The sequence below is a fragment of the Loxodonta africana genome, chromosome X (assembly GCF_030014295.1).
Source record: "Loxodonta africana isolate mLoxAfr1 chromosome X, mLoxAfr1.hap2, whole genome shotgun sequence".
NCBI classification, from domain to species: Eukaryota; Metazoa; Chordata; class Mammalia; order Proboscidea; family Elephantidae; genus Loxodonta; species Loxodonta africana.
The window spans coordinates 81642035-81786213 of record NC_087369.1 but is presented as its reverse complement, the minus strand read 5'-3'; the positions used below and the strand labels follow the sequence as shown (position 1 = coordinate 81786213).

The following is a 144179-nucleotide window of genomic DNA, read 5'->3' as shown; positions in this document are numbered from 1 at the left end:
AGTGGTCGCACTTCCAGCACAGGGGGAGGAAACGGAAAATACAGAGGATCATTGAAGATTTGCTGACAGAAAACTTCCCTACCATCATGAAAGATGAAAAGCTGGCCATCCAAGAAGCTCAACGAACCCTATATAGGGTAGACCCCAAAAGAAAGTCACCAAGACAGACCATATACACTTCTCAAAATCAAAGACAAAGAAAGAATCCCAACAGCAGCTCAAAAAAAAAGAAAAGACACATACAAAGGGGGAAATGTAAGACTAAGCTCTGATTACTCAGCAGAAACCATTCAGGCAAGAAGGCAATGGGATGACATATATAAAAACTTGAGAGAAAAAGAATTGCCAACCAAGAATAATATACCCTGCAAAACTGTCTCAAATATGGTGGCAAAATTAGGACATTTTCAGATAAACAGAAATTAAGAGAATATGTAAAAACCAAACCAAACTTGCAAGAATTATTAAAGGGGGTCCTTTGGTTACAGAACCAACAACATCAGACAACAGCCTGAATCTAAGATGCAAGACCACATCAACCAGGCGCTAATCTAGTAACAAACTCTGAAGGAGAAAACAAAATGAAAAGATTTTCAGCAGGGAACCAGAGACATTGATCTGTAAATAACAATAACGTCAAAACAATAAAAGAGGGAATAAATGGTGTAGGTATAGATCTTTCAAATGGAGAGGAAGTCAAGGTGATATGAAGTAATAAAACACTGGTTTGAACTTAGGAAGACGGGGTAAATTTCAAAGTAATCACAAAGAAAACTGACAAACCTACTGATCAAAATAAAGAAGAAAAACATGAAGTCTCAGTAAATGCAAAATCTACAGAAATGAAAAAAAAAATCCACAAACAAAAGAAATTCAACACAGGGGAATAAGAGGAACAAAGAAAATGTCAACACCATAAAAAAAGCACTACAAAATGACAGCAATAAACTCACACCTGTCAATAATCACAATAAATGTAAATGGCTTAAATGCACCCACAAAGAGTGACAGAATGGATAAAAAATAAAAGGACCCATCTATATGCTGTCTACAAGAGACATGCCTTAGAAACAGACATAAATATATTAAAAATCAAAGGATGGAAAATAATATATCAACCAAACAGCAACAAAAAACAGAAGTGGCAATATTAATCTCAGCTAAAATACTTTAAAACAAAATCCAACATAAAAGACAAGGAAGGACATTATATAACGATTAAAGGGACTGTCTGCTACGAGGCCATAACCATAATAAATATCTGTGCACCCAATGACAGGGCTCCAAAATACATAAACCAAACTCTAACTGCACTGAAAAGAGCATTTGACAGTTCCACAACAATGGTAGGAGACTTCAACACAGCACTCTCAGTGAAGGACAGAACTTCTAGAAAGAAACTCAACAATGATACAGAAGATCTAAAGACCACGGTCAACTAACTTGACCTCATAGACATACACAAAACACTCCACACAACAGCAGCAAAGTATACATTCTTTTCCAACATGCATGGAATGTTCTCCAGAATAGACCACATCCTAGGCCACAAAGTAACCCTCAACAAAATTTAAAACATTGAGATAATACAAAACATCTCCTCTGATCACAACACCATAAAAGTAGAAACTAATAACAGAAAGAGCAAAAAAACAAAAAACAAAAAAACCCAGGAAACTGAATAACACCCTGCTTAAAATAGAAGAAATCAAAGATGGAATAAAAAAATTCTTACAATCAAATAAGAATGAAAACACATCATATGAAAACCTTTGGGACACAGGAAAGGCAGTGCTTAGAGGTCAACTTATAGCAATAGATGCACGCATCAAAAATGAAGAGAGGGACAAAATCAAAACATTAGCTATACAACTCAAACAAATAGAAAAGAAGAGCAAAAGAAGCCCCTAGCCACCAGAAGAAAGGAAATAATAAAGAACAGAGTATAAAAAAATGAAGTAGAGAACAGAAAAACAATAGAAAACATCACAAAACTAAAAGCTGGTTCTTTGAAAGGATCAACAAAATCAACAAACCATTGGCCAAGTTGACAAAAGAAAAGCAGGAGAGGAAGCAAATAATCCAAATAAAAAATGAAATGAGGAACATTACAACAGACCCAACTGAAATAAAAAGAATCATAACAGAGTGGTATGAAAAACTATACTGCAACAAATTTGAAAAGATAGAGGAAATGGACAAATTTCTAGAAACGCATTACCTACCTAAACTAACACAAACTGAGGTTGAAAATCTGAACAGACCTATAACAAGAGAAGAGATTGAAAAGGTAAAAAAGAAAAAAAAAAAAAACCCAAAACAAAACTCCTGGCTCAGTTGGCTTCACTGTAGAATTCTACCAAACATTCAGAAAGAGCTCACACCAGTACTACTCAAGCTATTTCAGAACATAGAAAAGAATGGATACTTCCAAATTCATTCGATGAAGCCAGTACAACCCTGATACCAAAACCAGGCAAAGACACCACGAAAAAGAAAATGACAGGCCAATGTCTCTTATGAAAGTAAATGCAAAAAATCTAAACAAAATTCTAGTCAATGGAATTCAGCATCACATAAAAAAAATGATATGCCACAACCAAGTGGGATTCATACCAGGTATGCAAGGATGGTTCAGCATTAGAAAATCAATCAACGTAATCTACTACGTGAAGAAAACAAAACATAACAAAACAAAAGAATCACATGGTCATCTCAAGTGATGCAGAAAAGGCATTTGATTAAGTCCAACACCCATCCCTGATAAAAACTCTCAATAAAATAGGTATAGAAGGGAAATTCCTCAACATAATACAGGGCAGCTATACAAAACAGCCAACATCATTCTCTGTGGAGAGAGGCTGAGAACATTCCCCCTAAGAACAGGATGTCCTTTATTACCACTCCTATTTAACATTGTGCTGGAAGTCCTAGCAAGAACAATAAAGCAAGGAAAAGAAATAAAGGGCATCCAAATTGGAAAGGAAGAAGTAAAACTTTCCCTATTTGCGGATGATATGATACTATACACAGAGAACTCAAAGGACTCCACAAGAAAATGAAACTAATAGAAAGATTCAACAGACTAGCAGGATACAAGATAAACGTACAAAAATCAGTTGGATTCCTGTACACCAACAAAGAGAACTATGAAAAAGACATCAGAGAAGCAATATCATTTATATGTATCATTAATAAATAAATCTAATCAGGGACATAAAAGACCTATACAAAGAAAACTACAAAACACTACTGCAAGAAATCAAAAGAGACCTACATAAAGGGAAAAACATACACACCATGGTCATGGACAGGTAGATGCAGCATTGTGAAAATGTCAATTCTACCCAAAACAATCTACAAACTCAATGCAATCCCGATCCAAATATCAACAGCATTCTTTAACTAGATGAAAAATCTAATCATTAAGAGGCCTTGGGTAAATAAAGCACTTTTGAAGAACAAGAATACAGTAGGAAGCCTCGAGGTACCTGACCTCAGAACCAGCTGTACAACTAGCCTGGCACTGGTACAATGACAGATACATTGACCAGTGGAACAAAATCAAGAACCAGATGTAAACCCATCCACCTATGGTCACCTGACCCGCTACAAAGGCCCAAAGTCCATTAAATGGGGAAAAGAGTCTTTTTAACAAACGTTGTTAGGTGCTGTCGAGTTGATCCTGGCTCAAAGCGACCCTACGTACAACAGAAAAAAACACTGTGTGGTCCTACACCATCCTCACAATTTTGCTATCTTTGAGCCCACTGTTGAAGCCACTGTGTCAATCCATCTCGTTTAGGGTCTTCCTCTTTTTCGCTGACCCTCTACTTTGCCAAGCATGATGTCCTTCTCCAGGGACTGGTCCCTCCTGATAACATGTCCAAAGTATGTGAGATGAAGTCTCACCATCCGTGCTTCTAATGAGCATTCTGGCTGTACTTCTTCCCAGATAGATTTGTTCATTCTTCTGGCAGTTCATAGTATATTCATTATTCTTTGCCAATATCATAATTCAAAGGCATCCATTCATTCTTCTCAGTCTTCCTTATTCATTGTTCAGCTTTCACATGCGTATGAGGCAATTGCAAACACCATGGTTTGGGTCAGGCGCACCTTAGTTCTCAAAGTGACATCTTTGCTTTTTAACACTTTAAAGAGATCTTTTGCCACAGATTTGTCCATTGCAATTCGTCATTTGATTTCTTGACTGCTGCTTCCGTGGGCGTTGATTGTGGATCCAAGTAAAATGAAATCCTTGACAACTTCAATCTTTTCTCTGTTTATCATGATATTGCTTATTGGTCTAGTTGTGAGGATTTTTGTTTTCTTTATGTTGAGGTGTAATACATACTGAAGGCTGTGGTCTTTGATCTTCATCAATATGTGCTTCAAGTACCCTTCACTTTCTGCAAGCGAGGTTGTGTCATTTGTATATCGCAGGTTGTTAATGAGTCTTCCTCCAATCCTGATGCCCCATTCTTCTTCATATAGTCCAGCTTCTCAGATTATTTGCTCAGCATACATATTGAATAAATATGGTGAAAGGATACAACCCTGATGCACACCTTTCTTGACTTTAAACCTTACAGTACCCCCTTGTTCTGTTTGAATGACTACCTCTTTATCTATGTACAGGTTTCTCATGAGCACAATTAAGTGTTCTGGAATCCCCATTATTTGCAATATTTATCTGCAATTTGTTATGATCCACACTGTCGAATGCCTTTGCATAGTCAATAAAACACGGTTAAACACCTGTCTTAATCATCTAGTGCTGCTATAACAGAATTACCGTGAGTGGATAGCTTTAACAAACAGAAGTTTATTCCCTCAACAGTCTAGTAGGGTAGAAGTCCAAATTCAGGGTGCTGGCTCCAGGGGAAGCCTTTCTCTCTCTGTTGGCTCTGGAGGAAGGTCCAAGTCATCAATCTCCCCCTGGACTAGGAGCTTCTCAGTGTAGGGACCCCAGGTCCAAAGGATGTTCTCCTCTCCTAGCACTGCTTCCTTGGTGGTATGAGGTCCCCTACTTTCTGCTCACTTCCCTTTCCTTTTGTCTCTAGTAAAATAAAAGGTGATGCAGGCCACACCCCAGGGAAATTCCCTTTATACTGGATCAGGGATGTGACCTGAGTAATGGTGTTACATCCCACCCTAATCTTCTTTAACACAATCTAATCTTGCCTCATTAACTGCAGGCAGAGATTAGGATTTACAACACACAGGAAAATTACATCAACCACAAAATGGAGGACAAGCACACAATACTGTGAATCATGGCCTAACCAAGTTGACACATATTTTGGGAGAACACAATTCAATCCATGACAACATCTTTCTGGTAGTCTCTGCTTTCAGCCATGATCCATCTGACATAAGCAATGATATCCCTCGTTCCATCTCCTCTTCTGAATCCAGCTTGAACTTCTGGTAGTTCCCTGTCAATGTACTGCTGCAACCCCTTTTGAATGATGTTCAGCAAAATTTTACCTGTGTGTGATATTAATGATATTGTTAGATAATTTCTGCATCCTGTTGGATCTCCCTTCTTTGGAATGGGCACATATCTGGATATTTTCCAATCAGTTGCCCAGGTAGCTCTCTTCCAAATTTCTTGGCATAGATGAGTGAGCTCTTCCAGCGCTGCATTTATTTGTTGAAACATCTCAATTGGTATTCCGTCAATTCCTGGAGCCTTGTTTTTAGCCAATGACTTCAGTGCAGATTGGACTTCTTCCTTCAGTACCACCTGTTCTTGATCATATGCTACCTACTGAAATGATTGAACATCAACCAGTTCTTTTTGGTACAGTAACTCTCTGTATTTCTTCCATCTTCTTTTTATGCTTCCTGCATCATTTAATATTTTCCCCCATAGAATCCTTCAATATTGCAACTCGAGGCTTGATTTTTTTTCTTCGGTTCTTTCAGCTTGAGAAATGCAGAGTGTCCTTGGAATATACCCGAAAGAAATAAGAACCTCCACACGAACAGATACATTCACACCCATGTTCACTGCAGCACTGTTCACAATAGCAAAAATTTGGAAGCAACCGAGGTGCCCATCAATGGATGAATGGATAAATAAATTATGGTATATTCACACAACAGAATACTACACAACGATTAAGAACATCGATGAATCTGTGGAACATTTCATAACATGGAGGAACCTGGAAGGCATCAGGATGAGTGAAATTAGTCAATTGCAAAAAGACAAATATTGTATGAGACCACTATTATAAGAACTCCAGATAAAGTTTAAACACAGAAGAAAATATTCTTCGATGGTTACGAGGGTGAGAAGGGAGGGAGAGGGATATTCACTAAGTACATAGTAGACAAAATTTTTTTTAGGTGAAGGAAGGGCAACACATACCACAGGGATAGTCAGTACAACTGGACTAAACCAAAAGCAAAGAAATTTCTTCAATAACAACAAAATCTTCGAAGGCCAGAGTAGCAGGGACGGGGATCCAGGGACCGTGGTTTCAGGGGACATCTAGGCCAACTGGCATAACAAAATGTATTAAGAAAACGTATGCATTCCACTTTGATGAGAGGTGTCTGGGGTCTTAAATGCTAGCAAGCAGCCATCTAAGATGCATCAATTGGTCTCAACCCACCTGGAAAAAAGGAGAATGAAGAACACCAAAGATACAAGGTAAATATGAGCCCAAGAGACAGAAAGAGCCACATAAACTAGAGACTCCATCAGCCTGAGACCCAAAGAACTAGATGGTGCCTGGCTACCATCAATCACTGCCCTGACAGGGAACACAGCAGAGAATCCCTGATGGAGCAGGAGAATAGTGGGATGCAGATCTTAAATTCTCATAAAAAGACCAGGCTTAATGGTCTGACTGAGACTGGAGGGACCCTGACGGTTATGGTCCCCGGACCCCTTTGATAGCCCAAGATTGGAACCATTCCTGAAACCAACTCTACAGACAGGGATTGGCCTGGACTATAAGATAGGCAATGATGCTGGTGAGGAGTGAACTTTGTGATTCAAGTAGACACATGAGACTATGCGGGCAACTCCTGTCTGGTGGCAAGATGAGAAGGAAGAGGGGGGCAGGAGCTGGTTGAATGGACATGGGGAATACAGGGTGGAGAGAAGAAGTGTGCTGTCTCGTTAAGGGGAGATCAGCTGGGAATGCACAGCAGGTGTTTATGGCTTTTTGTATGAGAGACTGACTTGATCTGTAAACTTTCACCTAAAGCACAATAAATAAAAAAAAAATAGCTAGAATAAGCAAATGCATAGAGATAGAAAGTAGGTTAAGAGGTTACCAAGAGTTGAAGGAGGGTGTTATGGGGAGTTATTTGCTTAATGGGTACAGAGTTTCTGTTTGTCGTGATGAAAAATTTTGGAAACAAATATTGATCATGGTTGCACAATGTTGTGAAAATGTTTAATACCACTGAATTGAACATGTAAAAATGGGTGAAATGGAAGATGTTTTGCTATATATATTTCACCACAATGAATTTTTTTTAATACTGAAAACAACAACAACAAAGAAGAAACTCGGAGTGTGTTCTTCCCTTTTGATTTTCTATCTCTAGGTCTTTGCACATTTCATTATAATACTTTACTCTGTCTTCTCGACCTGCCCTTTGAAATCTTCTGTTCAGCTCTTTTGCTTCATCATTTCTTCCTTTTGCTTTAGCTTCTCTACATTCAAGGGAAATTTTTTGGAGTCTCTTATGACACCCATTTTGGTCTTTTCTGTCTTTTTCATGACCTTTTGCTTTCTTCATGTATGATGTCCTTGATGTTATTCCACAACTTGTCTGGTTTTCGGTCATTAGTATTTTCAGAGGTACAGCAGAGTGATAACAAGGCCTACTTGTAGCCTTGAAAGCGAGTAACTGGAGAGAAAAAGGAGGTTATCAGAGGTAAGAAGGCCAAAGGAATGAGAAGCCGGGAATTTGGAATGGGTCTTCGACATGAATGCTGAAAGTGACCCTGGATTTTGTTGGGACTAGAGGTAGGAAGAAAGGCTGAATGAAGGGGGATGACTGAGAGTTCTGGAAGATGAAATGAGGAACAAGGAGAAGACCCACTCCAACTCCAGATGCAGAAATATTTGAGGAGGGGAAGAATCTGTGAGGAGAGGCTTACAGGCACAGTAGAGTTTTTAGGGGAGAGCCATATCTCAGTTAAGGAAGGTGCTGTGGGGGGGGTTTCTGTGTCGGTTGTAGAAGTATTTATTAATCCCTGGAATGGGGGCTATAGTGATTAAAGTTGAAATGGTGGGAGAGAGGGGAGGTTAGGTAGCAGAGTGGAATGTTAGAGCAGTATGAGGTTCAGTACTGAGAGAAAAGAGATAACCATAGTAGTTAATATCCAGGGTGGTGACTTCTAAGTAATAGAAACACGATGCTCTTTGATCGTGGTCCCCAGGGCTGCCGAGTGAATTAGTCTCAGCAGTGCTTCCACTGGACCGTAACCTTCATGAGGGGAGGCTGGTGTCTGTGTTGGCCACCACTCTACCAATCTCTGGCGATAGGAGGACAGAGAAAGCTGAAGACTAGGTCCAGGGCTTAACCAACTGTTGGAGTGACTGTGCTCAAAAAAGTTTAAACTCCCGACCAAGGCAGGTGTGCTATGCCAAGCTTTAGGTCCTGGTTGGAAAAAGGCAACCCTGACACATTCAGTGGAGACATCTAGTTTGATACCCCCAAAGTCTTAAATTCCCAAAATTCCCCTGAATTCTCTTAACTTGCACATACTGTCCACCTCTCCCTATTCAAAGGTAGCAATGTCCGTTTTGCTTACAGACAATGCAGAGATCTTTCCTTTTCAAGACAACTTCAGAGTCTTTACCTCTCCTCCTGGGCGCCAGGCCTCCAATTAAGATTAAGTTGCAGCATGGACCAGCAGAGCTGTGTTGGGCCTGATAAAGGGACTATACACCAAAGAAGCTGAAGATCTGCCAGCATACACCAGCAGGAGCCAAGGGAGCACAGGTGGGGCTAGATTCTGAGGATGCTCAATAAAGAGGGCTGAAACAAGATTGAATAGTGGAGTGTGGGGCAGTGAATTGTTTTTATATGGCCCTTCTAGCCATGGTCTTGTAACTCCCATGAAATGATTGGGTGGGACTATGCAAATAAGATGTGTGGAACTCTTGCCAGAATAGGCTGGGATATGCAGATAAGGTGCCTGTGGCCCACCAAGAGAATTGGTCAGTTTTGCCATCCTGCTAGACTTGAAAAGAGCCAATCCCAGAGGTTGAGGGGGGACCTCACCACCATCACAAAGAAAAGCCAGGAACAGAGCACAACCTCTGGACCCAGAGTCCCTGTGCTGAGAACCTCATAGACCCAGGAGACAGAGCTGTAACACTGGAGACAACAGCAGCAGGAGACAGCAGTGGCATGGGACCAGCAGATGGCTGCAGTTGCCTGGCTGACCCACGGAGCAAGAGAGCTGAGTGCCTTTGGGCAGGAGGCTTTCTGGCAGAATGAGGTGCCTCTGGGCACTTATCAGTGGGCATTAAAGAAAGAGCTGTAACACTTGCCTAGCAGGGAAGAGGACAGGCCAAGTAGGGCCCAGTAACAAGGCTCTGAGCAGGACTTGGTGGCAGCAGGGAGTCAAGCAGGGCTGGGTGGCAGAGGCCTGCCTACCCTCATGACCAAGAATAAGCTGTCCTGACTGAAGAACTGTATCCGGAGTTGTTTCTATTACTTCCAAGTTGATTCTGATCCTGAATTGTAACCTGTTACTTCCCTAATAAACCCCATAATTGTGAGTGTGGTCCGTGAGTTCTGTGTGGCCACTGTAATGAATTATTGAACCCAGCAGAGAAGTAGAGTGTTATGGGACTTTCCAGATGGCTGGTGTCGGCATTGGTAAAAAGGTTGGAGGGTGGAGGTATGTGTGACCTCCACCTCACAGAAATCAGCCTTGGGCTGATGCTGATATTGACTCTCCTCTTCTGATGCCACCATTTCACAGGGAGAATTTAATTTGGGAGCACTATCCCCGGATTTGACACCCTGGAAAGAACCCCAGGAGCTGGTGTGTACTCACTGTTAGGATGGCTTCTAGAAGCCTGGAAGTGATGGCCCATGCTAAATGAAGTAGAAATGCCAGAATTTTCATGATGGATGGTGGTGGGAGGTACTAAAAGGCTCAAGGAAGTGGGTATATTGTAATGTATGTAATGTGGAAGGCTGGAAAACCCATCAGATGATTACGTTCCACAGGAAGTCCAGAGGATATGGTATTTATCAAGGTCTTAAGTAATGCACTATTGAGAGGGGGCACTGGCATTACTAAGTTCAGTGGTAGCTCTCCTCTAGGTCAATGGTAGGAGAGGCCATTACAGAACTAGGTTCTGATAGCAGTGGTGATGATAGGACTCCCTCTCCCCTAAAACAATAGAAGACAGATGGTGGTACTTAGCCATCAGGAGCCAGGTGGATGCAATTATTCTAATGATTGTTAAAGCTGGAGTGACAGCCAAGAGGGCCTGACCCATAGAGAGATATAGAGAAAATTAATAGAGCGTGGTGTTCCTAGGGGTAAACCAGATGGGCAGCCAAATCAACTTTACCATCAGATGAAATCAAGGATGGGTGAGCAAGACACTAAGAGCAGATAACCAAAAACCAAACCAAACCCAGTGTCGTCGAGTCAATTCCGACTCATAGTGACCCTATAAGAGCAGACAGTCACAATAAAAAGTCGCATTCTTGTCCAGCTTCCAGATATGAGCTGGTTTTCAGATGCAAAATCTTCTGACTGAAGAAGTATCCAGAAAGAAGGAATCTGCAACACCATGGAAAATACATGTGACAGTGATCCCCCAAGTCCTTCCCCAAAGGGACCTATGGCCATTTACTCAGATAGCTGCACACTGAGGAAAGGAGAATACAAAAATATTTTGAGAACTGTTGGACGCAGGGTCAGAGTTGACATTGTTACCTGGGGACCTGAAGTGTCTAGCAAGGCACATGCACTCCAGAGGATGGGAGATAAATCGTATGAAGATTCAGAGAACTGCTACATCAGAAAAGTTTCTACTGGTCCAGTGATCAGGGGCATGTTTTATCCCATCCGAAGCCAAAGCCAAATTATTGTACCTTATGCCTCTCACCATGAAGAAGAAATTATAACGCCTGGTAGGTAGGCCTCTTTGGGCTCTGGAGGCAGCATATTCCACACCTAGGAACACTGTTCCAGGCCAGGAAAGAACTCTGCAGCAGGTCCAGGCTGCAGTGCAAGCAGCCCTGCCACTTGGGCCATACAATCTGGCAGACACTACTGTGTTAGAGGTATCAGTGGTGGGGAAAGATTTTGTGTGGAGTTTATATCAAGCCCTATTGGGAAAATTATAATGCAGGGCCCTGGAACAAGGTGTAACTCTTTAGCAAAAATTATATGCCTTTTGAAAAAATTCCTGGCACGTTACTGGGCCCTAGTATGGAGAGAGTGCCTGACCATGGGACACCAAGTAACCATGTGTTTGAAACTGCCCACCAAGTCATAAACTGGGTGGGCCCAGCAACAATCTGTTGTAAGATGGAAATAGCACATGTCTTAGGCTGGGTTCTCTAGAGAAGCAAAACCAGTGAAGCATGTATATATATATATATAGAGAGAGAGAGAGAGAGAGAGAGAGAGGTTTATAACAAGGAAATGGCTTTCACGGTTTAAAGGCTGGAAAGTCCCAACTCCTTGGGTCAGGCTGGAGGCTTCTCCTGACTCATGTAGCTACCCACCAAAACCAAACCATACCCACTGCGGGTGTCAAGTCAAGTCGATTCCGACTCATAGCGACCCTATAGGACAGAGTAGAACTGTCCCATAGAGTTTCCAAGGAGTGCCTGGTGGACTTGAACTGCCGACCTTTTGGTTAGCAGCCGTAGCACTTAACCACTATGCCATCAGGGTTTCCCACGTAGCCACAGGGGCTGGCAAACCCAAGATCCACATGTCAGACAGCAGGCCTGTGGCTCACATGCTGTGGAAGCCGACGAATCCCACGATTAGCAGGCAAGATGGCAGGCTGCTGGCTCACCGGCTATGGAGGCTGGCAAATCCCAAGATTGGTAGGTGAGCTGCTAGTTCAAGTCCCAAGAACCGGAGGTCAGATGCAGGATCCAGAGCGAGCAAAAGCTGATGAGCCTTGCCAGAAAGTCCACATATATTGGGTGCAGGCCACACCCCCAAGGAAACTCCCTTTCAACTGATTGGTTGCTCATAGCAGATCTCATCATGGAAGTGATTACATTATACCAGGTCTCATTATGTGGATTTTTGAAAAATTTCTTGTTTTTGTAGATTTTGTATTTATTGAGACTTTACGTTTTTCTTCTTTATTTTGTTGAGTAGGTTTGTTAGCTTTCTTTGCGGTTACCTTGAAATTTACTCTTATCTTCCTAAGTTTGAACCAGTCTTTTACTACTTGGTATCCTCTTGACTTCCTCTCCGTTTGAAAGTTCTATACCTACACCATTTATTCCTTCTTTCATTTTTATGATGTTGTTGTCATTTACAGATTAGCCTCTCTGGTTCCTTGTTGTAAATTTTTTAGTTTTGATTCATTCTTGAGAGTTTATTACCTAAGTTGGTATCTGGCTGATGAGGTCTTGCATCCTGGATTCAGGCTGTTGTCTGATGTTGTTGGTTCTCTAACTGAAGGACTCTAATAATTCTTGTAAGTTCGGTTTGGTTTTTACATATTCCCTTAATTTCTTTTTACCTGGAAATGTCCTAATTTCACCATCATATCTGAGTGAGAGTTTTGCAGGATATATTATTCTTGATTGATAATTTTTTTTCTTTCAAGGTTTTATATATGTCATCCCATTGCCTCCTTGCCTGCATGGTTTCTTCTGAGTAATCAGAGCTTAGTCTTATTATTTCCCTTCTGTATGTGACTTTTCATTTTTCTTGAGCTGGTCTCAGCATTCTTTGTCTTTTGTTTTAGCGAGTGTGATTATGGTATGTCTTGGTGATTTTCTTTTGGGGTCTATCCTATATAGGGTTTGTTGCGCTTCTTGGATGTTAAGCTTTTCATCTTTCATGATATTAGGGAAGTTTTCTGTCTGCAGTTCTTCAATGATGCTGTGTTTTCTCCCCCTGTTCTGGAACTCTGACCACTCACCAATTTTTGCTTTTGCTTTTCCTGGTATCATCATTCCTAGGGTTTCTTCATTTTTCTTCATTCTTTTCTCAGATTTTTCCTCAAACAAAGTGGTATCCAAGGATTTGCTTCAATTTCACTGATTCTGTCTTCCCTTGTTTCAAACCTTCTCCTCAAAACCTTCTATGACACTGTCCATTTCTGAAATCTCATTGTTTATCTTTTGGATTTCTAATTGCTGTTTTTGTATGATTTCTAGTTGTGAATTTATTTTGACATTTTGTTCCTGTATTATTTTCCTGAATTCTTCCGTTGTTTTGTCCGTGTTTTCCATGATTTTGTCCATTTTTTCCTCATTTTTGTCTATTTTTACCTTCAACTCTAGTATAGCCCTGAATATTAGAGATTTGAATTCCATATCAGGTAGTTTCAGTGCCTTTTCTTCTACTGGAAGGTTATCTGGTGTTTTATTTTGGACCCCTACTGGAACTATCCTGTCCTTTTTTTTAAATATGTTTTGATATTGTCTGCTGTCTTTGGGACATTCAGGAATTATTTTCTTCATTTATTGATTGTAGATTTTTTTTAACCTGCCTTTTTGCTTTATTTGGTTATGTTTGAGCAGGCAGGCTGGGTGTTCTTTGTTGTTTGCTCATCTGAGGGCTTGATAGTTCTCACCAACTTATCCAGTGGGCAGGGCCAGTTGCCCAGCTGTGGTGCAGCAGGGCAGGTCCAGTGGAGGGGGAGGGGCCCGACTAGGTTGTTTGTGGCACGTACTGGGGCTGACAGGGTGGGGCCAGGTGGCAGTGCAGGGCAGGTTCCAGTGGACTGTGCCTGTGCTGCTCAGCAGTGTGATGCTCAGTGCATGGTAGAGATAGGCAGGAGGGAGGGAGGAATTTGCGATGTGTGGGGCTGAGTGGGTGTGGGAAAGAAGAGAAAGAGGAAAGAGAAACAGGAGCCAAAAAAAAAAGTGCTGAGGGAGCCTGCCATTGGAGTGGTGCAGACCTGGGAAAGCTGTATGCTGGTGACTTTCTAGTAGGGTGGAGAGGCACAGCCTGTCAAGAAGGGACAAATATGGAGCTAGGTGGGCAGGAGGAAGGAAAAGAACGAAGGGAGAGAGAGATAAGAAACTAGATTAAAAAGAGAGAGAAAGGCACATGGGGCCAGGTGGTTGGGAGAAAGGAATGGAAGGAATGTAGAGAGAGACAAGAAACCGAGAAAAAGAAGAAGAAAATAAGGGTGTCAGGTGGTTGGGAGGAAGAAAAGGAAGGAAGAAAAGGAAGGAAGATAGAGACAAAAAACTGAGAAAAAAAGAAGAGAAAGAAAATGCTTCAAGGGAGCTCACCAGAAACAAGTCCCTAGCTGAGTGGTGCTGCACAACCCATCAAGGAGTGGAGATGTCACACGGTGGCAGGTGTTCAGGAAAATGCCCCAAGGGAGCCCACCAGAAATGGGTCCCCAGCCGAGCCGCACTCCAGAGCCCATCATGAAGGAGCAGAGATGGCACATGGTGCCAGGTGTTCAGGAGAAGGGTAAGGAAGGAAGGTAGAGAGAGAGAAGAAACCGAGAAAAGAATAGAAAAAAATGCCCTGAGGGAGCCCACTGGTGTGGGGGTGCAGGCTGGGGAAGTGTCCTCCCAGATGAATGGCACTGCAGACCACGTCTAGAAGGAGTAGAGATGGCACACGGTGCCAGGTGTTCAGGAGAAAAGAAGGGAAGGATGGTAAAGACAGAAAAGAAACCAAGAAAAGAAAAACAAATCCCCAAGGAAGCCCACTGGCTTGGTGGCACAGAGCAGGGAAGTGGCTCCCAAGCCTAGTGGTGCTGCACAGCCTGTCTAGAAGGAGCAGAGATGGCGCACAGTGCCAGGTATTCAGGAGACAGGGAAAGAAGGAAGGTAGAGAGAGACAAGAAACCAAGAAATGAATAAAAAGAAAAAAATGCCCCCAGGGAGCCCACTGGCATGGCAGTGTGGACTGGGGAAGTGGTTCCCCAGCAGAGCGGTGCTTCCCAGACTGTCAAGAAGGAGCAGAGATGGCACATGGAGCTAGGTGTTCACAAGAAAGGAAAAGAAGGAGGTGAGAGAGAAAGAGAAGAAACCAAAAAGAAGCCAAAAAAAAGCAACAACAGCAACAAAAAAATGGCACTGAAGGAGCCGGCCAGTGTGGGCAGGGGAAATCCAAGTGGTAAGAAGCTGGCGTCTCCCCAGCTGAGTGACCATGGCCTGCAGGACAGCAGTGGAGGCTGAGCAGGGGAAAGAAAGGTTTGAGTGGGAAAGTGTGTATCCTGCTGGGAGCTCCATGAAGCTGCATTCCCATACTCCCTGTCTGCCATTCTCAGTGACTGTGGTGTCCAAGATGGTGAATCTGTGGCTTGTTAGCTGATAGGAGACTTCTACTCCGTATCTCTCCTTGCTCTCTGTTCTTTGTCAGTTTCTTATTCCATTCGGTGCTTGGTTGAGTTCTTTATCCCTTCATTTGATGCTTGGGGTTCCAGGGTTGACATTTGTCTCTGTTTTACTTAGATTTTTGGGTCTTTGCTGTGGAGGGACGGCATGGTGCTTCTGTGTATAGTGCCAGGTTGGCCCCACCCCTCAGATTTCATTATGGAGGTGATTACATCACTACATAGCTGCCAAACTACACCATAACTACCAAACCACTGAGAATCATGGCCAAGCCAAGTCGACACACAACCTTACCATCACATTCCACCCCTTGTTAACTTGACACTCATACAAATCTCCCTAAACCATACACAATCTCTAAATAAAGATAATTATAGAGTTATATCTGTGCCTAACATGGCACAGCTAACACACATACAACCAAAACTCACTAGCCCTGTTTACATCTTATAAGTGAAGAAAACAAAAATATTTGATGCACACATACACGGAAGAAATACTCATAACAATTACAGTCCTCATTTCTCCAACTGGTCATGTGGTTGTAGCTTGTATTTAGAACCACCTTCTTCCACCACCCATTCCATATTCCCTTTACACTCAGCAAGCACCTCAGCTGGTTGTAGTTCTTTGCCTGGTGGGGTGACCCAAACCTTCATTCCTGAAGGATCTGGGCCATTAGTAGTCATGTCAGAATTGGGTTGCTGTAGTTTTCTATTGGCTTTAATCACAGGGCATGGTAGTACTAACAGACATCCTAAGGGATCCCCTGCATTCCAGAATACCCTTCTTTACCTCCATTATGTAATGCCAATCCAATTACCTCTTGGTAATCAGAATCAATCACACCAGCCAATATAGTAACTCCCATCTTTGCCTGTTGATTCAGAGACATGAGGAGCCCAAAGTGGCTGGGTGCAATTCTTAAATTCCAGCTCAATGAAATCAGTGTTGTGTCTTCTGGTGGGAGCATTTTTCCCTTTGGACCTAAGACCTTTAGACCTGCAGAGCATAGGTTTGCAGGCAACAAGAAGCAAAAATTTTGTGAGTGGATAGCTAGGGGTAATAGCGAGTGGTCCCACTCCCATTTCCACCCCTTGATTCCTGGACCCATGAATCCTGGCTATGGGGGAAACAGCACCATATATTTGGATGCTGGTTTAGAGAATATACAGCCTCCTGGAGAACATTGCCCCAACCCCGTAAGGTATTGCCACCTAGCTGACACTGTAATTGTGTCAGCCATTGCATTGTTCTATCAAGCCAGTTGCTTCAGGAAGACAAGGAACATGGTCCAAACCCAAACCAAACCCATTGCCATCGAGTCGATTCCAACTCATAGCAACCCTATAAGGACAGAGTAGAACTGCCCCTTAGATTTTCCAAGGAGCACCTGGTGGATTGGAACTGCCGACCTTTTGGCTAGCAGCCGTAGCACTTAACCACTACACCACCAGGGTTTCCATGGCCAGTGAATTCCATGAGCATGGGCCCATTGCCACACTTCATTTGCTGTGAAGTGAGTCTCTTGATCCAAGGCAATGCTGTGTGGGATACCATGATGGTGGATAAAGCATTCTGTAAGTCTACGGATGGTAGTTTTGGCAGACGCATTGGGGGAAGGGAAGGCAAATCTGTAAGTGTCTATTACAGTAAGGACAAAACGCTGCCCTTTCCGTGATGGAAGGTGTCCAATATAATCAACCTGCCACTAGGCTGCTGGCTGATCACCTTGAGGAATGGCGCCATATTGGGGACTCAGTGTTGGTCACTGCTGCTGGGAGATTTGGCACTCAGCAATGGCTGTAGCCAAGTCAGCATTGGTGAGTAGAAGTCCATGTTTCTGAGTCCATGCATAACCTCTGTCTCTGCCACCATGGTCACTTTGTTCATGAGCCCATTGGGTAATGATGGGAGTGGCTGGGGAAAGAGGGTGACTGGTTTCCACAGAACGTGTCATCCTAGCCACATGATTGTTAAAATCCTCCTCTACCAAGGTCATCCTTTGGTGAGCATTCATATGAGACACAAATATCTTCACTTCTTTGGCCCATTCGGAAACATCTATCCACATACCTCTTTCCCATTCCTCCTTATCACCAATTTTCCAATCATGTTCCTTCCAGGTGCATAACCATCCAGCCAAACCACTGGCCACAGCCCATGAATCAGTATACAGTTGCACATTTGGCCATTTCTCCTTCAAAGCAAAATGAACGACCAGGTGCACTACTTGAAGATCCTCATCTCCCTTCACCATTGTCCTTCAGGGAGGTCCCAGAAAGGGGCTGTAGTGCTGCTGCTGTCCATTTTCAAGTGGCTCCTGCATATCGCGCAGAATTATCAGTAAACCAGGCACAAGTTTTCTCTTCCTTAGTCAACTGATCATAAGGAACTCCCCCTGAAGTCATAGATACAGACTTTGAGAGGGCAGATAACGTTACAGGAGTGGAGACCATGGGCCTTTGGGCCACTTCCTCATGCAACTTGTGCCTTCAGGTCCTGCTCAGGCCTAATCTCGTATATACCACTTCCATTTAATGATGGGGTGCTGGTGTGTACATCTGACTTTATGATTCTGTTGTAGGTCAGACAACACCCAGTTCATGATGAGCAGCTCAGGCCGCATGGTAACTTGGTGTACCGTGGTTAAGCATTCAGTCTCTACTAAGGCACAGTAACAAGCCAAAAGCTGTTTCTCAAAAGGAAGAGTAGTTATCTGCAGAGGATGGCAGGGCTTTACTCCAAAATCCTAAGGGTCTGTGCTGTGATTCACCAGTAGGGGCCTGCCAAAGATTCCAAACAACATCTCTATCTGCCATTGACATGTCAAAACACCGTTGAATCAGCAGGATCCTATGGTCCAAGTGGCAGAGCAGCTTGCACAGCAGCCTGAACCTGTTGCAGAGCCTTGTCTTAGTCTGGGCCCCGCTGAAAACTAGCAGCTTTTCAAGTTACTTGATAACTAGGATGGGGTAGCACACCCAAATGAGGGACATGTTCCCTCCAAAATCCAAAGAGCCCCACCAGGCGTTCACCTCCTCTTTAGCTGTGGGAGGAGCCAGATGAAATAACTTATCCTTCAGTTTAGAAGGAATATCTCAACATGCCCCACACCACTGGACCCCTAGAAATTTCAGTGAAGCGGAAGGCACATGAATTTTTGTTGGATTAATTTCCCACCCTTTAGCACATAAAGGTTTTACCAATAAGTCCAGAGTCATTGACACGTCTTGCATACTACATCCAACCAGCATAATGTCATCAATGTAATGGACCAATGTGACATCTTGCAGAAGGGAAAAACAATCAAGTTCCCTTTGGACTAAATTATGACATAGGGCTGGAGACTTGATATGCCCTGACTTAAGACAGTAAAGGTGTATTGCTGGCCTTGCCAGCTGAAGACAAACTGCTTCTGGTGGTCTTTCGAAACAGGTATGGAGAAAAAGGCATTAGCCAGATCAATAGCTCCATACCGGGTACCAGGAGATGTATTGATTTGCTCCAGCAATGAAACCATATCTAGAATAGCTGCCACAATTGGAGTCATCACCTGGTTAAGTTCTCAGTAATCCACTGTCATTCTCCAAGATCTGTCTGTTTTTTGTACAGGCCAAATAGGTGAGTTGAATTGGGATGTGGTAGGAATCGCCACCCCTGCGTTCTTAAAGTTCTTAATGGTGGCAGTAATCTCTGCAATCCCTCCAGGAATGCAATATTGCTTTTGGTTTACTATTTTCCTAGGTAGGGGCAGTTCTAATGGCTTCCACGTGGCTTTTCCTACCATAATAGTGTTTACTCCGTTTGTCAGGGATCGAATATGGAGGTTATGCCGGTTGCTAAGTATATCTATTCCAATTATGCATTCTAAAACTTAGGAAGTCACTATAGGATGGATTCTGCGATCCACTGGGCCCACTGTGAGCCAAACCTGAGGTAATACTCCGTTAATAACCTGACCTCCGTATGCCCCCGCTCTGACTGGTGGAACATATTGACATTTTGGGTCTCCTGAAATTAGTGTAAGTTCAGAGCCAGTATCCGGTAATCCCTAAAAATTCTGATTATTTCCTTTTCCCCAATGAACAGTCACTCTCATAAAACGTGGTAGATCCCTTTGGGGAAGGCTGGGAGAAAGATTAACAGTATAAATTTTTGGCGGTGTAGTGGGCTTTTTCCTCAGGGGGACCCGGCCTCTCCTTCATTCAAGGGATTGTGGGTCTGTAAACTGGCTCAAGTCTGGGAATTGATTGAGGGGCCATGACTCTCTATCCTGGTGATTCGAGTTAGACTGCTCTTCACTTGACCTAGAATTCTTCTGCTTGTACAGATCAAGTAAATATTTAGTAGATTTCCTATCTATTTTACTCCTAGGGATACCATAACTAAGTAGCCAAGACCATAATTCCATATCAGTCAGACTATTCAGATTACTGCTTTGACTCTGCTGTCCTTTATGGCAACCATGCCCATCTCTGTTGATTGAGTGCCACCTCTTGGCCCCTGTGGCCACCGGCTGCAATCAGGCCCATTGTAGTTAGGTGTCTTAACTCAGGACAGTTCCCATTGTCAAATCTGACTTACATAAAATAGCAATCACAGCAGTCTTCAAGGGTGCTGGGGCTCCCTTCACAAATTTGTTCCTCACCATTGTGGTAAAAGGTGTGCCCTCTGAGCACTCCATATGTGGGTCTATGGTTCTAAACTGATAAGTTCACTCTAACTTGCCAATTTCCCTAAGCCTTTGGATTCCTTCTTCTACAGTATACCAAGGCAGGTCTGGCACTTTAACTTGATTTAGTGTGGGCCACCTTGTAATCTATGCTTCAGTGACCCAACCAAATAAACTATTAGATCCTTTCCTAATTTCTCGAGCTGAAACACTGTGCTTAGTCGGCCCATATCAATAAACTCAGACTGATACAACTTTATGTTCTTTGTACCATTATTCCTCACTCTTAATAGTCATTCCCACACATACTCCCCAGGTTTTTGTACATATTAGGAAACTCAAGCAGTTCCTTTGAAGTGTAGTAGTATACCTCCTTCTGGGTCATGCTTTGTACTTCACCTTTTGTGGCTTGCTGGGATATAAGTTGAGTTATAGGTCTAGAAGCAAAAATGGGTGGTGGGAATTTGTTTGAGAACATTCAGCAACGTCTAGTAAGGCATCTGCCTCAGACGACGCCCCGGTCAATGACTCACATGGATGACTCAGACAAAGGCTTTTCAGGCATGGTTGGGTTAATCTCATCAGCTGGGGGTGGAGGGACTAAAGGTTTTACTGGGGAGTGTGGCTAGCAGACAAGGATGGAGTAATCTCCTCGTATGGGGGTGAGAGGGATGGTTCTGTCGGCAGGAGTGATTCAACGGAATTTAGGGACCCGGTGTCCCCAGCTTCCTGATTATCTGCCCATACATCTCCATACCAAGTCTCAGGGTCCCATTTTTCCCTAACGGTGCCCTCACTTTAACCTCAGACACCACTCAAGCTTGGAAATTCAATTGGCGTTGTAATTCAGTCACTCTTACGAGAAGACTCTGGGTTTGGTTTTCCGCAATATCAACTATTACTATGTGGACTTTATGGCAAGGCTCGTGGGCTTTTGCTGGCTCTGGATCCTGCATCTAACCTCTGGTTCTGGGGACTTGAGCTAGCAGCTTACCTGCAGATCTTGGGATTTGCAAGCCACAGGGTCTTAGCCAGCACCATTTTCTGACCACTTATAGAGTATCCATTCACTGTCATGGGGTCTCGCATAACATTGTGTCGGGCTGAGGGACCTACTTTGCTGCAAAGGAGTTGCAGGAGTGGGCCCATGACCACGGACTCTACTGTTTGCACATTCTCATCACCATAAAAAAGCTGCCAGGCTTCATGTTGTTCTTGTCAGGTGTTGTTGAGTCAGTTCTGACTCATACCGACCCTATGTACCACAGAATGAAACACTGCCCAGTCTGGTGCCACGCTCAAAATCGTTGTTATGCCTGAGCCCATTGTTGCAACCACTGTGTCAATCCGTCTCATTGAGGGTCTTCCTCTTTTCCGCTTGCCCTGTATTTTACCAAGCATGATGTCCTTTTCCAGGGACTGATCCCTCCTGACAACATGTCCAAAGTATGTAAGATGCAGTCTCACCATACTTACTTCTAAGGAGCATTCTGGTTGTACTTCTCCCCAGACAGATTTGTCCGTTCTTTCGGCAGTCCATGGTATATTCAATAATCTTTGCCAACACCACAATTCAAAGGTGTCAATTCTTCTTCAGTCTTCCTTATTCATTGTCCAAATTTCACATGGATATAATGCAATTGAAAACACCTTGGGTTGGGTCAGGCGCACCTTAGCCTTCAAGATGACATCTTTGCTTTGCAACACTTTAAAGAGGTCCTTTGCAGCAGATTTGCCCAATGCAATGCGTCTTTTGATTTCTTGACTGCTGCTTCCATGGGTGTTGATTGTAGATCCAAGTAAAATGAAATCCTTGACAACTTCAATCTTTTCTCCATTTATCATGATGTTGCTTATTGATCCAGTTGTGAGGGTTTTTGTTTTTATGCTGAGGTGTAATCCATACTGAAGACTGTGGTCTTTGATCTTCATCAGTAAGTGCTTCAAGTCCTCTTCACTTTCAGCAAGCAACGTTGTGTCATCTTCATAATGCAGGTTGTTAATGAGTCTTCCTCCAATCCTGATGCCCCATTCTTCTTCATATAGTCCGGCTTCTTGGATTATTTGCTCGGCATACAGATTGAATAAGTATGATGAAAGGATACAACCCTGACATACACCTTTCCTGGCTTTAAACCATTCAGTATCCCCTTGTTCTGTCCGAACAACTGCCTCTTGATCTATGTACAGGCTCCTCATGAGCACAATCAAGTGTTCTGGAATTCCCATTCTTCGCAATGTTATCCATGATTTGTTATGATCTACACAGTCGAATGCCTTTGCACAGTCAATAAAACGCAGGTAAACATCCTTCTGGTATTCTCTGCTTTCAGCCAGGATCGATCTGACATCAGCAATGATATCCCTGGTTCTACGTCCTCTTCTGAATCTGGCCTGAATTTCTGCAATTGCCTGTCAATATACTGCTGCAGCTGCTTTTGAATGATCTTCAGCAAAATTTTGCTTGCGTGTGATATTAATGATATTGTTCGATAATTTCCACATTTGGTTGGATCACTTTTCTTAGGAATAGGCATAAATATGGATCACTTCCAGTCAGTTGGCCAGGAAGCTGTCTTCCATATTTCTTGGCATAGACAAGTGAGCACCTCCAGCGCTGCATCTGTTTGTTGAAACATCTCAATTGATATTCCATCAATTCCTGGACCCTTGTTTTTCGCCAATGCCTTCAGAGCAGCTTGGACTTCTTCCTTCAGTACCACCAGTTCCTGATCATATGCCACCTCTTGAAATGGTTGAATATCGACTAATTCTTTTTGGTATAATGACTGTGTATTCCTTCCATCTTCTTTTGATGCTTCCTGCATCGTTTAATATTTTCCACATAGAATCCTTCACTATTGCAAGTTGAGGCTTGAATTTTTTCTACAGTTCCTGCAGCCTGAGAAATGCTGAGCGCGTCCTTTCCTTTTGGTATTCTGTCTCCAGCTCTTTGCACATGTCATTATAATACTGTACTTTGTCTTCTCAAGCTGCCCTTTGAAATCTTCTGTTCAGTTCTTTTACTTCATCATTTCTTCCTTTTGCTTTAACTGCTCGACAAATTTCAGAGTCTCTTCAGACATACATTTTGGTCTTTTCTGTCTTTTTAGTGCCCTCTTGCTTTCTTCATGTATGATGTCTTTCCACAACTGGTCTGGTCTTTGGTCATTAGTGTTCAACGCATCAAACCTATTCTTGAGATAGTCTCTAAAAATTTGGGTGGGATATACTCAAGGTTGTACTTGGCTCTCATGGACTTGTTCTAATTTTCTTCTGTTTCAGCTTGAACTTGTATATGAGCAATTGATGATCTGTTCCACAGTTGGCCCCTGGCCTTGTTATGACTGATGATATTGAGCTTTTCCATCATCTCTTTCCACAGATGTAGTCAATTTGATTCCTGTGTATTCCATCTTGTGAGGTCCATGTGTATAGTTGCCGTTTACGTCAGTGAAAAAAGGTACTTGCAATGAAGAAGTCGTTGGTCTTGCAAAATTCTATCATGTGATCTCCAGCATTGTTTCTATCGCCAAGGCCATATTTTCCAACTACCGACCCTTCTTCTTTGTTTCCAACTTTCGCATTCCAGTCACCAGTAATTGTCAATGCATCCTGATTGCGTGTTCCATCAATTTTAGACTCCAGAAGCTGGTAAAAATCTTCGGTTTCTTCATCTTTGGCTTTAGTTAGTTGTCAGTGCGTAAATTTGAATAATAGTGGTATTAACTGGTCTTCCTTGTAGGTATATGAATATTATCCTATCACCGACAGTGTTGTGCTTCAGGACAGATCTTGAAATTTTCTTTTTGACAATGTATGCAAGGCCACTCCTCTTCAAGATGTCATTTCCAGCATAGTAGACCATATGATTGTCCGATTCAAAACAGCCAGCACCAGTCCATTTCAGCTTACTAATGCCTAGGATATCAGTGTTTATGCATTCCATTTCATTTTTGATGATTTCCAATTTTCCTAGATTCATACTTCGTACACTCCACGTTCTATTATTAATGGGTGTTTGCAGTTGTTTCTTCTCATTTTGGGGCGTGCCACATCAGCAAATGTAGGTCCTGGAAGCTTGACTCCATCCATGTCATTAAGGTCGACTCTACTTTGAGGAGGCAGCTCTCCCCCAGTTGTCTTTTGAGTGCCTTCCAATATGAGGGGCTCATCTTCCGGCACTATATCAGAGAATGTCCTGCTGCTGTTCATAAGGTTTTAACTGGTAATTCTTTTCAGAAGCAGACTGCCAGGTCCTTCTTTCTAGTCTGCCTTAGTCTGGAAGCTTGGCTGAAACCTATCCGCCATGGGTGACCCTGCTGGCATCTGAACACCGGTGGCATAGCTTCAAGCATCACAGCAATGTGCAAGCCCCCACAGTACGACAAACTGACAGCCACGTGGGGCCAGCCTTCACGGAGTACTGTAATAGCCTGCTGATGGTGCACTTGCAGTGCCAGCTCAGAGGCAGTACTTTACAAGGATGGGGTGCCATCCTCCAGGACACCTTGTATCAGAGATTTATATGGCATTTTGTCCGCAGCAGGAAAAATACATGAGTCTGGGAACTAAAGAGTTGAAGGAATGGACCCATTTACCATCTCGTTAGTGGACTTTGTGCTTTCTGTCCCTGAAAATCTGGGATCTGATCCTGGTCTACAAAGGGGGCACACTTTCACCAGGGGATACAGCTATAGTCCTTTTCAACTGTAAGCTGCCACCAAGGTACTTAAGTTCTTGTGCCCGGAAACCAGCAGGCAAGAAGAAGAGGCTTGATCTTGGCTGGGGTAACTGATCCTCCTCATCAGGAAAAGGTAAGGCTGTTATTACACAATGGTGGCGGAGTGGAATATGTGCGGAACTCAGGTGACGCATTCAAGCACCTCTTGGTACTCCCTTGGCCAATGATGATGGCAAATGGACAACTGCAGCAACCGTGGCCTGTGAAAGGCCTGGTGACCAGGGGCTCAGGCCCTTCTGGGATGAGGGTCTGAGCCATGTCACCACATGAGCCACCTAGACCAGCTGAGGTGCTAGCTCAAGGTGGAAGGAATCATTCTGAAATGAATTGTGGAGGGCCATGATGATGAGTATCATTCGTGTCCCCTAAACCAGCTGCAGTGGTTGGGGCTATAGTCGGTCCCACTAACCCTCTTCTAAATTTCCCATAGGAGAGAGACTCACTGGAATCTTGGAGGAGCTACTCCCCAAATTCATATTTGGAAGTGAATCTGAGCAGCACAAGGGGTGAACTATGAAGAACACTGAGATGCACTATCCAGATCCCCCTTTAAGCAAGGTCTCTTAGTTACTTATGCTGCCGTAACCCAAATATCACAAGTGAGTGGCTTTTTCAAATCAAGGTCTTAGCTGTGTCGATTCTTTCCTTGTTGGTAGCCCCAGGTGTTCCTTAGCCTGTAGATGATCCTCACAGGGCATCTTTCTTCCCCTGTGTGTGTGTCTCTGTGTCTATTCTGGTCTTTTTATAACTCAGAAGTGATTAGGTTTAGGATCCACCCTATGCCGGTACGACCCTATAACAAAAGAAAAACCCTGTTTCTAAACAGGATCACATCCAAAGGCACAAAGGCCAGGAATCCAACACATATTTTTGGGGACACAATTCAATCCATATCAGAAAGACTTGTTGCCCCAGGTTCTGGGAATGCTGCTGATAGACAGCTGTCAGCCCGTTTAGGGACTGCCTCATCTGTAGAGAAACACCTCATTCAAGGTCATGCCCTTCCTGGGGTGGCCCACATCCAATTACTGATTGAAGCAGGGGTATGAAGACCAGTCCTTTGGTCCAACACAGGGCAAACTCAAATGCCTTCAGGAGCCTGGTAGGTAATATAAATGAATGAAGCTGCTTGGGTTTACTACCGTAGGGAGTGGTGGGAAACTAGGTAAATTAGAAAGATTATGCCTCCATCTAAATTAAAAAAAAAATTTAAAGCAACGTTGTGTTCAGGAAAAAAAAAAAAGAACACAGGTTATAAGGGAATGTGAACATACAATGTGGATTTCATGTTAATTTTTGAGCATAGTGATTAGAACAAAGTTCTCATTTAGTATAAGTACAAAATATTGTTATTGTAGATATAATTTATTTCCTTGTTTTGATTGCTTACCACAACCAAGGATATGTTGGAGGGATAATAAAATGGAAAAACGAAAAAACAAAAACAAAACCCAAAACAACACATTGCGTACTCCAGACAATGTGTGTGAGTTAAATTTAGCCTGCTGACCTCCTGTTTATCACCTTTATTTTAAAGGTATAGTCTCTTTTTGGTTAATGAACATACTAGAGCCTGATTTTTACATGTCTTTTAATGGTTTGGTTAGTGTGGGTCAAGCCCTAAGGCTTCATCAACTAATGGTGCAGTGGCACAGGGAGGTGCTGAACCGACCAGCCGCTGAGGGCTGAGAGGACAAAACTGCCACCAAGGCCTAGGAGAGTAGAGCTGCTGCCAAGGGTCCTGAGGCAGGGCCCAACTGGGTCTTCAAGGACCAAGAGGGTGGATTGAGACAGAGAGGACTATTCTCAGGCTTTGACATCTAATGAAATTTGCCCTGCTGGGTCTCAGGCTTGCTTGGGACCCATGACCGCCTTTTCCCCTCCAAGTCTCCCTTTTGGAATGGGAATATTTATCCTATATTTGTCCCACCATTGTAATTTGGAAGCATATAACTTGTTTTTTAGGTTTCACAGATCCACAGATGGAGAGAAATTTTTCCCCAGCATGGACCATACTCAGAGTTTCACCCATACTTGATCTAGAAGATGATATTTGGGACCATTTGAGTTGATTATATTTAGATGAGATTTTGAACTTAGAGTTGATGTTGAAATGGGTTAAAAATCTGGGAATGTTGATAAGTCAAGGACTATATCAGCCTGAGACCGGAAGAACTAGATGGTGCCTGGCTACAACCAATGACTGTCCTGACAAGGAGCACAACAGAGAATCCCTGAAGGAGCAGGAGAGCAGTGGGATGCAGACCCCAAATTCTCATAAAAAGACCAGACTTAATGGTCTGACTGAGACCAGAGGGACCCCGGAGGTCATGGTCCCCAGACCTTCTGTTGGCCCAAGACAGGAACCATTCTTGAAGCCAACTCTTCAGACAGCGATTGGACTGGACTACAAGACAGAAAATGATACTGGTGAGGAGTAGGCTTCTTGGATCAAGTAGACACATGAGACTATCTGGGCAGCTCCTGTCTGCAGGGGAGATGTGAAGGCCAAGGGGGACTGAAGCTGGCTGAATGGACACGGAAACACAGGGTGGAGAGGAGGCGTGTGCTGTCTCATTAGGGGGAGAGGAACTAGGAGTATATAGCAAGGTGTATATAAGGTTTTGTATGAGAAACTGACTTGATTTGTAAACTTTCACTTAAAGCACAATAAAAATTAAAAAAAAATTGGGAATGTTGAGATGGAGTGAATGTATTCTGCACATGGGAGAGACATAAATTTTTGGAAATCAGAGGGTGGGCTATTATGGGTTGGACTGTATCTCCCAAAAAGATATGTTGAAGTCCTAACCTCGGTACCTGTGAGTGTGACCTTATTTGGAAATAGAGGTCTTTGCAGATGTAACCGAGTTAAGATGAGTTCATACTGAATTAGGGTGGGCCCTAATCCAATATAACAGGTGTCCTAAGAAGAGGAAAGGAGACACAGAGACACAGGGAGAATGCCATGTGACAATGGAGGCAGAGATTGGAGTGTTGCATCTACAAGCCAAGGAATATCAAGGACTGCTGGCAACACCAGAAGCTAAGAAAAAGGCATGGAACGGATTCTCCCCTGGAGCCTTCAGAGAGCGTGTGGCCCTGCCAATACCTTGATTTTGATCTTCTAGGCTGCAGAACTGTGAGAGAACACATTTTGTTGCTTTAAGTCACCCAGTTTGTGATATTTTGTTATGGCAGCTCTAGGAAGTTAATAAAGTGGCTTTTTTGAGCCAGAGAACAAAGAGGGAGTATGTGCCCTGAGAAGAGTTACTAAGGCAACCTCCTCCCCTAAGGAACCTGGTTACCACTGCCCATTTCAACAGAGCCTCGCCACATCTGCAGCCCTTTGTGGGCTCCATGGCAGCCGAACTCAAATCCCCGAAATAAAGCCCTTGAATACTAGTTACCTGCTTGTGTGTCTTAGGGCCACAACTTGGCTGGCCAGCTTCTGCAAGACATTGTGTCCCACATGTATGTTTTGGGCTCCTGAGAATCAAATGCAATGTGTGTGGGCCCCACACATGTGTGGTGAATAAAACATGCTCACAAACTGAGCTTAGTGTTTGAATAAAGGCATCGTTACTAAAATGAAAACCAGAGGGTGAAACAGAAAATGATTTTAAAAGAAAAAGTTTATTTTAAGAAGACACAAACAGCTCTAACTATAGAAAGAATACAGTTCAATTGCTGGTAGCAAGCCAGTAAGGAATTTTTTTTTTAAAGAAAGATAAGAAAAACCCTTTGTAATATCACTCCACAGAGGACTCCCTTCCATTTTGTGTTGGAATTCTAAAAAGACTGGGCTCATGATCTCTTAGTTTCTGCTTCTTGAAATTTTTATCCAGGGACACATTCTCATTACTGGGGGAATTGTCTTATCATTGTCTTCCAGTTTATGATATTTGTAAATTCCTGTCTGCCTTATTTTTCTTAAGCACATTGTTGGTACTCAGTAAGCATTAAACTGTAAATGCTAATTTAACAAAAGCCCGTCTCCTGACTATGTATAGTAGGACTAGCCAATCCTCATTCCTCATTTTGCTTCTGGCATGTGTAGTACTTTTGTTGCTTCAAAGTCCAAGGCACAAAAGCCTGGTTTCCCTTCCTAATTATGAAAATTCAAAACAAAAGACTGAAACTGTTTCATGTATGCTTTTTTAATAGGGAAATCCTGAAAGTTACTTGTGTCTCTGACATTTAAAATTTTGGAAAGTGGGTGGATCCCTGGGCTCAAATGACAGAAATCAAGCTAAAGGTCCAAAGAAGCAATTTGTTTAGATAGGAAAAGTCTGAGAGGTATGTCTGAGTGACTGAGGCCATGTCTAATTAAAGCCCCAGCTCTCTGATATTTTGGCTTGTCCAGAGTTGCCACAGAGAGTTTCTTCAAATGGCACCCTGGGAAGAAGCCAGCACAGGATGGTGGAAAGAAAACAGGAGTAACTCACAGGTCTCAAAAGACAAGAAATAGATAATGCCTCAGCAACTCCCACCATCCCCTTCTCCTTGACCAGTCCCATCCGACCTGGACCTGGACCAGGGATCTGACGAGAGCAGTAAAATGGTGTGTATGTGTGTTTAGCTAATTAACGAATGTGGCACTCACAGTCAGGTAGAGAAACTGTACTCACACACAGGCACACACCTTCTCATTCACTCATATTCCCCGGTGTTTATACAGGAGAATGTACAAATGAGAGCCTGAGCTTTACACCTCCAAGTAGCATGAGCAAGGAGAGAAGACGTAGGGAGGATGGAGAGAGATGTGAAGTTTTAGAGGTTCAGAAAACAGGAAGAGACGGTGTGCTAAATGCCTGCTGGTTGTAGCATTGCATGGGGCACCCCAGGGATCCCATTCTCGGGGCTGGGGGCCTGGTGGCTTGGGGAGGGGTTTGGCAGGGAAAATCTGTGGCCACAGAATATCTTCTGTACATTGTTGGTTAGTGCTCTGTCTAGGACTGGCCCAAATCTCATCAGAAAATGGGCACATGGACATTCTGGGTTTTAAAACCAGCCTTTGGAACCAAAAGAGTTGGTGATTTCCCTGGGAGATCATAGGCTAAACTGGGATCTCACAGCCTAGGCCACCAGACTTCCCAGTGACTCAGGTTGTGGGTCCCCAACCACATTTTTGGAGAGTAATGGTGGGAAAAAACAAACAAGAAAACTCAGAAATCCATTCTTCACTACCAGCCTACCCCAAATCGAAGGAAGAGGCATATTAGAAAACTAGGACACCTCCAGAGAAAAGAATGCGGGTTCACACACTGAGGTAGTCCGTAATGACAGAGTGAGGAATCCCTGTTGAAGAGCAATCGTTGGCATGTGCAGTCCCTCTCCATCCACCTCTGTGCAATTAAGACTGGTGCAGGAGATGGGAGGGCAGTGAGCCACATCATCTAGCACACAACATACTTATCACACGGGGCAGGTCACAGAAATGCCTGCCCTGAGATGGTCTGGATCAGGGGTCAGCAAACTATGGCAAGTGGGCCAAATCTGACCTGTGCCTTTGTGCAGCCCACAAGCTAAGAATGTTTTTTACATTTTTAAAGGGTTGTAAAACAAAGAAATGAAAACAAAAAAGAAGACTATGCTACAGAGACCATATGCGGTCCACAATGCCTAAAATAGTTACCATCTGGCCCTTTGCAGAAAAAGTGTATCAACTGCTGGTCTAGATGATGGGGGAAATCCCATCAATCTCTGGTGAGAAGCCTGCTGAGCATTCCTGAAAAGGCAAATCAGAGGAGGTTCAGAAGAAACAAGGGAACAATAGAAATAACTAGAAATACCACTCAGTGTGACTAGCATGCCCTTAAAGGTGAACGGGCCTGCAACTACAAAGAATAGTGAGGTATGCATGAATTATAGAAGGAAGCTCAAGAATAGCTAATGAGAGTCACACTAAGGCAAAGAATGTTCTGGAAAAGACACTGCATGCAGAGCTCTGTACTAATTAGGGAATTACGGTTTGATAAGATGGAGATAGGAGTTTGAGCCCAGGGACTGACAAAATATCACACTAGGTGAAATTTCTAGAGCACAAATGGGTATCACATGAGTATCCAACAGTCGGATGATATCTCATTAAGATTAAGAAGGGAAGGTTAAAGTAGATTCTAGGAAAGCTTATATTGGTTTGCCCTACTTTAAATAAACACCAAATACAAAAGTTCACACTAAAAAAAAAAAATAAAAAGGAAAGACATTAAGGGACACTGCAGAAGACTCCCTTATATAGGAAGCTTCGATATTAAAAAAAAAATGGAATTTGATCTGTAAAAACCAATTTTTTGCATAATGTCTAGGGAAAACATCTATTGTATAAAGTTGGGCACATATGGAATTTTGGGGGAAACAGGGAATGTTTCTAAACTGAAAAGTCAGATTTGTCATTGGATTCAGGAACTAAAGAACTCTTGAGCATTTTTCCTTAAAGCATATATATTAGCTCAATGAAATACCTGGAAAATTTATGTGTCATTAAAGTAGAAGCCAGCTGTGGATCTTCTGTAAATGTAGTGCTTTAAATAAAAGAACAAAACAAAACAGGAGACCTGGGCTGGGCTCTGTCACTGACTCACTGTGTGACCTTATGCAACTTGTTTGTCCTTTTTAGGCCTCAATTTCGTTATCTATAAAATGAGAGGTTGGTCCCTTTCAGCTCTAACATTCCATGACTATAGATAAATACAACAATCTAGAAATAAGAAACATTCCCCAAAGTAAGCTTTGGAGTCAGTAGAAAAAAGTAGCAATGAAATATAAGAAAAAGAATAAAATTTTAACTACTAGTCAGAGTAAATATGTTTCATTTAAAAATTAATGAAAAGATTTGTAATGTACAATTTGATAAAGAGATTTAAGAACATACATATTGATATTTCTACATCATACATTCAGAGGAAGGAAGGAGTTTGAGGTGACTCGTACAGCGAACACAATGTCGTGTTTGCATGCAGAACATTTTATAAAATTAGACATTTATAAAAAGCTCAAGACCACGTAAGGAATAAATTTCTATAAAGCTTGGCATTACAAAGAGACTGAGAGGTGCCAACTGGCTGTTCCAGTTCAGATTTTGTTTTTGGATTGTTGCTGTCGATCAGATGTACTATATTCCCTTTAAAGATATCACTGTCCTTTTGTTACCCCACGTGTTACAGAGTGTGACTGCCCTATAGGGCTTTCTTGGCTGTAATCTTTACGGAACCGGTTTAGCAGCTCTTTCTTCCACAGGGAAACCCTGGTGGCATAGCTGTTAAGCGTTCGGCTGCTAACCAAAAGGTCGGCAGTTTGAATCCACCAGCCGCTCCTTGGAAACCCTGTGGGCAGTTCTACTCTGTCCTATAGGAATCAACTTGACGGCAACGGGTTTGATTTTTTGTTTTTCTCCCGCAGAGCTGTTGGATAGGGATTTGTTGCTATCAAATTCTACTATACAGGCAAAGCTTCAAATCAAATATACTTCTGCCAGTGCCCTCCTAGAGAACAGCCACCGCGGTGAAGACAGGTATTTAAGGGTTGGCAATACCAAATAAATCTAACACCTTTTCCTTTTTTCTATTTGTGACTTTTAAAATTCCAACCAAAAAACAGGCCAGATGTACTAGATATGTCAAATCAAAGGTTTTTCAGCTTGAGCAAGTAGTTGATTTAATCTGATAATTTCTTAACACCAAACATATTTCTGACCAAAGGACAATATACATCACTTGGCCAGAGACCGATCACTATAATGATGGCAGAAACAACAGGTGAAGTTGGAATCAGTTGGAAAGTCATGGCTGTAGTGATTCAGGGGCTTGAAGGAGTTGTAACAGCACTGGTACACCTCCCCCCAATACACACACACACACACACACATATCCCAGGAATGCTGCTGTTGATGGTCCTGGGACAACACTATGAGAAACACTGGCCTAGATTTTGGGCTTTACTGAACAGAAGTATATATCGCTTTCACATAACCCATTACTTATACAAATTTATTTTGCTAAAGTTATCAAAAGTGCCCAAATGCATGTCTATAACCACTTACTACTGTATTCTTCTATAAATATGTTTTGAAGTATTTTAAAACTTTATTTCATCTCTGTTTAAATCATACATTTGCTGCCCTTGGACAAAGGCAACTCTTTGTATCTCTTTCCCACTCTCTTGTCTTTTTAAATCCCCAATATCTTAGTCACTTACATCTGAAATACATGCAAAGGCTTTGGAGGAACTGGTATAGCTCTGGTCTCATTTTCACACCAAGCTGAAGTGGCTGCACGTAACACAGATAGGGTTGGGGGAAGCAGAAGCTTGTGTTTAGTAAAGTTGTGCCTTCAGTAAGCTTAATGATCACCACCAATACTGGACAACTGAATAAGGACATTGATCGGACAGTTTCACCATTCACAAATAGGGTATATCCTCACAAACTCTTTTAAATACTTGTGTTCTTTGACTCAAATGGTAAGTGATACTAATTCCATTGACATAAAAAGGTTAATGTACAATATGAATCATCTAGGGCCTCTCAGTGGTTTTAGTAATTTCTGAGAGTCCCTTGGTAGTAATTATATTGAATAACATTGAATATCAGGACAATTTAATTGACTATCAGCAATTAACCAAAATAATTCCAGGAGATTAAGGTATTTTCCATTTTCTGGAGTGGAGTTAGTCATTCAGGGAATTTGGCCTTTCCATGGCCAAAAATATACTTCTACGACTAGTTGATACCTACAATTCTGTAAGCAGAACTACATTCCTTTGGCTTAAGGCTTTTCCCCTGTTAAAATGCATATGACCCTCAAAAGAAGTAGGATTAAGCCTTGTAATTTCAAGAGAAACGAATTTATCCCTTTCCTGAGAACATGTTTTTCTTAGCGAGGAGGAGAACAAATTAGGAAGCACTAAGAAGAGATGAGATGGTGTTCAGAAGCAAAGTCTGGGGAGAATGGAGCAGAAAGAGGAGACTAAGGATCTCAATAACAGACCTCCAACTCATTCACTATTTTGCTTAAGGGTTACCCCTGTCTGCATCCCTCCTGAAATGAATGCTCACTTGCCACTTGGAGCAGGTTACTTTTGAATAAACTATGTTTTCTGATAACACTGAAGATTCTTTAATGTGTAGGTATACGTAGGTTTATAGCAATGGAAAAATAGATAGCAAAAAAACATCTGGTGCAACAACAGATAATTACCAAAACATCAGAAGAACAATATTTGTTCATAGGAAGAAGATAAATTGATATTATTTTATAGAGTGCAAACTGGGGCCAGGACTCAGGTAAGGCACTTGCACGACCCTGAGAGTGGATGTCTCCTTAAATTTTGTGCCCTAGGAGCCTCGCTCGCCTCACCCTAGTCCTGGCCCTGGAAAATCATATGAAAGTGAAGGCTCACCATTGTGTTACAGACTTGGTCATAATAGAAGGCTAATCCAGTGAGGAACAGATCACTGACCATGAACCTGCCTTTTTCTTGAATAGTTCGTTTATGAGGAAGTCGGCAGGTCTATGGACAGATAACTGAGAATAATAGGTCTATGCTGTCTAGATAGTTAAAGTGGATGTCAGGTGAAATACTTGTTATAAGAGCCTTATAGCATCTCCTTTATCTTTGCACACTTAAGGTAATTTCTCCAGATAAACTGGTCAATTTATGGTCAGTAAGCTAACAGGAACTCTTTTACTGCCTGTTGTCTAGCCTCTTTTATGAATGAGCTGTTCGCTAGGGATGCAGTTCATGGGAGTTGGGGCTGAGGGACAAGTTGGGGCCAGGTGGGAGGCCCAGGCAAGAGGCTGAGGTAAGCAAAGTAGTACAGGCAAAGGAGAGGAGACACCAGCAAAGTTTATTGTTTTCCTGAGAAGACGTTGTCCTCCACCCTCTTCATTTAGACTACAAATACGTAATGAATACCCATCAAGTGCACAGCACTCTTAGTTACTAACTGACCTCTTCTCCTAGGGATGGCTCCTTCTACTCCTGACAGAGCTACCTGTTGCTCCTGGTTGGAATCAGAGGAAAAAAGTTATAGAAACAACTTGAAGTGGAAGTTGACCTCCTAGGGTCAACTTTATTTCACTCAAATATCTTCTATATTCCACTTTAAAAATTATTATTATTAAGTTCTCTGAAAGCCTTCCTGAGAGGGGCTCTCAGCCTCTCTTCTCCAGTCCCAGCAGAGTAGGTTCAGAAGGCAGCAAACATTGTAGTCAATTCTTGGGGTGGGAGAGAAAAAGGGTAGGAGAGAGGCTGAGTGTTAGCAGTAGGAAAGATGTTTGGTGTTATGTTAATCAGTGATTGGCAGAAATTTTACAATTTGGTTGTTTGGGATCAGGTCCATCTGACTCAAAATATGAAAGAAGTATTTCTAGTCCTAAGTGTTATCTGTGACCATAAACCTCTGGGCCAAATTCTCTTGTGCTAACAGGAACACCGCTGGGCTTCTGAGGGCCATACTGATAATATGGAAGATAATCTGAAAGATCCTAGACATACAGAGTATTCTACAGGATAGCAAGGATCAAAATAATTGAAAAGTGTAAAAGCGTCTGCGCATTCAACTGTAAAATCTTTTGGGAAAACCACCAGAGGTAGCAAGGTGAGGGGAGGGGCAAAACCCACTAGATAAGAGCAAACAAGGAGCTTCCAGAAAAATCAGCAGAAGTAACAAGTCCTATGCTATATGAGTCTCACACTTGGCTTTAGAGTTCAATTGTTCATAATTGTTCACAAGGAGGAGGCTCTGGCAGCCTTTCACTTTTCCATACAGAAGGAAATGTTTCAGTCCTTGGGAATTCTGAGTCTGGGGCTAACAAGTGTGACATTCATATATAAATTAAGACCAGGAAGAAATCTATCTCATTTCAGGCACAAAAACCTGAAATCTGGTCAAGATCTTCAATCCAAACAGTTCAAATACTTTCAAAAGCAACTGGGCTTTCCCTAGCTGTTTATTATTTTAAATGGCTTCTTTCTGAAGCAGGGGGAGGTGCTGATTGCAAGGAAGTTGGTGGGCCTGGTCTGTGCAAAGAAGTCTATAATTCAGAACTGTACCAGCTCAGGGCCTAGGCTCTAGGGCTTTTATGTGAGAACCCTAAGTTTTCTCAGAACTGGGTGTGGATTTTCAGCTGCTGTGTCCTGCTGGACTGTGGGGAATTAAGCTAAGAGCCTGCTTCTCACAGGTGAGCAATGTAACCTATCAAAATATAGAGATCTGTTTGTCTCTGGGGCTGTTACTGCATCCTCCAGGAGGTTAACTAATGAATTTTCTGGTGGGGGAGGGTAGAAGAGAAAGGGGTTAGGGAGCCCTCTTTGTGAAGCAGGCTACAATTTCATTTTTCTTTTTCTCTCTTGGGCAGAGTAGACAATTACCACTTCACTGTCAGACAGCAGGCTCTGTTTGTTCAGTGCGTTGTCTGTTTTTTTCCCCCCAACCTCCCAGAAATCAGGCATATGAAAATCCAATGAGTCACTGCTCTTTCTCAGCTTAGAAAACTGAACTGACAAGGACAGTTAGGGCCTATAAACTGCGGGGAGGGGAGAGGCGGAGCTGATTGTTCTGGCACTCTGTCACATCCCATTGATCCCAGCTCCTGCACCCTCCCCCAGAGTGGTTAATTGAAAGTTGGTCAAGCAGCAGAACCTAAATGGCAAAAAAGTAGCCCTTTTTGGTGTGTTACGGGTCCTAGCAACTTGTGAGGCTGCCTTTTACGTTTTGGATCGGTCCTTTTAGTCTATACGTTTCTGGTTTTCTGAACAGAGTAAGAGTTCCTTTAAACAAATACAAAAGCGACCACAATTTGAACTGAGCGGTGGTGGGCAAGTTCCACTTACTTTCTATCCTCCTTGAGCCTTTGACGATGCTGTTCCTTCAACTAATTCCTCTCTGTAATGAATGCTATATGCAAATGAAACAATAAGCGTTCTTAGAATGCAGCATGAGCTAGGCACAGATCCAGCTATCGTTGTTGAGAGACGTTTGAAGGTTCTCAAGGCACACGTACGAGTTACCTTGGATAGATCTGAGTGAACAAATGGCTGCCCTGTTTGTCGGCTGAGCTTGGTTCATCCAAACAATCCAGTCCTGACCTCTCCTAGCTAATGGGGGCGAGGGGGTCTATATGTTTATTGAAACTCATCACCCTGACTTCCGTGTAGACAGTCAAACTGAAAAAGGCATGAAGTTTCAGGACCGAGTCACATTAAATCAACCTCAGGCTAAAATAAGTACACACCTGCAAACCTCTCACGGGGGAGAGTTAAACTGTGGTTGAAGAGGCATCAGAATCTTTTTGTAGCTCCAAATAGGGCCATCGAGGCCTGATAAGGAAAGTGAATAATCAACAGTGGTACCCTAGGCCCCTCAGGTTTCGCAGTCCTCCGTCTGCTCTCTATTCCCCTCCGTGACAGGAGCCAGACATAGAGCAGCCCGGCCTTCGATTTAAAAGGTGGCATGTACGCCCTTGAGTCTGAAAATTTCTTCTCAGTGTACATCATTACGGGCAAATAAGAATATTGGTAGTCAGTAATGTCAAACTTGTAAGAACGAGAACGTAAAATATTTGAAGATGATTACAGTGCCTGATGATTTTAGCTGTGGATGAAGTGGTCTCTCTCCCGCTGTCCAGACTGTTCATGTAAAAGAAAACGTAGGAGCTCTTATTATTCCTGTGGTTACTTTTTAAAACCCTTCCTCTCCCCCCTTCTCTACTCAAGTTTAATAATTAAACCATGCTTGCTGAACTCAGGATTTAGGTACTGGGATTATCAGGGGTTTCATAGTCTTTTGAAAATTGCGCAATAATTCTCCGAGCCAGTGGGTTGGTGGTCTTTAGCAGTTCGGCTGCTGAGGGGCGGGATCTTGGAGTTACCTTACTTCCTTTCTTCTGTAGCAGGGCCTTGAAATCATCGTTTCTGTCAGCATCTAGGTTGGCATTGCTGCCTGACCCTGCAGAGGCAGCAGACTCACTGACTGGAGAATCAGCTGTGTTCTTTATTGGCAAATGGGAGCTCGGTCTGCTGCCAGCAAAGGCCTCACCAGGCTCCTTCCAGCCAAGCAGCTTTCTTTTGGACCTAAATAAAAGAAAGTCTGGTTTAAGTGAATTCATGCAGCAGACATTTACTAGTGCTTCATATAACTTCATGAATGCCAGTGACATACCTGAGAACTTCTATGCAGCAACCTTGCAAGCAGTAGGATTTACCAGCTTGCTCCCCTCTAAGTCTTCAGAGTCCCTTGTTGGCCTGCCTCCACCCCCAAACTCCTTTCAGTGCTCACAGCTGGCGTCACTTGGCCTGTGCCTGCAGGCTCAGTCCTGCCTGGGTTCTGGGGCTAAGGAAAGATCTAAGGAGTCAAGGCTAGTAGTTCATAGACCCTGAATCAATACAGCCTGGGGCTGACCCTGTTCTGAACTGGTGCCCTAGTTCCCATAACTGGACTCTTTCCAGTTTTCCTCTTCCTAAGCCAATAACTGGTCCTCATCTGGTCCCCGTTTGCCTGAGTTCCTGCTTTGATACTTCTCCTGAGATATTCTGGTATAAGGAATTCTGTGAAGGGTTAAACGTCTCTGGCTGTAGACAGAGCTATGGGGTAGCAGATAGAACTACAGGAAGCCAAGCAGTTGCTAGGAGACAAGGGCCTCCACTTGACTCAAAGATGTCAGTGAACTTGAGATGTGAGGCCCTGGACTGTGCTCACATACGTAGGTATCTCAATTAGCCTCTAACTTCAATTCTAAAGGCTGCTTGGAGGTAGCAGTTTTTCTTCCAGTATAAAATGTGAAGGCAATTGCAATTAGAATAAAGGAAATGGGTCCAGACCTGTGTATCACAGTAAATAAGTCTTCAGTTGTGCGTGAAGCCACAAACACGTCATCGTCATCTTCCACAATCGACTCGGCTGTCTTATCACTGATTAAACTTTTTTCTTCAGTGCTCGGTTCCACAGAACTCCCTAAGCATAAGGACAAGAAGGAACGACTTTGACAACAATAGTCAGGACAATGCACACTCATATGTTATTTCATGTTCTGAGAAACTCTGGGAGGGCATTTTAATGTTTCCATTATGCAACAGAGGAACGTGAGGTTCAGAAGTTTAGTGATTTGCCCAAAGTGGAGTGAGTGGTGAAGACAGGCCTGGGTACCTGGTCTCTCATGCTTTTTCCATTACAACAGATTCCCCAAGCAGTCTCTTGTTTGAAACACATCATTAAAAAAAAAAAAGAATCAAGGAGCTGAGAACAATTTAAAGCAATGACTCTCAACTAGTGGGTGAGAATGGGGGCATATCTGAATCTCAGAGGGGGCATGAATACCTTGAGAAACCATATTTGAAAATTATCTGTGGATTTGATTTGTTTTAGTCGTGATGATTATTTTGAAAGTTCAAATCATCTTAAAGACGGCCATGAAATTTTGATGTTTGGTGGTAAGGGTTCAAAAACGGATGAGAAACATTATACAGCCTACTTTTAGGGTCTCAGGAAGAGCTAGCCTCAAACCATCCAAGAAATTGAGCTCCCTTTCCTCCAAAAAGCACTGAGAAAGGTTCTGCTGGTAATATGTCCCATTGCTTCAGAAGCCTACAAGCCCTGTCCTGGCACTTGAACTCCGTAATGGAGGGTATTGAGTCCCTTGCAGGAAATGAAATGCAGTGTGGCTAATGAGAAGTTCTGTACAGTGAAGTGGAAAAATAGGTCCTAGGGCAAGGGATGTATGCCTGACTAGGTAGATGGGATCCTAAAGCCCTAGGGTCCTAGGACCTAGTTTGATTTCATTATTTCACCACTAGGGCTTAAAGGGTAGACTGGCTCAAATTGGACCTTGGCGATCTATCACTGGGTCAGTCCTGATCCCAAGGGCAGTAAGGCATTTAGAGTAACCCCAGCTCTCAAGAGAAGCCCCTACTGACTTGGTCATCCTGGGATCAGGATTAATCATTTTAGAGTATTTGATTCTGTATTTGGCACTCCATTCTCACCCCTATATCTCCTGTGATTCACAGAAAAAGATGGAAGACAGTTTACTAACCCAGAAGGCTTGCCTCCTTTTCATTGTCAGCCTGAGGAGTTGAAGTCATCTTTCTACCAGGTGATTGCAGGTCATCGCCGGTGGGGGGACACTTGGCATCTTCCTCCAGGGTGATGATGGGGCTGAGAGGCAGCCTTGGTTCTGCCACACAGACCTCCATTTGAGCTGTGGGTGAAGTGAGAGGCAGATGCAGCACGCTGGGCTTTTTTGGTACAGGAGGCGGAATCTTGCCTTTCTTTTTCTCAGCTTCTTCCTGGCTCTGGAGGGTAACTCTTTCAGGCAGGGCTCTTACCTTGGAGCTCTCATCCCCCATACCTCCCTGGGGAGGCAGCTGTGTTCCTGAGAAGAAATCACTAGAAGAACTGGCAAAAGGTGTGAAAACAAGCGGTAAGGGTGCTGCTGACTCCCCTGGGCTCCTACTATCAGAGAAGCTGGAGGACTTTGGTTTCCGCACCACCGTATAGATGTCTGGAGGAAGTGGCCTCATATGTTGACTTGAGCTCTTGGTGGTCATAGCCGACATAGGTGAAGTTAGTGGGTACCCCTTGGGGACCGATGGTGACCTGTGGACCAAGTCTGGAGGCCTTCGGGCCAGCGATGGCTTCTCAGCTACAGGAGGTTTCATCTTTCTTTCTGGCAAGATGAAGACTTCTGTTCCAGGTTCCTCAGCATAATCAGGGCTCTCAGTGTCATCTTCTGGCTCAGACTTGCTGACTGACCTCAGGCGAACAGAACGTAAGTCAGATTGAGTAACCATGGGCATGACAGGCTGGTTGGGACTAGTTTTCTGGGCCAGCTTGGCCCCAAAATTTGTATCTGAGTGATGCCGGCTCACCTTGGTTTTGCTTTGGCTGGAGATACTCATCCCAGACAGATCCAGTTTGGGGGAAGAGGTCAATGGTAGGTCAAATGATAGCCGTGACTTGGAACTTTTCTCCACTGGTGATGTCGGGGGAAGTGATGACTTCCTCTCAGGTACCGCTGGACGTACCCGGACACTGCTGCTTGAAGGGGGAAAGTGGCCCAGGGTCAAGGACATAGAGACAGTGGGTGTTGGTGTCTCTGACTGACTGGAGTATCCGCTGGAGGGTGACATTAGTCCAGTGGGCCTTGCTGGGGAGGATATCTCCCTGGCCTCCGCCTCAATGGAGAGTTGGGAAGGCGTAGTGGCTCTGGAGGTGGAAGGGGAGGCAAGAGACTCTGAGCTGCCCTGAACTTGGGTGCACTCAATGACTGTGGTGCCAGTGGCAGTGCTGGAGCTGGACAAGGATTGGTAGGTGTCTCCATACTTCCAGTCAGTAAGATACCAGTGGTGGGATAATTGTGTACCTTCTGAATCATCGAGGGGTGGCACAGCTGGGTGACCCTGAGCATCTGGGTGGGACAAGTGATGTCCTTGGTGTTCCAAGGAGAGGGAAAGGCTCTTTGGCCTCTGGTCCTTAGTTAATACTGGTCCGCCTTCTGGCAGGAGGACTGGCTCATCTTTGACCAGTGAGACACTACGCATTGGTGGAGAAGGTTTCTTTTTGGCCTTCTTGAGGGAAATACTCTTGGACCTCTGCCGTCTGCGCTGGGCCTCCTGTTCAGCACTAAGGGAAGCAACGTTGTCAGCACTGTTGCTTCCCTCAGAACTTGTACTGGCATAAGGGAGGGCACAGGCTTCACTGGCCTTTTGCCCCTCGTCATAGTCCACATCTGTGATGCCTGAGTCTGTAGGCACAGACAGTGACCGCTCCCGGAATTTGCTGGCCCCACCTGGGCCTGTCTCCAGTCTTGAGGTACCACTGGTCAGAAGGCCAATCTTGGTGGCTCTTTCTGGTACTTGCCTTCGTTGAGTAGAGTACTCAGAGTAACCAGCTAACCCACTGCATCTTCCTGGGTTATCATGAGTGACAAAGTGGGTAGCAGCCTCCTTAGGAACCAGAGGTGGAAGTGTGTTCAGAGGGACCCAAGAATTCGCAGAGGAAGGATTCTTTCCATTTCCATTGACTTGATTGTTCTGGCTGGTGGCACTTGGAATCATGTAAGTGAAAGCATTTCCCTTCCAGGAAGTGGAGAATGTAGATTCTGTTGTTCCATTGCAAGAACTGGAGACACTGTACATCATTCCCATGCTTTCCATGCCAGGAGGGTTTGCACCACTACGTTCCTGGTGAGTTTCTCCCAGATTGCAAGGATTTCTTAGTACCGGCAAGGTGAGATTTGGGAACCGAGCTTCCTGACCAACTGCAGCTCTTCCGTGAGCACCTTCTGTAACTGAATGACTGGGCCTGATGTCCGAGGTGGTAGGGCGCGCCACACTGCCTGCTGGGCTGTTGCTGTGACCTGGAGGAGACAAACACAGAATGTTAGTGGTGCAATAGGGGATTCCCTGTCAGCTGTCTAGAGACAGGAACACCAAGTGTTTGCCAAGAAGCATTTGCCAACAGCTTGGTCAGAATTCCTTGGTTCTTCCTTTCCATAGCTGAGGATGCTGGGGAAGTTGGGGCCTTGCTCATTGCCACAGAGCGAGACAGCGACAGGGTGCCCTTAAATTGTCCAGATGGTTGTCAAAGACTTTTCAGCTTTGATGATTCCTTTTAGAGCTGAAGTGTCACATGGGTTTTTGTTTTTTTCCCCATGCTTTCACCCCAGCTCATGAAATCATCATAGACCTCAGCTTTCACTTCTGAGACGAGAGCAGAGGTTTTCCTTTTTTCAAATTTTTATTGTGCTTTAAGTGAAAGTTTACAAATCAAGTCAGTCTCTCATACAAAAACTTATATATACCTTGCTTTTATATACTTCTAATTGCTCTCCCCCTAATGAAACAGCACACTCTTTCCCCCCACTCTTTATTTTCATGTCCATTCGGACAGCGTCTGACCCCCTCTGCCCTCTCCTCTCCCCTCCAGACAGGAGCTGCCCACATAGCCTCATGTGTCCACTTGATCCAACAAGCTCACTCCTCACCAGTATCATTTTCTATCCCACAGTCCAGTCCAGTCCCTGTCTGAAGAGTTGGCTTTCGGCATGGTTCCTGTCTTGGGCTAAAAGAAGGTCTGGGGACCATGACCTCTGGGGTCCTTCTAGTCTCAGTCGGACCATTAAGTCTGGTCTTTTTAGAAGAATTTGGGGTCTGCATCCCACGAGAGCAGAGGTTTTCAAACTGATTAAGGACAGCACTGTCTGACTTTCAGCTCCAACAATGAAACCAGAGTATGCCCGAGCTGGAAAGCTGAGTCTGGTTGCATTTTTGGCACATGTCACTTTTTAGCTGTGTAACAGTAAGAGACAGAATAACCTAGAGAAGTGAGTAAACAGTTCAGATGTTCAAAATTCCCAAAGGTTTTCTCATATACACAATTATTACTGTTATATCATTATTGCTACTACTATGATAATTTATGACAAGAGCCACCATTTGTTGAACACCTACTATGTATAAGGTACATGGTAGGCAAAGTACACAAAAGAACTCCAATGCTCACAACAACTCTATCGTGTCAGTATTATTATTCCAAGTTAACAGATGAAGACATTGAGGGTCAGAAAGGTTATGTAACTTGACCAAGGTCTCCCAGTTAGTAAGTGGAGGGGCCAGGATTCACATCTCCAGTCTGTGTTCTTTGGATGGCACTTATTTAATTGTAGTAATGCTTCTGTTAAGATGGTGGTTTTAGAGATGATTTCTAGCCCTTTAACTCTTTGCCTAATTTTGGCATATATAACTGGAAACAATAATATAATGAATTCATTAGCCTGGGAGGCCTGCTACCCATACTCAGTTGAAACACTTGACAAAAGGTCCTTTGGTATCCTTAATTACCATGCTGGTGTTTTTAGGACATCTTTTTAAAGCCTATTTTCTCCTAACTATCCCTATTCCCCATCACCACAATAATACCTGGGGCCAGAATTGGTGGGAGTGAGCAAGGGGCTGGGTCTGTGAGATCAGCTGTGGTGGGGTCACCTTGGTCTCGCTGGGAAAAGTTAGAGAATCCAATAATGGTTCGCTTCCGCCTCAGGGTGGACTTGGGATTCACGGCTGTCTCTGTGTTAAACAACGAGTGTCGCAAAGTTGCATGTTTATCAAACTGCTGTCCTGTAGCCAAAATAAAGACACTTGGGTGCATCCTGGTTTCTGTTTAAAGTACAGTAGAAATTGGCCTGAGGTGAAGAGAATGGATGATGGCAGTAGCGATGAGCATGAATAGCTTTTAGGCAGGTGGTACTTCTTCTTCCTCATCCCTCCCAATTCAGCCCTGGACAGCCACAGCACCGAGGCACACATGCTGTTTTCACAGGCCATTCTCAGGTTTACCTGCGTGTCTCAGGTGGACCAGAGCTGTGGTTTTCAATCCTGGCTGCATACTGAAATTAACTGCAGCATCTGAAACTCCGATTACCTGGACCCCACCTCATAACATTTAAATCTCTGGGAGTAGGTCCAGGTATAAGCATTATCTAGAAGCTTCTTGGGTGATTCAGTTGTACATCCAGGGATGAGAACCAATGGTGTAGAGTGACAGGTTGAGACTAGATGTTGCTTGACTGGAATCCTGTCTCAGAGAAAGCCTTTTATACGGGCCGGGCCAGGTTAGGGCAGTGTCTCCCAAGAAGTTACCCCACTGCCTTCCACCACCCAAGAAGCCACCTGATAACCTGTCCTACCATCATCTGATGACATGTTATCAAAGTTCCCCACTGTGTGGTAACTGAGGTCCATGTCTCTTAAGGTATTGGGTCAGTCTTTGGCTCCTGTGAAATTGCTGGGGCTGAGTCAGGGCAGTGGGGGGAGGTATGCGGTTCCTCTCATTCTCTCTCATTCAGCAGCTAGCTAACCACAGCCTCTCCTCTCAGCCACATGGCTGCATTACATACACCCATACCCCTGCAAGTGGCTCAGTCGGGAAAACACAGGGACAACCTTATCCAGCATAAGATAGACATTTAGAAACAAAGCACCAAGCATCACTGTGTGAGTCTCTCTTCATCGCCAGTCTCTCCTGTCGGTAAATTTTCCTATGCTGTGGGCTCTATTTCCTGCCTCTGATTTCCTGAGATGATGCCACATATCCAAGGAGTATCACCACATGTGGCCATACCTGTCCTCATTGTCTTCATCAACTTTACCCAGCATACCATGGGCTGGTGCTGACTCACCAGGTCCCTCTGGTCCCTTTGGGTTACTGAGGTCTTGATTTCATCAGGTAACTGGCCCTATCACCCTCTGAAATGACAGACCCTCCTCCTTTTGTTCCACTTACAGCCGATGGAATGTGGGACACAAACTAATAATGGTATGTGTGCCACGTGTCCTCAACCAGCTAGGCTACATGCATCACTCTCTCCACTCTTTTGGGCAGGTAGTACTGGATCTCCTTTTGGTCTTTTTCATCTTAGACCCTTTCTGTTACTTCCCTTCTTGAAAAACTTGCCAGGCAAGTTGAAAAACCCACCTCACTAGAAGACCTAGTGTCTACTTAAAGTGCCACAAGGTTTTTGGTCTGTGCTCTTCCTTCCCCTTTTCCTACCAGCACGATGAATCCCCCACTTCTCCTCCTACTGGCTTTTGGCACAAGATGTTTCCTTTCCCCAAATCGGAAATAATTCACAAACTTCCCAAAAGTTCCCATACATGCTTGAGAGAGCACACAAGTTCATAAAGTTTTAGTTTTCTGTTAAAATTTTTTTGTTTACTATCAGATGGTATCAGTTAGTGAGGCAGTGAAAGTAGGGAGTGAAGAAACAGCAGCCAGAGCACCCTCTTTTGCATGCCTCTGTTCCCTGGCCACAGCCATGATGATGACAGTGCAGGGTGAGCCAGTAGCAGAGAAAGTCTTGCTCCCTCCCCTAGCACCCGGTGCATTTGGAGAGGATGGTCTGTAGTAGGCATAGAGACAAGTAAACAGAGATAGTGCTAAGCAACTCTACCAGAGATGTTGATGGGCACAATGTCAGATTGCGTGGAGCAAGGCTGAGGCCATGGCTTCTTCTCTAGGACGGGTAGAGGGAAGGGGCTATTCCAGGCAGTTTGCTTGTCGGCTGTGGTAGACAGGCTCAGTGCGGGCTTGGGGGCCCTCACACCCTGGGTGGTGGTCTCATCCTCGCTCAGCTGCCGTTTTGTAGGCTGTTGGGAAAGAAGGTGATGGAAAGAGTGTGCTCCTGACTGGAGATGAGCCAGTGCCCACAGGCTAGCTGTTTAGGCGGGGTGGTTGGAGGCATCATTTGGGAGTCAGGAAAATATGGACAGGCTGCCAGGCCAGGTACCTGCCTGTGCAGGGACCATCCTGGTGGGGCCTCAGAGCAGCTCTGCTGGTGAGTGAAGGTTAGCAGCAGCTTCCAGTGGGCTACGTGAGCAGCTTGTGGTCCCCCATCAGTGGGTGCAGGGTGAACTCTGCACGCTGGTCTCCCAGGTTGGGAAGGAGGCAACTCACCATCAATACTAACTCCAGATGCCTGGCAGAATGGGGCCTTGGACTGGGGGTGGCCTCAAGGAGCTCATCAGAAGAGCGGAAGGTCTGCCCCAGGAGTCTGGCCTCCGAGTCCTGTTCCTCATATTCTTCTGAAAAATAGCACAGTGGATACACACTCTAGGGGCCCACGGCCAAGCACTGGGCTGGGGAAGGACCATGCATCAGGACTCCTGCTCTAGCTGCCCGGCCTGATGTGCATTGTTTGTTTAGGATATTTCCTGGTGTCTGAGCCTCTAGATTCTGAAATGGAAAAAGCCCTTCTACCCGGGGCTCAGAGAGCTGAGGAGAAAAGGAAGCCAGTAAATTCAACCTGTGCTGGTTCAGGGACCAAACCCTTGTCTCACGGTCCCCGCCTTAAGTGCACAATTTGGAGAGGGGGCTCAGAGTGCAAAGGCATTTTGCTACTTTTTACTGCAAGGACCACTCTTTGAAGGCCTTCTTCAAAGCTCTTCTGCAACCCTACCAGAGAAGTGACCTGTGTGAATCCAGAAGAAATTTGCATTTGGAAGTCCAACCTGGAGTTCTCTCTTAGATATCAAGAGCTCTTACTTGAGCTCCCTCCCCCTTCTTTTTCTTTTTGGCCTAGTTTCCTCTACCTTAGTCCCACTTTGGGTGGTGTGAGGTATAGGAGAGCTATGGTGAAGGAAAAGGAAGAAGGTAGTGTCATAGAAGGAAGGAGAAGTTTGGGAGCATCATCAGGGAATAAGAAGGATGCAATAATAGTTGAATGGGTTTGATTTCTGTGATGAATGAGATTGAGTAAATGAAGACAGCCAGAGTAGCATGAAGAGCAAACAGGTGTGGCTGTATTTACATTTGAACAGACCCTTAAGAGCCATAGAAACTGGAGGTTCAGGGAAACCTCAAAGGTTCTCTGGTCCAACACCCCATTCTGTGCTTGATCTCCCTCCTCAGCAGCCCTTCCAGGTGCTTATTCAGCCTCTGCACACACCTACAGGAATGGGGAGCTCCCTCCCTCCTAGGCAGCTTATTCCATCTATGGACTGTTGAGGCTGTCAGGTGTGTCACAAAGTTCTTTATCTTCAGGTGAAATCTATCTAGATTTCCACCCACTGGTCCTAATTCTGCCCTTGATGGCTACACAGAACACACTGACTTTTTTTTTTTTCCTGCATGGTAGCTGCTCTGTTATGGGAACACAAGGCTCATAGTGTCCCTTGGAATTTTGCTTTTCTAAGGTCACTGCTGCCCTGGCAGGGAGATGAAAGTTATGGCTATAGTCCAGTTGGATAGCCCTTCTGCAGTTTTCTATTCTCCATATGAGTTAACCTTTGCTGGTATGGATAAATGAGAGCTGACATGACCTCTTTTCATATTTAGCATTCACTTGACAAATGTTTCCTGAGCACCTCTTGGGGATCCAGCTCTGTGCTAGGTGCTTCTGGGAATCCAAGGGTACTAAGAGCTGTGATTCCTTCCACTGAGAAACTCACATGGTTAGGTGCACAAAATATATATCCAGGAGGAGATGAATGAATAATTGAATGAATAAATGCAAGAAAAAGCAGTGCAGAACTAGACAAGTCTTCTCAAACTGGATGGTACAAAGTGCCATGTTATGTTATGGAGGGAATGCAAAGTACAGAATTAGTGTCAGAGATTTTTTTTGGATGAGGCAAGGATACAACTTTGAAGAAAGTGTAAGGACTGGAGTGAAGAGGAGGGAGGAAAGGCTTCTAGGCTTGGAAAAGTGGCCTGGATTGGACAGTGAGTGCCTAGATGGCATCTCCAGCTTATGACTATCCCTGAGGTTTTATTTTTACCTTTTATATTGAGATATAAGTTATAAACAGTAAACCACACAAATCTTAAGTGTGCAGTTCAGTGAATCTTTACATACGCATACCCCCTCATAATCTTCATCCAGATATTTGCAGCAACCCAGTAATTCCCCTCGTAGCACTTCTGCCACCTATACTGAATAAATCCCTTTTCATCAATGTGTATGCCTTCCATAATGTAAGGGCCTAGCAAGAATCACATTGTATTTTCTGGTATATTAACTTTAATATTGTACCTATCTCAGCCCCATGTTCCAAAGGATATTACATCCTATTGGGGTCTCTCCAGCTGCAAGATTATCTTGCTAAGTGGTTTACATACTGTCTATTATTAATCCTCACAAAACTGTGTCATATGGGGAATTAGAATCTCCATTTTAAGGATAACTGATTAATCTGAAGTTCAGGGAGTCTGGGCAATATACATAGTGTCACACAACTGGTTAGGCGTGGGAATTGAATTAGATTCTAGTTGTGCCTGATTCCAAAGCCTGGGTCTTCTCCACTCTGCCTGCTGCACGTGGTCTGACTGGTCAAGCAAAATGGCTGGGCCTGCTTCTCCAGGTAGTGTGGGGCAGCTTTGCATAGAACAAGCTTATCAGTATACTCCAAAGACAGTGGTCTTGAGAACTGAGAATGAGGTGAAAACTGGGTGCAGTGTATTGGGGTTACTTTAGCGAGGCAGTGGCTACCCAGGAAACATGGGGAAAAGGTTTCTGCGAGAGCAGAGTGAGTGAAGCCCAGAATGGCTCCTTTGTCTTCCAGTGACAGGATTCCAAAGGCACGGGCCACGGGAAAAGAGAAGGGCTGGGGTGTGTGTGGGCGCACATTTGGGGGGCATCTCCTTTCCAGCTTTCTTTGTGAATAGCCTGAGCCATTGACCTGCTTCAGCTTCTGTCCTTTTATCCGTTGGGCAACTTAACTGACCCACTGCCCTCCCGTGGAATAGAACTGCCCCAGAGGGTTTCCAAGGCTGTCATCCTTATGGAAGCAGACTGCCACATCTTTCTCCCACGGAGTGGCTGGTGGGTTTGAACCACCGACCTTTTCGTTAGCAGCCGAGCGCTTAACCATTACGCCACCAGGGCTCCTAACTTAACTGAAAAAGGGGGGGCAGGGAAACACCGGTGGAAACGGGCTTTTAGAATCATTAGCCTAGCAGGTGCAAGGCGGAAAATGTGTGCTTTGTTTTTCACTATGTTTGTAATTGCTCTCTCTTTTGCTCTTGCAGTCCCTGTCCTCTTTCTTCGCTGCCTCCCTCCAGCCGCTGCTGCGAAGGACGCTTCTCACCGCCGCCGCCGGCTCAGCCGCAGCCCCCCTCCCTCTCAGTACCTTGCAACAGGCTCTGGAGATTGAGCTGCGCCTCGTGAAGCAGCTCCTCTACACTCGGGGGCCTGCCTGAAGAGAGGAACACATTCGCTGGCTGCCGCCATGACGACCTCGAGTGGGCAGTCGCTGTCGCATTTTCCTGACCCGAGTTAGCTGCAGCTAAGAAGGAGAGAGTCAGTGAGAGGCGCTGCCGACGGAGGCGGGGCGGCGCCGGGCCAGTGGGCGCGCGCGCCGCAAGGTGAGGCCCGCCCTGCGCGGCGCGGGCCGGGGGCGAGGGGGCCTTTAAAAGGCGGAGGCTCGGCGGCTCCAGGGGAGTTCCTCGACAGATCTTGCCGCGGTTGTTCCCTGCCGCTTCACCCGCCGCCGCCCCGCCGCTCCTCGCCGGCCGCCGCCGAGCCCGCGGGCTCCTCCGCCTCGGCCCTACCCGGCTTCGCGCCGCCGCCCGCCCCGCTCCGGCTTCGGCGACGAGGTAACGCGCCCCGGGTCGCGCCGCGGGGCCCTCGGCACACTCCGCGCCGCAGTGGCCGCCTGGTGGGTGTGGCCCGGCCCGGGTCTCTCCTGCGCCCCGACGCCGCCGCCGCCGCCCGTGCGGCCCCTCGCTCCCCGCCCCGCGCAGTCCCAGGGCGAGGAGCCAGTGAAGATGTCCGAGGCGGCCGGAAATCTCAATAGCCTCCGCATGGCAAATGTAGCCCTGCGAGAAGAATTAAATGCCCTTCGCGGGGAGAATGCCAATTTGGGCCTTCAGCTTGGAAAAGCCCTGGCAGAGGTTAACTCCTTGCGGGGCAATGTCTCGAGCTACATGAGCTGGCCCGTGCCCATAGTGCCCGTCCTGGCTGAGGAGAATTTTGAGTTCCCGCTCAATGAGATCGATGCCATTCCCGAGAGAGAATTGCCCTTCTTATGCTGGTCTCCCCCACGTGCGGAGCCCGAGCATATCCCAGATGAACTGCTGGTTAATGTGATCCAGGATTGCGGCACCCCTGACGGCCCCAGCGACCCCCCTCTGCTGCCCAGCCTGCCACCTCCGGCGCTGCCTGCGCCAGAGCCAAAGGAGACGCCCCCGCAGCCCCCTCTGCAGCCCCCTCTGCCACCGCTGGAGCGGCCTGAGATGGAGTCCTTTTCAGGCGACCCAGTCTACCTTCCTGAATTCCTGATGCAACTAGAGACCTTCATAGTTAACCATGAGGATCGTTTCCCGGGGGGCGCCGAGCAGGTGGCCTTTCTGATCTCCTTTTTCACAGGTGCAGCCAAGGATTGGGCCATCTCAGTTACCCAGGAAGGAAGCCCCCTCCATGCCAACTTCCCGCGCTTCCTGGATGAAATCCGTAAGGAATTCTGTGGCCCAATCCCCCCACGTGTGGCTAAAAAGGCCATCCAAAAGCTCAAGCAGGGAGACTGTACTATCGGCAGCTATGCAGATGCTTTTCAGTTCCTGGCCCAGTTCTTGTCTTGGGATGACTGCCGTCTCCAACGCCAGTTTATCAAAGGGCTGTCAGATTTTTTCTGCAAGGAGCTCTTATGGTCACCCGAAATGGTGGACCTGGATGAGCTGATTCTCGAATGTATGGAGATAGAAAGAAGAGTGCGTGGCCCCAAGCCAGTCCTGCTCCCTGGGGTTCGAAATATCTTCCTCCCTTTTGCTGCTAACCCTAATGATGATGAAAGTGAAGATGAGGAGTTCTACAGTGAGGATGAAGATGGAGAGGCATGCAAAAGCAGGCATTACCTGAAGGACCAGTGCAGGTGCATGAGGGCTTTTCCGCAAGAGATGAAGGAGGAAGAGGAGATGAGAAAGAAAAGTGAGGATGAAGATGAGAGTAAGGATGAGAAAAAAGATGAGGATGGGGGCCAGGAGACAGAACAGGAGCAAGAGACAGAGGAGGTCTGTGGTGAGGTCCAGGATGATGACTTAGATGAGCTAATGGAGATGGAAGAGCCCATTGCCCATACTTCATCCCAGGCTTCTGGCTCCACAAGTGGTAACCACGCTGAAAATTTCCTAAATGCCTCACTGCCCATAATACAGCCTGGTAGACGGAGGAACCAGAATCGAGTCCCACTTCTGGAGGGCCTCCCCGGTACCAATTCACCGTACTACAGTTCTCCACCAGTGACTCACCGTGCAGGTCGCTTGGGGCAACGCCAAATTAGAAGACGCCCCCCAGTGCTATTCCGTCTCACCCCAAGACAGGGGGGCCACCGAGCTGCTCGTGGCCGCATTCGTGTGTGAGTACTGAAGCAAGATGGCCACTCAGAACACACCCTCCTGGATTCCCTGCCCCTGCTATTGCCGCAACACCTTCCCTATCTGTTGACCAGTACTTAAGGGAGTTCCAGACCTGCAGAACCTGGAGAAGACACACAGAACTGAAAACTTGCAGAACTCCAGACCATCTTGCAAGCATGACTGAGGAGTGACATGGGCCCAACCAAGGCCATCTGGGAAAGGAGAGATCAGCAATCGCTGTCCCCTTGGAATGTACTCTTTCCTGGGCCTACTCCCATAAGTGAACTGGTCACTCTCTTGTATTTCACCTCTGGTCGTTCCTAACCCTCACTTCTCCTGCATTTATTCACCCTGTGTTCTCTGGTTTTATTCTCTGACTGGCTCACGGGGACTTCACCCACTGCCTCACTCATCTGCCCCAGTGATCTAAAGGACAGGCTACACTGAGACCGGTTACTAGATACGGTTAACTGAGAACAGGATATTATCAAGACATATACCTGGAAGCTTACACTTGTCTCAAGCCACGCCTCCAGCAGAAGGGTCAAAAGGACAATGTAGTTGAGATTTGCCCTTAACTGATCGTGCAAGCTGGTCTCTTTCCAGCACTTGACTTTATCTTCCTACAGACTCCTGTATCAGTGCCCTTGGACCAGCTTGCCAAACCTGGGGCCCTCTCCTCTCACCACCTTGCCCTCATGGGCATCCCTGGTGGGCATAGCTCAATGTTGCAGGCGCTACTTTTCTTGATATTGCCTGAAGCGTAGGTGGCTGGGTGGAAGGTGGGAGGAAGAGGGGAAAGAAGCAACTATTCAATTTTACATTGTAAGGAGTGACTCCTTCCTTAGGGACTGTAGTCTCCTCCCTGGGTCAGGCCTTGGACTGCAGCCCCCAGCCAAAGGTCTTTGCAGGAGACTTTTCATCGTTGGGCTTCCAAAGGAGGCCTAACTGGCCTTTCCTTCCCAGATAGCCAAAGAGAGAGAGGCCCCGAGACCTGCTCTTTAACTCATCCTTCAACTTAAAGGATTTCTTAGTTGGAAAAGGAGAGAGGGAGTTTCATTCCACAGACTGTATCTACTGCAGCCTCGCAGCTGGGGCATTTTCATGCCTTTCACACGGAATCAACCCGTGACCTTTTGCTGTGCTTCAATTAAACAAGTTTAAGAGGGTGACTGCCCACTATTAACTCTTGGGACTTCTAGGTAGAAACATAGGGGCTTATAAAGAGACACACTGCTTGCCTTGAGTCCAGAAAACACCATTTCTGCAGTGAGAAAACACACATTTACTGTGTCAGCTATAACCACAAAATGCCAGCCAAATCCACTGCTGGCCTGAACTGCCCTTTGACACTGACCTTGCAGTACAATGCCTGGCAGCGGAGCAAGTGCAGCCAAAGTGTTTGTGACCAGACGGAAGAAAACAGTAAATTAAGCCTCCGTTCCTCACTGGAGTCTGACAGATAACCTCAGCCCAGCCTTAGGATTTTGAACCTGGAGGCAAGAGGAAGGAGCTGGAGGAAGAGGAGTCACAGGGAAACCCAGTCCTCTGGCTGGTTTCTGGTAAGGTCTCTATTCACCCCTGGGAGGTAAGAAGCCCTTTGTTTCTCACACATTTCTCAGCCTGGGGGTCGGTGAAGCTGGGTTCCTAGAGCCTATTGCTACCTTTTAGAAATCATCTTCCCTTCAAAGGTACAAATAATACATAATCATTGTTGAAAATTTGGAAAATAGAGAAAATGATGAGGACGAAACAAAATCCTCAAAACATTCAGAATCCCACTGTACAGATGCGAGCAATATTAACACTTTGCTGCCTTTCTTTACAGTGTATCCTTCCTGTATCTTTTCAGAGCTGAGATCATTCTGCAAACTCTTGATCCACAGGATTTAAAATGGCTGCCACCTATGCAGGAGTCCCTGGGTGTCGCAAATGGTTAAACGCTCAACTACTAGCCAAAAGGTTGGCAGTTCAAACCCACCCAGAGGTGGCTCGGAAGACAGGCCTGGCAATTGGCTTTTGAAAACCTGTGCAGTAGTTCTACTCTGCACATAGAGTCAGCATCGACTCGATGGCAACTAACAACACAAGCCACTCTGCAGTTATGCATGCAGGATAATTTAAGCGTTCTCCTGATTTGTCAGACATTGCAGTTGTGTCTGGTTTCCCCCACCCCGAACAGTGCAGGAGTAAACAACCTTGTAAAGAAAATTTTGTCTGTTTTTCAGCTTATTTCCTCAGGAGAGAGTTCCGGAAGGCGAACTGCTATTCCTCAAGGCTGTGGACCTTGTTTGCTGATGGTCTACCCACTGGCCCTGCCGCCTGTGTCCTGGCTGGAGAAGTGCAAAGAACAGGTGCCTTGCACCCCCACTTCCCCTGCTTCCAGGGACCCCTCAGCACAGGCTCTGCCTGTTGCCGTAGTGCTTCTCACCATGAACTCTTCTCACCATGAACTCTCGTAGCCTCAGCCAGGAGAGGCACGTATGAGTACTGAGCTGATTTCTGGCCCTTTGGGGGCAGATGGGCTTGGACTTTGCTTGACCCCTCTTCGCCCTTTCCCAGATATTCAATATTTGTTGTGACGTAACAGCCACAGGAGCTGTAAGAGGAACTATGGGCTTTGGGAGCTTTCTTGGGTTGAAAGAAGTAGGTGGGTTGGAGGGGGTCGGATGTATGCAGGGGTAGGAAGGCAGCCCAAGGGTTCTCAGAGGCTTGGGAGGAAACCAGTTTGAAATAAACGTGTTAACTGTTATTGTTGTATTACTGTGTTGTGAGGGTAAGAAATTGTGTATGCTAAAGCTTTCTCTCAATAAAAATATAAAGGGTGTGTAAAGACTGTGTCTTTCTGAGTTATTGAGCAAGCATAAAGGGGCACCCAGTAGGCATCAGGCACTTCCTAGGCTCCCTGCCTGAATCAACTGTAGCCTGAATCCTTGCAATCCTTAGATGAGGAAACTCAGGCCATTGAGGCTCAAGGGACCTGCCTACAGTCCTTGCACATTTTGTGGACAGCAGAAGTTGTTGAGAGGGACTGGGCATCTTGAAAAATAGCATTAATTCTCCATTTATTGAAATATGAAGGTATGGGTGGCCCAGCCCTACCATCCTACGAGAGTCCCCCCACCCCCGCAACGCACACACACAGACACATGCGCGCGCACACAAGGACTTTGAGTAAAGGGAGGGAGGTCAGGCAGGGCCCTTCCACTTTTTGGCACCAGGTGGTGCTGTGGGCCACCAGAGAGCGAGCTGGTGAAGATTTTTAAACTCCGGACCCCAGAGTAGCCCCCTTAGAGCCCTGCCACCCGCCCTAGCTAGACTTCACTGCTGTGGAGTCAGAAGAAACTGAATCCCGTTATGGATTTGATCAAGTTTCCCCAACAATAATTTGTAAAGTTTTTTTTCCCCCTTGGGAAAATGGGTGAGAATGCTTATTGAGCCCCTACTTAAGGTTCCAGGTGCCTTGCCAAGCACTTCACATACGTTATTTCATTTCACCCTGACAACATCCAAATAACAATTCTCAACAATCCTTAATCGTCATCTTGCAGATAAGGAAACCGAGGCTTAGAGGGAAGTCACTGGCCAAAGGGTTTTACAGCTTTTAAGTGGCTCATTCACAGCCCTGCAGCTGCCCATTAATCAGCTTCAGGGACACTTAGCCACTGTGTCCAAGTGTCTGCCTCCACTCTGCTGGCCCTACTGCCTTTCAGGCCAGGCCGGCCTCCTGGTTCTGCTCTGTCCTGTCCACCCTCCCCCAGCCTCCAAGATTCTAGCAGAGGAACAAACTCCTATTTCGGAGGCACATGAGCTTTGCCCCTTTGAAGGAAGGGAAAGAAAGGGGAGGAGAGGGGAAGGAAGGAAATCAGCGTGTTTCTGTGTGCCTGGCACTTTCACCGACATCATCTAATTTCATTGCCACAACAATTCAGTGAGGCAGGTAATGGTGTCTGAGTTGAGAGACCCGAATCTCAGAGATACTAGATTCCACGGGGGACTCCAGGTCTTTGTGACTCCCAAGCCCACACTCTCTCAGCTCTAATCTACCATGCTGCCTCCTAGGAAAGCTCCCTAAGGAGCTCAAGCCTCAACCTGACTGGTTTCTGGGTCTTTGCCAAAGCGATCAGATATGCATAAGATGCACTCTCTCTCGAGCTTTTGGGAGAACCAGCCAGGTGACAGTTCTGTCCTGTAGAGAAGGGCCTGCAGAGTAAGGCAAGCCAGTGGCAGTGCTGAGTATGTGCCATGAGGTGGGACTGACTGCCCCTAAGGGACAAGGCTATGGGGCCATGAGCTGCATCAGTGAGTACTGGGGCTTCCAATCATGCTTCGGGGTTCAGATAAGGTCTCCAGCACTCCTGGGATTTCTCATGACATCACAGGTAGGGATAGGTGAGCCCAGGTTGTGCAATGGCCAATCAGAGCAGGTAGTGGAAAGTAGGAGCTACATAGGGTCAGCCCTGCCCCAGCCCTGCACCTGGAAGCCCTGTAGGCAAAAGAGCCTGGATTCCAGTGCAGCCCTGTCACTGACTCGACCTGGAACCTTGAGTGAGTCCCATCCCCACTTGGGCCACAGCTTCCTCATCTGTCTCGTCATTGTTGCATCCCCGGGGTCCAGCACACTGCTTGGTACATAGTAGGCTCTCAACCCTTGTTTGGTACACAAATGAGGAAATAAGTGAGTAAATGGGCCACGGTGGACGGAGACCTAGAGGCAGCCCGCTAAGGGTATGTGCAGATGGCCTGAAGCTCGGAGGACTAGAGGATCTCTTCCAAAACAGAATCAGGACCCAAAAAAATCTCTCCAACTTGGAAGGGTGTGTTGAAATGACCTTTACCAGGGGAACACGTGAGATCTTCCAGTCAGGTTCAGACAAACCAACGGCGGAAGCCTAAGTGGGGGAGACGTAGCTCAGAAGAAGCTTTTGAAAAAATAAAATTCAGAGAATTTGAGTTGATGCAGGCTTGGTCTGAATCAGTAGGCTGGCATGGCTGCCAGAAAGGCTAATGCCTTCCTGGGATGCTGCAATAGCAATGTGGGATTCAGGAGGTGGGAAGGCCTCACCTGGGGTCCTGGCTTCTGTCCGCCTAGTGGAAGGGGACCAGATTGCACCTCACACAAGGCCTTTGGCATGCCACGAGTAAGGAAATATCAGAATAAAAGAAAGGAAAAAGGAGAGAGAGAAAGGGAACCATACATGGGTGACGAGGATGGTGGGGGACATTAAAACCCTGTCCCCAAGGGATGGAGGAAGGCAGAGAAAATCTCTTTAACTGTGAAGTTGGCCCCACTGTTCTCCTCATCCATGCTCTAAGTGAGGAAACTGGCGTCTGCGGGGTCGAGCAACTGGCTCAAGGTCACTTGCCCCATTTGCCAAGTTCAACTGAAGTCCACCAGTTTGACACCCAGAACTCTTGTTTTTAACTTCTACCCCCAACCCACAGCCACAGAATCTCCAGAAATTTCTATTTCTAAAAAGCTCCATAGGCAATTCTAACACCTAGCCCAAACCAGCCCAGTGCAGAAAAGAGCCTTGGAGCTTAACAAGCCCAGAAGGACCTGTTTGGCACTAAGCCTTCCCATGGAGCTCCCTAGTAAAAACAAAAATAAAACAAAAAAGACCAAACCAGTGTCAAGTTGATTTCAGCTCATGGCGACCCCATGTGTTTCAGAATAGAACTGCGCTCTGTAGGGTTTTCAAGGCTGTGACGTTTCTGAAGCAGATTGCCAGGCCTTTCTTCCCAGGTGCCTCTGGTGAACTTGAACCACCAACTTTTCAGTTTGTTGCCCAGTGTTACCTGTTTGTGCCACCCACGGACTTCCTTGGCCCTAGGCCTAGCAGTGTCCTTCTCGAAGACGGGAGGAGGTTGGTCTATGTGGTGTTTAAGGTCCAGTACTGGCACATAGTAAGTGATCAAGAAATATATGTACCATGATCCCTCAGCATGCACCATGGTCTGGTGTGAACTCGCCCCTCATGGACACCTGCTCAGCTAGGCACTTACACCCTCCTGAGAGGGATATGTTATGGGGTGGGTGCAGAAGTTCTGGCCCTGAGGAATCAGGCCCACCTTGGAGCCTAAGCCTGTACCCTCATCTGCCAGAACTGGCTCACTCAGGGCCTCAGCTCCTCCCCAGTGGATAAGGACAGGCATTAACAAGGTGAGAGGGTACCCCAAATGGGGTGGGGTCGGGGGGAGGACTCCACCTCTGGCTAGCCCTTCATGTATCCTGCCCAAACAGGGAAAGCTCAGCAGGCCCCTTCTCCCCAGGGACTCCACAGACAAGAAATGCAAAGCCCAGAGTTCTCAGTTGCCCTGGTAACAGTGGGGCCTACTTGGAAGAAAACAGTCTCTTAAAGGCTTACTAAAAAAAACTAAAAGCTTAGGAGGGTGGATATTTCCTTTGACAGAGAGCAGGCTCTGACCTGCTCCCTGAGCCCCCTTTCCCTTTCCTGCCTGCCACACATTGGGGTAGAGCTGGGCCCCCTCACTTCCGCCAACTTTCCTGCTCCTGCATAGGAAGGGGGGATGCCAGAAAGTGGGGCCCTGGCTTTTTCTCCCCTGCTCTTGCTGCGGTTGTTAATATGAAAATGGATGGCGTCAGCCTGTGAATTCGTGGCAATGATGGCCCTCTGGCCTGAGCAAGCCTTGCCTCATAGGGCCAATACAGAATCAAACTTGAGAAGGGCAAGTGCTCCCAGCTCCTCACCCTTACCATGTAGAGATTAGGCCTATTGCGCGATTGGGCAAGCCAGAGAGGGTGTTCACAAGTTCCAGACTTCTTCACTAGTTCAGCCCCTCTTCCTCTGGCACCTGGACTTACTGCAGCAGCCTTCTTGCTGGTCTAACCAGTCTCTAGTTTCTTCCCCTTCTAATCAACCCACCTGTTGCATGGCTGTTGGGGAGGGAGGAGGGAGGCTGTCCTTTAAGCACAGAGATGCGGTTATATTGTTTCTATAAAAAAAAAAAAAACTCTTCAACGGCTCTCCTATCTCTATAGGAAGACTCGTAGACCTTATTCTGTATTTTTCACTCTCTGGTCATAAAGTACCTATGCTGTCTCATCTGCCCATGCCACCCTTCTTCCCTCTTCCATTCAGTCCAAACTCCAGACATATCTAATTTCTTCTTTCTTTTCATTACATACCAGGCCCTTTCAAGCCTCTGAACCTTTGTAGATCCCATACCCTCTGGGCCTTAAAAATTTCCAAACACTCCCAACCCCACTCCAACTGGCAATCTTCTCAGCTCAAAGGCCACTTCTTCTACTGGCTTCACTTCTCAGATAAGCCCCATCACTCCTGACTCCACTGGTTTGTGAAGCTCAAGCTCCACCTGGGAGCAGATACTAGTCCATGGCTCCAAAATGAGTTAATTGCTGCAAGACTGCTGTTTGGTTTGAGAACATGGACGTGTCCCTTTGGCAGGTGGGGGCTGCATTGGCAGTGGCCTTTGTAAGGAGGGTGACCTCATAAGATTTTGACTGAGGGCTAGTTGGTATGCAAGTAGAGCTGGGAGCCTCCTAAATGAAGTTGGAGGTGTGGACAGTAGGACCAAGTAGGAGAGAGAAAGTAGGAGCTTGTGGGGCTGATTGTTTATTCCCAGCTGAGAACCATGTCAGCGGCCCCCATCTCTTTGGAAAATATCAACTCCTCTCAGTGGCGTGGTGGAGAGTGGCCTTCATTAGGCTTATTAGTCTCACAGAGCTGGCTTTGAACCCTGGCTCTGCCACTTCCTTGCTGTGTGCCCTTGGGTTGGTCACTTTATCTCTTTGAGCCCCAGTTTCCTTTTTCCAAAAATGTAGGTAATAGTATTTACTAAATGAGGTAATTGATATGAACCAACAACAACAATAAAAATAACTAATACACTAAGCCGTTTACATTTATCAACTCAGTGAATCATCACAACTACCCTATAAAGTAGGTAGTGTGATTACTCCCCATTTTGCAGATGAGAAAATTGGGCACAGAAAGTTCACCATGCCCAATGTTATAGCGCTAGCTCGAAAGTGCTTTTAAACCCTCCAGTAAGATAGGCAAAGTTCCGTGGATCAGAAATGAGGCCAGTGGAGTATGAATGCTCCAAGTAGGAGTCTTAACCTTTTTTAGGCAGTCTGACAAAACCACTGGACCCCTTCTCAGAATAATGTTTTCAGATAAATAAAATAGATAACATTGCAAAGAAAATCAATCATATTGCAACAGTTATCAAAATATTTTTTTTTAATTTGTGACCTAGCTATATTAATAATTTATTAATACATTAAATCACAAGATTTAGTGGCAGGTATATAGTTTAGAAGTTTCCAAGTGGCGTTGAGCATAAATGATATTTTGGGATACTTGCAACAACTCTAATATGATATGAAAATATTTGTGAGTTCTATTTGGAAACCATGGTGGTGTAGTGGTTAAGTGCTACGGCTGCTAACCAAAGGGTTGGCAGTTCAAATCCACCAGGTGCTCCTTGGAAACTCTATGGGGCAGTTCTACTCTGTCCTATAGGGTTGCTATGAGTCGGAATCGACTTGACGGCACTGGATTTTGGTTTTTTGGTGATAAAATCACAGATACTGTTAATATTATTATGGTTTGTTGCCTACATCCCTAATTTGAGAAAATGCTAAATTTGTTAGAATTTAATGAAAAAAAAAAGATCAAATAATTTTCCCACCCAGGTTCATAGACCCGCCCCCCCCCCCCCCCACGAATGCTATCCACACACCCCTTGGAGGTCCATGGAGCTCAAGTTAAGAAGCCCTGTCCTAGAGGGTCAGAGAAAAGACAGTGGCTACACTGTCAGCTGCAGGGAGAAGCTGGGGGCTGGCAGAAAGACAAGTGTGTGGTTTCTCTTTCAAAAACTGTTTATAGAAATCATAAATTCTGGCAGCTCTCTCTTCCTCTTGGTCCTGAATCAGCAGCCCAGGGTGGGGCTGAGGCTGTCACATATGGTTTGAGTTTCAAGCTCACCACACACCCAGCCCTAAGAGTTGATTTGTTGCCACGCCCGTACTAGTGAAATCTTGGTGGGTTTTGCTCCATTTTAAAATTTGGACCTGCTTGCACACAGAGTTTTCCCATTAGTTTGTAAATAATCTGTGAGTGGACATTTTACTGGCTTTAAGATATTTTCTGAACTAATGAATACTTCCACCCTAGCACTCCAGCTAGGTGCAGGGCTTGCAGAAAGAAAGAGAAAGATCACAAACTGCCAGGCACCCCAGAATACCAGTCAGAATTGGTACTTTCCCAAAATACCAAATGATTTTCCTGACTTCCTGACTGTAACACCTGTCAGCTGAGTCCCTGGCAACCAGGGCAGCATGGTCCTGGGCGCTGTGACCAAGGAGACATACGGTGGAACAGCAGGAGGCATCTGCTTTTCTAACTTGCCTCCATTCCCATTCAATACTCAAAGTGAGCACTGCTCGTAAAGCTTAGGCCTCAGGCCTGCCCACAACGCTTTGCTTGGGGGTCCCTGTTGGCCAGGGTCCATTGCCTTCTGCTCTTCCCTAGACCCTCATATTTACCCAGAAACGAGCAACACCTGACTGATGGTCATGTGCTAAAAAGGCTGCAGCTTCATTTCCAAAATGAGAAAATTGCAAAGCATCATGGGAAGAAAATTAAAGAAGACCTGAATAAATGGAAAGACATTGTGTGTTCATGGATTAGAAGATTTAATATTGTTAAGATGTCGATACTATCCAAAGTGACCTATAGATTCAATGTAATCCCAATAAAAATTCCAACAGCCTTCTTTACGGAATTGGAAAAACCAATCCTCAAATTTATATGGAATGGCAAGAGGCCCCCCAAATAGCTAAAGCAATTTTGAAGAAGAAAAAAGTAGGACTCATACTTCCTGATTTTAAAACATATGTATCTACCATAATCACAACAGCCTGGTACTGGTATAATAATAATAGACACATAGACTGGTGGATTAGAATAGAGAATCCAGAAATAAACCCACACATTTACGGACAACTGATTTTTGACAAGGGTGCTAAATCCATTCAATGGGGAGAAAAGAGTCTCTTCAATAAATGGTGTTGGGAAAATTATATTTCCAAATGCGGAAAAAGGAAACAGGATCCATGCCTCACACCATACACAAAAAAGTGTTCAAAATGGATTAAGGATCTAAACATACAAACTAAAACTATAAAATTCTTAGAAGAAAACAGAGGGGCAAGGCTGTTGGGCCTAGTTTTTTTTTTTTTTTAAATAATATTCCATTGAGTTTTTAGTGAAAGCTTACACAGTAAATTAGGTAATTAGGTTTCCATTTGTCAATTTCTATACAAATCGTTTAGTGACATTAGTTACATTTTTCACAATGCATCAACATTCTCTTTAATTGAATTCTGGTGGTTTTGTTTCCAGTACTCTGGTTTCCCTGCCCCCTTATTTTCTTATCTTTGCTTTAGAGTAATTGTTGACCTTTCAGTTTCATATAGATGGTTTTCTAGTACAGCACCATATACTTAGGGGTAATATCTTTCATTTTGTGTGCCACTACATTATTTTGCTAAAAGGTCATCTCCGGGTTCAAGGTTCGGTTCAAAATTTTAAACAATATTTCGGGGAGTCCTCTGGTCTCAACTGGTCCAGTAAGTTTGGACTTCTAATAATTTGAGTTCTGTTTCATGTTTGTCTCCAATTCTATCAGGATCCGTCTATTGAAGCCCTGATCAGAAAGGTTAGCAGTGCTAGGTGGACACCATCTAGCTCTTCTGGTCTCAGGGTCAGTAAGTCCGTGGCTCATGTAGGTGGTTAACCCTGTAGACTAGTTTCTTCTCTGAGACTCTGGTTTCCTTCATACTATTTCACTCCTGATGAGTAGAGACCAACAGTTGTATCTTAGATGGCCGCTTGCAAGCTTTTAACACCCCAGATGCTACTCACTTCACTAGGATGCAGAACATGAACTTTGCGATCTATATTATGCTATTTGACTAAGTTGCCCCATGAGACTAAGGTCCTAAGCCTTCAGACCTAGGAAACCAGTCTTGCAAGGTGTTTGGTTATGTCTGAGAAGTATCTGTAATTGTGTCTTCTATGAATATATGTGCCTGCACACACTTACATGTACATATAGATACTTCTATCTGTGTACACATATGTATATACCTGTACCTACTCATCTACATCTATACACATACATATGTGATCATACAGTCTTTTTTTGGTCATCGTTGGTGTTGTTCCCAAATTATATATGTCAAATTCTTCAGTACAAACATCCTTTTCTCTTGAGTGCTTTTTAGTGACTTCATTTACTTTGGTCAAGTGGTGCTCACTATACCCACATTTGGTGCTACTTTTCCCATAACCAAAAATAACAAGGATCTATGATCTTTTTTTTTTTTTTATGATCTAGAGCATAATTCTCCCACCCCCCACCTCCCTGGTAACCAACGATGAACACTCGTCTCTCTCTATGAATCTATCCTTGCCTTCTTATAAAAAGAGGGGTCATACAATATTTGTCCTTATACGATTGACTTATTTCATTTAGCATATGTCCTCAAGGTCCATCAATGTTATGTTTCATGGACTCATCCTTATTCTTTATGGTTGCATAATATTCCATTGTATGTATGCACCACATTTCGTTTATCAATCCGTCTGTTGATGGGCACTCAGGTTGTTTCCTTTTTTTTTTTTTTTGCTATTATGAATATTTGAAATCAAACGACACATTGCCTTAGGCAAATGTGCTGCAAAAGATCTCTTTAAAGTGTTAAAAAGCAAAGATGTCACCTTGAAGACTAAGATATACCTGATCCAAGACATAGTTTTTTCAATCACCTCATATGCATGCAAAGCTGGACAATGAAGAAGGAAGACCAAAGAAGAATTGACACTTTTGAATTATGGTGTTCGCGAATGATATCGAATATACCGTGGACTGCCAAAACAACGGACAAATTTGTCTCGGAAGAAGTACAGCCAGAATGCTCCTTAGAAGCAAGGATGGTGAGACTTTGTCTCACATAACTTGGACATGTTATCAGGAGGGATCAGTTTCTGGAGAAGGACATCATGCCTGGTAAAGTAGAGGGTCAGTGAAAAAGAGGAAAGCCCTCAACAAGATGGATTGACACAGTGGCTACAACAATGGGCTCAAGCATAACAATGATTGTGAGGATGGCACAGGACTGGGCAGTGTTTTGTCCTGTTCTATGTAGGGTCTCTATGAGTGGGAACCAAATCGATGGCACCTAACAACAACAATATTGCGAATAATGCTGCAATGAACACAGATGTGCATATGTCTGTCAGTGTCTCTTTTATTAAATCTCTAGGGAATATACATAGGAGTAGGATTCCTGGATCATAAACTATTTGTATTTGTAATTTTTTGAGGACACACCACACCATTTTCCATAGTAGTCAGGCCTAGTTTTAACAATGTGTTTTTATATAGTAACAAAAGTATGAAAAGCAAAAGACAAAATAAATAAATGGGACTTCATAAAAATTAAAACTTTTGTTCATCAAGACTTTACCAAACCAATCTACAAATACAATGCAACCCTGATCCAAATACCAACAGCATTCTTTAACAAGATGGAAAAACTAATCACTAACTTCATATGGAAAGGAAAGAGGCCCTGTAAGTAAAGTATTACCGAAGAAGAAGAACAAATTAAGAGGCCTTGCACTACCCTACCTCAGGACCTATTATACAGCTGTGGTAGTCAAAACAGCCTGGTACTGGTTCAATGACAGACACATTGATCAATGGAACAGAGTCGAGAATCCAGATGTAAATCCATCACCTGTGGTCACCTGGTCTTTGACAAAGTCCCAGAGTCTATTAAATGGGGGAAAAGACAGTCTTTTTAGCAAATGGTGCTGGCAAAATGGGATGTCCATCTGTGAAAAAATGAAACAGGACCCATACCTCACACCATACACAAAAACTAATTCAAAATGGATCAAAGGCCTAATATAAAACCAAAAACTATAAAGATCGTAGAAGAAAAAATACAGTCAATGCTAGGGGCCCTAATTTACGGCATAAGTAGGATAAAAACCATAACTAACAATACACAAATACCAGAAGATAAGCTAGGTAACTGGGATGTTCTAAAGTCAAAAACTCATGCTCATCAAAAGACTTCACCAAAAGAGCAAAAAGAGAACCTATAGGCTGGGAAAACCTTTTGGCTATGACATAGCCAACAAAGTTCTAATCTCTAAAACCTATTGGAAAATCCAACACCTCTGCAGCAAAAAGATGACTAATCCAATTAAAAAATGGGCAAAAGACATCAACAGACATGTCACCAAAGAAGACATTCAGGCAGCTAACAAACACATGAGGAAATGCTCGCCATCACTAGCCATTAGAGAAATACAAATCAAAACTGCAATGAGATATTATCTCACCCTGACATTACCAACACAAATGAAAAAATAAATAAATAACAAAGGTTGGAGAGGCTGCAGGGAGATTGGAACTCGTATGCACTGCTGGTGGAAATGCAAAAAGGTACGACCATTTTGGAAAACAATATGGTGCTTCCTTAAAAAGCTAGAAATAGAAATACAATATGATCCAGCTATCCCACTCCTAGGAATATATCCTGGAGAAATAAGAACCGTCACATGAATAGACACATGTACGCCCATGTTCATTGAAGCACTAAGCAACAAGATGAAAACAACCTAAGTGCTCGTTAACAGATGAATGGATAAACAAACTATGGTACATACACACAATGGAATACTATGCAACAGTAAAGAACAATTATGAATCTGTGAAACATCTCACAACATGGATGAATCTGGAGGGCAATATGCCGAGTGAAATAAGTCAATCACAAAAGGATAAATACTCTATGAGACCACTGTTATAAAGACTCATGAAAAGGTTTATACACAGAAAGAAACAATCTTTGATGGTTACGAGGGAGGGGAGGGGTGGAGAGGGAGAAACACTAAATAGACATAGATAAGTGGCAACTTTGGTGAAGGGTAAGACAGTACAAAATACTGGGAAAGTCAGCACAACTTGATCAAGGCAAAGTCGTACAAGCTTCATAGACACATCCAAACTACCTGAGGAACCCAATTACTGGGCTGAGGGCTGGGGACCATGGTCTTAGGGGACATCTAGCTCAATTGGCATAACATAGTTCATAAAGAAAATGTTCTACATCCTACTTTGGTGAGTATCGTCTGGAGTCTTAAAAGCTTGTGAACGGCCATCTAAGATACTCTACTGGTCCCACCCCATCTGGAGCAACAGAGAATGAAGAAAACCAAAGACAGAAAGGGAAAATTAGTCCAGTACAAGTAGATGGTACCCAGCTACCACCACCAACTGCTCTCACAGAGATCACAGTAGAGGGTCCTGGACAGAGCTGGAAAAAAAATGTAGAACAAAAGTCTAACTCACAAAAAAAAAAGGCCAGACTTACTGGTTTGACAGATGGGTGAAACTCTGAGAGTATGGCCCCTAGACACCCTTTTAACTCAGTATTGAATTTACTCCTGAGGTTCACCCTTCAGCCAAAGATTAGACAGGCCTATAGAACAAATGGAGCTCTGGTGGTACAGCGGTTAAGAGCTCAGCTGCTAACCAACAGATGGGCAGTTCAAATCCACCAGCCACTCCTTGGAAACCCTATGAAGCACTTCTACTCTGACCTATAGGGTCGCTATGAGTTGGAATTGACTAAAGGGTAACAGGTTTTTTTTGTTTGTTTGTTTCATAAAAGAAACAATAATACACATAGTTCAACCATGTGTATGAGACTAAATGGGTACACCAGCCCAGTGGCAAGGACAAGAAGGCAGGAGGGCATAGGAAAGCTGGGCGAATGGAAACGAGGAATCCAAGGTTGAGAAGGGGAGAATGTTGACATGTTGTGGGGTTGGCAACCAATGTCACAGAACAATATGTGCATTAATTGTTTAATGAGAAACTAACTTGCTCTGTAAACCTTCGCCTAAAGCACTGTAAAAAAGGAAAGTCCTCAAATCAATAGCCTAACTGTGCAAGTTGAGGAACTAGAAGAAAATAGACAATTAAGCCTAAAGCTACACAAGGAAAAAAAAAAAACAAAAAACACCAAATATCAGAGCAGAAATAAATAGGGAATAGAAAAATAGAGAGAATCAACAAATCATAAATTGGATCTTTGAAGAGATGGACAAAATAGGCAAATCCTTATCTAGACTGACAAAGGAAAAAAAAAGAATGATGCAAAAAATTAAAATAAGAAATGAAAGTGGAAGCATTGTAACCAAGCTGATAGAAATGAAAAGGATTATACTAGAATACTATAAACAATTTTATACCAACAAACTACATAACTTAGATGAAATGGACAAATTCTTAGAAACACATCATCTCAACAGACCTACGACAAGTGAAGAGATTGAAAGGGTAATTAAAAACCTCCCAACAACAACAACAACAAAGTCCCAGACCAGGGAGCTTCACTGGGGAATTACACCAAACACTTTAAGAATTGACATGAATCCTGTTCAAACTCTTCCAAAATGTAAAAAAGGAAGGAATAATCCCTAACTCATTCCATGAAGCCAGCATTACCCCGATACCAAAGCCAGACAATGATACCAGAAGGAAAGACAACTACAGGCCAATATCCCTTATTAATACAGATGTAAAAATTCTCAGCAAAATACTAGCAAACAGAATTATACACCACTACCAAGTGGAATTTATTCTAGGAATACAAGGATGGTTCAACATTAGAAAAATCAATCAATGTAATACATCACATTAATAGAACAAAGGAAAAGAACCACCTGATTATCTCAACTGATGCAGAAAAAGCATTTGATAAAATTCAACACCTTTTTGTGATAAAAACACTTAACAAGATAATACATAAAAGAGAAGCTCCTCAGTATGATTAAGGGCATTTATAAAAAACCAATAGCCAACATTATACTAAATGGAGAAGCTTTGAGAGCTTTCCCCTAAAGGTGGGGAATAAGGCAAGGATGCCTGTTTTCAGCATTCTTATTCAATATTGTATTGAAAGTCCTAGCCAGATGAATCGAGAAGAAAAAGAAAAAAAAATCTTATCCAAATTGGAAAGGAAGAAGTAAAATTATCTCTATTTGCAGATGACATGATCTTATGTATAGAAAATCTCAAAGAATCTACAAGAAAGCTTCTAGAGCTAAGAAAGGAACTTAGCAAAGTTGCAGTGTACAAGGTCAATCCACAAAAATCATTTACTTTCTATACATCAACAGTGAGAAATCTGAAAAGGAAATTAAGAAAACAATTCCATTTACAATAGCATCCAAAATAATAAAATGCCTAGGAAAAAATTTAACCAGGAATGTACAATACTTATCCAATGAAAATTATAAAACACTGCAGAAGGAGATTAAAGAAGACCTAAATAAATGGAAAGACACTCCATGTTCATGAATTGGAAGACTTAATATTGCGAGGATGTAAATACTACCCAAAGCAATCTATAGATTCAACGTAACCCCAAAGGATATTCCAACAGCCTTCTTTACAAAAATGGAAAAACCAATCCTCAATTTTTTTTTTTTAACTCTAAGGTACATCTCTTGTAGACAGCCTATAGACAGATCATTTTCTTTTATCCATTCTGCCACTCTCTGTCTGTTTATTGGTGCATTTAGTCCATTTACATTCAGCTTAATTATGGGTAGGTATGAGTTTAGTGCTGTAATTTTGATGCCTTTTTTTGTGTGTTGTCGACAGTTTCTTTTTCCCACTTAATTTTTTGCACTGAGTAGTTTTTCTTTGTAAATTGTGTGTCCTCTTTTTCATTGCTGTTGATTTTGTTTTGGCTGTGTATTCTTTTTCTTGTATTTTATTTTGATGAGTAGGATTGCTAGTCTCTTTTGTGGTTACCTTAATATTTACCCCTATTTTTCTAAGTTTAAACCTAGCTTTAATTTCTTTATATCACCTTGACTTCCTTTCCATATGAAAGATCTATGACTACATTTTTTAGTCCCTCTTTATTGTTTAATGTTGTCATTTTCTACATAAGTACATCGCTGTTTCCCTGTTTTGAGCTTTTTTATCTTGATTTACTTTTGTGATTTCCCTATCTGTGTTGACATTTGGTTGCTCTGTTCTGTATTCTAGTCTTGGGTTGTACCTGGTATTGCTGATTTTCTAACCACAGAACTCCCTTTAATATTTCTTGTAGTTTTGGTTTGGTTTTTACAAATTCCCTAAACTGTTATCTGGAAATGTCCTAATATCACCTTCATATTTGAAAGACAGTATTGCTGGCTATAGGATTCTTGGCTGACAATTTTTTTCCTTCAATGCCTTATATAAAAAAAAAATGGAAAACTTAATGAATTTGCATGCAGTCCTTGTGCAGGGGCCATGCTAATCTTCTCTATATCGTTGCAATTTTAGTATATGTGCTGCTGAAGCAAGCACCCAATCCTCAATTTTCTATGGAATGACAACAGGCCCTGAAGAGCCAAAGCAATTTTGAAAAACAAGAACAAAATAGGAGGACTCAAACTTCCTGATTTGAAAACATACTATACAGTTACAGTAATCAGAACAGCCCAGTACTAGTACAAAGACAGACAAATAGACCAATGGAATAAAATTGAGAGTCCAGAAATAAATCCATACATCTAGGGTTAATTGATTTTCAAAAAGGGTGCTAAGTCCATTCAATGAGAAGGGAAGAGTCTCTGGATTTCTACATGCAGAAGAACTCATTAGAATCCATGTCTCACACCATACACAAAAGCCAACTCAAAATGGATCAAGGAGTTAAATGTGAAGACTAAAACCATAAAATTCTTAGAAGAAAATATAGATGAGTGGCTACGGGGCCTATATATTTTTTAAATGATGGATTATCAGATATGCCAACAAAAGCATGAGCAGCAAAAGACAAAATAGGTAAATAAAACATCATAAAATTAAATACTTTTGTTCATCAAAAGACTTTATCACAACAGTGAAAAGATAACCTAAGGATTGGAAGAAAATTTTCAGGAACTATGTATCTAATAAGGGTCTAATATCCAAAATATATACTTTTTTTATATATAACTTATCAGTAAAAAGACAAACAAGTCAATCAAAAAATGCGCAAAGGACTTGAATAGACACAAGGATATTCAAATGGCCAACAAGCACATGAAAAGATGCTCAACGTCATCATCTGTTAGAGACATGGAAATCAAAACTACTTCACTCCCATTTGTACGCCAATGTTCATTGCAGCCCTATTCACAATAGCCAAAATGTGGAAATAAACTAAATGCCCATCAACACATGGATGAATAAACAAAATGTGGTACATACATACAATGGAATGCTACGCAGCCAGTCGGAGAAATGGAAGTCTTGATACATGGTACAACATGCACGGAGCTTGAAGATACTATTCTGAGTGAAATAAGTCAATCACAAAAGGACAAATATTGTATGACTTCACTTACATAAAAAGACAGGAAAATGCAAATGTATAGAGACCAAAGTTTATCAGTGGTTACCAGGGGTGGGAGGGAGGGAGGAGGGGGGGTAACAGTGAAGGAAAAATCACATTGAATAAAGGTACAGTTGTACAGCTGATTATTGTAATTGCCGTCAATAAGTTTTATCCCTGTACAAAGTTGAATTGGCAAAAGCTGTGTGATAGATATTTTTACAATGACACACACACACACACACACACACAAGAGTAGCAGCTGAGGCTGATTATGTAAAATCAAAAACCTCATGGGATTTGGTTCCTTGGTTTGGAGGTTTAGGCTCTTGGTTTCATGGGACATCCAGTTAAGTGGCCCAATAATGTGATTAGGGCTTCTATTCCACCTCCTAGTTCCTTTTGTAGTGTATGGAGTCCTGAAAGCTTGCAAGCAGCCTTCCAAGGCACAACAATTGCTCTGTTTGAGCAACAGAGGAAGAAAAAGAGTCAGGAATAGGAGGAGGAAATGGAATGTGTGGCTAACTGCCTCCATGAACAACTGCCCCCTTTACCATAAGATCACAGGAACTAGATGGTGCCTGGCTACCATTACTGAACATTTTGATCAAAGATTCTATAGGAGAATCCTGATCTAAAGGAAGAAAATGCAGAACAAAATTTCAAATTTTCATGGACTCCAGGCTTTCTGCAGCCATGGAGGCTGGATGAACCCCGGAAAGAATTGTCCTGAGATAATCCTTAACCCTTAAACCAGCAATATCCCCTGACGTCTGCTTATGTACAACAAAACACCTATAGGGATTTGGTTTCTTGGTTTGGGGGTTTAGGGTCATGGAACATTACAGTTAATTAGCCTAATATAATTTTTAGCACTTCTGTTCTACCTCCTAGTTTGTTGGGTAGTATCTGGAGTCTTAAAAGCTTGCAAGTGGCCATCCAAGGCACAAAAATTGGTTTGTATTCACCTGGAGGAACAGAGGAAGAAGAGTCAGGAATAGGAGGAGAAAATGAAATGTGCTGTTGATTGCCTCCAGGAACAACTGCCTCCTTTGCCACGAACAGACCAGAACTGGATGGTACCTGGCTGCCATTACCGAATATTTTGATCAAAGATTCTAAAGAATCCTGGTCAAAAGAGGGCAAAATGCAGAACAGAATTTCATTGTTCATGGAATCCAGGCATTATGGAACCATGGAGACTGGATGAACCCCTGAAACTATTGCCCAAGATAATCATTATCCCTGAAACCGTAAGCCAAAAATATCCTCTGAAGCCTTCTTTAAACCAAACCATAGGCTGGCATGTCCGCTGTGCTTTTTTGAAGAACTTACTATATGGGATCAAATTGATAACAGCAACTCAAAAGGTTAGATAGGAAGCTTAGGTGGAAGTGAGTTTATGTCAATAGGTGAGGAACAAATTGTAAAAGAAAGGTGAGATTTTGAAGAACGTAATCAATGTATTATCGTACATGTAGAAACTGTTTAATTGGTGTATGTTTTGCTGTGCATATTTTCAGCAACAATAAAAAAATGAAAGTCACCTCATGTTCATTGATCCAGAGACTTAGTATTGTTAATATGGAAATACTACCCAAATTGATCTACAGATTCACAGCACTCCTATCAGAATCCCAGCTGGCTTCTTTGTAGAAATTGACAAGTGGATTCTAAAATTCATACGGAAACCTAAAACCAAAAAACCAAACCCATTGCCATCTGGTTGATTCCGATTCATAGTGACCCTATAGGACAGAGTAGAACTTCCCCATAGGGTTTCCAAGGTTGGAATCTTTACAGAAGGACTGCCACATCTTTCTCTCGTTGAGCAGCTGCTGAGTTTGAACTGCCGACCTTTTGGTTAGCAGCTGAGCACTTAGTCACTGTGCCAAACCTAAGGGATCCATAATAACAAAAACAATAAAGAACAAAGTTGGAGGAGTCACATTTCCTGATTTCAAAATTTAGTACAAAGCAACTGTAATAATACAGTGTGGTACTGGCAAAAGGATAGACAAATAGACCAAAGAACTAGAATTGAAAGTCCAGAAATAAACCCCCTGATTTATGGTTAACTGATTTTTTGACAAAGCTACCAAGACAACTCAATGGGAGAAAGCACAGTCTTTTCAACAAATGGTGCTGGGACAACTGGATCTTCACATGCAAAAGAATGAAGTTGGATCCCTACCTCACACTAATTAAAAAAAAATTAACTCTAAATAGATGAAAGACCTAAATGTAACAGCTAAAACTATAAAACTCTTAAAAGAAAATACAGGCACAAATCTTTGTGACCTTGGATTAGGCATGTTTTCTTAGATATGACACCAAAAGCACAAGCAACAAAACAAAAAGGACACTATCAACAAAGTGAAAAGACAACCCACAGAATGGGAGAAAATATTTACAAATCCTATAGCTGATAAAGGACTTGTATCTAGAATATATAAGGAACCCTTATAACTCAATAATGAAAAGACAAATAACCGATTTAAAAAATGGGCAAAGGATCAGAATAGACATTTCTTCAAAGAAGATATACAAATGACCAATAAGTACATAAAGGGATTAGGAAAATACAAACTCTCAATAAGATAGTACTTTTTTATACCCATTAGGGTGGCTAGAATAAAAAAGACGGATAATAAGGAGGTGGGTAAAATGGTGGAATAGTCAGACACTCCCTGTCATCTCTCTTACAACAAAGATCGGAAAAAACAAATGAATCATATATAACAATCTAGGAACCCTATAGGTTCCTACAGGGTCGCTATGAGTCGGAATTGGCAACGGGTTTTTTTTTTTTTTTTAAGGAACCCTAAGCATCAAAGACAAAGCTGAAGAATTGGACTGAACAGCAGATGGAAGGAGCGACAACTCAAAAACAGCAGAAATGGGTAACTGCGGATCGCGGATCACCAGCATCCTGCTAGCTGAATTTGCACAGCGCACACAGGTTGAGGCAAGCAGCAACATTCCAAGCTGAAACCCACCCTGTCTGGTGCAGCCAAGCAGCGGCAAATCTCCATGCACCTCCAGAACCAAACAAGAGTGACACCAGACCTGCAAAAGTTAAGTGCAAGCTCCCAAACCACTCTGCACACACCATAACCCTTCCCCTCACCCGAGGTCCATGGCTGAGGAGCACTCCCTTCTCCTCATCCATTCTCCTCCTGACTCCAACACCAGTTCAACACCACCACACCCCCTAAGCCAGGATCTCATGGCCCTGTCTGAGGCACTTGCTCCTTTGCTCCTTCGCCCAGCCGCTGGCATAGGGGTTTCATGGACTTGCAGAACCCTTCAGCCCTGCTGATTGCCTGCACCAGCACCTTGCTAGCTGATCTGGTACAGTACACCCTCATTAAGACAAAACAGGCAGGACATCCACCTGAAGTCCGTTTTCATCAACAACAGCCAAGTTGGAGCTATAGGTATGTGGCACTTGACACTGCCACAGCCACTTGAGAAGAGGCCTTACCCACACCAGGGACCTGGGGGTTGGAGGTACCACCTGCTCCATCTAACCACACATGACAGGGGCCTGGGAATTAGTGGTGACCCCCAATCTCTCCAGCCAATGGCACCGGATGCCCAAGGACTGGCTGCACAACCCCCTACTATACACTCCAGTGGACAGGGGCACACCCTTCATCTAGGTACCCAGGGCAGCCAACAACTCTCTGCCTTGCAACCCACATTAACCCCCACTGCAACCAGAGACCTGTGCTTACTTCAAACACTCCCACACAGGGAGCTCCTAAAAATCAAACAATTATGCTCATCCAAAGACTTCACCAAAAGAGCAAAAAGATTACCTACAGACTGGGAAGAAGTTTTTAGCTATGACATTTCCGATCAGTGCCTGATCTCTAAAATCTACATGATACTGCAAAAAGTCAACTACAAAAAGACAAATAACCCAGTTAAAAAATGGGCAAAAGATATGAATAGACACTTCACTAAAGAAGACATTCAGCTAGCTAACAGATACATGAGGAAATGTTCACAATCATTAGCCATTAGAGAAATGCAGATCAAAACTAGAATGAGATTTCATCTCACTCCAACAGGGCTGGCATTAATCCAAAAAACACAAAATAATAAATGTTGGCGAGGCTGTGGAGAGATTGGAACACTTATACACTGCTGGTGGGAATGTCAAATGGTACAACCACTTTGGAAATCGATTTGGCTCTTCCTTAAAAAGCTGGAAATAGAACTACCATATGATCCAGCAATCCCACTCCTTGGAATGCATCCTAGAGAAATAAGAGCCTTTACATGAACAGATACATGCACACCCATGTTTATTGCAGCACTGTTTACAATAGCAAAAAGTTGGAAGCAACCAAGGTGCCCATCAATGGATGAATGGATAAATAAATTATGGTATATTCTCACAATGGAATACTACGCACTGATAAAGAACAGTGAGGAATCTGTGAAACATTTCATAACATGGAGGAACCTGGAAGGCATGATGCTGAATGAAACTAGTCAGTTGCAAAAGGACAAATATTGTACAAGACCACTATTATAAGAACTTGAGAAACAGTTGAAACTGAGAAGAAAACATTCTTTTGTGGTTAGGAGAGGGGGGAGAGAGGTAGGGTGGGAGAGGGATACTCAATAATTAGATAGTAGATAAGAACTACTTTAGGTGAAGGGAAAGACAACACGCAATACAGGCAAGGTCAGCACAAGTGGACTAAACTAGAAGCAAAGAAGTTTCCTGAATAAACTGAATGCTTTGAAGGCCAGTACAGCAGGAGCAGGGGTTTGGGGACCATGGTTTCAGGGGACATCTAAGTCAATTGGTATAATAAAATCTATTAAGAAAACATTCTGCGTCCCACTTTGAAGAGTGGCATCTGGGGTCTTAAACGCTGGCAAGCAGCCATCTTAGATGCATCAATTAATTGGTCTCAAGCCACCTGGTGCAAAGGAGAATGAAGAACACCAAGGACACAAGGCAATTACGAGCTCAAGAGACAGAAAGGGCCACAAGATCTAGAGACTATATCATCCTGAGACCAGAAGAACTAGATGGTGCCCGGCTACAACTGATGACTGCCTTGACAGGGAACACAACAGAGAACCCCTGAGGGAGCAGGAGAACAGTGGGATGCAGACCCCAAATTCTCATAAGACCAGACTTAATGGTCTGACTGAGACTGGAAGGACCCCAGTGGTCATGGCTCCCAGACCTTCTGTTGGCCCAGGACAGGAACCATTCCCAAAGCCAACTCTTCAGACATGGACTGGACTGGACAATGGGTTGGAGAGGGATGCTAGTGAGGAGTGAGCTTCTTGGATCAGGTGGACACTTGAGACTATGTTGGCATCTCCTGCCTGGAGGGGAGATGAGAGGGTAGAGGGGGTTAGAAGCTGGCGAAATGGGCATGAAAAGAGAGAGTAGAGGGAGAGAGCGGGCTTCTCATTAGGGGGAGAGTAATTGGGATTATGTGTCAAGGTGTACATGGGTTTTTGTGTGAGAGACTGACATGATTTGTAAACTTTCACTTAAAGCACAATAAAAATTATAAAAAGAAAGAAAGAAAACACCCCATATAGCACCACCCGCCCAGGACTATAGGTGAGAGTCTCCACACTACATGCTCTGTGACCAACCACCTGGGCACCTACACCCTTACCAACCAGTAAGTGGTGGAGCACACACACAACACCCAACCTAACGACCAGGGAGAACATCACTTACAACCACGGCCAGGTGACCAACAGGACAGATTCATCACCCCACCAAAAAATGCCACGTACATCATCAACAGCCCTGCAAGAACAGTGAACAGGTTCCTGGGCTCACACACCTAGTAGCTGTTCTGACCACTTGGAGATAAGAGGTGAGAGCTCCAGTGAGGCAAGATTAATGACCAAAGTAGCATTCACATCCAGCCTACTTGGACAAATCAAAACAAAATAAAAGTTCAGGACACAGTAAACAAAAACACAATAAATAAATATATAAATATAATAACTTAGCAATGCCTCAGAGACAACAGTGAATATCAAATCACATAAAGAAGCAGGACAAGACAGTTCCAGCAAGTGATCAAAATAAAGAACCAGAAAACCTCCCAAGGGAAGATAAGGCAATGGAATGATCTGATAAAGAATTCAAAAGACTAATACACAGAGCTCCTCAAGAGATCAAGGAGGAGATCAGGCAAAACACAGACCAAACAAAGAACACACAGACAAAGCAATAGAAGAATTCAGGAAAAAAATACAAGAACAAAATGACAGAATAAACAGGCTGCTAGAAACCATATGGAAACAGCAACTAGAAATCCAAAAGATTAACAATAAAATTTCAGAATTAGACAACTCAATAGAAGGTCATAGAAGCAGAATTGAGACACTGGAAGTCAAAATAAGTGAGATTGAAGATAAATCCCCTGAAACGAATTTGTTTGAGGAACAATCAGAAAAAAAGAATGAAGAAAGCCTAAGAATTATGTAGGACACTATCAAGAGGAAAAACCTATGAGTGAGAGGAGTACCAGAATGGGGGCGGGGGGAGGGAAATGGAAAACATAGAATTGTCAACGGTTTGCTGGCAGAAAACTTCCCTACTATCACAAATGATGAGAAGATATTTATCCAAGAAACTCAACAAACTCCACACAGGATAGACCCCAAAAGAAAGTCACCAAGACATATCATAACCAAACTTGCCAAAACCAAAGATAAAGAATCCTGAGGATGGCTAGGGATAAACAAAAAGTCACCTACAAAAAAGAATCAATAATCCTAAGCTCTGATTACTCAGCAGAAACCATGCAGGCAAAAAGGCAGTGGGGTGACATATATAAAGCCTTGAAGGAAAAAAAATTGCCAGTCAAGAATTATATATCCAGCAAAATTGTCTCTCAAATATGATGGTGAAATTAGGCCATTTACAGATAAACAGAAATTAAGGAAATATGTAAAAAACGAGACCAAAATTACGAGAAATATTAAAGGGAGCCCTCCTGTTTTTTTTTTTTCCTGTTAGAGAACCAATAACATCAGATGACAATCCAAGACTAGGACACAGGACAGATCAACCAGATACCAACCCAGATAGGGAATTCACAAAAACAAAACAAAGCTAAAAGACTGAAAATAGGGAACCAGAAACGTCAATATGTAAACAACAATAACATCAAAACAAAAAAGAGAAAATATGGTGTACTCATAAAACTTCCATATGGGGAGGAAGTCAAGGCAATATCAAGATATAAAAGACTGGTTTAAACTTAGAAAAATAAAGGTAAATTTCAAGGTAACCAACCACAAAGGACTCTAACAAACCTACCCATCGAAAGAAAAAAAAAACATAAAGACTCAGCAAACACAAAATCAACAATAATAAAAGAGATGAAAAGAAAATATATAAACAAAAAGAGCTCAGCACAGAAAATTAAGCAGAACAAAGAAACTGTCAAAACCACACACACACACACACACGCATACGAAACAAATAACAGCAGTAAACTCAAACCTATCAATAATTACTCTGAATGTAAATGGCCTAAATGCACAAGAGACAGAGAGTGGCAGAATAAAAAAAAGAAAAAGAAGAAAAAAAATTTTTTTAGAATAGATTGAAAAAAAACATGATCCATCTATGTAGTGTCTACAAGAGACACAACTTTGACACAAAGACATAAACAAACTAAGACTCAAAGGATGAAAAAAATATCAAGCAAACAATAACCAAAAAAGAGCAGGAGTGGCAATATTAATCTCTGATAGAATAGACTTTAAAGCCAAATTCACCATAAAGGATAAGGAAGGACACTATATAATGATTAAAGGGTCAATACACCAGGAGGACATAACCCTAATAAACACATAAGCACTTAATGACAGGGTGCCAAAATACATTAAAAAAAAACTCCAACGACATTGAAAAGAGAAATAGTTCCACAATAATAGTAGGAGACTTCAAAACACCACTTTTGGTGAAGGACAGAACATCTAAAAAGAGACTCAATAGAGATACAGAAGATCCAAATGCCACAATCAAACAACTCGACCTCATAGACATATACAGAATACTTCAACCAACACCAGCAAAGAATACATTCTTTTCAAACGCACACGCAACATTCTCCAAAAAGACCACATTTTAGGCCACAGAGTAAGCCTTAACAAAATCCAAACATTGAAATAATACAAAGTATCTTCTCTGATCATAATGCCATAAAAGTAGAAATCCATAGCAGAAACAGCAAGGAAAAAACACCAAATACATGGAAACTGAACAAAACATTGCTTAAAAACTACTGGGTAATAGAAGATACCAAGGATGGAATAAAAAAATTCATAGAATCAAATGACAATGAGAACACATCTTACCAAAACCTTTGGGACACAGCAAGAGCAGTGCTTAGAGGTCGATTTACAGGAATAAACGCACACATCGAAAAATGAAGAAAGGGCCAAAATCAAAACACTAACCCTACAACTTGAACAGATAGAAAGAGAGCAGCAAAAGCAGCCCTCAGACTCCAGAAGAAAGGAAATAATAAAGTTTAGAGCAGAAAGAAATGGAATGGAGAACAGAAAAACAATTGAAAGAATCAAGACCAAAATTGGTTCTTTGAAAAGATCAATTGACAAACCACTGGCCAAACTGACAAAAGAAAAACGGGAGAGGAACCGAGTAACCAGAATAAGAAATGAGACAGAAGATATCACAACTGACCCAACTAAAATAAAAAGGATCATAACAGAATACTACAAAAAATTGTACTCCAACAAATTTGAAAACCTAGAGAAAATGGACAAATTTCCGGAAACACATTACCTACTTAAACTAACACAAACTGAAGTAGATAACTAAACAGACCCATAACAAAAGAAGCGATTGAAGAGGTAATTTAAAAACCTCCCAACAACAACAACGACAAAACAGCCCTGGCCTGGACTGCTTCACGGGAGAATTCTACTAAACTTTTAATACTACTCAAGCTATTTCAGAGCATAGAAAAGGAAGGAATACTCCTAAACTCATTCTATGAAGACAGCATAATGCTGATATTAAAGAAAGGCAAAGACACCACAAAAAAGAAAACTACAGACCAATATCCTCCACGAACACAAACGCAAAAATTCTCAACAAAATTCTAGCCAATAGAACTCAACAGTATATCAAAAAATAATACATCATGACCAAGTAGGATTCATACCAGGTATGCAGGGATGGTTCGACGGTAGAAAATAAATCAACGTAATCCACCATATAAATAAAACAAAAGAAAAAAATCACATGATCATCTCAATCGATGTAGAAAAGGCATTTGACAAAGTCCAACACTTATTCCTAAAAAAACTCTCAGCAAAATAGGAATGGAGGGGAAATTCTTCAACATAATAAAGGGCGTCTCTACAAAACCAACAGCCAACATCATTCTCAATGGAGAGAGGCTGAAAGCATTCCCCTTGAGAACAGGAACCAGACAAGCATTCCGTCTATCACCACTCTTATTCAACATTGTACTGGAAGTCCTAGCTAGAGCAATAAGGCAAGACAAAGAAATAAATGGCATCCAAATCGGTAAGAAAGAGGTAAAATTATCCATATTCGCAGATGATACGATCTTATACACAGTAAACACCAAAGAACCCACAAGAAAGCTACTGTAACTAATAGAAAGATTTTAACAAAGTAGCAAGATACAAGATTAGCATAAAAAATCAGTTCCTCTACACCAACAAAGAGAACTTTGAAAAGGAAATCACCAAATCAATACCATTTACAATAGCCCCCAAGAAGAATAAATACTTAGGAATAAATCTAACCAGGGATGTAAAAGACCTATACAAAAAAAACTACAAAACACTACTGCAAAAAACCAAAAGAGACTTACATAACTGGAAAAATGTACCACGCTCATGGATAGGTAGAGTCAACATTGTGAAAATGTCAATTCTACCCAAAGTGGTATACAGATACAATGGAACCCCAAACCAAATTCCAACAGCATTCTTTAAGGAGATTGAGAAACAAGGAAGAGGCTCTGGATACGTAAAGCATTACTGAAGAAGAAGAACAAAGTGGGAGGCCTCTCACTACCTGATTTTACCCAGTGCCCAGTGCCATCGAGTCGATTCCGACTCATAGCGACCCTATGGGACAGAGTAGAACTGCCCCACAGAGTTTCCAAGATGTTAGAGCCTGTTATATTCTTTTTATATAGCCACTGTAGTTAGTCAAAACAGCCTGGCACTGATACAACAACAGACACATAGACCAATGGGAACAGATTGAGAACCCAAACATAATCTCATTCATGTATGAGCAGTTGATATTTGACAAAGGGCCAAAGTCTGTTAAATGTCAAAATGGCAGTCTCTGTAACAAATGGTGCTGGCATAACTTGATGTCCATCTGTAAAAAACTGAAACAAGATCCATACCTCACACCATACACAAAAACTAACTGAAAATGGATTGAAGACCTAAATGTAAAATCTAAAATGATAAAGACCATGGAAGAAAAAATAGGGACAATGCTAGGGGCCCTAATACATAGAATAAATAGTATACAAACCATTACTAACAATGTACAATCACCAGAAGAGAAACTAGATAACTGGGAGCTCCTAAAAATTAAACACTTATTCTCAGCAAAAGACTTCACCAAAAGAGTGAAAAGAGAACCCACAGAGTGAGGAAAAAAAAGTTTTGGCTACGACATATCCAACAAGGGCCTAATCTCTAAAATCTACAAAATACTTCGACACCTCAATAACAAAAAGACAAATAATCCAATCTAAAAAGGGGCAAAGGATATGAAAAGACAGTTCACTAAAGAAGACATTCAGGTGGCCAAGACACATGAGGAAATGCTCTCAATCATTAGCCATTAGAGAAATGCAAATCAAAACTACAATGAGATACTATCTCACCCCGACAATACTGGCACTAACCCCAAAATCATAAAATAACAATTGTGGGAGAGGTTGTGGGGAGATTGGAACTCTTGTGCACTGCTGGTGGGAATGCAAAATGATACAATCACTTTGGAAAATGATATGGCACTTTCTTAAAAAGCTGGAAATAGAAATACCATATCACCCAGCAATCCCACTCCTAGGAATATACCCTAGAGAAATAAGAGCCATCACACGAATAGACATATGCACACCCATGTTCATTGTAGCACTATTCACAATAACAAAAAGATAGGAGCAACCTAAATACCCATCAAGAGACGAGTGGATAAACAAATTATGGTACACACACACAATGAAATACTACACAGCAGTAAAGAACAATGATGAATCCAAGAAAGATCTCACCACATGGATCAATCTGGAGAGCGTTATGCTGAGTGAAATAAGTCAGTCACAAAAGGACAAATATTGTATGAGCTCACCATTACAAAAACTCAAGAAAAGGTTTACCCATTGCAGTTGGCTCCATTCCAACTCATAGCAACCGTATAGGGCAGAGTAGAACTCCCCCATAGAGTTTCCAAAGAGCAGGTGGTGGATTCCAACTCCTGACCTTTTGGTCAGCAGCCGTAGCTCTTAACCACTATGTCACCAGGGTTTCCATAAAAGGTTTACACACTGAAAAAAATCATTCTTTGATGGTTACAAGGGTGGGGAGGGAGGGAGAGAGGAAATCATGAACTAGCTAGTAGACAAGTGTCAACTTTGGTGAAGGGGAAGACAAAACACAAAACAGGGAAAGTCAACACAACTGGACCAAAACAAAAGCATAGAAGTTTTCTAGACACCTCCAGCACTGAGGAACTGAGTAGCTGAGGCTGGGGGCTTGCGACCATAGTCTCAGGGGATATCTAGGTAAATTGGCATAACATAGTTCATAAAGAAACTGTTCTACATTTCACCTTGGTGATTAGTGTCTGGGGTCTTAAAAGTTTGTGAGCAGCCATCTAAGATATCTCTATTGGTCCCATCCTGTCCAGAGCAAAGGAGAATGAAAAAACACCAAAGACAGAAGGAAAATATTAGCCCAAAGGACTAAAGTACCACATGAACCAGACTCCACCAGCCTCAGCCCAGAAGAACTGTATGGTGCCTGGCTACACCAACGACTGCTCTGACAGGGTTCACAACAGAGAGTCCTGAAGAGAGCAGGAGAAAAATGTAGAAAAGAATTCAAATTCACAGAAAAAAAAAAGACCAGACTTAACAGTCTGACAGAGAGTGGAAGAACCCCTGAAACTACGGCCTCAGGACACTGCTAACTCAGAACTGAAACCATTCCCGCAGCCCACTTTTGGACAAAGATTAGACAGTCTTATAAAACAAAAAATAGCATACATGTGGAATGTGCTTCTTAGTTCAGTCAAATATATGTGATGAAATGGGCAACTCCTGTTCAAAAGCAAGACGAGAAGGCAGGGAGGGACAGGAACTAGACAAATGAACTAGGAAACCTGGGGTGGAAAGGGGGAGCATGCTGTCACATTGTGGGGATTGTAACCAATGTCACAAAACAATATGTGTATAAATTTTTGAATGAGAAATTACCTTGAGCTGTAAATTTCCACCTAAAACCAAAAACCAAATCCATTGCCATAGAGTTAATTCCAACTCATATGAGTATGAAACTTTCACCTACAGCACAACAAAATTAAAAAAATAAAAAGAGTAGCCACTGATGCTGCTTATATATAACCAAACACCTCATGGAGTATGGTTACTTGGTTTGGAGGTTTAGGGTCATGGTTTCATGGAACATCCCAGTTAATTGGCCTAATAACGTGTTTAGTGCTTCTGTTCTACTTCCTAGTTCATTACATAGTTCCTGGGATCTTAAAAGCTTGGAAGAAGCCATCCAAGGCACAACAATTGATCTCAATTTGCCTGAAGCAACACAGGAAGGAGAGTCAAGAAAAGGAGGAGAAAATAGAACGTGTGGCTAATTGCTTCCAGGAACAACTGCCTCCTTTACCATAAGACCACAAGAACTAGATGGTGCCTGGCTACCATTGCTGAACATCTTGATCAAAGATTCTGTAGCAGAATCTTGATCAAAAGGGGGAAAATGCAGAATAGAATTCCAATTCTCATGGACTGCAGACTTTCTGGAGCCATGGAGGCTGGATGAATCCCAGAAACTATTGCCCTAAGATAATCTTTAAACCTTAAACTAAAAAATAGCCCTTGCAGCCTTCTTAAAACCAAACAATAGTTTAGCTTAACTAGCAAAAAATGTCTGCCTTGAGCATTGTGCTCTTTCAAGATCTATCTACATGGAATCAAATTGACAAAAGCATTCAAAAGATTAGATAGGAACCTTAGCAGGCAGTGAGTTTATGTTAATGGGGGAGGAACAATTCAGAAAAGGAAAGTGAGAAAGGTTACACAATTTGAAGAATGTAAATATAATATACATATAAATCAATGCCACTGAATTGTACATGTAGAAATTGTTGAACTGGTGTATTTCTGCTCTGTATATTCTCAACAACAACAAAAATAAAATAATTTAAGAAAAAAGATGGATGATAACAAATGTTGGTGAGGATTCGCACAAACTGGAACACTCATACTTTGCTGATGAGAATGTAAAATGGTACAGCCACTTTGGAGAACAGTTTGGCCATTCCTCAAAAAGTTAAATATAGTGGCACCATATGACCCACAAGTTCCAAAATAAATGAAAACATATGTCCACACAAAAACTTGTATACCAGTGTTCATAGCAGCATTATTCATAATAGTCAAAAAGTGGAAACAACCCAAATGTCCATCATCAGATGAATGGATAAATAAAATGTGGTATATTCAATACAATGAATGTTATTCAGCCATAAAAAAGAATGACGTACTGATACATGATACAGCATGCATGAACCTTGAAAACACTATGCTAAGTGGAAGAAGCCAGTCACAAAGGGCCACATAATGTATGATTCCATTTATATGGAATGTCCAGAACAGGCAAAGCCAGAGAGACAGAAAGTAGATTAGTGGTTGCCTAGGGCTGAAGGTTGAGGTGTGAGGAGAGACACATCCTGGGGGGAAATAAGGAGTGACTGATAATGGGTGCAAGGTTTCTTTCTGGGGTGATGAAAACCTTCCAAAATTGTGGTGATGGTTGTACAACTTTTGAATAAACTAAAAACCACTGAATAATGCATTACAGAAAAGAGAAAGAGAGAGAGATAGAACTTTGGCAAGTCAGAAGCATACCGCAGTATCATATTCAAACATCAAAACAAAGTCCACAGAGGGAGATCAGGCACAGCTATATGGCAAACAGTAGAAATTCTAGGGTGTCATAGTAGATTCCGTAGTGATCATGTATATATCAACAAGGTATGCTACCACTTGAAAGTAAACTGGTTGCTGCGGTGTAAAGAAATACACTGTATAGACAAGCACCTGACCCTTACTAGAGAGTCTTATAAAGTTCCAGATACCATAGCTTAAAAGGTGAAAATGGGGCTGAGGGTGGCACACGTGGTATGGCCACACACCCATACTAATAATTTGATCTGGATCTTTATCTTTAAATCTACTACCCTGACCCTGTTTTAGGAGGTCACAGCCTAATAAGGAGCCCCCTGATACTTAGAGATAGTTTATTTGCAAGATGGAGATACAGACCCTGCTGGCTAACTCTACTTAGACCTTTCCGGATGGAGATCTAGTTCAAGCTCTCAAACAAAGGGCTTGGACTTCTCCACAGCAATCGGCAAGGTCTCACGGCTTCCAATACTACCTGATTCTCAGATGGAATCTTTCTCCCTTCCTGATGATGAATCTATTGCCCAACCTCCACATCCACTCCCCAATTGTCCTTACCGGGGCCAGCCAGCGTCTGTATTATTGTGTCTTAGGTTGGACCAGATTCTTGCTTCCGTCTCTTCTCTTTAAACCTTGAGGGACCTTGTGTTTAATTCTGCTCTGATGTGACCTGATGAGCCCAGAACCCCTCTATCTGCCCCTGAGTGGGGACGGGGACCTATATATGGCAACCCTATATCATGAGTCCTCTAGAACAGCCTTTGGTTATTTAGGATCCAATATATTTCTCTTAACCAATTGAATTTATTTAATATTTGGATTCCAAAGATAACATAACCATATTTCAAAAGTTTGTGAATTAGAGAAAGAAATCACCCATAATTTTACCTTGTCCATATACATACATATTTTTGCATAAGTACAACCACAGGAAAGACACAATTTTGTATTAGGTTTTTTTACTTATTACATCACAGGAATTTTATGATTAGATTTTTTTACTTAGAGTCACTGTCATGTGAGGGAGAAGACAGAAGTCTCAGGCTCCATTATTTCAAACAATGATAATAGTAGTTAATATTTATACATATAGTCCGTACTATGTCCCAGACGGTGCTCTAACACTTTAACACTTTACTAAGCACATTACTCATTTACTTCTCACAACAACCCTATGAGGCAGATACCGTTATTTTCCCCATTTACAGATGAAGAAACTGAGACACAGAGAGGTTAAGTGGCTTGTCCAAGGTCAGACAGGTGGTAACCCAGGTTGCGTAGTACTAGACTTTGTGCTGATAACTCCTCTAGTGGGTCTCCAGTTTTCGCGTGCTTCAAATCTCCTGGAGGGCTTGTTAAAACAGGTTGCTGGGCCCCACTCCCAGAGCCTTCTAATTGAGTAAGTCTGGGGTAGGACCAAGAACCTACATTTCTAACAAGTTCCCAAGTGATGCCAATGTTGCTGGTCTAAGGATCACATTTTGAGAATCACTGCTATATTGCACCTCCACAGTAGGACATAGGTTTGAGATACCTTGGAACCCACATCTAGTCCTTACAGCGGCAATGAAGGGGGCATTACTTGTCCTTCAGCCTTCTCTTCTCCTTCTCTCACTCTTTCCTCTGTAACGATAGGACAGGCACTGAGGGGTTCCATATCACAGTGGGGCTGCCTAAGGAGGGGGCTTATTCATGCCAGTCTCAGACTCAATTAGCTAAATGCAATCTCATCCAAAATGCAGAACAAAATTCTAACTCACAAAAAAAAGACCAGACTTACTAGCCTGACAAAGACTGGAGACACTCCGAGAGTATGGCCCCTAGATAGCCTTTTAGCTCAGCAATGAAGTCACTCCTGAGGTTCACCCTTCAGCCAAAGATTAGACAGGCCCATAAAACAAAACAAGACTAAAGGGGCACACCAGCCCAGAGGCAGGGACTAGAAGGCAGGAGGAGACAGGAAAGCTGGTAATAGGGAACCCAAGGTCGTTGAGAAGGGGACAGTGTTGACATGTCATGGGGTTGGTAACCAATGTCACAAAACAATATGTGTACTAATTGTTTAATGAGAAGCTAATTTGTTCTGTAAACCTTCATCTAAAGTACAATTTAAAAAATGCAATCTCATTCATTAAAAGGATTGATAAATCAGTCCCTGGCTGTCAGACTGCCTGGGTTATCACTTGACTGACGTCTGCAGCCAACTAATCTTACTTACAGGTTAATAAGATTCACTCAAGATTAACTCAGCCAGACACCTGCAGCCTCCCGTGTTCCCAAAACTGGAGAGGCTCAGGCTTGTCAAAGACAGCAGCTTTCTAGGACAGTAAGGGTCACTTCTTGTTCTATCAACTAAGTAAAATTCAAATTTGTGATCTGCAGGATTAAGGCTGACCCATCTGAAAATCAGGTGGTGGGTGTGGGGAGCAAACTGGTTCAGTATTAATGAAGAGGAACAGATTTGTCCATAAAACCACAAAACAAATAAATCGCTTGAAAGTTTGGGCCTGTTTCCCATGAAGGCAGCTGTGCTACTAGGGAAAGAGGGTGGGATATGGAGTTGGACAGACCTGGCTTTGAGACTTGGCCTCATCACAACTAGCTGTGACTCCTCTCTGAACTTTGATTTCCTCACTGATAAAATGGGGCTGATAAAACTTCCACCCTGCTGCATACCAGGGCAATTAAAGGATCATAGTAAACAAGGCCTGGAATGATATTTTGGATGCTGGGAAGCACCTAGCCAAGAGGCTGGCCCATCTACAGCCCTTGAAGGTCACTGGCTGAGGAGACGAACCAGGAATGGAGATCAGATCTTAGAGTGGTGGATGCATCCAGGCCCCTAAGTTCAAAAACCAGTTTTTCTCTTCCAAAACCCCTCTAATATCTGCCTACGGCCTGGCCCTTTACAGAGGTCTCTCTGCCAGACAGTTACCTCATAGTGAACGCCGTGATGTGCCATCCGGTTCTCACCAAAGGAAAAAACCACTTTCGGTTGGGAGAGCTGCTAGACAATGGCGTTTTGCTGTCCCCTCTTTGGAGTTTGCTTCAGCTGAAGAAACTGCCTTGTCTAATGTCACACCTATATCCTGGGATGGCTCTCTCTTCACAACTCAGGACAACTCTAAGGGGTGATCTCACACCAGCGCTTCCACCTCCGATCGAGTGGGGCCTTTGTGGGATCTGTATTGCAGTTTACTTTATCCCCTTTGCTACTCCCCTTCCACAGATGTTGATTTCAAGAGCCTGTCTAATAAACTTCCTGTTCACTCATCTTCATCTCAGAGTCGGCTTCCTGGGACACCCACCCTCCCTTTGCAGTTTCTTTGAAACATGCCGACATGTGTTCTCATATTGGCTCTGGTATAACTCATAGGCCTGCAGCAGACATGTGGCTAGCTGTTAACTTTTCCCCTCTCTTTTCCTGCTAATGGCTTCTATGCAATCTCTCTCTTTTAAAAATTGTCAACTTTAACTTCTTTCTGTTAAGCTTTCCTTTTTTTTCCTTATTACGAAAACAAAACTATTTTATCACAGTTAAAAATCAGGACAGACAAACTGAAAGAAGAAAATAACACTCATAATTCTGCACACCAGAGACAACCACTGCTGTTACTTTGGATTTATCTTGCCAGAAATTTTCCTATGCCAAACAAATATGGGATTATACTGTAGATATAAGGATTTCATTTTACTTGGATCCACAATCAATGCCCATGGAAGCAGGAGTCAAGAAATCAAACGATGTACTGCACTGGGCAAATCTGCTGCAAAAGACCTCTTTCAAGTGTTAAAAAGCGAAGGTGTCACCTTGAGGACTAAGGTTCGCCTGACCCAAGCCATGGTGTTTCCAATCGCTTCATATCCGTGAGGAAGACCAAAGAAGAATTGATGCCTTTGAATTATGGTGTTGGTGAAGAATATTAAATATACCACGGACTACTGAAAGAATGAACAAATTTGTCCTGAAGAAGTACAGCCAGAATGCTCTTTAGAAGCAAGGATAGCGAGACTTCGTCTCACGTTCTTTGGACGCAAGATGAATTGACACAGTGGCTGCAACAGTGGGCTCAAACATAGCAACGATTGTGAGAATGGTGCAAGATCGGCCAGTGTTTCGTTCTGTATGTAGGGTTGCTATGAGCTGGAACAAACTCGACGGCACCTAACAACAACACTGAAAATATTGTTTTGTGATGTGCTTAAACCAACTCTTACTTGCTTGGTATCACAATAAATATTTTCTCCCGGCCATGTTCAGCTACCCTATGAGAACGAGAGTGGGGAAGTGAAGACTCAGAGCCTGTGGGCAGCCAGAAATGCTAGTCCAGCCCCCCTCAGAAAATAGAGATGGGGAAACTGAGGCCCGGAAAGACGAAGGGCCCCTTCTCAGGTCCCACAATGAGTTAACATGACAGAGAATCCTCCCCACCCACACTGAGGCCATCCAGATCACCTCCTGACCTGGCCCTCAGCCTGTCTTTCCAGATGTCTGAGTTGCCCAACCAGGTTCACACCAGGAGAGGAGCAGGAAATAGGATTTGTATAAAAGAAATGCAGGAAAATGAGGACAGCATGCCAGTGTTTGTGTCTGGGTCTGGGTCACTTTTCAGGGCTCAGATCCCAGCCCTCAGACAGGAGGCCGTGGTTCTGTATTTGATCCTCCATAATCTTCGAGCTTTGCACAGAGCGACCCTCCTTGCAGCTACCAGAAAAAAAAAAAAAAAAAGCAATAGCTTAACTAGTGAAGAATGTCTGCCTTGAGCATTGTGTTCTTTTAAGATCTATCTATCTGGGCTCAAACTGATGACAGCAACTGGAAAGATTAGCTAAAAAATTTAGGGAGCAGTGAGTTTATGTTAATGGGGGAGAAACAACTTGGGAAAGGAGGATGAGAATGGTTGCACGACTCAAAGAATGTAATCAATATCACTGAATTGTACATGTAGAAATTGTTGAACTGAGGGCAGGGGCCGGGGACATCACTTCTGCAACACTGTGGTCTGATAGAGAATGACTATAGTATGATCGAATACGCAATACCATCTCCTCCACAAGCGTGTCTGCCACCTGTCCTTCTCAAATGGGGGTCCAGAGTGGGAGTGTGCCTACAGGTGGACAGGAATTTTCAACCTTGCCTGCACCTTAGAACCATCCAGGAGCTTAAAAATACTAATCCCTGGGCTCCACCCTCAGGGATATTGATTTGCTTGGTCTGGAGTTGGGCACCAACATAGGCAGTTTTAAAAGTTTTTTTTAAAATGATTCTTTCTCTCTCTCTCTCTTTTTTTTTTTTTGACCCTTTATTGAGTCCCTATTATATGTCAGGCATTGGGAATGCCCTGTACATGCCTTATCTCTAATTCTTACAACAAACTTCCATTTTTAAAATGATACTGAGAGAGACCCTGTAAATTGCCCAGGTCACACAGCTAGTAAGCAATAGACCTGCACTTAAATTCATGTCTGACAGTTAATTTCCCAGCCTACCCTGTAAAAATAGATACAATTTCTTAATCACATATCCCCAGGTGATTCCAATGGGCAGTAGGGTTGATAACACTGGGTAAATAGTGGTTGGTGCCGCTGAGGCATAAGGTAGTTTTCTGGGTGGTTCTTCTGGCCCAGTAAGTAGTAAAGGATGAGAAAGCCTCCACTTGGGCAACTTCTGTGGTTCTTAATCCCAGCTCTGTGACTTCCTAGCTCAGTGACCTTGGGCATGTCACCACCCCTCTGAGAGCCTCTGTTTTATCTTCTGTGAAATGGGTAGGTTTAGTTGGTGGCAAATTTTTGTTTTTCTTACTTAAAACGGCTAAGTGCTATGGCTGCTAACCAAATGGTCGGCAGTTCAAGTCCGCCAGGCGCTCCTAGGAAACCCTATGGGGTCGCTATGAGTCGGAAACGACTCGATAGCACTATTTTTTATTTTTATTTTTACTCAAAACTGCAGAAGACTTCAGGTGCATGTGTATGCGTGTGTATGTGTTTGTGTGTGGGTGAGAGAGAGAGAGATTCTGACAGGGTCACCTGAAGTGCAGATGGGCTGGACCCCTTTTGTGCTCAGTGGTGAGGGTACATCCAAGGGCCTAAGGCCCGCCCTGCTAGTCTGCCCTGGTTTGGCATTCTCTCAGCAGGTTCTGAAGGCTTTGCCTTGGGGTGGGTGGGGGCTCTTTCTGGGCCTTTGTTATTCAGCCAGACCTCAGCTATGCTGACAGCTGCATAATACCATACAAACCATCTTAGGACAGTGTAGTGATAATCTCACAATAGTAGCCTATTCCAGGCTAGAAAGAAAAGGGGCAAAGGCTTCAGTGCTATTCATTTAATACTAACTGGAGATTTAAAAAGAAACAACAGGCTTTGCTGTGTATTAAGAAAAGCCCAGAACTTGGCATACAATGGGCCAGCTTAGAGGGATGGAGCCTGTGCTTTCTAGTGGGCCCAGATACCTCTCAGCAGCCCACTAAACTCTGCAGCTGCCAAGGGTCAAGGCGCACTTCCCAGATTTGTAGGGTAAGAAGCAAAAAAAATTTGAGTTAGGCCGTCCCCTCTGACTCCTCTCCCTTCCTCTAAAACAACTTCCTACCCCCTGGAGTTTCAAATGTTCCCACCTTCCTCCTCTACTGTCTTCAGCCCCTAAATCCCTCTGCTTCCCACTCCATAGGCCAGCATTTCCTGAGTCTGAGGAGCCCTTCTGAATATCAGAAAGGAAGAGGAAATCTAGAAAAGAGAGTGGCGCCCCTCCGAGGAGCGTTCGGATCTACTACACATACACTGTCTGGGCCACTTGGGCACACCCACTGCCCAGCAAACATACCTGGGTCGGCCTGTATTCGTATCCATCCTGGGACCCTAATACTCCCCAGTATGTTTTCTCCTTTCCGAAATGGGCGACTGAGAGCTTGACGTAACTAATGCTATGATGAACCTATTAAGTTTTTTATTTCTTTGTTGCCTGCCTTCTCCTTTCCACATACCTTTGTTAATGACTTTGTTTTGCTCTGTCCAGCCACCTGTGACTTATGACCCCCCCCCCCAGGAAGATTAGAGCCCAGATGTCTGGATGTATATCTTTAGCCTGACAAGGAGATATCCGGCATGTATCTCTTTAGTCTAATAGTCTCTTATAATTACCTTGTAATGAATAACTCATCTGACCATGCCATCTGTGGGCTACAAAGACACTTCTAACCTTTGTAAAAATCATATATAAGCTCTAATGTAAAAATGCCTTTTGGGACTCCACAAAGACAGCCTGTGTTGCTGTCAGATTCACGTTGGTGGACACCTACTAAATAACCCTTCTCACTCTTTCTAACTTGGGGTACATTTTGTTGGCTCAACTGATCCAGGGCATGGACCCTAATCGGGCAACAATCTTAATGAAATTTTGTTCGCCTACTCATCCAAGGACCCCTTGAAGGCAAAAGTAAGTATAATGTCTGGATTCTTCTCAGGGCCTGGCGCTGAGTAGATAATAAGATTTTTAAATGAATGCGTGAAACAATGTGCACACAATAGTCTGGTTCCATGTTTCAGCTTAATGGTTCCTCGACTTTGCAGCAGAAGCCATAAGTGTAGCCTAAGATTCCAATCCCAGCTCTGCACTTACTGTATGACCTTGGACAAGTCACCTCTAAGACTCAGTTTCCATATTTGCAAAATCAAGATAATAATAATACTTTGCAAGGTTGTTTCAAGAAATAATGTGAATGTGTCAAGTACTTAGCCCAGTGCCTGGCACATGGTAAAGACCAAACAAGAGTAGTTGTTATGTCTACTTAACCTCCCCACCCTCCCCTAATGCCAGGAAGTTGAGACACTACTCTTGAGGCTGAGTGGAGGACCTACTTACCCAGGTGGTGCAGAACCCCTGGTCTGGACATCCTCCTCCTGGCTAGCTTCCTTTCCCACATATCCTGCAACACCCCAGGCAGGTTGGTTCATGCAGCAGGGCCCCTGAGTGTGGCCCCAAGCCACCTTGCAAAAGCCCACTCTCCCCAGGTGGGGCAAGCTGATCCTCAACTAGCCTTCACTCCCCTTTCTCCAGGCAGAGCCAGAGGATGGGGAGATACGTTCGCAAATTGTTTTCCACTGTTCTGAAAACTCTCAGTCCCAAAATAACGCACAGTAGTCTGCTTGGCCAAGCTACTTTCCTAATTCCAATTGCCATAACAACAAGATTAATGAAGGAGCAATTTTTTTTTCTTAAAATAATTTGACCTGTTCCATATCAACGGGAGATTATTTTGGTTTCATACACAGCAGGGGCTTGGTAGCCAGCACCTGCTAGCACCTTCTGCACTTTGGAAGGGATGTGGATTTCCAGGGAACCACTGGGGAAGTGGCACAGGGACTGTGGTGGCCATGTGTGCTGAGGAGGCCATGCCCTCAGCGAAGAGAGCAAAAAAAAAAAGTGTGAGCTCTTCAGAAGTTCCTCCTTGGGGCTGTCAGGGTGAAAGGATGGAGGGGTGGAAGATGGGCCAAGCCTGTTCAGCATCTTGTCCAAAGCCTAAGGCCTATGTAAACAAACTCCCTGCTGCTAGGTCCTCCCTCACTGTGACCACGGGCCAGGAGAGGAGTCCCTGGGCTGGGCCTCTGTTATGGATAGCTTGCAGTAGAGTAACAGGAGGAGGCAGGGCTGCACAATGTGCCTAGTATCTGATTCTATTTGTGCCTCAGCTGGCTATTTGTGGCTAGGTTCCTTTACAAATTTACTCACTCACTCACCAGACATTACTATGTGACTGGCACCATGCAGGGCCCTTGGGGCCACAATAAAAAGCTCCCAGCCTGGTGATAAGGAGGTCATTCTCCAAAGCTACCCTCTAGGCCAACACTTCTCAAACTTGACGTACATTTGAATCATCAGGGCATCTTGCTGAAATGCAGCTTCCAATTTAGCAGGTGGGGAGGTGGTTGTGTGCTGGGATTCTCTAACTAGCTCCCAGGTGATGCTGATGCTGCTGGTCCTCAGATCACACCTTGAGTGGCAAGGATCTAGGCCAAGTAGACACTGGTGGAGAAAACATGCTGGGGGAGGAGGGAAACATTTCACCTCTCTGTCCTGGCATTCTCTGGGGATGTTCAGTCTCTGTGGGTTTCAGCTGCACCTCCCCTGGTAGGTGTGGTTTTCTCACTGAGAGGGAGCCTTGCTTTGCTTCCTGAGGCACTTTTCTAAATCTGTGGGGTTTTAAATAAACAAGAATGAAAAGGTGGGACAACCCGGGTAGTCAACATCCCCAGCTCGGAGGCCACCATAATTGCTTCAGTTCCTTCCTGGGGAAGTTCAAGTCAGCCATCTGAAACACTACATGGAAGGGCAAGCCCCAGACCTCTGTAATTAACATCCTGCTTGAATGCACACTTTGCAGCAATGTGTTGTAGGGAATACAGTAGAAGTCAAATTCCAGCTTTGTCTCTTCCTAAGCCCTGTGACCTTGGGCAAGTCACTTCACCTCTCTGTGCCTCATTTTCCTCATCTATAAAATGAGGATCATACTCATAGCTAACTCACAGGGGCATTTTGAAGATTAAATGACCTACTATTTGTAAGGTGCCTGGCACACACAGAAGGTGCCAAAATGATTAGTTCATTTATTCAACAGATACTTATTGAGCCCTTCCTGTGTACTTGGCACACAGGCATTGGGGGATACAACAGTGAACAGGACAGACAAAGTCCCTGCCCTCTGGGAGTTCATATTTAAGCTGAGGAGACATGAACACAGAGAAGGAACCAGCCAATGCAAAGAGTAAAAAAAAAATAAAAAATCTTGTGTGGCGGGGGAAATGGCGAATCAAAGGCCTGAGGGTAGGAAAGAATGAAAGAAGGCAGCTAGTGTATCTGGAGGGTAGTGACTGAGGGGGCACATAGCAAGTGCTCCATAAAGACTTAACTGTCCTTGTGGTTAAGGTCAGGATGTGTGCATTGTGCCAGGGTGTCCGGTTGCCTTGTGGATGGATGGTAGGCTAGCTGTCTTTGGCTTTGAGATTGGCTGAGTTAATGAACAGATAAGTGCTCCAAACATTACAGAGCCCTGAGCAAAGGCTGGCTACTGACAAGGCCGGGATCACGGAGCACACCACTGTGCCACTGCGTGCAGTTTTCCCCTCTCATGTTGACAAATCGCCAAGACCTGTCAATCAATCCCCTAAGTCCCTCTCAAATCTGTTCCTTCCTCCCCAGCCTCACTGGCACCTCCCTAAATCAAAGCCCCATTACTTCCCACTGAGACAACTGTAGGAACTTTTTACCTGCCTTCCTGCCTCAATTCTTGCCCTCCTGCCTCAATTCTTGCCCTTCTATAATCCAGCTTTCATGAGGCCACCAGAGTCATCTTCTAAGTACACTCCTCTGCCTCAAAACCTCTGTGGGCCCTGGGTTGCCTTCAGGATAAGATGCCATTTCCTCAGCCTGGCAGACAAAGCCTCCCTGTCAACTTCATACATGGTACTTCCTTTCACAGTGCCATTCTCCTGCATATATTATTCCTTTGCTGTAGGGTACCTCTTTCTCCCGCCCCTTCTTTTCCACCTAGAAGAAGTCTACCCATCCTCCTAGGGTCTCTGTAAAGTTTTCCCAACATCTCTTGACCAAATTTGTCATTCCTTCTTCCGAGGCCCCAAAAGATTCTTTCCTCTATGTGGGTCTGCCATATCTCAGTTCGCAGGTTCACATACAACACTGGATGGTGAGCCCTGTGAGGGCGGTGAAGACAGCCCTTGAGCAAAGCAATAACATTGTCCACCAGTATAGCCCCAGCATCCAGCTTAGCTGATCCTAGGGCTCATGAACACAGGGCCCAGGTAAGTAACACTGAGAGAAGCAGGTGGATGGAGCATGAGGTAAACTGGAGAACCCCAAGCCCACCCCCAAGGTGGAAGTACTCCTCAGTTTCAGCCAATGAATTCCATGTTGCAAGATGTTATGATTTTCTAAAGTGAATTGGCAACTAACTCAAAGTATTTTTAAAAACCGTGGAACAAATAAAGCTGGCCTTCAGGCCACACTTGATCCGCCTATCATTTTGCAAGCTCAGAACCTGTTATATTTTGTGGAATGAATGAATTTTACAACTACTCTAAATTTCAGAGGTTTGGGAGAGTTTATGTCCAATTAGTTAAGTTGCTACTTAGCTTGCCTTTTTTAGTGTAAGGACATGAAAGTCAAAATCAAAAGCCAAGTTTTTACATTTCTGTCTTTCAAAATGAAGCCCAACCTTCCTTTTACTTGGTGGCTTTAGCACTATCACATTTCCTGGGTAGCTCACAGGCCTTGTGAGCAGGGCTCTAACCTCAATTGTGATGACATCCCCTCTTCGAGATGTGAGTCACCCCAGAAGGAAGGGATGGATGCAGAGGCCACAGAGCCTGTTTCTGCAGTGGTTCATTTGTAGAGTTTGGTAACTTTTTCAAACCAAACTGTGCAGAGGATGCCAACAGCTCAGTTTCCTCCAGCCTCCCCCACCCCATCCCGCCTAGCTTAACCCAAGTGAGGGAAGGTTGGAGGAGATACCGAGGATTCTGAATTGCAGGCATCAAGGATTCAAATTCCTTTCAGGCCCTGGCTCTCTGACCCAGGACTCCTACCTGCTGTGGGTTGCAGGGTGGAATTTTTTGCAGGGCTGGGACAGAGGGCCTTGAGCTGCCCAGATCCCCCATTCAGGACCAAGTCACTCACTCCCTCAGCTGCAGTGGATGTTGGCTGATGGATCACAGCTGAGTCTCTCTCCAGGAATTGCCCTTGTCTGAAGGAAGCTGTCTCACCCAAGGTAATGCTCCTCCCCTGGGGGTGGTGGCAGCTCACATCCAAAGACTAATCAATGGGGGAAAGTAGAGGCCCAATTCCCTTGCCTCAACTGGAGCTGTCTGGGGCGCTATCTCAGTTCAAGAGCTCCTTGTGGGATCAGCTAGGGTCTCTGCTGTGACAGCATTGCAGTTCAACTCCCCCCTCTGACCAATCCTGCTTCCCTTACTCCCTCACCAGTGCCGTTTTGTAGAGCCAAAACTCACCAATTGCTGTAGAGTTGATTCCCACTCACGGAGACCCCGTGTGTTGCAGAGTAAAACTGTGCTCCATAGGGTTTGCAAGGCTCTGACCTTTTGGAAGCAGATCACCAGGGCTTTCTTCCAAGGCACTGCTGGGTGGGTTCAGACCATCAACCTTTAGGTTAGTAGCCGAGTGCGTAACCATTTGCCTCACCCAGGGACTCCATTCTAGAAAGCAGACCCCAATAAAATTCCTGCATGCAAATCTCTGTCTCAGAATCTGTTTCCCGAAGGACACAGATTACAACAGCCCTCTGCCTTGGTCCCATTTCACTCATTGCCCTTTCTCCCTTGATGACTGCAATTACGTCAAATGCTTCCCTGATCACATCTTGAGGGATGATCCCCAAATCTTTCCCATTGCCAAGGCTCCCATTCTGTCCATTTGTATTTCCCAGAGCCTGGTGGACATCTTCAACTGGATGTCCATTTTTTTTAGTCCCAAATTTTATATATTTAAAATAGAACCCTCTCCCACTATCCTAAACAGCTTGTCTTCCTGACTTCTCTATTTCTATTAATGCCATCAACGTCTCTGGAATCCCAGGCTGGAAACCTCAGCATCATCTTGATTGGCCTCCTTCTCAGAAACCTTTAGCAGCTCCTAGGTGCCTACAGAAGAGCCCTGGAGCGCAGTAGTTAAGAGCTCAGCTGCTAACCAAAAGGTCAACAGTTCGAATCCACCAGCCGCTCCTTGGAAATCCTGTGCGGCAGTTCTACTCTGTCCCATAGGGTCACTATGAGTTGAAATCGACTTGATGGCAATGGATTTGACTTTCGGTTTAGGTGCCTACAGAATACAGATCCATGCTCCTCGCATTCAAGACCTTCCCTCTTGACCCCAATCAGCCTTACTTCTTGCCAACCCTCTAATTCAAGAGTTCTTAAGTTTTTAATGGCTTGGACCCCTTTGGCAATCTGATGAAACCTATGAACCCTTCTCAGAATAATGTTTTTAAAGGCATAAAATAAAATATGTAGAATTATAAAGGAAACCAATTATATTGAAAGAGTTATCTCTCTCTACATATATATATTAAAATTTTTGATACATTTCATTATTAACACATTAAATAACATGATCTAGTGGTGGGTCCAATAACTACCATAATTTTGAAGTAGTGATGAGTATAAATGGTGTTTCACAATATCTGCAGCAACTGTAATGAGATATAAAAGTATCTGCAGTTCCTATTGGAGGCAAAGTCACAGGTACTGCTAATACTACTGTGGCTTGTTGTCTACATTCATAATCAAAGGGCAAGCTACATTTCAATTAGAGGTTAGTGACAATAAAGTTGCCATTTTTCCCCCTTCTAAGTACACAGACTCTTGGTTAAGCATCTCTGTGCTATGACATGTCTACACTATAGCTCAAATTGGATATTTGTACTTCCCAGAACAAATTTCATACATCCTACTCCCACCCTGGTTTATGCTGGGCACTGGACCAAATCAGCCCCCGTCTCTATGTGGATCCTCTGCAGCATGCTGGCCAGAGCTTGGGGCCCAGAACAGAGCAACCACTGCCTGCCAGGAGCACAAACCCCATTTGGGCAGCTCTTGGAGGGCCTGGCTTTTCTCCCCTTAGGTCCCAGACCCTCTATGAGTGACTTTACATTTCTCCGCTGGCCCTACACTGGTTACCTAGGCACCAAACTCACAGGGTAGCTCAAGGTCGTCAGGTGAACATCTAGTTATGCAGCGTCTAGTTGAAGATGTCACCTCCAAGATGATAAGCTGTGGGAAGGTTACCACTCAGCCTGGGCCCTTCTCCTGAGCCTTGGCAGCTGGGAATCACCTCGCTCTCAAGCTTATAGGATGCTCCCTACTGTTACCTTGCTGCTGCATGCTAAATGTTCTGCAATGCCTGGGGCAGTCCTATGCAATGAAAAATTGTTCTACCTAACATGACAATCCTGTCCCCGGTAGGAAATACTGAGTAGGCACTGTAAATGTTTGCCGAGTGCCCTGGTAGTCCTTGTTGGCCAGAGATGCCAGTGCCTGAGGCGTGGCCAATCAGTGGGCATTTCTCCCCACTCCTCCCATTTTCTTCTGGCCTGAAATCCCAGTGACCTTCACAACTTGGTTTGGGGCTAAGTAAGGAGTCCTGGTGGTGCAATGATTAAGCATTCAGCTGCTAACTGAAAGGCTGGTGGTTCAAACCCTCCCAGTGGCTCTGCGGTAGAAAGATCTGGCAATCTGCCCCTGTAAAGATTACAGCCTAGAAAACCCAGTGAGGCAGTTCTACTCTGTCACATGGGGCTGCTATGAGTAGAGATTGACTCAATGGCACGTAACAACAACAATAACAACAGATACATAGGATAGTGAGAAGTGTTCCCCCACTGTGGTCACCTCAGCTATCAGTTCCAAATCCGAGCTTTGTCAGGTGTGGGTCTTTGCTGAGTCAAAAGCAGGTGCCCGGGCTTGGCAGCTGCCACCAGGGTGGGGAAAGTTGGCAGGCAGCTATTTTCAGTTTCTTCTAGGTGCTTGGTGGCCTGGTACCCTAGACAGGTCCGTCCAAATCCTCTCTGCCTTGGAACTTGAGCTCAGCAGTGGGAACTCTTACCAGGACAGGAAAATGTTCCAACTCCCACTATGCTTTTGTGGGTAAACCATTATCCAGTTAGGAGTTGCCACTAGTTATCCTGCTGCTCACTGCCTTTGCTTTCCATGAAACATTTTCATTTCCTAAAAGTACCTGGTCCCATTTCTTTGGTCAAATTGCTCCAGGAAATGGCTGCAGTCTATAATATGGCAAAGGAGTGACTGACTTCTTCCATTAGTTTGACCTGTATTCCGATGGAAAAGGATTAGTCACTTATTGCAAAAACAATATTCTGTGACTTTCATATTATATCTCTTATGAATAGTGAGTACTTACATAGGGCTACATATTATAGTGCTTTATACTTTATAAAGCACTTTATATATGAGCATAACTCAGATATATTGTAGGCTTGGTTCCAGACTACTGCAATAAAGCTAGTCACACAATTTTTTTTTGTTTCCCAGTGCATATAAAAGTTATGTTTACACTATACTGTAGTCTATTAAGTGTACAATAGCATTATGTCTAAAAATAACATACATACCTTAATTTTAAAATACTTTATTGCTAAAAAATGCTAACCATCATCTGATCCTTTGGCGAGTCATGCTCTTTTTGCTGGTAGAGGGCCGTGGTGCCTCAAAACAATTACAATAGTAACATCAAAGATCGCTTATCACAGATCACCATAATAGATATAATAATAATGCAAAAGTTTGAAATATTTTGAGAATTACCAAATGTGACACAGAGACATGAAGTGAGCACACACCGTTGGAAAAATGGCGCTGATAGACTTGCTTGAAGCAGGGTTGCCACAAGCTTTCAATCTGTAAAAAATGCAATATCTGCGAAGCACAATAAAATGAGGTATGCCTGTATTAGGTTGAATGATATGAAATTGCTGCTATGCAACTGTTTTTATCAATTTCACATGGTTCAACTTAATACACTTTTGTCAGTTTCACATGGTTCAACTTAATACATTTTCTCATGTATTCATTCCCTAACACAATCCTGGATAGATATTTTTAGCCCCATTTTTGAGTAGGGACAAATTCTTGGAGAGGCGAAATGACTTTTGGCTACGGTTATATAGCTAGAAAATAGTGAGGCTGAGATTTGAACTAAGCCTGTCTGATGCCAACCCCCATGTGCTCTTGGTTCTAAGCTAGGATGATTCAGCCTGGAATCATCAATAACGTAAGGAGAGGCAAGGCTGTGAGCTGATTCTGCTAGCCTACCCCAGTCCCCTGGCTGGTGTACTCTTCACCTTTTCTTAGTTAGTGGAGGAGGAAATCTATGGGTGCATATGTGCCTGGGGCAGAAGACTCTAAAGCTCTAGTTTTAGGGCTTTGGGAACAAAAGGTACAATAAAGACATTACCTAGAGCATGTTAATTCATCCATTCATCCCTCCATTATCCACCCATCCATCCATCCATCCACCTGCCCGCCTGCCCGTCTGTCCATCCGTCCGTCCGTCCGTCCGTCCATCCATCCATCCATCCAATAGAGCTCTACTTGGTAGCTACCATGTGTATGTCAGGCTCTGTACTAGATGCTGAGCTACCAACATTTAGGAAAAAGTCTTAATCAGCAGGGCTTCTACCTTTTGGCTAGCTGGGGAAGGGGGATGAAACAGTAGAAGCTGGAGTTAGGCCATCATGTGTGTAGAATTTTTATTTGTTGTGAAGTTGCTCTGTCTTCCTAGTCGTGTTCCTCTGGCCCAGGCCTAATTTGTAGGGAAGCCGTATTTTGTGACCAGGCAGGAAGAAGCTGAGCTGGATTGCCTGGTGCTTCAGAAGTCTGATACCACTGAGAGTTTCTAGGCTGCAGGGCTGGAAGAGATAGCAGTAGGAATGAAGAAGGAATGTTGGTGTTCCACCTGTAGGCATGGCAGTGAGGAAACTAGGGGGTGGGGTTGGTCAGAAAGAGCTCCCTCCCCAGGCTGCCACAGGAGGAATTCCTTTTTCCTGAAGCCAAGCCCACTTCAAACCCTTGGCTCAGCCCACCTCCCTGGGCTTGGGCTGGCCAGCTAGGGAGGGTAGCCTGGGGTACCGCTGGTCTGGAAGTCAGGCAGCGGGCATGAGGGCCATCACCTTTGCTCAGGACAGCATGTTGCCCTACAGATAACAATCACAGTTCTCAGCCTCGTACCCTCAGGGGGTAGGGGTGGGGGGCATGTGTGGATGGCCAAGCTTTCAAGCCTCATGTGGAGTCCAAATGATTCCCACACCTGGCCTAGCTCAGGCCAGATCAAAGCTAGCTGCCTTGTCCCCAGCGCTCTCCAGTCACCTGCTATTATGGATTGAACTGTGTGCCCGCAATATATATGTTGTGAATCCTAACCTCTATGTCTGTGGTTATAATCCCATTTGGGAATGAATTGTCTTTCTTACATTAATGAGGCAGAATTAGCATAGGGTATGTTTTAAATCAACCTCTTTTGAGATATAAAAGAGCAGATCAAGTAAGCAAGCACAAACAGAGGGGAAGACACATGCCACATGATTGTCAAAGAACCTAGGAATAGCAACTGAAGAGTCGAGGACCTCCCCGCCGGAGTGAACAGAGAGAGAGGGAGTCTTCCTCTCTAGCCAGGGTCCTGAATTCAGACTTCCAGCCTCCTAAACTGTGAGAAGATAAATTTCTGTTTGTTAAAGGCACCCACTTGTGGTATGTCTGTCATAACAGCACTAGGTAACTAAGACACCTGCCCTCTCCTGCACTGCCAGCGCCAGGAGCCAAACCCCAAGCCTCAAACCCCAATATGCAGTATGCAGTTGTTCCCACACTCACCATTCCAGGCTCTAGGCTGTGCTGCCATGGCTGTCACCACTGCCGCCCAGGACCAGTTACTCTGGGACCACTGAGTTAAGATCTCACAGTTGAATAAGCTGCGATGTGAGCTCCTCCCACCATACCCTCCTGACCCCACACCAAGGCTTTCCTCAGAGCCACATTGCCACACCACTCTGCTTTTTGAAAAAAGGAAATGGGTCGAGTAGAATGAGAAGCTGTGCAAAGAGGCACCTCTGAAGGCAAAGAAAGGGGAACCTATGACAGGCCTTTAGATAATCACCCCCTGAGCACCTGGGATCTTTTCCTTATCTCTGTGGCCAGCAGGGAGGAAAGGCCTTATGTACTTGGGTTGGCTGTATGGCCCTGTAGCAGGCCAGTAAGGCTAGTGAGTATATTCGAGTCTACACACTAAGGCACTGAGAGGCCTCAGGAGTTGCCCAGAGTGGTGAAGTTGAGGTTTTTGCCTTTAGCTTCTGACTTTTAGTCCTACTGACCACAGATACACACATATATACACCAGGCAACATTTTAGACACCTCTGCCTCCTAGCCCTACACATCTGTCAGTTTGTCTTACCGTGCTGCCTTGTGTGTTGCTGTGATGCTGGAAGCTATGGCACTGGTATTTCAAATACCAGCTGGGTCACCCATGGTGGACAAGTTTCAGCTGAGCTTCCAGACTAAGACAGACCAGGAAGAAGGACCTGGTGGCCTACTTCTGAAAAAAATTAGCCAGTGAAAACCTCACGAAAGCAGTGGAACGCAGTCTGATATGGTGCCAGAAGATGAGCCCCTCAAGTTGGAAGGCACTCAAAATATGACAGGGGAAGAGCTGCCTCCTCAAAGTAGAATTAACCTTAAGGACATGAATGGAATCAAGCTTCCAGGACCTCCGTTTGCTGATGTGGCACGACTCAAAATGAGAACAGCAGCAGACATCCATTAATAATTGGAATGTGGAATGTATGAATCTAGGAAAATTGGAAGTCGTCAAAAATGAAATGGAATGTATAAAGATCAATATCCTAGGCGTTAGTGAGCTGAAATGGACTGGTATTGGCCATTTTGAATCAGACAATCATATAGTCTACTCTGCTGGGGATGACAAATTGAAGAGGAACAGTGTCGCATTCATTGTCAAAAAGAACCTTTCAAGATCTATCCTGAAGTACAACGCTGTCAGTGAAAGGATAATATCCATACGTCTACAAGGAAGATCAGTTAATAAGACTATTATTCATATTTACGTACTAACCACTAATGCCAAAGATGAGGAGATTGAACATTTTACCAACTTCCTGCAGTCTGAAATTGATCAAACATGCAATCAAGATGCATTGTTAATTACTGGTGATCGGAATGCGAAAGTTGGAAACAAAGAAAATGAAGCACTAGTTGGGAAATACAGCTTTGGTGATAGAAATGAAGCCAGAGATGGCATGATAGAATTTTGGAAGACTAACGAAAAATAACTTTTTTCACCAACATAAACAGGGACTATACATGTGGACCTCGTCAGATGGAATACACAGGAATCGAACTGACTACACATGAGGAAAGAGATGAGGGAAAAGCTCAATATCCTCAGTCAGAACAACAAGTAAATTTTTGCTGAAGATCATTCAAAAGCAGTTGCTGTAGTACATAGACAGGGAACTGCCAGAAATTCAAGCTGGATTCAGAAGAGGACATGGAACAAGTGACACCATTGCTGGTATCAGGTGGATCTTGCCTGAAAGCAGAGAATATCAGAAAGATGTTTACCTGTGTTTTATTGACTATGCAAAGGCATTCAACTGTGTGGATCATAACAAATTATGGATAACATTGTGAAGGATGGGAATTCCAGAACACTTAATTGTGCTCATGAGGAACCTGTACATAGATCAAGAAGCAGTCATTCTAACAGAACGAGGGGATACTTCGTGGTTTAAAATCAAGAAAGGTGTGTGTCAGGGTTGTATCCTTTCACCATACCTATTTAATCCGTATGCTGAGCAAATAACCCAAGAAGCTGGACTATATGGAGAAGAACGGGGCATCAGGATTGGAGGAAGACTCACTAACAACCTGCGTTATGCAGATGACACAACCTTGTTTGCTGAAAGTGAAGAGGACTTGAAGCACTCACTGATGAAGATCAAAGACCAAAGCTTTCAGTATGGATTACACCTCAACATAAAGAAAATAAAAATCCTCACAACTGGACCAATAAACAACATCATGACAAATGGAGAAAAGATTGTCAAGGATTTCATTTTACTTGGAGCCACAACCAACGCCCATGGAAGCAGTAGTCAAGAAATCAAAGGATGCATTGCATTGGGCAAACCTGCTGCAAAAGACCTCTTGAAAGTGTTAAAAAGCAAAGATGTCACTTTAAGGACTAAGGTGCGGCTGACCCAAGCCATGCTATTTTCAATTGCCTCATATGCATACAAAAGCTGGACAAATTAATAAAGAAGACCAAGGAAGAACTGATGTGTTTGAATTATGGTGTTAGCGAAGAATATAACAAATCTGTATTGGAAGAAGTACAGCCAGAATGCTGCTTAAAAGCAAGGATGGCGAGTACTTTGGACGTGTTATCAGGAGGGACCAGTTCCTGGAAAGGGACATCATGCTTGGTAAAGTAGACAGCAAAAAAAAAAATGGAAGACCCTAGATGAGATGGATTGACACAGTGGCTGCAACAGTGGGCTCCAGCATAACAATGATTTTGAGGATGGCGAAGGACCGGGCAGTGTTTCGTTCTGTTGTACATAGGTTCACTATGAGTCAGAACTGACTCAATGGCACTTAACAGCAATAACAAAAACTGTCTGTTAGACCTACACTGTCCAATACAATAGCCACCAGGCACATGAGACTATTGAGCACTTGAAATTGCTAATCTGAATTGAAATTGCTGTAATCGTAAAGTACACACTGGATTTCAAAGACTTGGTAAGAAACAATGTAAAATATCTCACTAATACTTTTAAATACTGATTACGTGGTTAATATTTTCATATATTGAATTAAATAAAATATATTATTAACATTAATTCCACCTGTTTCTTTTTACTTTTTAAAATGTGGCTACTAAAATAGGAAGGAGCCCTGGTAGTGGTTAAAGCACTAGGCTGCTAACCAAAAGGTTGGTGGTTCTAACCCACCAGCCATTCCTCGGGAGAAAGTTGTGGCAGCCTGCTTCTGAAAAGATTTACAGCCTTGGAAACCCTATGTGGCAGTTCTACTCTGTCCTATAGGGTGGCTATGGGTCAGAATTGACTCAGTGGCAATGGGTTTGGTTTGGTATCCTCTATTTCTAGTTAAAAAACAAACAAACAACAACAAAAAAACCAGTTGCCATGGAGTCAGTTCCAACCCATAGCAACCCTATAGGACAGAGTAGAACTGCCACATAGGATTTCCAAGGCTGTAATCTTATTTTTATTTTTATTGTGCTTTAAGTGAAAGTTTACAAATCAAGTCAGTCTCTCACGCAAAAACTTATATACACCTTGCTACATACTCCCAATTGCTCTCCCCAATGAGACAGCACACTTCCCTCCCTCTACTCTTTTTGTGTTCATTTCCCCAGCTTCTAACCCCCTCTACTCTCTCATCTCTCCTCCAGACAGGAGATGCCAACATAGTCTCAAGTGTCCACCTGATCCAAGAAGCTCACTCCTCACCAGCATCCTTCTCCATCCCATTGTCCCTTCCAAACCCTGTCGGAAGAGTTGGCTTCGGGAATGGTTCTTGTCCTGGGGCAACAGAAGATCTGGGGGCCATGACCACCGGGGTCCTTCCAGTCTCAGTCAGACCATTAAGTCTGGTCTTTTTACGAGAATTTGGGGTCTGCATTCCACTGCTCTCCTGCTCCCTCAGGAGTTCTCTGTTGTGTTCCCTGTCAGGGCAGTCATCGGTTGTTGCCGGGCACCATCTAGTTCTTCTGGTCTCAGGCTGATGTGGTCTCTGGTTTATGTGGCCCTTTCTGTCTCTTGGGCTCGTAATTATCTTGTATCCTTGGAGTTCTTCATTCTCCTTTGGTCCAGGTGGGTTGAGATCAATTGATGCATCTTAGATGGCTGCTTGCTAGCATTTCAGACCCCAGACGCCACTTCTCCAAAGTGGGATGCAGAATGTTTTCTTAATAGATTTTATTATGCCAACTGACTTAGATGTCCTCTGAAACCATGGTCCCCAAACCCCTGCCCCTGCCCCTGCTATGCTGGCCTTCGAAACATTCAGTTTATTGCTTTTAGTTTAGTCCAGTTGTGCTGACCTCGCCTGTATTGTGTGTTGTCATTCCCATCACCTAAAGTAGTTCTTATCTACTATCTAATTAGTGAATATCTCTCTCCCACCCTCCTCCCTCCCCCCCCCCGTCTTGTAACCATCAAAGAATATTTTCTTCTCTGTTTAAACTATTTCTCGTGCTCTTATAATAGCGGTCTTATACAATATTTGTCCTTTTGCAGCTGACTAATTTCACTCAGCATAATGCCTTCCAGATTCCTCCATGTTATGAAATGTTTCACAGATTCATCACTGTTGTTTGCGATACCTAGTATTCCATTGTGTGAATATACCATAATTTATCCATTCATCCATTGATGGGCACCTTGGTTGCTTCTATCTTTTTGCTTTGTAAACAGTGCTGCAATGAACATGGGTGTGCATATATCTATTGGTGTAAAGGTTCTTATTTCTCCAGGATATATTCCAAGGAGTGGGATTGCTGGATCGTATGGTAGTTCTATTTCTAGCTTTTTAAGGAAGCTCCAAATCAATTTCCAAAGTGGTTGTACCATTTTACATTCCCACCAGCAGTGTATAAGTGTTCCAGTCTCTCCACAACCTCTCCAACATGTAATCTTTATGGAAGCAGACTATACCACGTATTTCTCTCATGGAGTAACTGGTGGGTTCAAACCGCCAATCTTTTGGTTAGCACCCAAGTGCTTAACCACTGCACCACCCAGGCTTCTTGAAATATGGGATATTAATGCAGAAATTAGCAAATAGGTGAATAAACTAAGTAGATAGTCCAAAACAAGCTCATGCATATATGGGGATTTAGGGCGTAATAAAGGTGAGATTTCAAATCATTGGAGGTGGGAGAAGTGGCTACTACTAGAAAATTTAAAGTTCCATATGTGGATCACATTTGTAGTTCCTATTAGATAGCGCTGTGCTAAGACTTTCTAGTTTACCCAAATGTCCCTCAACAGGGGATGGGTCCCATACATCGCAGTGCATCCATACAATGGGTATTAGGAAGAAGAAAGTAGATCTTTATGAGTAGAAATGGAAAAACTTCAGAGTTACTATTAAGTTAATAAAAAGGGGGGAGGGTCAAGGAATGGGCCAGCGTGTATAGTATGATCTTATTTGTGTATAAAAAGCACATATATGCTTAAGTATGCAAGAACATGTCTGTGGAAATGCAAGAAAATGTGATTTCTGGGGTGTGTGAGAAGGGCTTTCAGAAGAATGGCGGAAGGACTTTTATCTGTAATTTTTACTTTATACTCTTCAGAACTATTTGAAGTTTTAACAACAACTGTGATATTTTATAATGATAAAGCTAGTAAATATATTACTATTTTATATATTTATATAATAGTTTATATAATAATAACATAAACTATTATGTTATTATTAGCAGTATTGTATTGCAGCAGTACACTGACAGGAAACTGCCAGAAATTCAAGGTGGATTCAGAAGAGGACGTGGAACCAGGGCTATCATTGCTGATGTCAGATGGGTCTTGGATGAAAGCAAAGAGTACCAGAAGGATGTTTACCTGTGTTTTACTGACTATGCAAAAGCATTCAATTCTGTGGATCATAAGAAATTATGGATAACATTGCAAAGAATGGGAATTCCAGAACACTTAATTGTGCTCATGAAGAAACTGTACATAGATCAAGGGGCAGTCATTCAGACAGAGCAAGGGGATACTGTGTGCTTTAAAGCCAGGAAAGGTGTTTGTCAGGGTTGTATCCTTTCAACACACTTATTCAATCTGGATGCTGAGCAAATAATCCAAGTAGCTGGAGTATATGAAGAACAGGGCATCAGGATTGGAGGAAGACTCATTGACAATCTGCATTATGCAGATGACATAACCTTGCTTGCTGAAAGTGAAGAAGACTTGAAGCACTTACTGATGAAGATCAAAGACTATAGCCTTCAGTATTGATTACATCTTAATATAAAGAAAACAAAAGTTTTCACAGCTGGACCAATAAGCAACATCATGATAAACAGAGTAAATATTGAAGTTGTCAAGGATTTCATTTTACTTGGATGCACAATCAACAGCCATGGAAGTAGTAGTCAAGAATCAAACAATGCATTACATTGGGCAAATCTGCTGCAAAAGACCTCTTTAAAGCATTAAAAAGCAAAGATGTTACTTTAAGGAATAAAGTGCCTGAGACCCAAGTTATGGTGTTTTCAATCACCTCATATGCATGTGAAAGCTGGGCAATGAATAAGGAAGACCTAAAAAGAATTGACGTCTTTGAATTGTGGTGTTGGTGAAAAATATTGACTATCCCATGGACTGCGGGAAGAATGAACAAAACTGTGTTAGAAGAAGTACAACCAGAATGCTCCTTAGAAATAAGGATGGCGAGACTGCACCATACATACTTTGGACATGTTATTAGAAGTGACCAGTCCCTGGAGAAGGACATCATGCTTGGTAAAGAATCAGAGAAAAAGAGGAAGACGCTCAACAAGATGGATTGACGCAGTGCCCGCAACAACAAGCTCAGGCATAACAGCAATCATGAGGAGGGCACAGGACCGGGCAGTGTTTTGTTCTGTTGCACATAGGGTCACTACGAGTCGGAACCAACTCAACAGCACCTAACAACAACGAACTATTAAAATATATTTTTCAATTAAAAAAAGAGTTCCTATTTTTTTTTTATTGCTTTATTTCTATTCCTCCACTTGGAAACACCCCTCTCACCTTCCTTTCTTCTTGTCCTTCCTTTTCTGTCCTCTCCTTTCCTTACCTTCTCTTTCTTCTTACCTTCAAAACCCACAAGAATGTGTGAATGGGGAGTCATTCCACTTCTGTTGTCTCCCTGCTCTGCTTGAATCTGAGGCTTTGGCTTTTCCTGCTACCTCTATCTTCATGATAGAAGAGCTTGAGAAAGGGCGCTGTGCTGGATAATGTTCAGTTGCAAACACCACTATCCAAGATGACCATGTCAGCCCTATCAACTGTGGAGAGAAAGCTCTGTCTTTGGGCAGATGAGGCCTGCTCAGTGGAAATATAGTCTGCCATTCTCCTTGTCTGCAATCTTGCCACAGTCATGTTACAATAGGACTGCTTAAAAAAAGAGAAAAATAGCAACTTAAGGAAGTGTGTGTGTGATTTTTTTTTTTCCCTACTTCAGGGTTGCATGAAAGCAGAGTAAATGCAGCGGACGTTGGAGAAAAGGCTTGGTCCCAGTTTGGGAAACCAATTTAATTGCCACCTGCAGTTAAACATCACTAAGCGGGTCAAGTGTTTTCAAAAGAGAACTATAGACGTTGGAGCAAGGAAAAAACCTCTTGATCTTCTGGGAAACAGGTATAACAAGTGATTTTGTTTGCTCCAGAGCAAATGGGAATCTCAGTCCTCAGAGTTCAATTGAGAGGAAAAAAGACGACTCAAGAGGTCTCAGCCAATTGTCAAGCAGATAATGGCTTCAAAAGGGTGGGCTTGCAAGGACTGAGAAATGAAAGGCCTATTGATGTGCCTAGGGGACAAGTGCTGTGGGAAAATACCAAATTTTCTTTTACAATTGTTCTCAATGCAAATGTAACAAATTGTTTCAATGTTTTCTTGAATGTCTATTGCAACTTTCTTGTTTATCACAGAGAGGGAAAGACCTGCTCTCTCCCCTCCCCCCAAAAGGCAGTACAATGGACTGGGAGAAGCACTGGACTGGGAATCAGGAGATAGCTCTGGTTCTGGATTTGCAAAATGGGACAAATAATTTATGTGAAATTACTTTGGAAACTATAAAATGTGGTAACTGTTGTTACAAAACTCAAGTTTGTCTTTGGTCTTTCCCATCTCCCCCTCTTCTTTCAGGCCCTCTTCTCTTCTAGCCTCTTGGAACAAAAAATACTGGGGCAAAAGTTTGAAAGGAATCCAATTCAAAGAATGCATACTGGTCCCTGAGGAGATCACCTAGACTGAAGAATTTCGAAAGCATCCTAAATTAACTGTAATTGTTATGTTTTTAAAGTAACATCCCATTTAAAACTTGGGAGCAAAGGATTTACTTTTTAAGGGGGACTCTGCATTCATCATAAAGCTGGCATGCCATATACTTGGCTTTATTATTTACACAAAAACAAATTTTTAAATACTAAACACTTAAGATCAAGCCTAGCAAATTGATTTACAGTCTGAAGGACTGAAATGGCACTGCTCTACAAAAGGGAAAAGAGGAGAAATGTAACCTCCCTACAGTCTTCTGAAGCCTTGGGGCTGTCTTTGTGGCTCCAGTGGCTGAGATACCTCTGTGCCTCTCCCTCGGTACCAAAAGTCAGTCCCTCACACTAAGATCTGTTGCATCTACCTCCAAAATATATTCAGAATCTAACCATTTCTCACCACCAGTACTGCCACCACCCTAGTCCAACTTCCATTGCAGGCAGAAGCCTGTTAAGTGGTTTTCCAGCCCCCTCTCTTTCCTCTTTGGCTCCATACTGGCAGCCAGAGTCAACTTCTTCAAAGAGCAATCAATTCTACCATGGCTCTCCTCTGCATGGACCTTCGATGGGGTGATTCTTGGGCTAATGTCTGCCTGCCCCTCTGGCCTGAATGCTCCATGCCATCAGGGGTCTTGTTTGTTTTGCTCACCTCTGTTTTCCCAGTGCCTGGTCTCTTGCCTGGCATGTAGTAGGCACTTATTAAAGATTTGTTAAGTGAAGGAATGAATTATGACAACTAACATCCATACAGCATTTTAAAGGTACAAACATCTCATTTGATGCTCAGAAGGACCCTAGTCATAGGTATTATTATTCCCATTTTACAAGTAAGGAAATTGAGACTCAGAGTTTTGCTCGAGTTGACCGAGTTAATGTAGAACATGTTGAAATCCAGGTGAGTGGGGTCAAAACCCATGCCTCTCTGTCTGTACCTCCTTGGAGAGCTTTAGGGGTGTGGAGGAGAGTGTCTAGAGGCACTGTTGATATGTCTTGGCTACACAAGGAGCCACACTACTTAGGCCTTTAGGACACAGGGGAAGGCCCTATGGGGATCCCCTGCCAGCCAGTGAGGAGGAAGTGAATTCTAAATCAGGCTTTTCTGGCTGACTTAGAGAGTTACTATAACTAAAAAAAACAGTGACCTTATTTTCTGAATCTCACATCAGGATTCTTGGTCTGACAAACAGAACAGAATACTTGAAACTGGGGCTTTTCTGGAAAATCCAGGGCAGAGAGTTGCTGTACCTTTAACACCTGGCAGCTGCATAATGGCTACTTCTTAGCTAATTGTGACCCAGACATCTTGGCCCATCTGCATCTCCAGAAAATCCGCCCGCCCACCTCAAAAACAAAAACTGCTTTCTGGGCCTTATGTTTATACATACCAATTTTTCTTCTTCTCTCTCTCTTTGAGTTCCCTTACTTTGGCTCATCTTTTCTGTTAACCACTTTCTCTTTGATCTGCTTCAAAGAGCTTCTATGCCCTGCTTTCTGATGGATATTATAAACGGTTGAAAGTAATAAATGGTGAAAAGTGCTTGGGGGCCATGGCAACAGGGACCAAGCACTGAGAGACAATCCTTCCCACCCCTCTTGGTTTCTGTTTTAGGCCAAGTAGTGTTGATAAGGCCTGATGGCCCCATTGTGTCACCTAATCAGGACAAGGCTGTTTGCAGGAGGCACTGGGGTAAAATTTTGGTTCCAGAAGAGCTTTGTGATGCAGTTGCTTCACTGTACCCCGTGTTGCAATGGTGGGCTCATGGTAAAGGCTGTTGCCAAATCCAAGGTTGGAGCTAACCTTTGCCCTCAAGCACTCTTCACACTTGATTCAAATATACTCAGAGCTCTCAGATGAGTAGACAGACTCCAGCTTTGGGGTGACAATAGTAAAAATTCAGTTGGCTATGAATTCCTTTTGGCCCTGGGAGCCAAGAATTATAATGTCACCCAAGCAATCCACCCCAAGAATTTATACTGATGTCTGGAAGAGAAGGGGCACTCAATGAACCGGAGTGTGTGGTCTCATCCCAAAGAGGTTATCTACTTCTCTGATATACTGGGTGCCCCCAGACAAAATCGTGAGCTTTGGAGAAATCAAATATTACAGTTTCAGTTGAAGCTGCCTGTGTACCTCCTCAATCACATTCTCCTCCCCCACAGAGGTAGCCATTTTTCCTGAATTCCGTGTCTATCATTCATATACCTAGGAGTATAATAGCTGAGTTGAAGGGAGGGAGTGTAAATTTTAAAGCCTCTTTTGAGGGCAATATGCTGGTATTTTATCCAAATTAGATACTAATATACTATTTGTTCCAGTAATTGCACTTTTATAAATCTATACTAGAGAAATATTTTTTTATACTAGAGAAATATTCATACGTGTATACACAGATAGATGTATAAGAATGTTTATTGCCCCATTGTTAGTAATAGGGAGAAATTGGAAACATCCTCAGAGTCTATCAATGAAGGGCAGGGCAGTTGAAAAACCTGTGGGCCACCCATCCAAAAGAGTACCTAGGACTTTGGAAGAAGGTAGTGTGAAGCAGTCCTGCATGTTAGATGGAAGCATCCTCACTACTGCCAAGCTGATAAGGTGCTGTTCCTGGCGATCAATTCCAATAGAAATGGGAAAACAGTCCAGAGAACGGATCAGAACCCAGGTTCTGGAACTATTAAAGGGAGACAGAATGCATAAGTATTTGAAAGGAACATTAACAAATTCATAAGATGGCCTGCCTTGTCTCAAAGATAAACAACCAGCAGCAAGAAAAAGGCTTTTCTTTTGGTTACAGACATCAATAAATGGAAGTGTTTATGGTAACTGGTTGTGTGTCGGGTTGAGAAATTTGAACTTATTTCTAGAAATGCAAGCACACTCTCATTTACTAGGAGCTGAAAGGATATAATAAGTCCAGGTTTAACCTAAATGACTTTAATAATCACAGTAGATAATACCCCCTTGAGCACCTTTATGCGTTGGGCACTGCAGTGGCCACTTTGCATTCTTGTCTAGACTAGTTTTCACAACACTGAAAGAAGATACTATAATCCCCATTTTGGAAACCCTGGTGGTGTAGTGGTTAAGAGCTACATCTGCTAACCAAAAGGTCAGCAGTTTGAATCCACCAGGCGCTCCTTGGAAACTCTATGGGGCAGGTCTACTCTGTCCTATAGGGTTGCTATGAGTCGGAATTGACTCAACGGCAACGGGTTTGGTGTTTTGGTTTATGGGGAGGTTAAGGAACTTGTCCAAGGCCACATAGCTAGTAAAGTGGTAGTCAGGATTTGAACTCAGGTCTATCTGGTAACAAAGCCTATACTTTTCTCAATGCAGCATTCTACGCCTCTTCTCTGGAGTTAGAAGTATAACAGAAATTCAATTAATTAATTTGCTAAATTTGGATCCCTGTCTTGGCCTAATGTAGTAGAGAGGAATCCTACAATGCTTTGCGTGTCTGCCTTGCCCACAACCCTCTTTTGAACAAAGTGGATAGAGTGATTCCTTGATTCTGAATTACTATTTATTCAGTCAATAAACATTTTCTTGAGTTGCTGCTCTGTGCCAGCCACTCTTCGTTGGATCACAACTGGCTGGACCAGGGAGCCTACACCTGAGTCAAGGGCAGTCATCTTGTAGTTGGGCCTGGCAGACTCCAGTGGCCTATGAAGTGTCCTGGAATGAGGACGATAGGGATGTTCTAAACTGCAGAGTGACCATTTGGTCCACTGAGATTCCATCTCTTGGAGAACGTGGATGTAACACATACATACAGAGAACACGTGGTGGAGTGGACCAGAAGTCAGAAGATGCCCAGGGAGATGGTAGGAAGCAAAAGTCATGGAAAGTGCAGAGAACAAGGACATGGGTAGCAGGAAGAGGCTGTTATAGAGGAAGTTGAGTGGCAGACACTTTGCTTCTCTTGTCCAGAGCTCCTGAGGCATTAGTTGTAAAGAGTAGTATATGCCAGAGAATGCTTCCTCTCTGTCATTTACGCGTGAATCCTGACACTCAACCCCCACCACCTGAAGAAGCCCTTGTTTTTGAGACCTGAAAGAAGCCAACTAACCTACAGTCACTGGAAACCCAGACCACATAAGAGCTGTGGTTTGCAAGGCACAGGCTTATACTTCTGAACCTGGGCCTTGAGTCCTATATTTGGTCCTTTTGGTGTGTGTGTCTGAATCTGGGAACAATGGGTGAAAAGATGTTTTGCTGGAGGCCTAGCTCTGCCAGCAGAATGCCATGCAGGCTTCCTGGCCCTGGCTTGTGCTGTGCATAAGGAGATATGGCAATGGTTCTGCATGAAGCAGGAAAAGGGTGGCAAGAGCCAAAAGAATCTCTTCTGACAATCGAGCATCTGCTCCCTGTGGGTTTTTGGACCATGGGTAATTCCTGGGTACTGCTAGATAACCTAAGGTCTTGGGGACAGAATGTTTGTGGGCTACATCCACCATCAGGTTGCTATGAGTCCCTCAGCCATACCCATGGGGAACAACTGGCTCTGCCTTCCATGACTACGTTCCCACCCCCACCGTCTCATATTTTTATCCTGTTCTCCAAGCACAGATTAAAAAAAAATGTTTTATAACTTGCTGTGATGGGGAAAGAGGCATTCTCACATATGACTGGTGGGGGGTCAACTGGAACAACTTTTTTGCAGGACAATTTGGCATTATCTGTCAACAATTTACCCAACAATTCCACTTCTAGGAATTTACACTACAGATATACCCCCACATGCATATGAAGATACATGAGCAAAGCTATACATTGTAGTACTATGTGTTATAGTAAAATACCACCAACAACACGCATTTAATAGAAGGTGGGTTAAATACATTGTGACTTAGCCATACAATGGAACACTCTGCAACCATTAAGAAGAATTATGTAACTAAAATATGTGCTGATACGGAATGTTCCCCAAGATTACAGCATTAGGTGAAAAAAAAACAAGGTGCAGAACATTGTGTATAGTATGTTAAGAACTATGTAAAAAAAAAATTCTTTCTTTCTTATAGTATGTTATGAGCTATGTAAAACAATTCTTTCTCTCTCTCCCAACACACACACAAACACCCACACACATATATACACAGATAATTTCTGGAAGGACACACAAGAAACTGGTATCTCTGTTTGCCTCTTGAGAGGGGAATTATCAAGGTGGGCTGGAGGGTTAGGGGTAGACTTTTTTATTTCTTTTTGGACCAAATACATATAATACCTCAATATTGTATGAGTAAACATAAAAAGCAAAATTAACCACACAAGTCTTCATCAATAGGGGACCGGTTAAATAAAGTGTAGTATATTCTTACTAAGAAATACTGTACAGCCATTCGCAGTAATATATATTCTCCTATAGAGAGATGCCTATAGGTGTTATTAAGTTAAAAAAGCAAGGCTCTGCACAAAATGTGTAACAGAGTCCTATTTATGTAAAAAAATGAATATATATATGGGCATATTCATAGGAAAAGATCTGGAATGATATGCCAAAAAACAAACAAACAAAAAACTAAACCTATTGCCGTGGAGTCGATTCCAACTCATGAGAACCCCATGTGTTACAGAGCAGGACGGCTCAGTAGTGTTTTCTTGGCTGTAATCTTTACAAAAGTAAATTCCTAAGTCTTTCCCCTGCGGTGCCACTGCATGAGGGTGAACCACCAACTTTTAGGTTAGTAGTCGAATACAAACCGCCGGTACCACTTAGGGAGTAATACACACCACGCCGTTAACAGTGGCTATCTTTGAAAGAGACAGGATTTGTGCTAGGGAAGGATGAAGTTGAAAATGGACTTTCATTATTTACTCAGTATACTTGTTTATTTACTTTCTGTGTGTGTGTGTAACGAGTCTGTATTATTTTTGTGATAAAAATATAGAAATAATAAATTATGGGGAGAAAAAGAACCCCTGATCTTAGAGAAATCTGCATTCTAAAACTTAGTATTGTCACAGACTCCTCCATTTAAGAACCTCCAATGATTTCTCACAGCAGAAAGGCCAACCTGGCACTGGAGGCCTCCACAGCTTGGTCACATCTCACTGTTTCTCTCATTGCTCCTTCCCACTTTCCTCCGTGCCAGCCCAGTTGGCCTCCTCTCCTCACTAGCTCCAAGTAGATCTTCATCCTTTTCCTTATTTAGTTTGCTTCCCTGATATTCCACATCTAGACACTGCCATCCTCCACACCCTGGCTTATCGAATTTCTACTCATGCTTCATGACCCATCACAAGTAAGTGTTCAGGAATATTTATATCTGTTAGTAAGTGAGTACCACAGGGACTCATTTGGAGCTTGGAAAAGTGCCTCGTGTCAGTCTTCATTTGGCCAACTTCTATTATTTATCTTTTATGAAATCATTTACCTAAGATATGAATATAATTTTATTGTTTACAAAGCACTTGCACAACTGTCTCCTCACTGGAGCCTCGTGTCCACTCTATGAGGTAGGCAAGGCATGTATTATCATTATTACTCTCATTTAAATGATAAGAAAACTGAAGCATAGGGAGTTTTTTTTTTGTTCAAGGTGACACAGGTAGGAAGTGGCCAAGTGGATCTAAGTCTGTCTTACTCATTTAGAACACCTGCTTTTGTTCCCCCAATTAGAAAATAAGTCCCTGGGAGACAATGGTTGTGCTTTAAATGTTTACATACACACTAAAGGGGCAAAAGGAAAGTCATCAGGTGTCTGATGGGAAGTTTACCAAAAAAGACAGGACACTCAATCAACCTACGGGTATTTAGTGAGGACCTGCCAGGTGCTGAGGTCAGTGCTGCATGCAGCAGGGAGACAAAAGCCATAGTGCCTGTCCTCAAGAAGCTTACCACCTACACTTGAGACCAAACATTAAACTATTAGAACACAATTAAGTGTGAAATTAAGGTGATCTTAGGTGGTACATAAATGAACTTTTTTCTCTTTTAAATAGCATATCAAACCTGAAGCTTTGGACAAGTAACTTTAAAAAGTGCATATATACATTTTTTTTAATTTGAAAATAGTACAGATGGTAAACAAAACTTGTGACAGTGGTATAGGGATGACTGAAATTTGGGAAACAGTGCCACTGGCCAGTTAGGCTGAGTCAAATGGCTCAGAGGCATTCAAAGCGGGAGTGCCTGTGTGAGCAGAGGTCTGGAGGAAGGTGAGATAAACAAGGAATGGTGAGAGACCAGCATGGCTGGGACTCAGGATGATGTGACTTGAAAGCTCCTTTTCAAATCCCTAGGCAGGCTACATTCCAGAGGCTTCTACGAGCCCATGTGGGAGGTGTGGGCTGTGTCACAGAGGTGACCAGGAGTCCTTTCAATTCTTGTGTATAGGAGGGACACAATGAAAATGGTGCTTTGAATGGTTCGTCTGACAGTGATGTGCAGTCTGAATTGAAATGGGCCTGACAAGTGGTGTCACACAAAAGATATAACCAAAATGTTAATGCCTGAGAGTCAGGCCTTGAAGCTAAGATTAAGATTCTTTCATGGAGACCCACGTGGGAGTTGCAGTTTACCGTATATTATCTGAGATCTTAAGATAAATTATCAAAAAATTGACAACAAGGCAAAAGATTATTGAGTGCCCCTTCAGAAACACATGAGAGCATCATCCGTGCAGTTGCTTGACTTATTGTTTACTATTGATTAAGGCCTGGATGCTGTAAAGTTAAAAGTTAACTTGTAACCCTAGGAACCAGAAAGTAATTACATGAAAAGACATACGTACATCGATGTTCGTTGCAGCACTATTCACAATAGCAAAAAGGTGGAAACAACCCAAGTGCCCATCAACAGACGAATGGATAAACAAAATGTGGTGCACACATACAATTGAATAACACCCAGCCTTAAAGAAAATGAAGTCCTGACACATTCTACAGCATGGATGAACCTCAAAGACATTATCCTGAGAGAAATGTCAATCACAAAAGGACAAATATTGTATGGTCTCACTTATATGAAATGACAAGAATAGGTAACTATAGAGACCAGTGATTACTAGTAGTTCCCAGGGGGGCAGGGGGGAGTGAGGGAAAGGGGAAATCATTCACTGGGATGTAGTAAATTTTTGTTTATGGTGATGGGAAAATTGGCCTTGACTAAAGACAAAGGTGTTTAAAGACAAAGGTAAGGAGCCTTGTTGGTGCAGTGGTTAAGTGCTCATGTGCCAACCATAAGGTCAACAGTTCAAACCCACCAGTTGCTCCATAGGAGAAAGATGTGGCAGTCTGCTTCTGTAAAGATTACAGCTTTGGAAACCCTATGGGGCAGTTCTACTCTGTTCTACAGGGTCACTATGAGTCTGAATTGACCCAACAGCAACAGGTTTGGTTTTGGTTTTGATTAAGGGCAGTGGTTACACAACCAGACTAACGTAGCTGTTATTATTAAGCTGCACACCAGGAAAAAAAAAAAGACAAAATGGCAAATAAAGTGTTTTATATAATTCAACAACTACAACAGCAGTCAAAAAAATCTTTTTTTTTTGCACTTGTTAAAATTACTTAGGTACAACTAAACACTTCATGGGATTAGATTTCTTGTTTCGAAGGTTTAGAATCATGGATTCATAGGTTTATCCAGTCAATTGGCCTAACCTTGTTTTTAGAGTTTCTGTTCTACCTCCTAGTAAAGCCTGGAGTCTTAAAAGCTTGCAAGCAACCACCCAAGATACAATTGGTCTCTACTTACCTGGAACAGCAGAGGAAGAAGGAGATCCAGGAACCAGAGAAGGAAATGCACTGTAGGTTTAATTGCCTCCATAAACTACTACCTCCATTACCACGAGACCAGAAGAAATGGATGGTGCCCAGCCATTTATTGAACATTTTGATCAACAACCCAGTAGATGAATCCTGATCAAAAGTAGGAAAAGCATGGAACAGAACTTCAAACTCATATGGACACGAGACTTACTGATCCATTGAGACTGGGGGAATCCATGAGTCTAATGCTCAGAAATAATCTTTAAACCTTGAACTGAAACTATCCCATGAAGCCATTGTTAAATTAAACAACAGTTAATTAATAGAGAATATTTGACTAAACCAAAAGCAAAGAAGTTTTCTGAATAAACTGAATGCTTTGAAGGCCAGAGTAACAGGGGCGGGGGTCTGGCGACCATGGTTTCAGAGGACATCTAAGTCAATTGGCATAATAAAATCTATTAAGAAAACATTCTGCATCCTACTTTGGTGAGTGGCGTCTGGGGTCTTAAACGCTAGCAAGCGGCCATCTAAGATGCATGAATTGGTCTCAACACACCTGAAGCAAAGGCGAATGAAGAGCACCGAAGACACAAGGTAATTATGAGCCCAAGAGACAGAAAGGGCCACATAAATCAGAGGGTACATCAGCCTGAGACCAGAAGAACTAGATGGTGCCTGGCTACAACTGACCACTGTCCTGACAGGGAACACAACAGAGAATCCCTGATGGAGCAGAAGAGCAGTGGGATGCAGACCTCAAATTCCTGTAAAAAGACCAGACTTAATGGTCTGACTGAGACTAGAAGGACCCTGGAGGTCGTGGTCCCCAGACCTTCTGTTAGCCCAAGACTGGAACCATTCCCAAAGCCAACTCTTCAGATAGGGATTGGACTGGACTATAAAATAGAAAATAACGCTGGTGAGGAGTAAGCTTCTTGGCTCAAGTAGATACATGAGACTGTGTGGGCAGCTCCTGCCTGGAGGGGAGATGAGAAGGCGGAGGGGGACAGAAGCTAACTGAATGAGCATGGGGAATCCAGGGTGGAGAGAAGGAGTGTGCCGTCTCATTGGGGGAGAGCAACTAGGAGTACATAGCAGGGTGTATAAAATTTTTTGTATGTGAGACCGACTTGATTTGTAAACTTTCACTTAAAGCACAATAAAAAAATAAAATAAAGAATGTTTGCCTTGAATATAGCATTCTTATAAAGAATTATCTATATGTGTTTTTTTTTATGCGTGTAAACTGACAACAAACAGTAATCTAAAGCACAGATGAGAACTTTAACGGGAAGAGAGCCTAAATTAATGGTGATGAAACAATATAGGTAGGGATAGCGAGAATGGCGACACAATGTTAAGTATGTTACCAATATTATTGAACTGTTCACATAGAAATTGTGAATGGATGTATGTTTGGGTGTGTATATTGTCACCAAAACTAAACAAAATTTTTTTTTAATTAACTTGTAGAAGATTGGTAAGTTGCAAATGAAATTTGTCTGGTAGAAATGAAAATTATTTCTATCCAGTAGACAAGATAACCCCAAAGGTTGCAGCTTTATTACCCTGTAGAACTAACTACCACCACTTGTCTGTCAGTTTGTCGTACTGTGGTGGCTTGGGTGTTGCTGTGATGCAGGAAGCTATGCCTCCAATATTTCAAATACCATCAGGGTCACCCATGATGGATAGGTTTTAGCGTATCTTCCACACTGAGACAGACTAGTAAGAAGGACCTGGTGACCTACCTCTTAAAAAAATTGACTAGATAAAACCTTATGAATAGCAGTGGAACATCGTCTGATATAGTGCCAGAGGATTTTTTTTTTCAGGTATAAAGGCCCCCTCAAAGTAGAGTCAACCTCAATGATGGGGATGGAGTAAAGCTTTCAGGACTTTCAGTTGCTGATGTGGCATGACTCAAAATGAGAATTAACAGCTGCAAATATTCATTAATAATTAGAATGGGGAATGTATGGAGTACAAATCTAGGAAAATTTGAAGTCGTCAGAATGAAATGGAATGCTTGGAGATAGATATCCTAGGCATTAGTGAGCTGAAATGGACTGGTATGGGCCATTTTGAATCGGACAACCATATGGTCTACTATGCAGGGGATGACAAATTGAAGAGGAATGGCACCACATTCATAGTAAAAAAAAATTCAAGATCTATCCTGAAGTGCAATGTTGTCAGTGACAAGACAATATCCATACCCCTACAAGGAAGGCCAGTTAATAAGACTATCATTCAAATTTAGGTACCAACCACAAATGCCAAAGATGAAGAAACTGAAGATTTTTTACCAGCTTCTGCAGTCTGAAACTGATCAAACATGCAACCAAGAGGCGTTGATGATTACAGGTGATTTGAATGTGGAAGTTGGAAAGAAAGAAGAAGGATCAGTAGTTGGAAAATATGGCCTTGGTGACAGAAACAAAGCCAGAGGATGGTATGATTGAATTTTGCAAGACCAACAACTTATTCATCAGAAATACCTTTTTCAACAACACAAAAAATGATTATACATGTCAACCTAGCCAGACGGAATACACAGTAATCAAATTGACTACGTCTGTAGAAAGAGACGAAGGAGAAGCTCAATGTCATCAGTCAGACGAGGCCAGGGCTGACTGCAGAAAAGACCACTAATTGCTCATCTGCAAGGTCAAGTTGAAGCTGAAGAAAATTAAAACAAGTCCAGGAAAGCCAAAGTAGGACCTTGAGTATATCCCACCTGAATTTAGAGACCATCTCAAGAACAGACGTGATACATTGAACACTAATGACCAGTTATGATATGACATCAAGGACATCAAACATGAAGAAAGCAAAAGTCATCAGAAAGAAAGAAAAGACCAAAGTTGATGTCAGAAGAAACTCTGCAACTTGCTCTTGAATGTACAGTAGCAAAAGTGAATGGAAAAAATAATGAAGTAAAATCGCTGAACAGAAGATTTCAAAGGGTGGCTCGAGAAGACAAAGTAAAGTATTATAATGAAATGTGCAAAGACCTGGAGATAGAAAAACAAAAAGGAGGAATACCTTAGCATTTCTCAAGCTGAAAGAACTATAGAACAAATTCAAGCCTCGAGTTGCAATATTGAAGGATTCTACGGCCAAAATAATGAACAACACAGGAAGTATCAAAAGAAGATGGAAAGAATACACAGAGTCACTGTGCCAAAAAGAATTGGCCAATGTTCAACCATTTCAGTGGGTAGCATAAAATCAAGAGCCGACAGTATTGAAGAAAGAAGTCCAAGATGCACTTAAGGTGCTGGCGAAAAACAAGGCTCCAGGAATTGATAGAATACCAATTGAGATGTTTCAACAAACGGATACGATGCTGGAAGCACTCAGTGGTCTATGCCAAGAAATTTGGAAGACACCTACCTGGGCAACTGACTGGAAAATATCCAGATATGTGCCCATTCCAAAGAAAGGCGACCCAACAAAATGTGAAAATTTTCAAACAATATCATTAATACCAAACACAAGTAAAATTTTGCTGAAGATAATTAAAAAACGGTTACAGCAGTACAGTGACAGAGAACTACCAGAAATTCAAGCTGGACTCAGAAAAGGATGTGGAAGGAGGGCTATCACTGCTTATGTTAGATAGATGTTGGCTGAAAGCAGATAATACCAGAAAGATGTCTACCTGTGTTTTATTGACTATGCAAAGGCATTTGACTATGTGAATCTTAACAAATTATAGATAACATTGTGGAGAATGGGAATTCCAGAACACTTAGTTGTGCTCATGAGGAACCTGTACATAGATCAAGAGGCATCATACTAACAGAATGAGGGGATACTTCATGGTTTAAAATCAGGAAAGGTGTGCATCAGGGTTGTATCCTTTCACCATACTTATTCAATCTGTATGCTGAGCAAATAATGCAAGAAGATGGACTATATGAAGAAAATGTGACATCAGGATTGGGGGAATGCTCATTAACAACCTTCGATATGCAGTTGACACACCTTGCTTGCTGAAAGTGAAAAGGACTTGAAGCACTTGCTGATGAAGATCAAAGACCACAGCCTTTGGTGTGGATTACATCTCAACATAAAGAAAACAAAAATCCTCACAACTCAACTAATAAGCAACATCATGATAAATGGAGAAAAGACTGAAGTTGTCAAGGATTTCATTTTACCTGGATCCACAATCAACGCCCATGGAAGCGGCAGTCAAGAAATCGATCAGGCCTATCTGCTGCAAAAGGCCTCTTTAAAGTGTTGAATAGCCAACACGTCACTTTGAGGACTAAGGTGCGCCTTACCCAAGCTGTGGTGTTTTCAATCACCTCATGTGCGTGCAAAAGCTGGACAATGAATAAGTAAGACCGAAGAAGAATTGATGACTTTGAATTCTGGGTTTGGCGTAGAATAGTGAATCTACCATGGGCTGCCAGGAGAACGAACAAATCTGTCTTAAAACAAATACAGCCAAAATGCTCCTTAGAAGTGAGGATGGTGAGATCTCCTCTCACGTACTTTGCCCATGTTATCAGGAGGGATCAGTCCCTGGAGAAGGACATCATGCTTGGTAAAGTAGAGGGTCAGCAAAAAAGAGGAAGACCCTCAAGGAGATGGACTAAGTCAGTGGCTGCAACAATGCGCTCAAACATAGCGATGATTGTGAGGATGGTGCATGACCGGGCAGTGTTCCGTTCTGTTGTACATAGGGTAGCTATGATTCGGAAATAACCTGAGGTCACCTAACAACAACAAGTGGTCCTTTCTTCAGACGATGCCATATCCCACTCCCCCCGCCAAAAAAAAATCTCTCCTAGATTATTAATCATATATAAAATCAGAGATATTCTTGGTTTTGTACATTTTTAATGTTTCAAACCGATAAAGTTTTGCCTTCTTGAGTAAGGCTGAAATTAAAACAAAACACATCTCTCCCCTAACAGCTCAAAAGGAAATAACCAGATCTTTTTCTTTGTTAAATAATATCTTATTGTGTTTTCTGTGAAGGTTTGCATGGCAGTTTAGGTTCCCATTCAACAATTTCTACACAAGTTGTTCAGAGAACTAACCAGATCTTGATCACAATTTTCTCACTTTTGAGACAAGATACGGAAGAACAGATGAGTGTAATGGAAGAATTTCACAGGTGGTTAAGAATGTGTAGGAAAATGAAAACTAGAATTAAAAAAAAGTCACTGTTATAAATATGATTAAAATATATCTATTTCTGAAACCATAACCAGGCAGGTTAAGAAAATAAAAATAAAAACGTACTTCCTTCTGACACCCTTATTTCCCTACTTCTCTTAGCTGTGTTAAGATGAAATATATGTAATAAGCACTTTGTAAACTGCAAAAGACTGCACACACGTCTTTGAAAGGGGCTAGGTGATGTAGTGTCTTGGAAGAAGTGCAGCCAGAATGCTCCTTAGAAGCAAGGGTGGCGAGACTACACCTCACATACTTTGGACATGTTATCAGGAGGGATCCTTCCCTGGAGAAGGACATCATGCTTGGTAAAGTAGAGGGTCAGCAAAAAAGAGGAGGACCCTCAATGAGATGGATTGACACAGTGGCTGCAACAATGGGCATAAGCATAGCAATGATTGTGAGGGTGGCGCAGGACCGGGCAGTGTTTCGCTCTATTGTGCATAGGGTCACTATTAGTCAGAACCAACTCGACGGCACCTAACAACAACAACAACAGCAGGTGATACAGGGGAAAGGTCATGGGCTATGGAAGCAGACAGTGCTGGGAGATCACCCGTTCTAATGGATCTGATTTGCAGTGAAGTCTAAAGCAAAACCCTGGATCTCAGTTTTTGCATGTGTAGAATGAGTACAATAATTCATCCCTTAGAGGGTCATTGGGAGGGTCATATGATAAAGGCTCTAAGAGAAGCAAGAGCAAAACTCTGTGGGAGCATGGGCTTTGGTACACAACACAGCTGTAGCATTTACCACATTGTTCTGCAACAGTCTCTACATATCTGTCGCCCAGAAGTTCCCTGTGACTTGATCTCTGTATCGTTGCCTCAAAGCACAGTGCCTGGAATATCATACTCAGTCATTCATTTTTTTTAATATCTTATTTTTGTTGTTAAAAATATTCACAGCAGAACATACACCAATTCAACAGTCATTAATTCTTGAAACAAACATTTACTAGGCCCTTCCAGCTACCAGCTCTTAATAGCCACACTTGGACCTCCAAACCACTGTTCTCTTCTCATTGCCTCCCTTGCACTGAGGCCCTGGGGGAGTCTGAGAAGACCCCTGTGATAGATGGTATGACGCACCACCCAGAGACCATTTCAGGACTGAGGGACTTATTCTCTCAGCCACTGAGAGTGCTGCTGGCTGCCGCCCTATTTGGGAATTGCGCAGCCACCTCCTCAGATGAGAGCTGCCTCACCCAAGGTTATGTTCCCTCCCCAGGGTTAGCATGCATCTAATAACTACTTGGTGAGTGGTGGTATCAATGCCTGGTGCTCTCACCCCAATTAAGGACAACTCTGAAGGGCCATCCCAGCTCTAGAGCTCCCCATGGGGTCAGCTGAGGCTGTCATTAGGACTGTATCACAGCTGAACTTCTCCCTCCAACCAATTCTGCTTCCTTCCCTTAGACCCCGGGTGTCGGTCCCAAAGGCACTACCAATAAATTTCCCACACTCAACCTGTAACAGTTCCCCGAAAGGCAGTCCCCAGTAGAGGCTTTGGCTTAGCATATGGGAAACCTCAATTACAAGTGATCTCAGGAGCTGCTACAGTCCCCAGGGGCCAGTCATGGTGCACAGGCCTCACTCACAGTTACATTTTTATTCCTCTTCATCTCTCTTTCTCCAAAGTTTTCTTGTAAAATAAATTTGGGGCAAAAAGTGTGGAAGAGATAGACCCTTAGACAATTGCAGCAATGTTACAATAGAGAAATGCAATTAGTGCTAAGCTGAACTTAGCCTGTGAACTTGAAGAAAGTCTTTCTAGAGGGGGTGCCATTTAAACTGAGTCTTGATGGATGAGCGGGGATTTGATGGGTGGACAAGGAATGTGGGAGAGACGTTCCAGAAAGAGGATGGAAGGCATGAAGGAGTGTAGGGTGTGTGGGAGAGGGGAGTAGGGTTAAATAAGGTCTGGGGTCCTAGCAGGGCCAGATCACACAGGGCCTTATATGCCAAGCTGAGGAACTTGGTGCTCAGGAAATGTCTGCTGGACAAACGCTACAATCCAGTGTTCCCCAGGCTTCAGTCATTTCTGCACCACCTCAACGAGTTTTGCCTTATCTGGGCACCACCAGTTCTTTTTGTTATTCACTTTATCTTTTTCTCTAAATGAAATCTTTTTTCTTAAAAAAATTTATATTGAAAGAAATTTTATATGACAACCAAAAATCAAAGCAAAAGGGGTATCACTTGCCTTAAATAAAGAGTAACTGTAAAAAGAAATACAATGGAAACGGTAGAGTAATTAAACTCTATCTAGATACTGTTGCTTGCCAATGTCCTGAGCCTAAGTCTTGCTCTAGCTTTGTTGAAAAGATTAGCAAGCATTATAGAGGTTGAAGACTAGCACTGAACTGAGACTTTCTCCTTGGTTTAATCTGAAAGCTGCAAAGAGAAGGAAAAGAGAACCATTTTTCCACCATGTCATTCAAAATTCTTTAAAGCTGTACCATGTACCGTTAAGATAATCTTGGAATTTCCCTCCTTACCACTCTACTGACTATGAAAGCATTCGGTAAACAATAAAGTGCTTTACAAAAGCGGTTGCTATTGCCACTCCGTTGCTTTGTCTATTGACTCTGAAGCAATCTCTTTGATGTAGCTGCCCTTTCATTGGCTCAGTGAAGGTTTCCAAACCAGTGCAAGGGTGGGACTGGGGAGAGGGGCAGGACTCTGGGAATTCCAGACTGTTTGAACTAGAAGGACCTTTAAAGAGTATCCCATCTTCCCACTTTACAGATGAGGAAACTGGGACCAGAGGAGGAATACGAATTGTCCAAAGTCATAGAGGGTGTTAGTGATTACAGTCCAGGGAACAGACATAGAGGAAAAGAATAAAAAAAAAAAAGACATAGAGGAAAAGAATAGTATAGCTTAATTGTTTTAGGCTGCTGGTTCCAGTAGCTCTTACCTGCAAGGCACAAGAGAACAGAGTGTGGGAGCAGGGGTGGGGAGAAGCCAGCCCATCAGTCCTGAGAGCACAGGGCCACCATTAAAAAAGCCAAACTATTTGACTGGGCTTCTGGGCTAGGGGTAGAGGTTGAGGCGGGTCTGGTGATGGACAATATTGGGCAAAAAACCTGCAAGGGGCCGAAGTGTTTTCAAAAGATGCCCAAGAAAGTGAGGGAGGCCAGCACATCAAAACTGCTCCGAAGGCAGCACCAACCCAGCCAGGGGCATCCTGGGAATGTGCAAAACAACTGGGCTTTGAAGTCTGACAGACCCGTGTTCAAATTCTGGTTCTGCCACTTCCTAGCTATGAGTGATTTTGGGTAAATCTCCTTATTGGAGTATAATGTGCGTAATAATAGTACGTACCTCATAGGATTGTAGTGAGAATAACAAGAGGCAATATATGCAAAGCTTCTAGTACAGTGCCTGGCACTTTCCTTAGCATTACTTCCTCCTCTCCCTCCCATGGCTGTATTTGAGATGTGGCACAACCAGACCTCTGGCAACATAATTCCTTTACTCCTGTATCCCTCCCATAACCCAGACACCCAGCGCATACCTCCAAGTTCTCTCTGTGCCCTGTTCTTGTGCTCAACTGGCCTTCAAACTCGGTCTGACTATGGGGCTAATAAGGAATCTTGCAAGTATTTGCACCCCCGAGGGTGCACACTCCAGGGGGTAGGATGGAGACCTCCTTCACCTAGAGACAAAAATGATGATCGAGACTCTGGGGCTGAGGGTTGGCCAAGCAGCCAGCACCATCCCAGCAGGACTGGAGGGAGAGGCCTGCTCTGGCCTTCAGAGATTTTGGCTCACAGAGAACAAAGAAAAGGCTCTGGTCTTCTGTGGCATTAAAAGGCAATGCCTGAAGCAAGTCCCTTCATTAAAAGCTACAAGATAGAAGGTTAAATATAGCCCCTTCCAGTTGTCTAGGACATAAATTTATGAAACGTCAGAGCTGTGTTAGAGTGAGAAAGGATCTTATCTCTGCTCTGTTTTTAGGGAAAAGAAAGGCAACAATAGAGAAGAGAAATAAATCTACAGTTTCCCCGGTGGGTGATGGGAGGTCACTGGAGGATTCTGAGCAGCCAAGTCTTTTTTATTTTTATTTTTGTTGTGCTTTAGGTGAAAGTTTACAGAGCAGATTAGTTTCTCATTAAACAATTAATACACAAATTGTTTTGTGACATTGACTGCCAACCCTGTAAAGTGTCAACACTTTCCTCTTCACTACCCTGGGTTCCCTGTGTTTTCCTGTCTCTTCCTGCCTTCTTGTCCTTGCTTTTGGGCTGGTGTGCACATTTAGTCTCGTATATATGATTGAACTATGAAGCGGGTTCCTCACATGTGTTATTGTTTGCCCTATAACCAACTGAGTTGATTCTGACTCATAGCGACCCTATAAGGGCAGAGTAGAACTGCCCCTTAGAGTTTCCAAGGAGTGGCTGGTGGATTCGAACTACCAATCTTTGTTTAAGCAGCCAAGGGTGAACCTCAGGAGTGACTTCAATACTTAAATAAAAAGCGTGTCTGGGGGCCATACTCTTGGGGTTTCTCCAGTCTCTGTCAGACCAGTAAATCTGATCTCCTTTTGTGTGTTTTTGTGCGAATTTGAAATTTGTTCTACATTTTTCTCCCGCTCTGTCCAGGGCGAAGTCTGTTTTTTTAGGAGGTTCACTTTAAAAAGCTTCAGAGTGGAGAATGAGGTGGAGGGGGGCAAAAGTGGAAGCAGGGAGCCCAGCAGAATGGTTCAGTAGAGAGAGGCGGGTGCCTGACCAGGATAGTAGCTGTGGAGGTAGTGAGAAGGGAGCTGACTGCAGGGTGGGGCTGGGCCTTCATCCCAGGTGAGAGTAGCCACTCCTTGTTCCCTTTCATCCTCCTCAGAAGAAAAGGCTAGCTTCCACTTGCTTTTGACTCCTCAAGGCTCACCCTGTGACTCTGAAAAAAGGCAACCTGCCAAAATGCACCCAGACCCCTTGCTTCTTTTCAAGGTAGCCCCTTATATTCACAGAGTGTCTGTTAGAAAGTTCTTCCCTGTCCACAGGCCCCACCTCTGCTCCCCGAGGCCACTCAGACACCATCTACTCTCTTTATTCTGGGATAGATCTGAAGACCAGAGACCACTTTGCTCCAATTCTTCTCCGTGCCAAACAGTACGTGGTCCTCATAGGACTTAGTTTTCAGTCCCGTCACTCAGTTTTTCAAACCTCTTTATCCCCAAAACTGCTTTGAGCATATTCCTGCCATAAGGGACCAACTAGAACCCCAGAGACACAGCATGGACTCATGGTCTATCCTGCCAGGTACCTTTGCAACCATAACAGTAGCTTCCAGTAAAAATTCAAGAGCATTTAACTGCAGCGTCACCTCCCCTCATCCAGCTTATCCTTTTCAGAGAAGCCAGAGAGAGAGGTCCTGGCGTGGCACAGGACCCTGAACTTGCTTCTGTCCTACTACTAAAAAATTTGCCTCGAATTGCAATTGGAAAGTGCTTAGTCCCTTGGTAATAATCTGTGTAGACAGATGACCAGTTACAGGCTCCTCTTTCTGCCCTTCCCTGCCCTCATGCCTTGGTATTGCACACAATTTTAACATTTTAGTCAGAGCTTGGCTGGAGGTGGATGGGTAGAGACCCCAAAATGAATGAGATGGTATTTTCTACTACCCGAGAGAAGTTGAGTTAGAGAAAATAAGAGGTGCAACATTTCCTACGTGTGCGTGCGTGCACGCACACAGACACACACAACTCCTCGATCACTTTTATTATCCCCTTAGAATCTCAGAATATCAGGGTTGGGATATGATCTCATCTACCCTCTGCTTCCCCAGAACCACCAAATGCTGAATTCCCTTTACAGCATCTCTGCCAAGCAGCTGTCCTGCCCCTCCTCACACACCTCTGGTAATAAGGGGAATAACTCCCTCCCAAGATGGCCCAGGCTACCTCAGGACACCACTGACTGCAGAAAGCTCCTCCTTTTCAGTGGACCCCAATTCCTTCTCTTCTCCCCTCTGCAACCCTCTCCCCACAATGACTCACCTCCGCGGCTCCAGAAGAGCATGATAGTCTCGACTCTCTCCATCACAGCAGTGCAGATGACCAAGAACCCACATCCAACAATTCCTCAGGCAAAAGAGTATGGTGGGCTGACACGAGGGCCAAGGAGCCAAGGTACTCCACACTGTTCTAACCCTGTCCCCAGGCTTCTCAGTGGGCTCCCACAGACTCTCTGAATTCTATTTCCCAGCACTGTGGTTGGGTCAGTTTGGCCCCAACGATCACATCTTCCTTTGCCCCATGAAGTTGTTCCTGGGTAGTCCAGCCCAGGGAAAAAGCAACTCAGGATTCAGGAAGCCCATCTCTTCTCTCTCCTTTCCCACTTTCCCCAGTAAACCCCCTCCCCGCCACACACACACACACACACACACACACACACACACACACACACACACTGGTCCTGTGGTCCAGTCACAGTGAGGTAAGTTGTTTTAAGTTGGTCTTGTCTTTCTCTAGGTAAGGTTCTCAGCCAGAGGTCTGAATCAAAACCCCAGTGAGGGCTGACCTCCCACTTAGCTGCTGTCCTGTGGTGAGGGGAAATGAACAGGAACTGGCTGTCTGAGTCAGCGCCCCTGGTCTATTGTCACCGTGCAGGCCCCTTCCTTCCCCGAGGAGAGCTGTGCTCAGAGATAGGCTTTGTTTTTTGCAAGTCTTTCTCTTGCATACACACACTTTCTCTCTTGGTCTGGAATGAGTCTCTGAACTATGGCTGGGTGCAACTCAATCCTATTTCCCCAACTTCTAATGAGTATCTACTACAAGCAGGGGGTTACACGTACAGTATGGGTAGAGGTCATCTCATTTCATCCTCACCACAGGCAGAGGAGCTAATGATGATGACTCCCATTTAACAGGTGAGGAAATTGAGGCTCAGAGAGGGAAAGTGGCTTTCCGAAGTACAACAGCTAAAAAACAATGAGGTTTGAAGTCTAGCCTTGCTCTCCGTGGCATTAGGTAGACAACTCTGCCCACCTTCTTCACTGCTTCTCTCACCTCCACCCACCAGCATATTGTAGATTCTAGCAAAGTCTATTTCCCAGGGCACAAAGGATGAGAAAATCCTGGACTTTAACACATATTTTGTTCAAATTTGTTTCTATGCATTTAGAAGGACAAAGATCTGGGAGCAAGTCATGTATGCCATGAGCTCCTTACAAAGGGGATCCTTTGTTATTCAGTACTAAATGACTATACTCGAAAAACGAGCATAGGTGGATGGACTGAGCCTTTGTTCCAGTAACTGTCTTCTAATTGGAAAAGAGGCATCACTGGCTCATGTTCACGGAGTGGAAAGAGACCTAGCATGAGCTTTGTTCTCTTTTCCGTTCCTGCAGGGAAGCGGAGAAATGGGGAAGCAGCACAGAAAGGGATTGGAGCCCACTATATAGGGTCACTATAGGATTGTTATGAGTAGGAATCGACTCACAGCAACGGGTTTGGTTTTTTGTTCTCAGGAGGAACCACTTTGTTAAGTCGTGAGAGCTGAGCACCTGTATTGATATGAATCTCAACTCCTGGAGGGCAGGCACAGGGCTTGTGGGTCTCTGTAGGCCCCACATTCAGAACTAAAATGGTTTCTAACCGACATCTGGGCATTCACATTATGTTTTTCAACAAAGGGTGATTGAAGGCATTTTCCAGAATTCTGAAGCCAAAAGAAGGGTCAGGGTAGTAGAAATAAAGACAAGCCTGCTAGGAGGTGGGGTGAACAGGTCAGTGCAGCTCTCCTGGCTCTAGTCCCTATAAATGTCCCTTTGAGGGTCACTTGAGAGGCTGACAAAATGTCCTTGAGATGAGATCTCACCTTTGGAAGTTTGTGTTATGGAAACTTACAAACACAAACCATTTCCCCACCCAAGGTCAATAGTTTGCCCTTACTCCAGCCAAAGCTCCAAAAGAACTTTGAAACCTGAGGTGGGGGAGTAAAAGACTAATAACAGCTGGGACTCTAATTTGTAGAGTCTTCCAGTCTCAAACTGTGTGGCTCTAGCCACGTGGGATGATGGTGCCTATCACAGCAATAGCAGCCTGTTTGTGGCCAGAAATGCCTAGTGTGAGAAGAAGATGAAGAGGGATAGGATAAACTCAGGTCTGTTCAAGGCAGACCCAGAAAATAGCCAGTGGGAGGCCCAAGCAGAGGGTAGGGTCAACAACATTTTAGGAGGCAGTCACTTCTGAGCTTTAGGTGGAGGTCCATCGTTCAGAGAGGCAATGGGAGGGATACTAGAAAGCATAGACCAACCTCAGCATAGCTTCTGTTGAGCCAGACAGTATTCCAAGCACTTTGCAGATTATTAACTAATTTACAACTTTTCTTATTCCCTAAAGGGAATCCATGGAGCTTTGGTGGTGAAATGGTTAAGCACTTGGCTGCTAACAGAAAAGTGGGTGGTTTGAACCCACCAGCTGCTTCATAGGAGAAAAGACCTGGCGATCAGCTCCCATAAAGATTACAGCCTAGGAAATCATATGGAACCATTCTACTTGGTCCTATTGGGTTGCTATGAGTTGGAACTGACTGGACAGCACACAACAACAGCAAAAAAAGGGGGTCCATAGATTCCAAACCAAAACCAAACCCGTTGCCATTGAGTTGGTTCCAACTCATAGCGACCCTTTACGACAGAGTAGAACTACTCTGTAGGATTTCCAAGGCTGTAATATTTACAGAAGCAGACTGTCACATCTTTCTACCATGGAGTGGCTGGTATATTTGAACAGCTGACCTTTCAGTGAGCAGCTGAGGGCTTAATCACTACTCCATCAGGCCTTCTTATCCATAGGTTTCAAACCGTAAATTATACAACTAATTTACAGGGTAGAAACTGATACTCAGAGAGGTTAAGTACTTGGCCAAGGGCATACAGGTAGTAAATGGTGAGACTGGATTTGAGCTTAGACAGTAGGGCTCCCAAGTCTGTCTTAATCACTATGCTAATCTGACTACCTGAGGACAGTATAAGAGTCAGGTTGCCTTTGCCCTCTACCCACTAGCTGGGCTTTCAGCCTGAACACCAGTGTCTATCAAGAATCAGTACAATGGTTCTCAACCTGGGGAGATTTAAAACAATATCAATGCCTAGATTTTGTCCTTGAGAATTTCTGGTTTAATTGGCCTGGGATGAAGTCCATCCTTCAGAGAGCGCAGAGGGTAGGAAGGAATGGCAATTTTCGTGGTGGTTCCTCTTAACTTGAGACCACACAGCATCTCTCCCACCCTGACAAATATCTAAGTCCCATTCGTAGCTCTGCCTCTCCCTCAGCTATGGCTCTGTCTCTTTCCTCTCTAAGGACAGCCAGATTTCCTGAGAGGTGTCTCCACTTCCCTCCCATTTCCCTCCTTAACCTACTGCAGTCTGGCCTCTGTGAAACCATCCTGCGAAGATCACTCTCTCAGTTGTTGCTAAAGCTAACAATCACTTCTTGAATCCAATCACTTCTTGACTTCTTGAATGTGGTTAATGATGTTAACCATTCCTTGCTCCTAGAAACCAACCCCCTCCCCAAACTCAGCGACACAATGCCTTCTTCTTGCCTGGAAATTTCACCTCAGTCTTTTAAGGTTTTTTTTTTTGTGTGTGTGTGTGCCATGCCATATGAATATCAGGTTGTTGGGCAAGTTTGAGGTTGCTCACCCCCACAATTAGTAGCTTTTGGAGACTCGAGCTATTTGTGCTCAGAGCTGGGAATGGTTCCTTTTGTGGGGGCTTCCTGACCCTCCCCCATACTGCCTTGGTGAAGCATTATTAATATCACAATTCAGTTAGTCAGTCAGTCAGTTAACAAATATTTATGGAGGATCTACTATGTGCCAGGAGTCCCTGGGTGGTACAAATGGTTACATACTTGGCTACTTGGTTGGTGGTTTGGCAATTCGAGTCCACCCAGAAGCACCTTGGAAGAAAGGCCTGGCAATCTAATTCTGAAAAATCAGCCATTGAGAACCCTATGGAGCACAGTTCTACTCTGATGTACATGGGGCTGCCATGAGTGGAGACCGACTCAAAGGCAACTGGTTTGGCTTAGGAGTCTGTGGGTGGTGCAGATCGTTAATGCATTCAGCTGCTAACGGAAAGGCTGGAGGTTCAAGTCCACCTAGAGGCTCCTCAGAGGAAAGCCCTGGTGATCTACTTCTGAAAAATCAACCACTGAAAACCCTACAGAGCACAGTTCTACTTCGACACACACGGGGTCAACATGAGTTGGGATAGACTTGAAGGCGACTGGTTTTATTATTATTATTATTTTTTTAATGTACCAGGCACTGATCCAGGCACTGGAGGTTACAGCTATGAACAAAACAGACAAGAATCCCTGCCCTCATGGGGTTTCTATCCTATTAGAGGATTGGGTGAGACAGACAAAAAATAAAATGTATAATACATTAGACGTTGATACATGTTACAGAGAAAAATAACACAGGGAAGGGGAGTGTTAGGAGGTTGCACTTTTAAATCTGGTGGCTAGGAAATATCTCACTGAGAACATGACACTTGAGCAAAGACTTGAAGGCAATGAGGGAATAAGCATTTTAGACAAAGCGAACAGCAACAGCAAAGACTCTGAGCGGGGAGGGTGCCTGAAGTGTTGGAGGAACAGTGAGGAGGCCATCCCTCGTAGCTGGAGTGGAGTGGGTAAGGGGTAGTGCAATGATCCAGGCAAGAAGAACGGTAGCGCAGACCAGGGTGGTGGCAGTAGAAATTACGAGCTATGCTAGAATTCTGATATATTTTGAAGGTGGAGCCTACAGGATTTGCTGATGGGCTGGCTGTGGGGTATGGGGGGCTGGCTGGAAGGGAGTAGAGCCTACCAGGGATGGAGAGAATGGCTGTATTAAGTAGATCAGAGAAGATGGAATTGGTGAGAAGAAGAGAGGGACAATGACTGAGGGGCACTAACAATGACTGAGGGGCACTAACAATGACTGAGGGGCACTAACAATGACTGAGGGGCACTAATAGAAGCTAACTAAATGCTCACCACGCGTCTGTCAGTTTGCTGTACTGTGGAAGCTTGCCTGTTGCTATGATGCCGGGAGCTATGCCCCTGGTATTTCAAACACCAGCAGAGTCACCCACGGTGGACAGGTTCCAGTGGAGCTTCCAGACTAAGACTAGGAAGAAAGGCCTGATGATCAACTCTGAAAATCAACCAGCGAAAACCCATTTGGATCACAACAGAATATTGTCTGACACGGTGTTGGAAGATAAGCCCCCCATGTTGGAAGGCACTACGTAATAGCTGCCACAATGGACTCAAACATACCAGTGATCACGAAGATGGCGCGGGACTGTGCAACATTTCATTGTGCTGTACATGGGGTCGCCACGAGCCAGAGTCAATTCACTGCACCTAACAGTAAAACTGCATTCGCAGTGTTCTCGGTGCTCAGCCTCCCTGGTTTTACACAGAGCATGTGTTGTCTTTCTCCATAGCACTTATCACCATCTCACATACTACACCTTTCATTTATTCATAAAGTTTATTGTCTGACTTCCCCAGAATGTAGGTCCCCTGAGAACAGGGACCTTGCCTGTTTTTTTCACTGATGTTTCTCCAGTGCCTACAGTGCCAACCTTGCTTTTTACCCTGAGAAGACTGCTCACAACCCCCAAACCAGGCCCTGTAGCACCCAGGGAATAGGATGGGACTTGTGCAAAGCCAGAGCTTGGGGCAGATCTCCAGGAAGACAGTCATGGCGCAAGGGTGCAGGTAGTCGAGAGTCTGGAAAGGGAGAGAGGAATGTTCAGCAATGAGAGTGGAGGCAGAAGTGTGAGGAGTTAAAGCCAGGGACACCAGAAATCCCTGAAGCCAAGTCCTAGAAGCGAGAGCAAGGTCCCAGGCTGGTGGATGGGTCAGAATATTTCAAAGGAACAGTTTTCTAGAGATGGCACGTGCCTTTTATCTGCTGTGTGGCATGTGTGGGGGCACATTTTCTCAGAAGCAAGCCTAAACGGCCTTGTCATGGATTGAATTTAAAACAAATAAACAAACAAACAAACCCATTGCCTCATAGGGACCCTAGAGGACAGAGTGGAACTGTCCCATAGGGTTTCCAAGGAGCACCTGGTGGATTTGAACTGCCGACCTTTTGGTTAGCAGTCATAGCTCTTAACCACTACGCCACCAGAGTTTCCATGGGTTGAATTATGTGTCCCCCCGCAAAATGTGGCTGGGCTATAATTCTGGGTATTGTGTGATTTTTCTATATGTTGTAAACCCTTCCTCTATGATATTAATGAGGGAGGATGGGCAGCAGTTGTGTTAGTGAGGCAGGACTCAATCTACAAGACTGGATTGTGTCTCAAGGCAAACTCTTGAGATATAAAAGAGAGGGGGTGGGGAGATGCGGTGGAACCTCATACCGCCAAAAAAGCAGTGCTGGGAGCAGAGTGCGTCTTTTGGACCCAGGGTCTCTGTTTGTAGAAGCTCATACTTCAGGGAAAGATTGATGATCCACTTGCGTATTTCTGTTATAGCAGTACTAGATGACTAAGACAGGCCTAAACAATGCTTCCCCCACCCCCCGCCCCACAAAGGGTGTTCGTAGAAGTGGCTCTGCATCACTCTCTCCAATGCCGGAAACAAGACTCAGGGAACATACTCCACTCGAATGGCTGGGAGCATGGAGAACTTAATCCTGCTCTGGGGACCACACATCCCTCCATCTGTGCTCCTGGAGAATTTGACAAGAGATTGACTTTTTAAATAGAAAATCTGCTGTTGAGAGAGATGAAGTTTTCATCAAAGATTATTTACTCCATAGGGATGCAGATGGCACTCAGGAGAGGCTGTGTCAGCTCAGATTGTTTGGAAGTACTGCCTGGGGGCGACACAGAGCTGATCTGTCAGTGTTCAGGGCCTTCTACCAAGAACACTATTCTTCATCTCAAGCATCATTTTTGCCTCTTCTGAACACCAGAGCCTTGTCTTGTTTTTCCTCACTTGATAATGGTCGTATATACATGGCTATGTGGCACAGGGTATCTTTACAGTATGAGGAAATATGTACATAAAATATGTATATGGCTATGTGGCACAGTGGTGGGGAAGCAGCCGGACTGCTTGGTGCCCAAATTAATCTCTGTAGCTGGGTGACCTTAGGCATATCATCTCACCTCTGTGGGTCTATAAAATGGAAGGCTGGTAGGAGATAAGCAGTTTATAAGTACACATCTCATCTTTACCAAAGTACCTGGGTCCCACCATTATAGAGAAAAAAAAGTCTACTCTTCCCATGGAAAACTTCTCAATGTTGACGTGCAAAAATAAGAATAGCCACGGCCATTGTGCGCCCCAAGACTCCCTCCATATCCCTCTTACCACATGATGCGAACCCCTGGATCAGGTGATCTGTAGTGACTACCTTCTTCCTACTCTGATATTCTTAAGTAATAATAACAGCAGTGCCTGTATGCTGCTTGCTTATTCCTTGCCAGGTGCTCTATATGTAGCATCACATTTCATCCTCACAACCACCTTATGAGGTATAGTGTAGGTACCATAAATCCCATTTTACCAGGAGACAATGGAGATGCTAAGAGTTTAGGTAACTTCCTTAAAGGCATACAGCTAGCAAGTGGCCAAGTATGGCTGAAAACCTAGGCAGTCTCACTCTCGAGTAGTTGCGGAAATGTCATCATTTTTTCAATTAATTATTTTCATCTTCTCTCCATGAAGCATAAGCATTTTAGAGGAGGAGAAAAATTCACAACATTTTCCTGATGAGTCCTCAACCAAAGCTTAACTAAATTTCAATGGCATCCGGTGCTCAGAGACAACGAAGTGGAAGCCACCTGAAGCTACCCAGTAGCACAAGCGCATCATGGCTTTGCTGTCAACGGGGGTGGGACAGTGGAGAAAAGGACCTAACATTTTTGTTTCAAAGTATTAGTGTGCATACCCTGATAAGGCTTTACAATGTGCAGCATCTTACATCTGACAAAGCCCGCTAAAACATCCTAGATCATTAGATTCTCACCACAGGCCTCTAAGGTGGTAGTGGTTGTTGTTATTATCCCCACTTTCCAGATGAAGACACTGAGGGTACAAGAGGTGAAATAACTTCCCCTCAAAACCCACAGAAAGGGTCTGAGCTTGGATTCAAATTTGTAGCTTCCCACACCAAGCCCACTACGTTTCTCCATCCCTGTGGCTTTTATTTTTTCCATAAAAGTATACAGTTAAAGAAAGGTACCTGATTTTGTATTTATGTCTCTCAAGTGTGTTTTTTGGCTCAGGGAAACCATACAATTTGGTATCTCAGATTGACAGAACGATTTGCCATTGCAATTGTTTCATATGTTAATGGTTTTTATTATTCTCTGCACAAACAACATTATAACAATATTAATGGAGATCAGAGGGAAAGAAAAGTTCACTAACAATCCTGCCATCGCTAGTAAATCAAGTTTGATTTTTTCCACCATTCCCTTCCAGTTCTAGCCCATGTGCAAACATATTTTTTACTGTGTTTGTAAAGCTCAGCATAGATACAATATTGTATTGTGCCTTTTGTATGTTATACTTATTATAAGCACTATCCATGTTTTACACCCCCTTTGTGCTTCCTTCTAGTTCTTGCCCAGGAAAAGTGGGAATATCATGATGGACCCAAACCCCCAGGGCTGGTGCCTCTGTTTCCAATACATCTTTCAGTTGTGGGAGGTGAGGAGCATCAGGAAATATTTTGTTTGGTGGTCTAGAATTTCAGCTTCCTCCCTACCTTCCAATGCGCTCATTAAGTCTGGCTAGGAAATATGTATCTTTAGGAAAGATGCCCCCAGGGTAATAAGAGCCATTCTACCCCCTTATAAGTCTATGCCACCTTAGCTTCCATCATACTGAAATCAAGGATCTTGAGAATTCAGTAAGTTCGTAAATATGAAAGGGCCAGTCAACTATAAAAATTCCTTATGAATACAATGAGATGATCTCCTTGCTTTTCTTGGGTACAGAGAAGAGAGCTGTTCCTTTTACCTTGAAGCATAGGTTACCTTGCTCAGAGTGCTGGCATGGCTACTTGGGTGGGAATTTTGGAAGCCAGCATGATACCAGCTCTCCCTGGGTCTGAAGACCCTCTCAATACCTGGTTGAGGTGTAAATTCAAGAATCCCCCAGCTTTACCTTCTGGACTCAACAAGGAGCCTCCAATGAATTCAATTATTCAAAGAATACAAATATGCCATCAAACAGACATATGGTGGGACTTCTACAAGGCTGGGAATTGCAGGCCTTGTTGCTATAGAGATTTGTTAGACCTACCAGAACTGAGCCATAGAACCGTCCTCCTTTCACTACACCCGATCTCCAGGGTTACCAACTCCTGACACAGATGCAAAGATACTGAGAAGCACTTGGCATGATGCAATAGTCACAGGCTTGAGAGTCAGACAGAGTTGGGCTCAGATCCTGACTCTACAACTTCTTTGTCACCAGACCATGGGTAGCTCTCTCTAAAATCTTAGTTTCCCCATCTGTAAGTAAAATGGCAGCAATAATCTCTACCTGGTGATGGTTCTAAGGGTTAAATAAGGTCATGGGCGAAAAGTGCTGGCATATAATAGATGCATCGTGAATATTGGTTCTCTTTCCTTCCTCTGTGGGATACTAGTCTAAATATATGGTACATATATAAAATTTTTTTTTTATATGCACGGATGGTGCCCCGGTGGCACAGTGGTTAACAGCTCGGCTGCTAACCAAAAGGTCAGTGGTTTGAATCCATCAGCCACTCCTTAAAAACCCTATGGGGCAGGTCTACTCTGTCCTATAGGGTCACTAGGAGTTGGAATCCACTCAACAGCAATGAGTACATACACAGATATGCACATGCTGCATAGTTATGGTGACAATAGCACATACCCGCTCCCCTCCCCCCACGGCAGAAATTCACATGGCAACAGGGCTACACTTACTTAAAGAGGCGAAAGGGGGTGTGAGAGCTGGTGAGAAATCAATTCCAACTCATGAACCTAGCAGACAAGGCTTTCTAGTCTCAACGCAACCTATCCTTGAAGGTTGTGTTCAGCTTCCACATGCTATGACTACCTCTTCTCCCCCGCTTTACAGCTGGTTTCCCTCACCCCTTTGCACTGACTCCTAGAATAAACTCAGCCTAGATGCTCCCCATAGTCCCTCAAACATGCCGGTACCACTTCTGTGTCCAAGCTCAGAGCAAAGGCCCATGGCCTTCTTCCATCTGCAATCATAACCATTCTTCATCTGTTTGAAAAATAATTCCAATTTTTAAAGGTTTTCTTAGCTAATCCCACACGCATCTTCCAAACCACCCTAGGGAGTGTGCTAGGTGCCGGTAGCTTTCCCCTATTTTATAGCTGAAGTGTGTAGGTAGCAGAGGTGAGTGACTTGCCTAAGATCACCCTACAGGCTCACGGACAAGAGAGACAAGAACCCATGCCTTCTGACTCCTGGTCAATGGCTTTCTCACCCTTTGGTAAGTAAGTTGCAGCACCTGCTCTCAAAGAGCTCACGTTTTACTAGGGGAGATAAACATGTAATAACAACCACAAAAATGACAATACAAACAATGATACAATTATGTACAAGGTACCAAGTTAGTACAAAGGAGGGAGCAATGAACTCTGTTAATTAATTTTATATGGAGGAAAGAGGTCAGTCAGGGAAGGCTTCAGAGAAGAGGTAACACTGAGCAGGGTTTTGAAGAATGAATAGGAAGTTTCTAGGAGAAGATGTGTAAGGGGGAAGATGTTCCAGGCAAAGGAAACTATATTTGTGGAAGCATGGAAGTGTTGAATGGGTATGGTATATTTGGACAATCATAAGTCATTCAGGATGGCTGGATAATCAAGTCCATGGTGAGAAGTGACAGGAGGTGAGGCTAGAGAGGGAGGTGGGGGCCTGATCATGAAAGGTCTCTAAGTTGTGCTAAGAAACACATACTTTACTATAGGAACTGATGCTTCCCAAACTTCAGGCATTGGTGTCTCACATTTCTAACTCTTACCATTTCCATGTACCTCCTGTACTATTATTTATTTACTTAATCATTTTATTCAAAAAGACTCACTTAAAAAAATAACCTTGTTCTAAGCAAATATATATGAGAAACCATGGGTTTGATGTACTAGTTATTTTTTCTCATATACATTAACTATATATATGGAACTCTTTCTGTACCACCTACCGTGATCCCCTGGGACTCCCTGGGACTAGTAGGGCACATTTTGGGAAGCAATTCTTGAGTTTCTTTTCTCAAATTAGCAAGACTTGGGTTCATAGGAAGGGAATGTACGGTCATATAACTCTGGTGGCTGTGTTGGGTATGACCAGGAGAAGGCAGTTCTGGAACAGGAAAGAGTTAACAAAGGTCTGGACTCAGATGTTGGCAGTGGGATAATAGGAGAGACCGCCTTGTATTAGAGAAAGACTCAGCAACAAATAGTTGTTGAATGAACAATCTATTGCAAACATGACGTGAGGAAGAAAGAGAAGAATGAGGAATGACTTCCAGGTTTCTAGTTCGGGTTACTGGAAAGTTGATTGTATCATTAAGAGAAACTGAAAAACAGAAAAGGGAGCTCCCCTGCAGGGGTAGAGGGTGGTACAAGAAGATGTACTCAGCTGAGTGTGAATGAGGTACTCATGGGACATTTGGGTGGACATGGAGCAATAGACTGTTGTAGTTTGAGCTGGAGATAGAGATATGGAGGACAAGCATATATGGAGACGGCCTCCTTGAGTGTGGTCTTGACTGCCAAGGAAGAGGGTGTAGAGCACTAAGAGATGCAGGCTTAAGACAGAACTCCGAGGAAAGAACACTTAACATTTAAAGGTAGGCAGGGGAAGAGATGCCCTCTTCGTTCATGAAAGCCATTCCTAGCTACATCAGTGCAATCCTACCTCCCATAGTTAGGGTCTCACCTCACTTAGAGCATTAGCTGATTATTTTCTGAGCTTGTCTCCTCTCCTTGACCAGTCTGTGAACAGCCTGGGGTGGGGGCTAACCATTGTCTTTCTCTGGTTTAACCTAGTGGGCGTTAGTTGCTCAATCAGGTCTGGGATTGCATAGAGATTTTGAGTGAGCAGGTGCTGTGCTGAGAAAAGCTGAGGGCCAGGAGGTGAAGTGGGAAAGAGAGGGAGAAGTGGTCATGAGGCCATCTCCTCCTGCTGCCAGAAGCTGGCCCAATAGTTCCTGCCTCCAGGATGACCCTGGCATTGAAGATGCAGACCAACTTCTGAGAAATGAAATGGCAGCCAGTAACTGTCCCAAGCTGTGGCACCAGCAGTCCTGCATAAAGTTATCCTCAAGCCTCTGTATGGACAGAGAGTCCCAGATTAACAACAGTGGATTCCTGAGCTTCCAGCCCCATGGCAGAGAAGCAGATGCTATGAGGTGGTGGTTTTGCCATTCACTTACTAACGGTGACCCAGAAGACTTCAAAGAAACTTCAGCCCAACCAGGAGATCAAACAAGGTCCTGTCCTGATAGGCGCACCTCAGGGGCAGTTGCCCTGCCTGCCGGCATATCCCAAGTCACTTTTCTGTAGCTTCTCTCCTCACCAAACCTTGTGAGACCCCTGTTCTAAGACTGCCCCAAGGACTGGCTGACTCTGAGCAACTGTTCTTAACTATACTGCCAGCTGAGTCCCCAGGAAAAGGCAGAGACAACTCTCTGGGCCTGAGCATGGTATGCTTTCGGCAAGCCGCCAGTTTCCTTTTGGTAAACTTCTTATTTCAGTTAAACTTGGCAAAAACTTTCCCTTCCTTCCCAATTGGCTTGAATGGTGGATGAAGACCTCCTCAACTAGCACAGAGAGAAACTCAGGCTTCTCCAGGACTCTGCGTGAGGAGGGACACTAAGAAGGTAGAAGTGGAGACGCTTCAAGACAAAGGGAGAAGGGCAGGGAGAGAAAGTTCCCCTGGCCCTAGGGGGAGGCTTCTGAAGTGCATGAGGCCTGATAGAGGCAGTAGTGAAAGGTGTTTCCAAGGGCCCAGGGGAGGACTAGGAGGGTAAATAATTGGTGAGTGGTGAACAGGGTAGGAGAACTTGCTTCCACATTGCTTTTGCAATGCCTGGGCCAGGGAGACATCTAGGAAAAGTTGTCTAAGATCCTGATTTCCACACTCTCAGCATTCAGTTTGGAAGAAACTATGTTAGAACCCATGAGTCCATGTCTGGCGAGGGGCAAGCGGCAAAGCAGGACAGACTCAGGGTTAGGAGGACAATGAGCTCAAGGCTAGGAAATGCTCCTCTTGCCCATGCAGTGAGGAGAGCTCCCCGCCAGGGTTGGGGCAGGGAGGTGGGGGGTAGGGCATTACACAGCAAGAAACAGATTCATATGGATCATTCCTTGCTTGCAGCATGACGTAGAGCCAGGAAAGGTGTAGGTATACTTATGCAGGCGGGGGTGGGAGGTGGGGAGTGGGGGGCTTTGTGCTGAGCCACAGGGGAGATAAAGGTTTGAATAACAAAGGAGGCTCATTAAAGGATAAGCCATGCATGGTTCCAAGACTCTGCCTACTGGATCCAGAGAGAAAGCACAGTCTTAGCAATAAACTTCAGCCAATGGCATGTTGCTCACTTCCCTGACATTCCAACCACCCTCCAGAGGCTACATGGGGTTGCTGGCGAAGGGGTCAGTCTCTGCCAGCTTAGGGATCTCTGACTTATGCAACTCAGCCTGGTATGGGAGCAGGGGAGCTGGGAGTTCACCACATCTCTCTCCCCGCCCCCTACCAGCCCCTGCAAGTCACGCCAAGGGTCAGGGGCCCTGCATGGCCGCAGCTGGGAAGGCCCTGGGTATAGGAGCCCCAGAGAAAGGAGGGAAGGGAAGAAAGTACCTGTTGCTGAATGCATCCTGCTTTGGCTCTTATTCCTCGGTTGCTTGTGGTGAGAGTTGCCCATCATTCTGTTCTGGACTGGCAGCTTCTGCGGCTGCCGCCTCTTCCTCCTCCTCCTCTTTAGCCTCCTCCTCCTCCTACTCCTCCCCCTCTGCCCGTGCTCCTCCCCAGGTGCTTACATCACCTCAGCTTTGCTTCTCACACACATGGCTCATCCAAATCCCACTTGTGCCCCTGAAAAAGAATTGTCTAGACCTGACCCTCTCACTTGGACCAGAGCCTGCTAGGAGCCTCT

At 43.7% G+C, this 144179-nt stretch overlaps 2 protein-coding genes and 1 non-coding gene across 9 annotated transcripts; 1 reads left to right on the top strand and 2 right to left on the bottom strand.

Annotated features, from left to right (window-relative positions):
* Nucleotides 1–28241: 28241 nt before the first annotated feature.
* On the bottom strand, nucleotides 28242–102239 carry NHSL2 (NHS like 2). Of its 6 annotated transcripts, XM_064278551.1 has the most exons (8): nucleotides 101896–102236; nucleotides 49563–49718; nucleotides 46390–46517; nucleotides 45887–46082; nucleotides 39971–42295; nucleotides 38760–38892; nucleotides 37811–38012; nucleotides 28243–37568 (listed from the first exon to the last, which is right to left on the bottom strand). In XM_064278551.1, the coding sequence occupies exons 1-8, from the start codon at nucleotides 101921–101923 to the stop codon at nucleotides 37530–37532; spliced, it is 3207 nt and encodes a 1068-aa protein (XP_064134621.1). In that variant the 5' UTR covers nucleotides 101924–102236; the 3' UTR covers nucleotides 28243–37529. The 6 variants fall into 6 exon arrangements, with proteins under 6 accessions (XP_064134620.1, XP_064134623.1, XP_064134621.1 ...); XM_064278550.1 differs by having other exon boundaries at nucleotides 28242–38012; nucleotides 101896–102239; XM_064278553.1 differs by lacking the exons at nucleotides 45887–46082; nucleotides 46390–46517 and having other exon boundaries at nucleotides 28242–38012; nucleotides 101896–102238.
* On the top strand, nucleotides 50112–60048 carry RTL5 (retrotransposon Gag like 5). 2 transcript variants are annotated; one of them, XM_064278549.1, is made up of 2 exons: nucleotides 50112–53348; nucleotides 53639–60048. In XM_064278549.1, the coding sequence occupies exon 1, from the start codon at nucleotides 50200–50202 to the stop codon at nucleotides 51787–51789; it is 1590 nt and encodes a 529-aa protein (XP_064134619.1). In that variant the 5' UTR covers nucleotides 50112–50199; the 3' UTR covers nucleotides 51790–53348; nucleotides 53639–60048. The 2 variants fall into 2 exon arrangements, with proteins under 2 accessions (XP_064134619.1, XP_010591023.2); XM_010592721.3 differs by having other exon boundaries at nucleotides 54015–60047.
* LOC111751394 (U6 spliceosomal RNA) lies at nucleotides 69122–69228 on the bottom strand. The gene has a single exon (XR_002786460.1). It is a non-coding gene; the product is annotated as a U6 spliceosomal RNA (small nuclear RNA).
* Nucleotides 102240–144179: the final 41940 nt, after the last annotated feature.

What these genes read in the sequence shown, in the direction of transcription:
- RTL5 (XM_064278549.1), top strand. Translation starts at nt 50,200, where the DNA reads ATGTCCGAGGCGGCCGGAAATCTCAATAGCCTCCGCATGGCAAATGTA.
- NHSL2 (XM_064278550.1), bottom strand. Translation starts at nt 101,923, where the DNA reads ATGGCAGCACAGCCTAGAGCCTGGAATG. An exon ending in ACAGCCTAGAGCCTGGAATG is followed by an intron (nt 49,719 to 101,895) that starts GTGAGTGTGGGA and finishes TCTCCTTCTTAG; the next exon opens with CTGCAGCTAACTCGGGTCAG. An exon ending in AAAGGAGGCAAGCCTTCTGG is followed by an intron (nt 38,893 to 39,970) that starts GTTAGTAAACTG and finishes CCTTATGCTTAG; the next exon opens with GGAGTTCTGTGGAACCGAGC.